Raw genomic sequence first — 143,429 nt, 5'->3', positions numbered from 1 at the left:
CTCTGCCCTGTGTTAGTTTCAGACAGGTTGGAACACAAGTAGAAATGCAGAATCTCTCCCTTCAGAGACAGACAGAGCAGCCACCCAGCAGGACAGACAGGCAAATCTGAATCTGTGGGGTTCATCACAGCCTGATAGATTAGCTAAGGGTGGCAGAGGATATTCCTCACACAGCCTCTGTGAGTCAGTTCTGGAAAGGAATAGCTCCTGATGTCTGGGATTTCCTGGGCAGAGGCTGCAGCCTGCCAGATTTTACCACAGACAGAGTCCAACCTCCAGGAATTGGTTTAAATTCAGCAAACAAGATCTTCAAGTGATCTAAGATCCACTGGGGTGTGGCACTCCAGAGATGATAATGAAATAATTTAGGTCAGAAAAAACCTTTAAGATCATCAAGTCAGGCCATTAACCCAAGATTAAGGCCACCACTAGCCCATGTCCCCAAGTGCCACATCTACATGTTCTTTTAATACCTCTAGGGATGGCAACTCCACCACATCTCTGGAAAGGGACAGGAAAAATGGGAATCTGACAAAAACACCTCCCTGCTACATGAAATGAGTGTCACTGCATGAAATGAGTGTCACTAGCACTAAGGAGGATGGGAGAAATGAAATGAGAACCACCAAAACGTGCAGAACTCTGTGAGGTCTCTGGAATCTCACAACTACTTCAGGCCTGCCCGAGATGCAGAGTACTTGGCAAAGACAAGATCCAGGCAAGCAGGATGTTATTCTGCATTCCTAGCAGAACATTCAGAGGTTTGTATCCTTAGGTTATTGGCATCCTGGGACTGTGGATTATGGAGCTATAAATTACCACCACTAACCGTCACAGACGTGACTGAAGTGGCCAGCTGGAGACAGCACAGCCCAGCCAGCTACTGCAGCACCCAGGACCTGTTCATCCAACATAAAACATCAGCAGCTGGACCCATCTGATCACTTGGATTAATGTAATAATCCTGGAAGGAGAGGTTTTGAAACAAAGACTTCTGGCCTTTCAGCAAAGGGTCCTAGCTGGGGGTTTGGTGATGGCAGGAACTGTGCAAAGGGGCACTGCTCAGGTGCCTGCTGTTGCTTTCTTAGAGATGTGCTGTGAAGTCTATAAGCAAAACAATTCCAGATTTCAGTGCTGGTCCATGGTTATGCTTCAAAGAGCCTGCAGGCCCTCCCCAGAAATCTTCAAATTTTGCTTGTGCTAAGGAGGCAATGAGTGTGATCCATGCTGCAGCCTGGCCCTGCAGAGGGAGTATCCATTGCAGGGACTTTATCAGCTGTGGGGCAGCAGGGGGGGTCAAGGAGGCTGGGCAGGAGGTGAAACTCCTTCATTTAAAAACACCCAAGGAAGGGAGGCTGGCGGAGGTGAAACTCCTTCATTTAAAAACACCCAAGGAAGGGAGACCAGGGCAGCGCCGCTCTGCCTCAGGATTGCTCCAAGGACAGAGCGAGGCAGAGAGGAACAAATCAGCTATGGAAATTACACCCTTGCCTTTCCACTTAGGAGAACATTATCTGGGCACTCTGGTGCAGGTCTGGCTGATATAAATGGGTGCTAATGGCAAGCAGGGAGTAGGTGTGCCAGTCATGGTTCGCGTTCCCCATCCCTTCCCCAGCTGTGCGGGGAACCTTCCTCCTCTTCATCACCTGGGTAAGGAAAATGAGAGGCACACCTGGGCACACAAGGGCCCCTCTCACTGCCAGGGAGCTCCTGGCACCACGGATTTTGCAATCTGTGTTTTGGATGCAGCTCACCTAAGCGCAATTAAACTTTTTAATTAGTAAAGCTCGTAAGCAGCAGTGAAGGAACATGTCGTTGGCATTTGCTCGTGACGTGCTTTGTGTGTCTGTGCTTGGCAGCTCAGCCTCATTGGAGTTTTGGTTCCCTTTCTCTGCATGACTACAGCAGTATCTTTCTGCAAATTAATCTATTTTAATGTCTTTTTTTTTTTTTTCCTGGAGAAATTCTCAGCATCAAAACAAACCTGGTGTGTGGGTAAGGGAGTGATGAGGAGCAAGTTCTCTCAGCTGATCCTCCCCGGGAGCAGAAAATGCCTGAATTTTGGTACGGTTTTTTCTTTGTTTGGTACATTTTGATTCAAATCTGCATCTGATTTTGGATGGGATTAGCCAAACCAATCCCTCCAATCTCCAGGGCAGGTTGTAACTCATTAAAAAAAAAAGAAATGAGCAGTTACTTTTTTCCTTTCTCCTTTACTAAACATGCAAACCCCATCATTTTTACATATTTTTTCTCTTCCCATCCATTATTCCTTTCCTGAGTAATCTCCACCTATTGTACGGTGCTTTTTAGATCAGACATTAATGTACTTCTTAAAAGGTAATCTTTAAATACCCAGGCAGATTTTGTAAAGGCGAAGATGTTGGTCTTTTCTAAATCATTTGTTTTGAGGTAGGAAAGGTTATATGTATTTATTACAAAAATGCAATAACATTTTAATGAGAAAATGCAGCGTTAAATACATTTCACGTGTATTTATTTCTCAGAAAACTCATATTGTTCAGTCTTTGGGTGGAAGCCAAGCACTTGTAACAGTTACCTGGCATGATGTGGCCCCGTGACAGAAAGTCTAATGAAGACTTTCTTGATAGGAATGTAATTGTAAAGAAAAAAAATGATTAAAAAATTGGTTCCAGTGCTCTGTGATCCAAGAGTTCATTTGTTTCCTCATTCATGCACTAAACAAGTCCCTAATTAATCTTGAACCTTGGAGAAAGGAGACTAGATTGGCATCTTCTGAATACGAACGTACTTCTCATTTTGGAAAGTTTGAAGAGGCTCTTAAGCATTCTCTTTTAATGGTATTTTTGCAAGGGTTTAAAGTGGCTTCATTAGCCTGCCAAAGCCACTAATTGCATTACCATATTTTTAAACTTAGGAGATTCCTTTAAAAAAAAAATTAGATTAATTTGCTGGCTGAAAGCGCCTGAAGTGTTCAGTGAGTGTCACGGTCCTCAGCTGGAAGCAGCGTGGCACTGAGCAGTGTGTGCCTGCTGGGGCTGCCCCCGAGCTGCCACCCCTGCTGTCCCTCCTGGGCAATCCAGGCAGCAGGATCTCACCCTGGACACGGCTCTGCCCATGGAAACCTGTCTGAATTCCTGCCAGCCTGGGCACAGGAAATCCTTGTGCAGGGGAATACCTGTGCTGGGTCTGTTTGGGGTACAAATGCACAACCAAGATCTCTCCTACCTCAGCTTTAGATGGGGAATAAAGAGCTGATGGTGCTTTAAGCATCTCTGTTCCATCAATGGGGATTCTCAGCAAAAGCCCCCCCAGCTCTGGGGCTGCTGAGCACTCACCCTTCCACAGCCCTTCCATGTCCAGTGGCCAAAACCCTCCTGTAATCCCTTCTGGAGGAAAAGTGGTGGTGCTGATTAACTCCAGCTCCTCCATTCTCTGTGCTCTGAAGTGTGAAAGGGATCCAGTCAAAGGCTCAGATGGAAAGTGCCAGCCAAGTTCAAAGTGTGGCTGTGCTAGTCCAGCTGTTCTTATTACAGTAAATAGGCACCTGAACTGTAATGAGGTCACTTCCCTGGATCTTGCTTGTGTGCGGCCCCAGGTGGCTTATCTAAGGTAATATGAATAATACGAACAAGATAAGATAAGGCTGTTAGCCCCAAACAATATTATCAGCCTGTGATTTTAGCTGCCTACCTACTCCATCCTGACAGCGAGGGATAAAAGAAAACCTAAAACTGCAGCCTTGGAGACTTACAAAAGCCTTGTTAAAACCCGTACCAGAGCTCTGAAGAAATATTACCCTGTCTGGGGGAAGGGGGTGGAGGAGAATCAAGGGCACCAGGAAGAAAATACAGCTCACGGTTGAGGGAGTTGGGTTTTTTTTCTTCCTTTGCAAATGTGTTCTTGCTCATTTCATTGTGAGCACCACAATATATTATCAGCTTTCACGGAAGTGAAGAGTCTTCGAGGTTTCATTAGTTATGTTTATGCCAATAGAAATAAATCTCTGCAGTCATCAGAACAGGTTTGTTCATACTCCCGGTCCTGACTGGGGAATTTCACTGGCCACATCCCTGTTGTGCTGGTGGAGCAGATATAGTTTGAGATATACTTTGGCCTTATTGATTTGAAGGCTTCTTCATTACTTCTCCAGCACTGCAGATCAATAGCCATGCCTAGAGCAGCATAATAGATTTTTTTAAAAAATCAATTAAACAGAATATTTTTAACAGAGCCTAGTGCAAAATTCTGTTGCATTTTGATATGTGTGTTTTAAGCCTTGCTGCATTCACCTGCAGACCCTGATGCCTTGCTAAGGAATGGAAGTCTTTGTTTCAGCATCTCTGTGCTGTGGTGTTCAGCCTCCAAAGGAGGAGGAATGCTTTAAGATTAGAAACAAGAACCACCCAGCTTTTCTCCTTTGAAACCCATATTCATCACTGCAGCCTCGCCAGAAAGTGAAATAATGTTTGTGGTCTTGGCTCAATCCCCAGTGGACAATAATTCAGTTAAAATATACCAAAATCTGTCATGCTTTTTCCTTGCTCCATGTCTCTGAACACCAGGAGATGAGCTCCTCTTAAATTAGCTTTCATGCTCGAGGGGTTTCCTTGTGCATGCAGAGCCTGATCCTGGCCCCTCTGGGGCTGGTGACAAATTCCCTATTGATTTTTTGGCCCAGGACTGGGGTCAGGCAGCAGCGTGGCCGAGGGCAGCCCTGGGTCTTTGTGCCATCCCAGAGCTGGGAAAAGCAGCTGCTGCTGTCCTGGGCTCCAGGGGGACTGTGGAGGTGGTGCCTGGCCCTGGAACTGGCTGGGAATCTTCTGTGGCAGATTTCTGCAGCAATGCAAGTGCTTAACATGGCATAACAGAGGCAGGTAAATCCTTATGGGAAGGAAAACACTGATATTTCAGAGGCTTTTCCCCAGCAGAAGGATGTAAGGAAGGATTCTGGTGATGTTCTGAATGGTGATGCTCAATAAGGCCTTTTCTCAGCCACAAGTCCCTCACATGGGGACACTTAAGGTCACCCTGCAGGCAGCCAAAATCAAATTTCCCCATCATTATTCCTCCTTCTCCATCCTTCCCACCTTTTCCAGCTCCATACCAGCTGCTCTGGGCTGTCTCAGCCACTGGCCACTCTCCCACCATTTCTCCCTGAGCCCCAACTTGAATTATTTCTTTGAATTATTTGCATGGCAAATGACACAGGTGGCTATTTTCAGAACTTGCCTTGTCACATCGCAGCACAGCAGCTGCAGCCACTTTGGGTTTGTTTGGCTGGGGCCTTTTTCCTTTGCAAAATGCAAATATTTGTGGCCACAACCCCTGATGCACTTGGAGCTGCAAACAGTGAGTGTTTCTCAGCCATCCAAGGCACGTTGAGGACCCCACACAGCAAACCCTTAGGGCAAGGTGCAGATCCCCCTGCCTGAGTCTGTCCCCAAGCCAGGCTGCTCCAGACCCATTCCCAGGGAGATGCTAAACCAGGGGATGATTTGGAGGAGACAGACTACTCTGCATTGCTGTTCTAAGAACAGCTTGTTGGCCAGGCAGGGAGCTGAGAGAGGCTCACTGGATACAGCCAACTCCTCAGATGTCTGCAGCTGGGAGGTCTGGAAGCCTCCTGGTTTTCTTCTTCTTGTCATCCACGCGTGTGGGGGATGTGAGAAGCACTTCCAGGAAGCCATGTCTTCCCTCTCCTCCCCTGGTTTTAAGTTTAAACATCTCATGCAGTCCAATCAGCTTAAAAACATCATTTAAACCTGGGAAGGGGAGTGGAGTGAGGCAGAGCTGGAGCACAGGGGTTGGATCCCGCCCAGTTCATCACAGCCCGGGCAGCTCAAGTTTAAAGGCCAGAGAGGTGTTTGTGTGTGGATTTGAGCTGGGGAAGGGGCAGCAGTGGCAGGATCAGGTCTGCCTGGGGCAGTGGTGGTGGGCTGGGGGCTGTCAGCCAGGGTGGGCTGTGCCAGCGGGGTCTGGGCGGCAGCGCTTGCACACGCTCTCTGTTCATTCATTTTTCATGCCTCATTTTCAGGCCTGCCTGATTTATGAACCTCATTCTTCCTTCCCCTTGGTTTAAATTTATCTTTGGAAAACAAAGCAGGGGTTTAGAGCAGACCTTCCCTTCCCTTGAGATGGAGAAGCCTGAGTTGGTTTAAGGCCACCAGCTTTAACCAGGGCACGAGTGATGTCCTGGGGACCTGGAGCCTCTCGGGTGAGCAGCTGCCCCCAAAAGTGATGATCTCTCTGCTCCAGGTCCTGCCTTCACCCTGAGGCCCATGCAGTCCTTGGCAGGAGCTAAGCCAGCAGAAAGCCACCCTGGGTTTCCCTGGGAAGCACCAGAGCTGGAATTTGGAGTGAGCTGGGGAACCAGGCAAGGAAAGGCAGTGAGACAGGGGAGTGAATGTTGTGGGGATGGGAGGTCTCCTGCCCCGCCTCTGATGCTGCTCCTGCTGTCCCACCAGCCTCTGGCTGACCTCAAAAACCCAGCAGGGATCAGAGGGGCTGCCCCAGCCCTTCCCTCCCACAGCCAGCAGGGCAGCTCCCATCCTCACTGGTGCCTGCAGCTCACTTTGGTATCCTGCACTGGCACAGCTCCTCTGGAATTGCCCCATGGACTGGGAACAGGCACAAATTACCAACCTTCAGCTCTCATGTATTTTAGACAGACACCCAGCGAGCAGAGTGAGGAGATGAAGGGCTCTGGATTAGAGGGAAAACACAGCCCATGGAGCTGGGATGGGACTTGCAGCCTATCTGTAAGGGTGGCATTGCTGGAGCTGAGCTGTCGCCTGGGCAGCCATGCACAAGGCCTTTCCCTGATGGCTCAGGGCCACCTGGGCTTTAATTTTTAACAGAATCACTGGGTTGGAAGAGACCTTAAAGATCATTGAGTCCAACCCAGCCCCAACACCCAGTGCCACATCCAGGCTTTGTTAAACACACCCAGAGATGGGGACTCCACCACCTCCCTGGGCAGCCATTCCAGAGCGTTATCACCCTTTCTGTAAAAAACTTTTTCCTAATATCCAACCTATATTTCCCTTGGTGCAGCTTGAGGCTGTGTCCTCTGGTTCTGTCAGAGCTTCTGTCCTCTGGTTCTGTGTGGTTTTCCACGCTGCAGGGCTGAGCGAACTCTCTGGCCTTTCCAAGGGTCACCATGATCCCACAGCACCCTTCTCTGCCACCAGGTGCAGAGGTGTCACAGCTGGGGACAGCAATTCCCACGGTGGCACTGGCCTGGCACAGGTCCTGGCATGCCCATGCATCTTCTGCCGGGCACCACTGACCTTCCCACGCTTCAGCAGCACCAACACTGTGGGTAATTATTCACAGAGCTAAGAAAAGACCTTGTTATTAGGAAGCTTTTTGCCTCCCCCCCCAGTTATCTTTCAGCTAATTTTTCCCCAGTTCTTAATTTGCGCCTGGCTCCTCCTCGGAGCCGTTTCAGATCTGTCAAGTGCTCTGGGTGAATCGCTTGTTTTTGTTTGACTAACACGTTCTGGGGGAGGGGGCCGGCGCTGCCTTGGAAGAGTCGCTCTGTTTGCTTTGGTGATAGCAGTGATATTTGGGAGAGACAGATGGAAGGCACTTTTTATTTTCTGCAGACACTTTATGATCCAAGCTGCTCATATTGTATAAGAGAGGCCAGATGCCTTGTTAATTCATAGACATGTTTACAGCATGGAGCTTCTAATAGGTGAATATGAATACTAAATAGTGATTAGTGCTTGTCTGACAGACGTCTCCCTCCTGACTGAAATTGGATCTAAGTTTGACCTTTGGTGAGGGAGGAAGGTATTCTGGTACATTACAAGCCTTTTTTTTTAATATAAATATCTTTTCTCTGCATGTAGAAAGACAAATCCGTCACAGACAAATCCTTTTTCTTCCCACGGAAGGATGTATTTGCCCTAAAGACACGCAGGCCTGCCAAGCTGGGCCGTGCCCTCTGTCCCTGTGTCACTGTGGAAATGGAGGGGGAACCTCTGAATGTTAAGAAACTGTTAAGTGGGTGATGCCTTGTGAAGGCTGAGCTAGAGCTGAGGCTGGACAGAGTTAAAGAATAAAGCAGGGATTTCTTAAAAGGATCTGCTCCATGGATCCACCTTGGGCAGCACAAGACCCCAACCAGGGCTGCACCCAAGATGAACCAAAATGGTCCCAAAATGCACAACCGGGCACGGGGTCTCTCACTGTGATCAGTTCTGCTCCATTTGCACCTTGCAGTTCATTGTGCAATTCCAGCTTTAGCCCATCCAGTCCCATCCTTGTTTTACTGTCTCCAGCCCATGGTGTTTGTGCTCTTGGGCTGAGATTTGGATCATTTGTCCTTGGTGCCCAGCTAGAGAAGGAATTGTTTTGTCTCCCTGCTCTGTGCAAGAGCTCACCATCCCCTGATATGAAGCCCAGACCCACACACTAAAGCAGCACAGAATTTGAGAAATAGAAAAGCCAAAACCTGAGGCATCAGGGGGGCATCAGCCCAGTGGTGCTTTCGTGCCCTTGGGTGGCATTTTGGCTTTGTGAGGGGGACTGAGGGGCACCATGGCTTTCCCCCTGCAGCTCCAGGCTTTTCTGGGATGCTCCTGGTTGGACAAAAGCTGCTGCAACCATTGATGTCTGTGCAGCCGTGCAGGAGCAGAGGCTGGAGCAGCAAAGCAAACACACAGGATGGAAGGGCTATAGACTGGAGAAGGGAAGGGCAATGGGAAGAGAGAATAATTAGCCAAGAGACTCATTTTAAGAACAACCCCAGCACTGCTGGTGGAAGGGGCCACCAGCTCTTTCAGAGGATGGACCAGGGTGACAGAACCTTGTTCACCCCATCCCTGGGGCTTTACAGCACCTCCCTGCAGGACCCAGAGCTTCACTTCATGCACATGGAAAACCCTTTGAGGAGCAGTATGCAATGCATGTTAAATTGTCCTTGAAGTGATATCAAAAACAAGAGGGTGGCCAGCACCCAGATGGGAGCACTGGCTGGGTGCTCCAGAGGCAGCAGAGGAGGGGGGTGGTAAGGTGGTTTGTGGAAGAGAAAGCAAGGAAAGAAGAAACAGATCTCAAAAGTAGGCATTACTTTGGTAAACTGCTCTTTAAAGACAAGCAAGCACCAACTTCTCCTCTTTCCTAAGGGAATCTCCCCCATTTGGGAATTGCAGGGTGTCTTTGGGAGGACTGCAAAGCTGAGGGGGAGCTGCAAGGGGTGGCTGGCTGTCAGCAAGGTCCCCACTCAGGGGCTGTGCCACTTCTCCCTGGGGACTGCTTCAGTGGCACCAAACCCAGGGGACCTGGGGTACACAGCCCCGGGAGTGCCCCAGGTGACCTGTCCAGGGCTCCCCAGGAGCATCCCCTTGTCCCCACTGTTATGGGGAGCAGGGGAGCTTTGTGATGCTCAGAAGCCTGGTGGGGCTTTGGGAAGAAGTGAGGGAAAGCTGAGGGTGCAGCTTCCAGGCCTCATGGCTGTGCTAAGCAGCCATGGTGAGGGACACTCCTGTGACACTCCTGTGACACTCCTGTGACACCAGCTGGGCACATCCTGCTGGAGAGATGGTCCAGAGCCAGCAGGAGAGCAGAGGGAGCCTGGAGAGCAGCAGAGTGGGAACTGAGGGAAGAGGGGTCAGGCCCTGTGTCCCCAGCTGGGCTGCCCACCCCCAGCCTGGCTCCCTACACAGGTGCAAGGCAGCAGCCATTTTGAAGTTCCTGCACCACCAGAGCACCCTTTAATTGAGTTCCAAGGCATTTTTAAGGCTACTTTGGGACAGAGGGATAATCCATGTATGGGTTATCACCCAGGAGCCACCCCACCAACCTGAGTGGGGCTGCAGCCAGGATGAGGGAGGCTGAGCTCAGCCCCTCACACCCAGCACCCACAGTGCCCCAGCCCCTCCCAGCACACAGCAGCTCCCAGCTGAGGCTGCTCCTTGTTCCCCATGGTTTCCCAGGCTCTGGTGGTGGCAGGCACGGGCTCCCACCAGCCCCTATGGGGCACAGAAGGGCCTGACTCGTGCCCCAGCCTCACTAGCTCAGAGCACATCAAGGCAGAGCTGCTGCTTCCTCTGGAGCTGCAGCCCCAGCCTGCTGCCTGTGATCACTGCTGGGTGCAGTGCCTCAGCTCCCTTTCATCCCTTTCCTTTTCACTTCACCCTTAAAATTAGATATTAAGTTTATTCCCCAATTAGACCAGGAAAGGATAAAGTGTTTGGTTTGGGGGATTTTTAGTTTTATTTTTTCTTTTAAAGGCTCGCTCTTGCTGTGAATTTATTGGGTATTGCTGACAGCAGAGGAAATCCTGTGGTTTTTGCTTTCCCTGCTTGTTGTTCAGATGTGAAGGTACAGAGGATGCCTCAACCTTTGAGTGAGCTCAGCTCTCACACGAGGCAGAGAGAGCAAAATCAGTCCCTGGCTCCTGTTTCTGATCTCAGCCTCCCCTCTGCTTGGGCTGGGAGCTGAAGCAGGAATGTGGTTTTGGCAAACAACCTTAAAAAGCAAACTGCGTGCTCTGTGGACTGAAAATCACACTTTTTCCTCTAACCAGCTCCTCTCTGCAGGAAAACAAGCTGATAAATGAACAAGGAAAGAGACCTGGCTTCAAGAGCTTAGCAAAGCAAGGAGGTGGTGGGTCATGGAGCCTGTTCCTGCAGGTTGGTGAGGCCAATGCTCCTGCCCTGCTCTCACCCCAGAACCAGCCTCTGTCTCTGGAGGGGAGGAGGAGAGGGATTCACCACATAAAACACCATTAAGGGCTTTGCTTTAGGTACCAGCTGAGTGCACTTTGGTGGCCATAAGCCAAATGATGTGCATCTATTATGTGTGTATGTATGGAACACAGATAAGCTTGTTGCAGGTTCTCTCAAGGCAGGCTCTGCCTCCTCCCAAAGGAGGGAACACACCCAAGCCTTGCACACTGTGCCTTCCCCACAGCTCCCTGGGATGCTGCCTGTGCTGCTGTGGGACTGGTGCTGCCTGCTCCCATCCCAGAGCTGCTTTGGGTCCAGCCCAAATCCCTTCCCAAAATTATGTCTGGTAATTCCAGCACCCTCATGTTCCCTGGGCTGGATGGGACAAAGGGGGCTCTGCCTCCAGGGCAGAGGTGGCAGAGGGGTTGCAGGTCTCCCAGTGATGCCCTGCATATATTTAAAGGCAGAAGAAATATCCTTTCCTTCCCAAAGCTCCTCCACTCTCTGCCTGTGACATTTCCAGGGGGCCCTGGCTGCCACACAGGGCCCTGGCTCTCAGCTCTGCCAGAAAAAATGATGGTGTTTGGAGCTGGGGTTTTGGCTCAGCCCCATCTTGAGCAATATTGTTCCTCTTGTTTTCGAAACCATAATGCACTGCACTTGGTGGTGATGTCAGGTACTTGTGGCTTGTAATTACTGTGTAACCCAGCAGCCTGGAGAGGGATGTCTCAGGAGGGGCAGCCTGAGGGGAAGGAAACTTAGTCCTTTATGAAATGCAGATGTTTTTAAAGGGCTATAATTAACTGGATTGGATGCAGAGTATTGCAAATATAAAAGTTTAACAGGCTTTTGATTTTAAATAGTTGCTGTGTCCTTCCAGGGGTCACTCAGCTCTGTAGTGCAGGATTTTAGTCCTGTCCGTGCTGCCCTCAGAGTCACCCTTGTGCTTCGAGTTCAGACCTTGCTGTGGTGCTTTTTCTTCTCCATCTCCATCACTTTGGCTCTAGAAATTTCAAAAATAGCCCAAACACTCATTGTCACAAAACAAAATCCTCTCAAACTTCTCCATATCCCTAGGATACTTTAACCCTTTAATCCACCACCTAAGCATAACTAACTTCCTCAACGGAGGACAAAATATTTCCTCTCACCTAATTGACCTTTCTTGATACAGAATACTAGGCCCAGAAGGACTAGCCAACCCACAACTAATAGCAACCAAAGCTGCCATTACCCTCCACTCCGGCCTAATAAAAACCTGAGGAGCACCTAAACTCTCTGTGCAGGGCTGTGTCCCTCAGCTCCATCCCTCAGCATGGCTCAGCCTGGAAACTGGAGAGTGAGGCAGGACGGGCAGCATGGAAAAGGAAAACAAAACAAAACCCCCCAGCGCTCGCAGCTGAATAGGAGCGAGCTCTCCAACCCCAAGTTATGAATTTTGTCAATGAAATTAGCCAACAGTGTTTGGGAAAGAATAAAAATAAAGCAGTGAGGGCTCAAAGGAAAAGCAGCCGAGGCCTGGGAGTGAATGGGGGCTTTGTTCGGGCTCTGTCCCTTCAATAGGCAGCCTGAAAGCCGGTGAGTCACGGCAGGGCTGCGGGGCCTCCAGAACGGCCAGGGGGAAAAACCCGCCCTGCTCCCATCCCACAGCTGACCAGCAACAGAGTAAAGTTAATTTACTGTTAAAGTTAATTTGCTGGGTGAGAGAAGGGAAACGAGAAGCATGTTATAATAAACTCGGCAGCAGAGAGGCTGCAGGAAGAGTGTCTGAGTGAGGGCTGTGCCTGGATAACGGGGCCCTTGTGGCTTTGGGTCTCTTCAGGGTGTGAGAGATGCTGCTCACTTCCAAAGTTTAGAAAGGTTTATTAAACCTTATCAAAAATACAACAGAAGACTGGATAGAGAAAATATTACGGCATCGGGAGCAAAGGATTTTTCCCACGATGTGCTCATCCACACAATGGAAGTTTCACCTTTTAACCCTTTTGCCTCTGCCAAAGTTCTGTCCATCTCCTTCTTCACTGTCCAGTGGTGGAGTTTTACTTTTTTACATCTTGATCAGAGGTCAGGTGGTGCCATAGTTACAAGCCAACCCTCCCAAATGTCCCAAACCCAGGCAGTCCCCTGATAACAACACAAGGGGGTAAAACATAACTATAAATCTATAAAACTTCTAACATATACACATGATATTTGCATTTTAATTGTGAGAGTCAACCATGGCATTATTCATCCATCACAAGGGCACAGCCAGGGATCCCAGTAACAACCTCTGCAGGGAGAAACCTCCTTCACTCAGAGGTGGAGCAGCAGAGGAGTGATGCCAGGGAAGGGATGGGCATGAACCTGGCCACATCCATGGCTGCACTGCCTGGGGACAGCCCTGAGCCTGGCACTGGAGACAGCCCCAAACCTGGCACTGGGGACAGCTCCAAACCTGGCACTTGGGGACAGCTCTGAGCCTGGCACTGGGACAGCCCTGAGCCTGGCATGGCGACAGCCCCAAACCTGGCACTGGGGACTACTCCAAACCTGGCACTGGGACAGCCCAAACCTGGCACTGCAGACAGCCCCAAGCCTGCCACCCGAGCCCCAGATCCGTGTCAGCCCCAGCTGGTGTGAACCTGGTGTGTTTTTGCCCCAGATCCATGTCAGCCCCAGCTGGGAGTGAGCCTGGTGTGTGTTTTGGGGGCTGCAGCTCAGGCAGGGGCAGGCAGCACCTCGGCCACAGCAGCTGTGCTTTGCCCAGGGTGTGGGTGGGCTCTGTGGGGCTGCACAAAGGGGCTCATTCCCAGGCTCTGATCTCATCCCCATGCCTGGCCATGCACTCCAGTCTTTAGAGAGCCAGGATATGCTCCCTGCACAGACCTGTGGAGGTGACGATAGCACGGGGAGGGGGGAACAGGGGCCATTTTGTGCCAAACCACTCCTGTGTGTTGTTGTGGTGTGTTGCAATGTCCGGTTTTAAACGTCCGGGGCCCTTCCCATGTGTACCTATCCCTTCTCCTTCCCCCTCAACACCCTTGCTGAGTGTGCCCTGTCAATCAGCTAACATACCAGCAAGCGTGTGTGATTCGTCGATTTCAAAGGATGCTCCTCAAGCCTGGGGGTCATTGGCCTGTTTAAGTGTCATCCTCCTTGAGACCCTGCCCCCTCACCTGGTTGGTAACTCACCTGTCCCCTCCCCTTCCCCTGTCCCCGAGCTTATAAAATGTGAATGAGACCACGCGGCTTTATTCTGTTACCAGCAGTGGCCCAGTGCAGACGTATCTGTACTCATGGAATAAACATCTGGCTACCTTCTAGCAGAATCCGCTCCTTCTTTTCTTCACCTCGCCAGAAGCTTTCTCCTGAGGAGAACGGAGTCCTGTCTTGTGCCCCGCTGCACTTTGCCGCCAGCCAAGGTACCTCTGGGGTTAACACCACAGTGCTGCCTCTGGCCAAGCAGCGAAGGTCAGAACTGGCCTAGGCACCATCTAACTGGTTATATTGGGATACCTATTCCAATAGTGTGTAACACGGGGTTCTGCCCTGTGGTGGTTTGGTGGCAGTAGCTGCTCTTTCCAAACAAAGGGCTCCTTTCTTCCCAGCAAGCAGAGGTAGCTGGTGTGAGCTGAATACAACCTGCTTCCAGCCTTTGTTCCGTGCTACCTCGCCCATCCCAGCACTTGGTGCTCGGCATTTGGGCAAATATACAGCAGGAAAGAGATGGTCCAGCCCCCACAGGGCTCAGAGGAGCTGCCTGGCTTTGTCCCACCACTCCATCCATCCATGGCCTTTCCCAGAGCCAGGGATGTCCCAGCTGAGGGTGGTGGCTCTGTTCCTGCACTGGCTTGGTGTGCCAGCTCCACAAGCACCTGCCCCAAGCTCCTGTCCCCTGCCCCATCCTGGCCCTGGGCACGCTGCCACGCTGCTGTGCTTTCAGACAGGCACAGCTTGTTTTGGGATGCAGCTCTGAGCAGGGGAATTCGGGCATGGCTGGGGCTGGAGGTGGGGCTGCAGCAGGGGGAGCACAGCAGCACTGCTCAGCCCTCAGAGGTGGAAAGCTGGTGTCAAGAGCCAGTGCCATGGGCTGGTGTGGATGTCCAGGCTGTGATCTGGTGCCATGGATGTCCATGCTGTGACACAATGCCATGGATTTCCAGGCTGTGACACAGTGCCATGGATGTCCATGCTGTGTCGTGGTGCCATGGATGTCCAGGCTGTGACACAGTGCCATGGATGTCCCAGCTATGTCCCAGTGCCATGGATTTCCAGGCTGTGACACAGTGCCATGGATGTCCAGGCTGTGTCCCTGTGCCATGGATGTCCAGGCTGTGACCTGGTGCCACAACCCATCCAGCTTTGACAGGGCTCTCCTGTGCTCCAAAGTGCAGCTGTCCATGTCAGCTCCCTCACAGTGCCAGCCAGTATCTAATGAAGCAGAGAGGCACCAAGATCGTTTCTGGCTGACACATCACTTGGGAGGAAATTTTAATGGTTTGTTACAGTGTTTTAAAATCTGGGTTAAGCCCAGAAATGGTTCAGCAGAGGTAAATGTCAAACAGCAACAAAACGGTGCCATCTCTTCTTCCCAGCTGCACAGGGCCACATTGTGACCAATCCTCCTTTCTGCTCACATCACCTTTCTGGATTTATCATTTTAATGTTCTCTGGGCCACCAAGCCCCACAGCTGTAAATTAATTTTTAAAGTAATACAGGTTTTAAAACTTCCATCTGCTTTAATGAGCTTGGGGGAATCCTGTTGTATTAAAAAACATGCATGCAATTATTTTTCCATCTTGGGTTTCACCAGCTCCCAGCACCACTCGGTGATGACATCTTCCTCCCCTCTCCAAAGTGTTTTCCTGTGATAATGTGGCATTGTATCCTGATGGTGTGTGTGTGTTTTGCTGCACGTGGGCAAGGCTAGAGAGGACTTCTCTGAGGACACAGCAGTATCATTAGCAGGTCCCTCGGTGGCTTCCCAGTCACCTTTCCATTAATCCAGTTCTGCATCACAGAATTACACAGCAGCTAATGAACAGCTCCAGCGCCGGGAGCCTGGAGGTACCGCATTAACCGGACGTCTCTTTGAACTCTCTGATTTCTGGTGGGAAAACTTCATGGAAAAACGAGATTGTGTTTGTTTTCACAGCCTTCTGCATCTGTTTTTAAATATTTGCTCACAGTAGTTCTGGGCTTTTTTTCTCTTTTTTTTTTTTATTAGCAATTAGCCTAATAAGGCACCTTTTCATTGCTTTGCATGTAGATTAACCACTTCAGAGAGTACAAAATAAACATTTTGCAATGCATGCGTGTATCTTCTGTAAAAGATGAGCAACTTGCTTCCACTGAGACAAAGTCCTCTTAACATCAGGGTTTTGCTCTAATCATTAGTGCCTGAGATTTTTTTTGTTGTTCGTTCCCCTTTATTTCCTCTTACAGCATTTGTTAACCTGAATTTTAAACACAATTAATTCTTATTTAACCAGTACATTTAAAAAGATATTCTTTATAAGTAACAAATAAATAGCCTGAGATTGTGCAATTTCCTTCTGGTATCTGAACATTTGGAAGATGCATCTCAGTCAGCCTGGCTGGCTCTCAGTTGAACCAGGAGCACAGCCAGGGAGTTGCTGTGCACTTTGTGGAGACCCTCCTTTAGTTCTTCTCCCCCACATTTGTAGGATCTAAACATTGTCCTGGCTTCTCTCTAGGTGTGCCCGCAAGGATGTGTCCCCAAGGATGTGTCCCCAGGATGTACCCCCAGGACCTACTCCCAGAATGTCCCATTGAGGATGTATCCCCAGGATATGCCCCCAAGGATGTCCCCCATGATGTAGCCCGGAGTATATCCTCCAATTTTGTCCCCCTATGATGTTCTCCCAGGATGTTCTCCAGGATGTCCCCCCAGATGTCCCTCCTGATGTCCCCCATTATGTCTCCCCGGATGTCCCCCAGGCTGTCCTCCAGGCTGTCCCCCTGGGATGTCCCCCATGATGTCCCCCAGGATGTGCTCTCATGATGTACTCCAGGATGTCCCCCCATTATGTCCTCCCATGATATCCCCCCAGGATGTGCCCCCATTATGTCCCCCGGGCTGTCCCTCATGATGACTCCCAGGCTGTACCCCCCATGTCCCCCTAAGGATGTCCCCCCCGATATCCCCCGGGCTGTCCCCCAGGCTGTCCCCACGATGTCCCCGGGCTGTCCCCCGGGCTGTGCTGGCTCCCCCGGGCCGGCCGGGCACGCCCCATCTCTAACACGATCAGCGCTGGGCGCGTTCCCCGAGCAGCAGCGGGAACAATGAGCCTCTGTCCCAGCGCCGCCTCAGCGCGAACAAGAACCAGGCCGAAAAACAGAGAGAAAAACAGGAGGAGGGGAGGAGGAAAATCCTCATTTCTGAGCGAAGCTGTGCCCGTGTGCCCCTCCTGCCTGGGCAAACTGAGCCGCTCAGTGCCCAGCCACAGCATCACCTGCCAGCTGTGCCCAGGGACAGTGTGGGGTTTTCCATCAGCCACCCCCTCGGGGACCCTTCGCTCCTCTGTGCCCACACGGCCCCTCTTCAGAGGGGTGACAAATTCCACATCATTGCAAAGGAATTTCCTTTCACTTCCCGAGGTACTGGACCAGGCTGGGTGCAGCAGGGTGGCCCCTTCCCCATTGGCATCTCCCGAGGGGGTTTGCTGTGCTCCTCTTCCTCCTTCTCCTCTTCCTCGTCCTACTCCTCCTCCTGTCATCATCAAATGGGGTCAGTGGTCCAAACAGAGGGGGCTTTCCTGTGCTGCCCCGGGGACAAGGAATGCCTTCTCCTCCTCCTTCTCCTCCTGCCATCACCAAAGGGGTCAGTGCTCCAAACACGAGGATAACCAAGCACTGAAATGGGAGATGAGTACGTGGGCACCACACTGTCCCAAATCATGGAGTCACAGAAAGGTCTGGGTTGGAAGGGACTTTAGAGGTCATCGAGTTCAATCCCTACCATGGGGGGGTGGAAGTGCTTTCGCTGTTGTTCCAGGATTTTGCCTCAATGACAGCTGCAGGTTCTTGGGGAATTTGATCTTCCTGCCACTCTCAGGGCCTGGACAAGCCCAAGGTTTCCTGCTGAGCTGCTGGCCCTGCTCCTCTGAGCACTCCTCACCCTGCAGGAGTGTGGCCCCAGCAGAGCCCAGGGCTGTCAGCAGGACAGCAATGACTTTGGACCAGCCAGGCTGAGCTGGCCCCACAGGATTAACAGAAAATCCACTCTGGATTTTCTTTGGAAAGGTTTTTTTGGAGAGGAGCTCTCAGGAGAAGGTCCTTCCAACGAGGCAGGAATCGTGCTCTTCCCTGCTGCTTTTTTGCCTAAATCTTTCCCATGGGCCAAGCAATTAGTTGGTGTGACTCAGTGGCTTTGATGGAGCACTGCTGATTTACACCAGTTGATGAGCTGCTCTGATTTTCTTATAGAAAATCACAGTTAGGCTGTTACACTTAACCTGTACTAAACTGTGCATGAATGATTTATTGTGAACTTCTCATGCAAATGACATTAATAGACTCTGTCATACATAGGAGAAGATGCTAGAAGATTACTAAAAGCTGCTGCACTTAAAAATGTTTCAGAAGAAAATAATGTCTTATATTGTATTACCTGAGAAATCCATCTGATCTCCCCTTGAAACATGAACATGAGAGAACAGTGTGAAGGTTGTGCTGCTCGTGTGTAGTACCTTGAGGCTGTACCAGAAAAGCTACAAGAAGTATTTTAAAGGAATAGATATTGATACCCAGAGCTGCATTACAAGCAAGGAGAGAGCTGTTTTCCTCACGCACATCCTTCACCCCGCCTCGTGATCCAGGAGTGTTTGATGACTTCAGGATCACACTGCAGAGAAGAAACAAACCAAAAGCAGTCCTGTCTAATTAACTGAACATATTTACATGTGTAAAACTCTCCTGTAGTCCTCGTAATGACTAATGCATAATTATGCACAGACAAATCCCCACAGTAAACACAAATATTTTTGTTTGTGATTATTTATCTCAGGAGAGCTTGGCAATTTGTCAGGGCTTTGCTGAGCTTCTCAGTTGAGCCCAGTGAGGTGTGGGCAGAGAGTGGCTGCTGTGGTCACCTCAGGAGACCTTTCAGCCATGAAGTAATAGAGGAGGGCAGCTTTGGGCTCCCAAAATGCCTCTGCATTGAGAAATGTAGATTTGTGGAATCACAGAACTGTTTAGATTGGAAAGAACCTTTAAGACCAAGTCCAAGCATTAACCCAGCATTGCCAAAACCACCACTAGACCATGTCCCTCGGCACCACAGCTACATATCTTTTAAATACTTCCAGGGATGGTTTGGATTAAAATGAAGTATTTTGCAAGTTTATTCCAATTCCATGGAAATCCTGTGATTTCTCCCAATTTTAGACAACATTCACAACCTTTTCATTTGACAACCTTCTCTCTTTTGTGCTGTCTCCCTCAGGTTGCTGGGATGGAACAGGCTCATGTGTGCTCATCTTGTCTGGATGTTACCAGGTGATGTTTGCCCACAGAGAAAAGCCATGTCCCAGTGGCTCCTTCCTCTGTCCATGTTCAGTTATCTGAGCTGCAGGAGCCAAGCAGGTTTTGTACTTTGTACTTTGACTTCAGCTTTTGTTGTCCTGGCACACTCCAGAGCATTTCTGCAAGGACAGACAAACCTCCCCTACCCAGCCCCTGACCAGGGCCAGTCTGACATCAGCCCTGATGCCCCTGGTTTCAGCAGGGCTTCTGCACCAGAAAATCCATCCTGTTTTGATTCTCCACAGTGCATTGTGGTGCTCTGGAAGGCTGTGGGGAAGGAGGGCATGGGGCACCATGGCCAAGCCAGCACTGCAGCAGGTACAGGCAGGTGTGGTGTGAAAACCCAGGACAGCCCTCTGGCTGTCCAGGATGGGCAGGACCCTGCCAGGGGGCTCAGAAGCCCTGGCACGGAGCCCAAAACACCTGTGGGTTTGATTATGACCCGTGGAGCAAATTACCAACCTTGTATGAAGATCTGCAAGCCACAACAGTTTAGGTAGAATAATGGTGAAGTTATCACAGGGTGGAAAAGATTTAGGGTTTTTGGTATGGGGGTCAGGAGGCAAGATGGAGGGAACTGGGCATGTCCAGCCTTTCTCCTTCTTCTTCTTGGCCTCCATCTTCTGCTGTGATGTTGGCACTTTTGGATTGGTTTAGAGTAGAAGCTCACTGTCTAACATAGGTGATAGGTATTGGGAAGTAATTGTAGACATTGTATATGTAGTTTTTAGTATAAAGACATAACACAGCCCTGGGGGCAGGCAGAGTGCCTGGAATGTCCTGCTGGACAGACCTGGGCAGGGCAGGAGAAAGAATTTTATAGATAAGGAACATTGAGACTGAGAACTGAAGAGCTCTGACTCCTTCTTCAAGCACTGGGCTGGGAAAAGAGACTTTCTAACACATCTTGGGGTCACTCTGACAAGCTAGAGATCCCGACACTGTGGGAGCATCTGCCCAGTGCCCTGAGCCTGTGTGGGAGCTCTGAGCCACCCCACCGGGGTCATGTCTCTCCCCTGAGCTGCCATCACCCTGCCTGGCAGCTGTGTCACATCTCAGCCTGTGTTGCTCCTGCCTGAACCCCCCAGGGCCACCAGGAGCTCTCCGAGCCCTCTGTGCCATGTCATCTTAATCCATGGAGCCAAGCAACCCCCAGTGATAAATTCATCACTTAGTCACTGGCTTTCCTCCTAAAATCCTCTTCAGGGAACAATTCTCCCATGTCTGATGCAGTGACTAATTGATAACTTTCTTTAAGGGGACTGCACAATAACTTTCTTTAAAGCAGTATATTATGATCAGTGGGTTTTCCAAGGAGTGTGCTGCTCTCTTAATTCTCACCTTCATTATTTTAATACCTCTGTAAAATGGATTTCTAATGGATCTATATTGCCATAAAACTTTAGGGATGGTGGGTGGGTGTCAATAAATTCTTTGCAATCTGAGCGGCTCCGCCAGCCGGGTAGGGAGCAGAGTGACAGGCTCTGGGGACAAGCCAGGTCTTGACTCAGGATTGCAGCTTCCAGCAGTGTGACCTTCCCTGATTTGACCCCATCCTGCTGTTTCTGAACACCTTGCAAAACTTCATTAAGCAACATGACTAGTATCTGTCAGAAGCAATTCTTTCTCTCCCACCTCCTCACCCCAGGGATAAGTCATATCAGCTCTGGCAGGAATACAGAAGCTGCCCTAGGTACAATCCAACCCCAAGTGTTGATACCTGGTGAGTCTGTGCAGAGCAGCAGTCATCACATCTCAGTGTTTTCACCCAAAGTTCCCAAGGCAGGTAATAAATGTACATTATATTGGCATCAATCCCCTTCAAAATGTCCTCTGTCACTGACAGAGAAGGAAGGCAGCAGCCAGGGTGCCCAGCTTAATCAAAAAAAGAAAGAAAGCAGTGGATGTTGTGGCCCTCTGAGGATTTTACAGAGGTCAAATTATTCCCATGTGTATTAGCCAGCACATTGGGAAAAACTCTTTACCACTGGGTCCCATAAAAACTGCCCAAAAATCTCATTTTTGTCTCATCCATAGGGGCTATCATAACTCATTTTTACCTTGAAGACTGAAGTTGCTGGCCCAGCAACTGCTCAGGAAGGAGCTGCAGCTGTAAGCATTTGCCACTCTGCCATGCTTTACCCTGAAGAGCTCCAGGATCAGGAGGTGATGGAGGGAGGGTGATGTCCACACTCAGCACATGTGACATAAAGAAATCCTCTGACAGAAATGGTGGGGGCTGAAATCTGTTCTGTTGTTCCACTGCCAGCATGGGATGACTGGATATTACAAAGTCCTGCTGCAAAACCCCACCAAAGGCTGGTTTGCCCTGAGGAAATGGTGTTGGGCTGCCACAGGCACTGCTCAAACCAGTGTGGGAGCAGTGCCTGGCCCGAGGTTTATTTTTTGACTTAAGCATTTGCAAGTTCTTTCACCACTGCTTTAATGTCTGATGGGGTGCTAGGAGGTATTCTCCCTAACCCTGGTTTCTGAAGAGTTTTCATCCCTTAGGTGCTTCTTGGGTGCAGCTGTTTGAGCTGCCAAAAAAGGTCAGACTGGTGTATACAGCAAATTAACCTTTTTTGTGGCCCCAAATCTGCTTATTTTCACTGGAGTGAGAGACTTGCAGACAGGTAGGGAAACTAAAAGCACCTTGACTTTTGAGCACATCATGAAAACAGCTCCAGTCCTTCCCATTCTTGCAGGAGGCTCTGTGTGGGGTGAAGATAAAAATCTACAAGCTGAAGGAGACTTGGAAAAACCTTTTTTGGAAAGGCTTCTTTTCAGCAAAGAAGCACTGGCAGCTTCCTCCAAGTTCATTGAAATGTTGGGTTATCAGGGTTTTTTCCCTTTCTGCTGCAGGATTTTTATTACAAACACTTGGCTTGGTGCCCCTGTCAGTACCAGGGGTGACAATTCCAGTATTTCACTGGGGGTTCACATGCTCAGCAAGGGTTTTCTGTGCAAAACCAGGGATTTCGGTAACATTTGCAGTGCCTGGATGATGAGCACTGCCTGTGCCACTGAAACACACTGTGTCTTCCCTCTGCTTGTTCCAGCCCCCTTGTACCAATAAGTGATGACCTAAAAAACAGAGGAGGAGAGGCTGATTAATGGCAATACTTTTATTCTCAGAAGCACAACGGGGAATTTGCATCTTTGCACATTCCTCCAGCCTATAGACTTATCTCAAGGTGCCACATTCAAAGGTTCCAACCTCTAAATCATTGCTTCCTCCTCCCCAAAATAAGCTATGGGGCAAGCAAATCCTGGGCTCTGAGCCCTCTGTTCAGGGCAGATTATGTATTTATTGTAAAACAGCTATTGATAATAAGCAGAACGTGTTATCACTGCTGTTGTGGCAGGCAGGGTAGGGAGTCATGTGCTTCTTGCTTGCTTTTTGGCCTCAGGACACTTGTGTTCCTGTTTGTACAATAGCTCTGCTTGGAGAGCAAGAATAAAAAATCCCATGTTTTCCCCCCTGCCAGATTGCTGTTTAGCATCGTGCTACATCTGTCTCGTGGGAAATACAGGTTGGAGACTCTCGGGTTGGGGAGGGAATTGAATCCAGATGTTGTGTTTTCTGGGCAAATGTTTCAAGTATTTGGTTGTTACACAAAAATAAAAAGGGGAACCAGCTCATCCAGCGCAGGGTAAAAGGTGAACTGGTGTTTTCTGGGCAAATGTTTCAAGTATTTGGTTGTTACACACAAAAAAAGGGGAAGCATCTCATCCAGTGCAGGGTAAAAGGTGAAGTGTCAGACCCCTGGGATGATGCTCACCACAGTGGGTTTGCTGATGTGAAATGTCTGTGCCAGGCATTAGGAGGAGCATGGGGTACCAGGTTTTCAGGAGCTCTTTCTGCTTGGGGCCAGTGCCATGAGAGGACATTTCATAGCTGATGTGGAGGTGTCACAGCAGGGCATGGTCCCAGCAAGTGGGGAAAGAAATATAAGTTATGAAAGTGAATTTTTCCAATAAAAATTATGTGTAAGTTCAGTACAGTTCATTAATGGTTGAATCAAAGACCTTTGAGGTCTTTTTCAGTTTAACAATTCTGTGATTCTATTTAAGTGTTCACCCTAAAGACACCATTTGTGGTAGGGTGGCCAGGGAGGGATGTGTTTGCATCCTTCAGAGGGACTTTGTACAAATGGTTTGCACATTCATATTTTCATATTTTCCTTGGAAAACTTGGGAAGAGCCTGTGGTGTCCTGGATCCTGGCTTCCCAGAGTGATCCTGCCCTCTGAGCATCACCTCAGACAAGGGAGACCCTTGGAGCTGTAGCTTCACTTTGTGTGGGCTCTGGGAAATCCTGTTCAGCATCAGATACTGGATTCTCCTTATGGAATGGGGCTGTTTGTGTCACTGGAGCACGGCCAGTGGGCTTTGACTTTAATTTTGTGTGTGCTCCTTATTGCTGGGTTATAGCTCCACATTTCTCTTCACAGAGAAAAGCAAGGCACAATTCTTCCCAAGAATATTCTTGTCTCATTTGCTGTGCCTGTGTTTGTGCAAAAGTAGGATGCAATATGGAGATTGTTTCCCCACAGCGATGGTGTTTTGTTTCCTTGGCCTGTCAGGGCCAGGTGTGTTTGTGTGGGGACTGTTGAGTGACAGTCACAAGATTTAGTGCAGTTGTGTGCAGGGTTGAGTGTTTGGCAGGTTCAGTTTTAGATGTATAGAATACTATAGTATAATAAAATAATTAATTAGCCTTCTGATAAGATGGAGTCCTCCTCATCATTCCTCCATTGTTGGGGCCTTCTCAGCACAGCAATACTGGGTAAGAACTGCAAGAAATGCTGGGTGATGATTTTGTGCTCGGTTGGGTGATACAAAACCAAGCAAGGAATATTTTGCCTGGGTGTTGAGCCCCCCCCAACACAGCCCTGAACGTGTGAAGACCTTTGCTTAGTTCAGCTTTGTGACTCTCAGCAGAGAAAAAAGCTGTATCTGTGTGAGTGCCTGGCTCTGTGTGCTCAAAGCCACCCACCCTGGGGACACTGTGGTCACAGCCCTTTCCCTGACACACAGGCAGACGGGGCAAGGAGGTTTGCAAGGCAGCAGAGGAACTCCTGCTCTGTGAGCACTGAGCCCTGGATCATCTGTCCCTTTGCCTCCCTTCACCCCAGCTGACATCTGCTCTTACCCACATGTGACAAAAGCACTGCCTGGGTGCTGGGGAGAAGGAGAGCCTTCAAAGGCAGCAGGGGCTGCCTGGAGTCCCTGATGGTTCCTGTGCTGGAGCAGCTCTGGAAAAACACAGCTCAAGGAGAAGCCTGTGCCCTGCCAGGGTCCTGCAGCTCAGGGCAATTAGGGGACAGATGTGCCATGAGTGGTGACAGCAGCCACCAGCTGCTACAGAGTCCCAGGTGCTGGAGGGACAAACCCACCTGGATCTGTGTGAATCCCCCAGGAGAGTGGGAGGGCAAAACCCCAGTGGGAGACCAAAATAGGGGAGGAAAAAATCAAATTACATTGGCTAAAGCCCTGTATTCAATGGCAAAGACCTCAGGTAAGACAGGAAAAGTTTACTGGAATGTGTTTTTATCCATCAAGGACAGTATTTCAGAACAGGGGTGTCAAACACAACAGGCTCTCTGTGGGGCTGTGGTTATATCATGCTTTTGATGGTAATTTCTCCAGGGCCAAGAAAAGAGATTAGTACACAAATCACTTTCAGTTTTATTCCATTTTGACATTTCAGGGTCTCCAGCAACTTGGCATCACTCTGCGAAGCCAGAAATATTTGTGTGTTAAGAGTGTGTTTTGAATTACAAATATTTCAACATTCACACCACAGAATTTAGGGGACCAGGAACATTCCTGGGCACAATTGCCAAGCAGAGTTTTGGTGCAGGGCAGCCTCCTGTAGGTGCATGTTGTGCCATAAACATGACATCTCTGGAGTGAGAAAGGCAAAGAGAAGAAATCTCCTTTCCAAAAGGAAAGAAATCTCCTTTCCAAAAGGAATCTCCTTTCCAAATCTCCTCGGAAAGCAGCAGTGGTGAGCTGCTGCAGCTCGGGGGTGTTGGGAAGGAGTCTATAGGTGCTGACCTACATTTAAGTGAGGAGAGTGAGGGGGAGCTCAGCTGGCCCTTGGGATGACACAAGGGCATTTTCCCTCCAAGCCAGGTCTGTCACCATCCTGGCGTATGAATTCACTCCCGGTGAAAGGTGCCAGACTGACATTCAAAATAAGAGAGGAGAAAAAAAAAAAAGAGCCTTGTTCTTAATAATTCTTTCTCTTCTTTGTGCTGATGAAGTACAATGGGACATTTAAATCTGATTTTTATAACATTTTGCATTGCTATAGATCACGGTCTGACCTGGAGAAGACACTTTGTTCTGACTACAATGATCTGATATTTCATATTTTAGTTTTTTTTTTTTTTTTTTTTTTTTTTTTTTTTTTTTTGTCTTCCCCGTAGTGTTTCTGTTGCATTCTGGCACAATATGGGCTCCCTCCAGTGGTCAAGGGGCTCCGGGCTCCCGGTGTCGTTTGCCCAGGGGCTGGCACAGGGTGGCATTGGGGCTGGCATCACAAATGCCAACGGGAATCATGCTGGGATTGTGATTCTTTGCCCCCAAATCCCCCCTGCGGATGCCAGGCAGCAGAACCACCCCTGCCCTGTAACCCCTGCTCCATTCACATTTCAGATTTCAGTGGAACAGCCCGAGAAAATAAAGATTGAGGCTCTGGATTTCCTTGCAGTTCCCAAAACGTTCGCTGCAGGAGGGGGAGAGGAAACAGGAGAGGAGAGAGAACCGGAGAAGATCTGCTGGAAGACCCAGACACAACAATTTTTAGCAAAAAAAAAAAAAGACTTTTTTTTTTGGCATTCCACTCTTCCCGTGGTATTTTGAGATCAGACCCTGACTTTCTCCTGACAGAAACAGTTAATGTGGTTATTGTGGGGGACAAGTCAAGCGCTGCCACTCTGAAATGTGACATTTCCATGTGCTCAGCCAGGGTTGCATTTCAAACACGGGGATTATTTTTGGAGTCCCCGTTTAGGACGGGGATCCCCTCGGATGGCCCTGAGCCCAGCAGGGCTGTGCGGGGAGGTGCCCTGGAGGGCAGGGCCGTGTCCCTGGGTACCCCAGAGTGTCCCCAGGTGTGTCCCTGCAGTGTGTGCTCACACCTGCCACAAACAGGGGGGCTCTTGGGGTGCAGCAGGGATGTGTGTGATCCCCCTTTCCACCCCTGGACCGGCCCCACAGAGCCCCAGCCCGCGGGAGGGTGTGAGGAGGGGTGAAGGCACCGACCCCCATTTGCAGGGGGTGGAGGTGAAGCCCCACTGCACCCCTTTACACACCTTTGGGGGTTCAGATCTCCTGCCACCCCCGTTCCCAGGGGTTGGGAGGAAGGGATGAACGCACTTAACCCTGTTTTGCGGTTTGTGGGTGTGAATGCACCGACCTCCATTTGCAGGGGGTGGGGGGAGCCCTCTGCACCCCTTTATACACTTTTGGGGTCTTCAGCTCTCCTGCACCCCCGTTCCCAGGGGTTGTGAGGAAGGAGTGAACACACCCAACGCCGTTTGCCGGTGTGTGTGTGAAGGCACCGACCCCCTTTTGCATGCGGGTGGCGGTGAAGCCCCTCTGTGTCTTTTGGAGGGGGGGCACAGCTCTTCCGCCCCACCACCTCTCTGTGGGGGTGTACGACGGAGGGGTGAATGCTCCGACACCCATATGCAGGGGTGTGTGTGTGTGTGTGCATGTTTTGCACCCCTTTCGCACCCCTTCTGGAGGGACACAACCCCTTTGGGGGGGACACTTTTCTGTCGCCCTCTCTCTCCCCTCACGCACGGGATGGAGGGGGGTGTGCGAGGGAGGGGTGAATTGCCGTTCGCCGCCGTTGTCACGGGGGTGGTGTGTGTGGGTGGGTGTGTGTGTGTGTGTGTGTGAAAGCACCAACACCGACCTGCCGGGGTGGGGGTGACCCCCCTGTACCCCTCAAGGCTGTGAGGGGATGTGGGGGGGGGTGTCACAGCCCTCTCCCCCCTCCCCCCGCGCGCCTCGGCGGGGTGGGGGCGTGGCCCGCGGCGCGCGCGCGCGGCCTCGCCGCCGTTTGGCTGCGGCCGCCGCGCTCATTTGCATACCGGCGGGGGCTCCCCCTCCCCTCTCCGCGTCACGTGGTCGGAGGGGCCGGGTCGGTGGTGGTGGCGGAGAGCGGGGCGGGGGGGGAGGGGGAGCGCGGCACTTCCTGTTGGCGGCCAGCGCGGGAGGGGGCGCGCGCGGAGCCGCCCCGCGGTCTCGCGCTGCCTGGCGGGGCTCTGTCAGTCAGCGACAAAATGGCCGCGGCGGCGGCAGCGGCGGCAGCGGCTCCTCTGCTCCCCAGGGCGGCACCGGCGGCAGCGGCGGCGGCGGCGCGGAGGAGCGGGGGACCGGCCCGGCGGCACTGAGCCCGGCACCGCCTGCCCTGCGAGCGGACGAGGCGAGAGCGAGCGGGAGAGACGGCGAGCGGCGCTGCGTTCCCCCCCCCCTCCCCCTCGGCACCCCGGCGGACCGACCGACCCTGCCCGAGGCGTTGCTGCGGCTCCCCGGGGACACGCCGCCGCCTCGGCTGCCCCGCTCCCCGCCGGTCCCTGCCGGATCCCTGCGGAGCGCACGGAGAGAGCCGCGGGATCGCCCCGCTCCCGCCTGCCCGCGGATCCCGCTGCGAGCCAGGCACACAGACTGTCGGGTTTCCCCGCTCCCTCCTCCCTCCGTGAAAGACTTTGCTGGATCCTCCTCCCCGGATCCCCTCCCCGCGCTCGCTCCTTCCTGCGGGAGCGGCTGCCGGATCCTCCTCCCGCCGCGGATCGCCCGCGGGGTCCCTGCGGAGCCGCGGACCCTCCTCCCCTGGCAGAGCCTCCGCTGGATCCTCCGCCCCCCCGGAGCTCCCGGCGGGATCCTCCTCCTGCCCGCAGCCCCATGTGAGACTCCGCATCCCCCCGTGCCTCCGCCGTGCTCTTTCAGTTGGGTTTTTTTTTTTGTTTTTTTCCACCCCCTCCTCCTTTTATTTTGAAGGGGGGATCCATCTTAAAACTCTTTTTCTGGATCCCGGTTTCTCTCTTTTTGATTTGCACTTTTTGAAAAACCCTCAGATGCTCCTCCATGTGGACTGAGAACCCATCAAGACACACACACGAGAACTCATCCCGATCAACTCCAAATCCTGGCTTTCCGTGGGTTTTGCTGCAACACATGAAAGCAAACTTGTATTTAAGACACACTCGTGCAGAAATTTAGCTGGGGACTTGAACGTGTATTTTGTCTTGGTTTCTTGGTCTTGGTTATTTTTTTGTTGTTTTATTTTTCTTTTTTTTAAATTTTGCTTCACTGGAAATCAAAAGCTTGTTTTGGAATTGGACCTGCTTTTGCTGCACTTCTCTGGGCTGGATAACACTGAAGCTCTTTGCTTTTCTACTTGGATCGTGTTTTCCTGTTGATCTGTTGGGTTTTTTTCATCTCCTGTGTGGCAGACTTTTTTTTTTTTTTTTCCCTGAGGGGGGTAAACAAACGACAAAACAACAAAAAACTTAATTTTTTTGGCCGTGTGAGATTTTTTTCGTATTCATATTCGTGAAATTACGGGTACACTTACAAAAAAATTGAAAAAAATAAAAAAGAAGCATTAAAAATAAGAAAGGAACACGTCAGAGAGACCCCTACACGGTAGACAAAATACTCACTTGTTTCCTTACAGCAAGACTGAATCGAAAGCTGCCAAAGAGCCCCATAAAGAAAAGACTAAAAGGTAAGAAGGGGTAAGAGCCTCTCTTAATCCGGGCACGGTAGAAGTTAGCAGGGGAAGAGACCTGCAAAGCCGGTGCATTGCTCCTTTTTCACAAGTCTAAACTAGATTATTATTATTTTTAAACTGTTTATTAGTCTGCGAAGCAAGAAGCACCCCAAAACGTTTCAAAAATCTCTTTTATTTTTATACGAATTTTAAAAATACGAGCCACCTCCGGATATTTTTTTAATGGTAGAATTAACTGGGTGTTTTTTCTGTGTCCGGAATCGCTGTTTGTCCCCGCACAGCGAGCAGAAAGTGCCATTTGTGAGCGTGTTGTGCCATTCAGACATGACATGAAGGCAGCTCCTGCTGCAAGGCACGGCCGTGTGCTCTTGCTTTAGAACTTACACGTGTGAAAATTATCGCACAGCGCCTTGGAAATGATCCCAGGGCTGGAAAATTGTGGGCATGGCCAGCAGTGCTGCCCTGTGGGCGAGCACATGAGCTCCAGCTTTGTCCTTCGTGGCTGCTTTCTCTTAAAAGTTCAAATATCTAGCTTTGGGTTATTTTTCCTCTTTTTTTTTCCCCCCTCGCGTAATGAGATTGTGAGGATCCGCAGTAATTTTCTCCTGAGTATTCACAGAGAGATCCTCGTCTAAACCTGGAATGTCCAGGGGGAGAGAGAATATTAAACAGAGTTTATTCCTTTAACTGCGACGCAGAAGGGGAGGAAAATGGGGAGGGCTCAGTTGTTAACCTGAGAAATCTTGAAACACTGGAAGTTTATTAATTGTTCGAGGCTTCTTTGTTTGTATCACAAGTTTGTGTCAAAGGTTAATCTTCTTAATATGTAATTAGTTGAAGGTTCAATTATGGGATTTATTGAACTCAATTGGGTTCCCCCCCCCTCTTTTCCCATTAAAAATAATACTGCAGGTCTTTGTGACTAGTTTATTTTCTGCTACAACTCGAGTGTATCTGCGAGATGAGATTTATTCAATTATTCTAACAGCCAGTTTAAATTTAGAAATAATCTTTAGGACGTCATACCCGTGTCTGTTGCATATTTTTCCTTCTCGTTTGCATATGTATGTATCTGGCGAATTATGCTAATTTATGTACAGAAATTTGCTGTGGACATTAGGCCGGTTAAGGTAATTAAAATTCCAATAAATCCCGCTGTTAGTGGTGCAGAGCTTTAAATCAGGTGGGTGTCGGTGGTGCTGTGGACCTGAGGACAATGCCAGAGCGGAGGAGCAGGAGAACATCTGCACTGCTGCTGGGTGCACTGGGAGAGCCAGGCACGGCTTCCAGATCCTGCCCTCCTTCCTTGCGGTGGGTGGGGTTTTTTGGGTCTTTTTTTGGATTCCCCAACAAATTTAAGTGAGAATTTAAATGGAGTTTCCTCTCGGATATTTCATTTTTAAAAAAAAATAATAATTTCGAGAAGGTACACACCGGTTCTCACTGCTTCCCCTGGTGTTTTCCAAGGAAATAGGAGGCGACTTGCAACCTGTGCTTAGCACATCGCAGAGTTTCCTTCCCGCGGTTCCTGGGCTTCAGGAATCCCGGGGATGTCTGGCTGGCTGGTGCTGTGTGTTATTTGTGAGCTCAAAATGGTGTGTGCTGAGCAACAGCCCCCGGATGCGCTGGCGTCCCTGCTGTGGCTTCTGGAATTCTTTCCAGAAGGTGAAGGCAGCAGTGGCAGCCCTGGATACCCCAGTGAGGAAGCGGCTCCAGCCTCTGGAAGCTCGGGCTGCTCTGGGGGGCACTTGGTGTTTTTTGGCTGAGATTCCTCGTGGATAACCTGGCTGCTTCCGAGCCCAGGACTCTATGAGAAAAAAAAAAACAAAAACCTGTAGTAAATCAGATTAATTTCAACTTTTTTAAGGAAAATGAATGCTTAAGGGCAGCAGCAGTAGTGTAATAATGCCTTGTGTGGCTTTGTCCTTATCTTCAAAGGGGAACGGATCATTTCTGAGTGGAAGTGATCTGCCTGGCTTCGTGAGATGAGGAGGGCTCATTGCAATCCAGCCCCCGGAGAACAGGTGCTGCCACGGGGAAAACTGCTGCAGCAAGGACTTGCTCCAGGGCGAGAGGGATGGGCATTAGCAGGGGCTCATTCTAGCCAATATTTTTTATATTTGTCTAACGTTTTTGTTCATAGCAATGAAAGAAACAAGACAAATCTTTTTATTGAGAGCTCCTCTGGATTGCAGCAGGATATATTAATTTTTCTGTTCTATGTGTGGATTCCCATATTGGCAGATTTAAGTCTGGGATCCATCAGCCTAAGAGCTGTTGTGTGTGTGCTGTACATCAGCTTTGCAGCACATGGATTATTTTGGGGCTGTCAGCGGTGCAGGTTGCCAGTCCCAGTGCCTTGTGGGCAGCCTTGGGCTGTGCCATTTCCCCGCTGGCCACAGCACAGTGGAGTTTGCTCTGGGACGCTGCCCTTGGGCTGAAAACCGTGTGGGGACTTGGAGGTTCACCCTCAGCCATGGGACCTTGGCTTCCTCCAAAATCTGGCTCTGATCGCCTGTGAGTGGATGGGTTTGCCCATTGCAAAGCCTGCTGGACTTGATGGGATCAATGAAAACCCCACCTCCGCCTTAATTTCTAGTTTCTTCTCCAGGATCTGTCTTTTCTAATAACATCTCACACTCTGCTTTTAATAAGTTGAGGTCTCTCACTGATATTTGTGGGAAGTGAGGTAATTCTGTACTCTTTTTGCTAGAAAGAGGTTTTTAAGACTTTGAAAATAATGACATGGAATTTCCTTAAAATAAGAAAAACAATTTGGCATAGGACTATTTTAATCTGAAGATTCTTTGTTGAAGTTCTCAAAGCTCTTATGTTCCATACCTTGCCAAGTATGGACTAACAATAAAACAAGATCAAGTGGAAGGTTTTGTCAAGCAGGGGTTTATAATCTCCTTGCGTGTAGTCAAGCAAACTGTTGCTGAGTGGCAGTCTTATAGAGAGCATAGCCTTCAATTAATCTAGAAATAAACCCGCTTATTTTTCAGTTTTTCATTCACTTCATTCAGAAAGGCCAGGAATTTTATTGACAGAGTTACTGCCTGCTGTTCTCTGAAAATGACCGGGACCTCTGCAGCCCCTTCAGATGCTCCGTGCCATGGAGACTCCTTTTCTCTTTCATGTTACATTTATGAAAAGCCCAATGGCAGCGTTTACTTTCAGTTTTAGCTGTGAAGACTTAACCAAGAGCGGGGGATGTGGGAACGGGTAATATGTTAACTTAGCAGCTGGCCTCGCCGAGATAAACATGCGCTTTTCCAAATGCTGTCATCTGGCCCCTTTCCAAAACAAGCTGAAGGAGGAGGTCAGGGGTGGAGCCATCCCCTGCTTCAGTAAAAAGAGGCTTTCATTTGGAAAGAATTGCCAGATCGTATTGACTAAAAGAATTGCAGATTTTAAATAAAATGACCAAGCCTTTCCTGAGTAAATCAAATGGTCTCTCTTGATGGCTTAAATTTAAGTGCCTTGTTACAGTGCTGCTTCTCTTTGAAGGTTCAGCAGCTTCAGTGCAGAGTGTATATTTCTGCTTTAAAAAAAAAAAAAACAGTGTTTTATGTAAGACTTTGAACATGACAACTGATAAAAAATGTATCATCTTTGGTAACAGTAAGAGACCTGCAACACAAAAGTGCTATTGTTTTAATTGTTTAAAATTCAGATTACAAGATAATGGTAATACCATTAGAAGGTTTCCCCTTGGCCTGGAAGCTGCAGGTAGGAGTGTGTCGATCCCTCAGTATTAAAGATGAATGATAAGGAAACCTCTTAAATGCCTGTGACGCTGCAGTCTAGCCAATTTAGGATCAGCTGATGCCTTCTAGTGATAATGGCTTGAGGTTTTCAGCTGTATTATGAAGATATCAGCCAGGGCAAATAGTGTTTAGAAGAGAAGTACACTTTATTGAATGGGGAGATGATCTAGAAGTGACAGTAAATTGCATTACTAAATGATCTATGTGCTCTGTGCCGTCTCTTCACTGGCAAATGCTGTTGGTAAAATGAAAGATGGTTATTCTTAATGTATGAAAGCAGAGGAATCAAAGTATTATTTGATCTCCCTTTAGGAATCTGTGCTAGTTAGGAAAATTGTCAACTGAAAGCATGGCTGAGTTGTACATCTTAAATACCAGAAGGAGATGTACTTGGGCATATTTTATCATTACTTAATCATGGTTAACTTCACTGTGGATTCCCAAATACAGTTACAACTGTGTTTTCTGAAACTTCATTTGTGCTCTTTCCTACCTTGTCACTAATATGTTTTAAAATCTCCCGCCCAAGGTACAAATGTCTGGATTTGATCATAAAGAAACTGGCACCGAGCAGTCCCTGTGCTCTTTGAGGTCGTGTCAAAGATGGTGGAAAATGCAGCACTACTCTAAAACATGCATCTGATTCTTTTGTCTTATTTTTGAAGAGAGTAGCATGTCTGTCTCTTCCTCCCAATAAAAAGGCTTCTGTCACTGAAGGCAGCTGTAAAATCACTCGCTGTTCTTGCATCTCGAGGTTCAGGCTACCAGGCAAATCCGAGTGAGTTTTGGTCTCAGCCCTGGGTGTGAATCAGCGCTGTAATTTTTCAGCACTGAGCTCTCAAACGTAGTTGTAATTCAAGTTCATAAAATATTAGAAGCCCTGGCGGTCCTGAGGTCTGGTTTCTGGAGCTCTTCCCCGTGGGTTTGCAGCCAGGGATGGCTGAGAGGGAGAACAGTTATCTGTGCTGCAGCAGTGATGGTTTATGGCTGGGTGCCCAGATTGTCTGGCTTTGCACACAGCTTTATAGTTTGCCTTTGAGGGCTGTGGAGGAGGTGGAAGTCATTTGTAATAAACAGCTATCTGCAGCCTGCTTTTTCTGGGGTTTGAAATGTACAGCCATTTAAAGAATTGCAAACCAGATGTACATTTACTTAGATTTCAGTCCGGAGCCTCTATGCTTTAGGAACTTGGTTATGAGAAATGATAACAATTACTTAATGCTTTGTATTAAAAATACCTAATATTTATCCCTTGGATGTTTGGGCTGTTTTTTAAGCTCTGCAGTGCTAGACAATAAGATTTTTTCAGGTGGTGATTTTTTTTTTTTTATTTGAGAGAAAAATTGACTTGTCAAATCGGTTGGCATCCTTTGTGGTAATTAAGCCCCAGAGAAAAATATGTTTATATATCTCAAAGTTATCATGCAGCTACCAGCTATAGGCTCATTTAGGAAAAGACGGCAGCCACCCCCCTTCCACAGCAAGGAAAACAACCACCCTGGGCTATGTTTAGTTGCTGCCCATGGGTGTTTTCAGAGGGAGATCCGTTCTTCCCTCTACTTCTCTCCCCCACCTCCTTGTTCTGGGGTCTGTGCATGTTTTCCCATGCTGATTTTCTGTAGGGATGGTGCTGCTGCCTTTGTTACAGTGTTGCCCAAGAGTAGTCTCTTAGAATGGCATTACCTGATTTTTCTTGGTTGTGCTCTTTTCCTTCCTATTCCTTTCTTCCCTTCCTGTGCTCTGTATGCACAAAGTTTAGAGTTTTCTCTCTCATCCTGCATTTCCAAAGCTTCCCCATGGGAAGTGGGAGAGCTGTTTGTTTTGGTGGAGGGATGGGGAGTGCTTGCTGTGGCTTGAACACATTCTGGGTGGTCAGTGTGTCTGTCCACAGATCGATTGTTAGTCCAGGCTGACTTCTGCCAAGTCTATTTTAAGCTCAGCCAGATATCTGTGTTGTGTCAGTTTGATTTCAGTCCTGCTCAAGCCTCCGACTCTCAGGTCTTTGAGTTCTGCAGAATTCCGAAGTGTTTTCATGGCTGATGCTCGCGTCATTCATTGGTGCTGACAATGGAGATCCTTGTTTTTAAACAGTAGCTGGTTACTGGTAAACAAAAGAGCATCAGCCCAGTGCTTTAACACAAACCGTTCTAGAAAAAAGGAGCAGTTCAGGGAGAATGCCAAGGGAAATAAATAAAAATCAGCTGTACAGATGCATAATGTGCTGACTGCCATTTTCCTGTGTTCCTACAAGGTCATTCATAGACCATGGAAGGTGCTTTTGGTGGTGTTTGTGATGTTTCTGCTTGAGCTCAGTGTATGTTCACAGTAGCCTTGAGGATGATCCTCACATGAAATATGGAGCTAAAAACTTCAGTAGCACTGCAGGCATAACCTAATGGGGGTGTTTGTAAATCAAGTAAATCACTCCTTGTGTTACCACTCCGTGTGTTACCAAAGGCAGGAGTAAGATTCCTCATTATCTCTCTGCTAACATCGTTCTGTCCATCTGCAGATCACAACTTTGCTCTTCCCTCAGTGTTTGTAGTTGCACTTACCAAGTGCCCAAACTTAACAGAGGAGAATTGCTCCCAGTGTTTCTATTGTCTGAGTTTTTACCACATCGTCAGCTTTCAAATGGGTGCTACCCTGAAATTCTTTCTCTTACAAAAGATGCTCCATCTCTGCAAATCGAATCAACCTTATCTCCTTCTGGTGGAATGCTGTAAGTGCCCAGTACTCATTCCTGTTTTGTGATGCAGAAGAAATTGCTCTTAGTTAAAAATAACCTGTTGGCATACATGTGCTGTTCACATCTTCCTGCCTCTGAAATTATTTGGTTTCTCTTAGCTGATGTAAACTATAATGAAGTAAATGTTTATCTTGAATGTTTCAAAAATAAATTATAATGGGGAATGCAACATCTTCTGATAAGGAAGGAGGAGAGCCTAGTGGTAGCAAACTAAATGCTATTTAATGTTTTTTAGTATGATCATAATAAAATATGTCTGATCCAGGTGTGGAGCTAAATTCGATGTCTCACAGCAATAGAACTGCTGCTGTTGAGGAGCAGTCTCTGTATAAATAGCTCTGTTTCAGGTGAAAGATTTATTATCTAGGACTTGGTGGAGCTTGGTGAATGTGGTGAATTTTTACTATTTCCATTCTTCTAATCAGTCTCATAGAATCAACTCCTTAACTTGAGAAAAGAATGGTCCAAATAGGTCTCATTACACCAATAGTGCATTAGAGATGTCAGTGTTTATGCTCTGCCACCACATTTACATGTAATAATTGAATAAAGCAGTGGATGGATGTTTACGTAATGATTTGCCTAAAAAAGACCCTTAACTTAACTTTTTTTCCTACATTTGTGAGAATGAAATGTACTTCACAGATCTCTGGGTGAAATACTGCAGTGATGACAAAACTCATTGCTTTTGAAGCCAACAACCCAGACTGATATAATCTTTTTTATCTGGGTGATATTGCAGCACTGATAGTCCACCTGCCCTGAAATTGTGCTTCCATCCTGCCCCATCCCCAGTCCCTCAGTCAGCATCCAGACAAGCAAAAGCTGCTCTTTCTGGGATTCTGGCTGCATCTACTGATCAGATAACATACTTGGAGACATATTGGATATATTTCTGAGAATATTTGCTCCCCTGGGCATTTCATGCACTAAATGAAGGCATAAAATAGTTATTACCAAGATCATAATTGACCATAAATTGATTTCCAAAGTGGTATTTACTGCAACTAGTTTTCCTGTCCTGGAAGATCATTTATGGCTATTTCCTTTGCCCATCTCTCCCCCACCCTGCCTCTCCTCCCCCGTGGAGCTGCTATTCATTTGCTAAGTTGAAAAATGCATGATGGCCCATTCTGATGCTGGGGCCGATATTCTAATTTATGCTTTTAGTATGGAAAGTGAAGAGAGGAGCAGAGAAGTTTATTTCCATTAAGCACAAGTTTTAAGGATTACCCTTGGAGCACTGCAGAGCTAATCTTTTAAACTCTGGTAGGTCTGTGGAAGGAAAGGTGGTTGGATTATGCTGTTTCCTTAATTTTGGATGACAGGATAAATCTTGAACTGAATCCAGTTTCCAGCCTAAAGATAGGTACAGAGGAATTGTTTCTTATCTTACTCAAATTATGCTGCCATCTTAATTTTCAAAACAGTCTTGCAGCTGAAGATGCAGTGGAACAAAAACTTAAAAGCTTCAGAAAGTATTTTCTTTAAGTTAAATGACATGATTATGGTGAACAGTGTGTTTAGATTTTTGCAGTGAAATACAAGGAGTGTATAAAGTGCACAGACCAAGTAGATTTTCTTCATTTGTGTTTAAACTTTCAGAAATTCGCAGTGCACAACTTTTAGTACAGTTTATTAGTCTATAGTGTGTTTTGTCTTCCTTGACTCGGATCAAATTTGGTGTTAACCTCCTGCCGAGAATTCCAGGACCCCTGACATTTTATTGTGACTCTTGATTAGCTCACCAGGGTTCCTGCTAAGAATTCTTCTTTCATTCATTTGATAAATTGAATTCCCTATTCACAGTGCCTTTAAATAGAATGGTATTTGGAAAACTTGAAGACAACAGCTTGAATGTTCAATGAGCTCACTCAGCAAATTTAAAAATGCAGCAGAAGGAAATTATGGGTTTGTGTATTCTGAAATCTTCTAAAAGAATAAACATCTTACAAAATCTTAGATCTCCATCCTCATATTTGCTTTAAGTGTATTTCCCATTTGGTCTCTAAGACGAGGAGGTTTTTTTGACATCTCTTTTCCCTTTTTCATCTCGTTTTGCCTCGTTGTGTCAGCAGCTGTGCATTTAGCTTGCCTTAGTTTACCTGTGCCTGTGGGAGCAGGTGTGGTGAGGTGACACAGCACAGAGGGACTTCAGCTTCCCAAGGTGGTGTGGGGAGAGAGCACCTCATCCTGCCCCCCTGGGCTCTGCAGCATGAGGAGCAGTGTCCTTGTTTTTCTTGGGATTGTAGATTTGGGGACATCCCTTCCCTGTGGGGCTGCTGGCCTGTGATTTTCCCCCCCCAGTGTCCTGCATCTCACCTGGACATCTCAGTGCTGTGGTAACAGAGGCTCACCCCCTCTCTTCCTAGAGATTGGCTTCTACAGCTTCGGCCACTCATCTAGGAAATGATTTTAATGTCACAGGACAGCCCAGGCTGGAGGGGACCTCAGGTCATCTCAGCTGGGCAGATGAGTGTTCAGCTCGGGTGACACGTGTGTGTCAGGTCCCTGCTGCTGTGCTGTTTTATTCCTGGCCATGCCTGGTGCAGTGTCCCTGCCCGTGGCTGCAATGAGGGCAGTGTGTGTGCATTTTCCACTCAGCCTCAGGGGAGGTGTTGCTCACCTTCCTGGGCCTGTGTCATCACACTGAGCCACTCATGAAGGTGGACACCCAATGGAGCTGTGGCTGCTGTAAGCTGGGGGTCTTTTGCTGAAGGTGTTAACACCACCTTATTTCCAGAATAATCACAAGGGCAGCACCACAAACCCTGGCTTCAGGGTAAATTCTCTTTCCTTTTTTTGATGCTGTGAGTTGTGTTGTCCACCCCACCTGTGTGAGAGCACCAACCTGGTCTTCAGCTCTGGCAATAAATAAGTTCACTGTGCTTTCACCTGCTGCTGACCAAGTGATTGGGCTCAGAAATAATTGAGCACTGGCACCTAACTGTGATGGAAGGGGGAAAGGAGGATTAGGTGGAAATCCTTAGAGGTTAAATGGTGCATCATTGTAGTAACACAAACTTGATTTTCATTTTTTTTGTCAATAGAGGAGCATGAAGGCTTAGCTTTGCTTGCTGGAGGGCTCTGAGGGTTCACTGCACAGTGCTCCCAGCTGTGGCCTGTCCCTCCTGACCCCGTTGTCCCTTCAGGATGACAGGTGACTGACTGGCTCCACCAGCCTCCCTCCCTGGGAGTGGCAAAACATCCTGTGGAGCTGCTGCTCCTGTTCCAATTTCCTGGCCTCCTACATTGCAGTCTCTCTGTGCAGCTGCCCAGGGAAGCAGAGCTCCTCTAAATTGTTCTTGGAGTTCAGCTGCATAGAGCCAGCTGCTTGCTTGTGGCTCCTGGGTCAGCTAAAGGGTGACACTTGGTCACTGAGAGGGACTGGCACAGGGCTCTCATCTTCTGAAGTATTTCCAGAAACCAAAATAGCCAGCAGTATCTGGAGAGACAAACATGCTGTGCTCTTGCTGAGCTGCTGGATTCCAAAGCTGTTTTCCTTTGTGCATTATGTCCCAGGAAGATTGGGGACGAGCTGTGGAGCAGATGCCAGATCAACTGCTGGTAACTATCATCAGGCCTGGGAGGGAATGGAAATCTGGTTATCTGCACCCTTCACTGTGTGGAGCTTAATTTTTCCATCACTCTGTTTGCTGGGGGAGGAGTCTTTCAGAGCATGTTTCTTGCTGTTTGTAGCCTGCTTTCAGTGATGAATTTAAGGCAAGCTTTTTTTTTGGATGTGTGGGGCTTTTTTACTTTTGGTTCTTGCATAGCATGAGTGATGCCCATGGGCTGGGGTGTTGTCAGCAGATTGAGGGAGTAAATTCTGGTATGGTTCATGCCTGAAATACACAAATGGCTGAGGTTTGGTGTAGAACTGGGTGCTAGAACTGCCCATGGCCACATTTACCTATAACTCCTTGATCTGCCCCATGTTGGAGCTTGAATGTGCACTAATATCCCAGCAGCACTCCCACAGGAGAGGGGATGGACCTGTGTGCTGGCATCCCTGTGGGATTATCTACATGAATCTCTTCATTTGGATTGCAACTTCATGATTGATCAGGTGATTGTCCCCACTTGCTGTGCTTTGATTGGTGTCATGTGTCTTGGAGTGCAGTTCTCAGATGCCTTTTAAATCAAATGTCACTGGGTGATGAGTTCCAAGGGTGCAGTTAATGCTCTCGTGCTGCATGGGAGCAGGCTGGAGCTGGCTCCACCTGGAACAGGGATGGTGTCAGTAGGAAATCCTCTGCAGTGTCACTTTTGCTCAGTAATGAAGGGTTAACAGCACCTGCAATATTCCTGGTTTTACTCCAATGCTCTCCTCAGCACCCATCCCTCTCAGCTAACACACCAGGAGAAACTGGAGTGTTTAACAAAACCAAAAGGAAGTCTTTAGATGAACAAAAAAAAACAACTCCAAACCCTGCAAACATTTACTGGAACTTGGCAGTGCTCAAATATGGGCTCTTCAAACTTCTGGTTTACCAGTCATAGTTCATCTGCATCTTTAGTTTATAAAACCTTTTCTTCTCTGGAATTTCCCTCCTCTTCCAGTCATTGGTAATAACCAGTAGAAGCTAAAACAAGGCCAGGCTGGTGTGCTTTTGAAAAATATCTTGAATTGAATGATAGTAACTCCCTGTTCTGCTTTATTTTTGTTCTAATCTAATCTGCTTGAGTGGTTATTTACCTTATGTGCACACAAAGGAGGGTCACAGTAAGTTAACACTGGCTGAGCTGGAAGCTTCCAGTGGGAGCCCAGGTCCTGCAGCACACACCAGCTGCAGTTCTTTTTCTCTTCTTGGGGTCCTGCCAGGATTTTATTGCTCTTCAACCAATATTCCAAAGTGACATCTTAGAAACACTGTGTGCTACTGAGACAGAGCATGGAACACAGAAACTCTTTCTGATCCTGGAATTTCTATTTTACACTTTGTAGGAGCAGGATTATTAATTTAATCTCTTGGACAACCTAAAATCTGCCTCTAGTTTCACCAATTTTAATTGAGTGTGTTGCTTTTCACACCGTGTTCTCAGCTAATGCTGTGATGTTCTGGGTTGGTTTTGAATGGCAGCTCCATTCTGCTCCTGCAGAGACTCCAGGCTGGGTGGAATTTCTGAGTGGATGCAGAAATCTGGCTGCTGCCTCTGTTCAGATCAATTTTCTGTTACACATTTCAAGATAAATTCATCAGAAACTGGAGGTATCAAAGTCGCAGCCCACATCTGTTAGCAATGGATGATATCTTGATGTTTCAGAGGAAGCAATTTCCTGTCAAGGCAAATAATCTATTAATGAGGGTTAATTGCAGGACAAGGACATAATTGGACAGTGAGAAACCCCAAAACATGGCATCAAGAAATCATAAATTGAGGTCAAACAAAAATTCTCATTGAACTTCACTTATGACTCCCCACAGGAACAAATTTTGAACCCAGACTTTCAAATTACAGGGTGTAATTTCAATCTGTGTGCTCACAACTGTGAATGTAACTCCTCCATAGATTTATCATTTTGTGCACAGGGTGTGACTGGGGGCTTTCCCCCCACTAATTCCCTGGAAAGGAGATTGTAGGATTTCACTTTGTACATGGGTAGAGGCCTCCAGTTCTCTGGCTAATTATTTTTGTGTTTAGGAGTTGGTGTGGCCTCATATCAATTTTGCTTCATAAAAAAGAAATAATCTCTTCTTTTTATGTTTTTCCTCTTCTCCGAATGTATATTCATAAAGGTTTGATATACATTTTAATGTTGGGAGTTTTTAAAATGCTTCAGTGTGGAGGATTTTTCTTTACCTAATCCAAATCTTCTTTGTTGCAATTTAAATTCAGTGCTACTTACCACAGCTAAAGGAGAAAGATTTTACTCCTTGCTTCTCTACCTGTGTCTTTAGCACCTTTTTGAATAACAGGGTTGCCATCTCGTTAGATAAGTGAAGTTTTTTCCATTTGTGAAGTGCTTTTTTGATTTCTTTGGTGCTGTTTTCTGGGCTCTCTCCAGCTGACCTGTGTCTCTCTTGCTGTAAAAGTCCCAAACTGGACACAGCACATCAGCTAAAGAACTTCTGACCATCTGTGATGTTGCTTTGCCTTTGGAGTGAAATCCACTGCAGCACCTGCTTTTTTGTCTCCACAAAACTGGTGTTCTCCCACTTGTTCCCTATGCTGTATTTATATAGGATTTTTCCTGCCAAACATGGTACCCTGTGCTTTTTCTCACTGATTCTCTGCCTTTTTGAGTTCATCAGGGTGTTCTGAATATTGTCCCTCCTTAATTGTTTTCCAGTCCCATGACTTGATATATTCTAGAAACTAAGTGGACACATTTTCCCAGCAGCCAAGTGGTTCATTAAAATTTTACTGCTGGACATGTGGCACACTGCAACAGAAATTCATCAGGTCCCTGCCTTGGGGGAGGGGTTTTGTGGGTTTTTATTGGTTTCTTTTTATTATTTTACATACCACTAATTTTGGTATGTACCTTAAATTACTAAATAATAGTTCTTAAAGTGATTAAATAATAAAGCAATCATATTCCTACTAAAAAAAATCTCCATGTGGATTGAAAACTAGTTTGGTTGCTTCTCTTTCATCTTTTCCAAAAATACTAGGACTGTGCTGTAGGGAAAAAAAATTAGGCTTTTTTTTTTTCCCTCCACAAATCCTTGTTAGCTCTTGCTGATATTTTTCTCTCTTCCCTGTAAGTTTTGTGCAGTCTTTGCCATCTGCTGCTTTTCCAGAGTGCCATCCATCCACCTGCTCGTGCTTTAGGTACCCTGCAATGACTTAGACATGGTAAAATGTCAGCAGGCCCAGCCAGGGGGGAACATCCCATTTCTCCCAGGAATTTTTAAGCTGTTCTTGCCTTTGCTGGCCTGATTTCCTCTTTGGAGTGGTAGCAAAATGTTTATCTCCATCTCATTTTCTTCCCTGCTATATCATGTAAGTTTTTCTGAGAAGCCAAATCATCTCAAATTTTGGGAAAAGGGACTTTTAAACACATCTTGAGTGTTTTGCCTGTATGGTTGTTTGCTTCTCTTGATGGGGGAAACTTTTTTGTAACAGTTTTGTGTTAGGAAAGAGACCTATGGGACTTTTTTGGTCTTCAGTTTGTTGTTTATTGTTATCTTATGAAAAGTTTTGGTACATTGTCTGTACTAGATTTAGTGTACAGGAAAAGCACTGTAGGAAGACAAAGACAACATTAAAAATATTCCATCTTATTTATGTCTATACTAAAAATCCTAAAATTTCTCACCTGTGGTGGTGTTTACAGGGGTCTGAGGATGAGGGAAGAGATGAGAATGTTGACTCCATGTTTCAGAAGGCTTGGTTTATTATTTTATGATATATATTATATTAAAACTATACTAAAAGAATAGAAGAAAGGATTTCATCAGAAGGCTAGCTAAGAATAGAAAAAAAATTAATAACAAAGGCTTGTGACTGAGACAGTCCAATACAACTGGACTGTGATTGGCCATTAATTACAAACAACAACATGAGACCAATCAGAGGCACCTGTTGCATTCCACAGCAGCAGATAATCATTGTTTACATTTTGTTCCTGAGGCTTCTCAGGAGAAAAAATCCTAAGGAAAAGATTTTTCAGAAAACATCATGGCTACTCTCACCTAATAACAAGCTGCACTATTCTCTATTATCTGTTTTACACTCTAGTAAACTCTAGTCTATCTCAAAGTCTTAGTAGCCCTCTCTGTAAGCAAAAATTGAAACCAGTACTTCAAAATATTCCCTGTACCCCAAGTTCCCACATCCTGGAGCTATATTGATCAACCCTTTGGTGGGAAGGAAGCCAGAATGGACCATTGCAGGGATGGAGGTGGAGTGTGGGTACCCAGAACATCCCTCTGGCTCTTCAGCATGGCCAAGACCCTGCCAGGGGGCTCAGAGACCCTGGCACAGAGCCCAAAATGCCTGTGTGGGTTTGATTATGACCCGTGGAGCAAATTACCAACCTTAAATGAAGATCTGCAAGCCATGACAAATTAAGTAGAATAATAGTGAAGTTATCACAAGGTGAAAAGTAGATTTTGGGTTTTTTGGAATGGGGGTTCAGGGGGGCAAGATGGAGGGAACTGGGCATGTCCAGCCTTTCTCCTTCTTCTTGGCCTCCATCTTCTGCTGTGATGTTGGCACTTTTGGATTGGTTTAGAGTAGAAGCTTACTGTCTAACATAGGTGATAGGTATTCGAAAGTAATTGCAAACATTGTGTATGTAGTTTTTAGTATGAAGACATAACACAGCCCTGGGGGCAGGCAGAGTGCCTGGAACTGTCCTGCTGAAGGACCTCAGCAGGGCAGGAGAAAATTTTTTATAGATAAGAAACAATAAACAACCTTGAGACAGAGAAATGAAGAGCTCTGACTCCTTCCTCAAGCTCCAGGCTGGGAAAAGAGACTTTCTAACAAATCTCGGGGTCACTCTGAGCAGCAAAACATCCTGACAGTGGAGCAGGAGCAGCCTGGCTGTGGGTGCTTTGCTGCCCCTGGCACCAGCTTGGCCAGAGCCCCATGAAATCCCTGGGAGCAGAGAAATCCCTGGGAGCAGAGAAATTGCTGGGAGAGGAGAAATCCCTGGCAGAAATCGGTGTCGTCACCGCGGCTCCGCGGCCGTTGTTGGCCATCTGTTCCCCGCTGACCTCTTTAGGGAGGGCTGAACAGAGAGAAAAGTGCTGTCACTTCAGCCCTCCCAGGGTCATCTGTCACTGCTCCCCCTTCCCCAGCAAGAATCAAAACTAATATTTCCTCTTGCATGTTAATGAAGCACTTTAAGGTTGGTTTGTTGTTGCTTTGTGCTCATATTTTTCTGGTTTTTCTCAGTTTGTCCCTGTGTGTTTGCACTGGGGTTTTTTTTCATATTTCCTTCTTATTTATTTGACCTAGTTTTGCATGCTGCTTTCTTTTTTGAGGTGATTGGAGAGCTTGTAATTAGGGACCAGCTTGACTCTTTTTGATTAATGACTGAGCCTGGATATCAAGGGAACAAAGCTGGCACTTTACCAGTCACACCAGCTCCTTCCCTTCACCCATATTTACTCTGCAAAGGTCACAGAGCTGCACCGTGCAAAGATGAAGCAGGAAACAAAATTAGCAATAGGCAAATACAGATTTTTGGTTTATCTGTTCCAGCACTTGTGAAAACAAGGATTGCAGATGCTCTGGTGACCTCCTGCTTTGTGTAGGATTCCTGCTGTACTTGTGGGTATCTGCATTGTTGTTTAAATTCCTGGTGACTTCCAAGAAACAGCACCTGCCTCTTCATATGGGAATATGGGACATATTTCAGGTGTCCTGAAGGAATCCAAGCCTGCCTTTCCAGAGTTTGATACTCTTATTTTGATGTTAATTTTTAATCCCATTTCATCACCACCCTTCAAGCTCTTTTCTGCCCTAAAGATTTCAGCCACTTCTTTCTTACAATGGGATCTTGAAGAATTTCTTAAGTAGTCATTTTCTTCCTTTCTGTTTAAAACTGTGATACCAAATTTGGAGAATTTGTCTTTGAGAGCTCATGTCTGTGCTGTCCAAACCCTCTTATCACCTGTAACAATACATGGGTCTATGAATTCCTTCCATAAAACCTCCATACCCTGCATTTGGATGATTATTTGCCAGTTCCTTACAATTCTAGTTATAAGATTTTCTTTTATTTTCCATTTTTTTCCCCGTGCCATCATCACTGTTAGTAAAAATACCTGTGCAGGAATGCACAATGACCTCTTGTATGGTGAGGAAAGTCAAAACCAGAGCAGTGCTTGAGCAGCTGTGTGCAAATTATGGATTGGTGTCAGTAAGAGCAACTTCCACCACTGTCAGGGGAGTTTGTTCCAGCATAAAGTAGGATTTAAGGTGCAAGATGTACCTTGGAATTAAAGTGTGGTGGCTAAACCAGACAAAGGCATCTGTAGGCAGGGATTAGGAATGCTGTGCTGAAAAGGCAGTTTTCCTATGTTATTAAATAAACCTTCAGCATCTTGCTTATACAACAAAATTAATGAGGTTGTTGAGGTTAGGAGCAGTGTGACATGGAATGAGAGGAGAGACAGGTCTGTGTTTAGCCCTCAATTACTGCAGGAACTTCTGAACTCTAAAACCCTGTGTGGGCAATAATACAAATAGACTCTACCTGAAGGGTGTTGAAGAACACCGTTCCTAAAAGGAATATTGCAGAATATGCAACATTCATCCAAAATGTCCCCTCAGTGCTGATCCACAATGCCAGCTGTGCCTTAAGCTGTGGAAGCAAGAAAACTCAAGTTCTTATTTAGCTAGATTTGTTAATTTTTTAAAGGGATTAATAAACCTTTCAGCAGCAGGCAGTGTGACAGAGCCACAGTGCTGGAGTTGTTGTGGCCATGACCTGAGCTCCTCTTGCTTTCCTGCTCTCAGGGAGCTCTCAAGCACATCCACTTTAAAGATAACCTTGGCTTAGGCTTGGATTTCATGAGCAATTTGCAATCTGTGAAAACACCACTTCATTCTGTAGTAAAACTCCTTGCTCATAAAAATCCCTCCCCATTCAGATCCATATGTAAGAACAAGGCAAACTCCTACAGGGATATTCTGAGGCACTCCTGCTTTAGAACATGAGCTTTGTATTCAGAAATGTTTTAGCCTGTTTCCTGCAATAAAGATTAAATTGTCGCTCAGGAAGCAAAGCTGCAACATGTGCCTTTGACAACGTAATCAAACTTTATATAGCCATGTTTTTATTGTTTTCCTTTTGTTTTGCTCTTAGATGACTAATTTCTGCCTAAAAGTGACAGCAAGAGTTGCCATCTGAGAGGCCGCTCGGAGCTTTATTTCTATTTTAAGCATATTTAAAGCACATGTATTCACAAGTGTCATTATGTAAATCAGGTTTGAAAATTGAGCTCCATTAAAAATTGCAGTATCATTTTCTGAGCTAATCCAAGGCTATTTTAATCTCACAAATGAAAAAATAACCCCACAACCAAACCTCAGGTTTTTGTGAGGAGCAGCAGTTCTACCTCTGATGTTGTAATTGCTGTGCTAATATTGTCATAAAATACATTGGATTCTTAGTGGAGCAAAATGTTTGCTCTTCTTGGATTTGGAAAATCCACTAGCCTGAAATTTGGAATATTTGGAAATTCCACTACATTGCCTGGAAACAAAAATTGATAGTGGAGTCCAGTGTAAGGAATGATTTTGGCAATGGTGAAAGTGTCCAACCCTTTAAAGGCTTGGCTGGACCAGATAATCTTTAAGATCCCTTTTAACTTGGTATTTTAGGAAAAGAACTTGATATTAAAAAGGAGGCTTTAAAAGGAAGTTGGGTAATAGATAATTTATAGCTTAAAGAAAACTCTGCATGTTAGGCAGAGTGGTGATGGTGGTTTGTTTTTGTGTGTGGTTTTTTGTTTTTGTTTTTAAATACTGCCCTGAGTATTGAAGGGGATTTAAATGTAACTGTGGTGTTCTGGAATGGCTGTAATGGCATGGGGTTTCTTAAATACCAGCAAGAGAAAACCAAAAAGTTTCTCATTTTACATGGACTTGTTTCATTCACCTGCTTTCAAAAACCAGGAAAAGCTGAACTTCCTGTGGCAATAGTGTGAGAGCTTGGGGGAGTTCACTGGAACTGGGCCTTTGTGGAGTCTGCTGTGACTTGGGTAGGGAGCACTGCAAATGAAGGGAGTGGATGTTGTTTCTTTGTAGTTTCTGAGGTCCTGGGGACTTCAGTTCTCCGCTGAGCTGACAGGGATAAAGGCAAATCTGTTACAGTTCCAACTCAGTTTCTTTTGGCAACCAAAGTCATCACTTTTTGCAAAGTCCTAGAAGAAGGCATTTAAAAGTACAGTTTCATGCAACTTTGTCTTAAATGTGATTTAACAATTTTAGATCCCCACCTGCAGTTCCTGAGGGCAGATATTTCCCAAACCTCAGTTTATATTACAGATTTTAAAAGGTGGCCCCTTGAGACTGGCAGAAGCTGAGCAGTTGTGAATTTTTGGCCATGACAGAAGGTGAATCAGTGGTTAAAAACCAGATTCTTAATGCCACGTTCTCCACTGAGCTAACAGGGATAAAGGCAAATCTATTACAGTTCCAACTCAGTTTCTTTTGGCAACCAAAGTCATCACTTTTTGCAAAGTCCTACAAGAAGCCATTTAAAAGTAGTTTCATGCACCTTTGTCTTAAATGTGATTTAACAATTTTAGTGTAATGCACATCCCCACCTGCAATTCCTCAGGGCAGATGTTTCCCAAACCTCAGGGTTTAAAAGGTGACCCTGTGGGACTGGCAGAAGCTGAGCAGGTGGTGAATTTTTGGCCATGACAGAGGGTGAATCAGTATTTTAAAAGCAGATCATTAATGCCATTCCAGCTGCCTGGACCTCCAGTGGTGCACCAAGAGCTTCCAGATGTGCCCAACCTCTGGCTGCTGTTCCAGACCCTGGCTCTTGCCATATCTCTCACTTCTGTAAATAGGCTGAGTGCTGTAAAGTGCCTTAAAAAGGCACCAACACCTAAGTTTAGGGCTGTGAATTGCGTTCTGTAGTGTTTATAGTTTGGGGTGACACAGGGAAAGGGAATCTGCTTTTAATTTAGTCTGGAGCTCCATACAGGATCTGTGTAAGCATTAAAGCATCTGCATGGCCAGGATCAGTATTTACAGGCAAGGGAAAAAGCCAAAATATCAGAAGTTACAATGTTCCCTTTTTTAATAACAAAGGGAAACTATGTAGGAAAATGCAAACTTGTTAAGAGGCAAAATGTTTCATGGGGAATGTTTGAAGACACAATGTGCAAAATCTGAAGAGTGGTTTGTTTTCTCCTTTAGGTAAAGAGCAGTCTGACAGATTGTGACCAAAAATAAAAAGTTTTATAATTAAAAAACTCTTTTTTTAAACAACAACAAAGATCCAAACAAAGAAAAGGGAGGGGGACTGCAGGCTTTGGCAAGTTAGATGTAAAGCGATAGTAAATTAGGCTAAAAGTGATCTTGAGGAGTAATTGGAAGGCTTTGAATCTAATAATAGTGATGGTAATGGCTTCAACCCATCAGAAACAGCATTCTCAGAAGATCTGTGAGGCTGATAAATGATCAGGACCTGAAGAGCTGTCAAGGAAGATAAAGCAGTTAGAGAGAAGTAAATGAATTATTTGCACTGGTATTTATTGGGAAGGATGTTGGGAGGGTCATTGCTATAACCATTTATTTCAGTGATGGACATAGGAAGCAGAGAAAAGGTTTCAGGTGGGTTTTCTTCTTGATTTGGAAGGATTCAGGTTAATTTTTAATCAAGATGATACTGGAACAGTCTTGTTTTGCATTAATGCAAATTCTTCAGCAAGAATTTATAGGATGAGCACAAAATATGATTATTGGAATTCATCTGGGCCCTAGTTTACAACTCTTGAGCAAAACTGATGCGTGTGGAAAATTAATACAGCATGTGTTTGATCAAAAAGAGAAAAATAGTTGCAAAGTAATGAAAATAATGTAGTTGCTCATGATCTTCAAGGTGTATTGTGAATCACAGCTGCTGAAAGCCAGCAGAACTTGCATTCATTACTTGGGTTTGTTCCTTTTTTTTTTCCAGTTTCAAACTTTCTTTCCCCAGGATATGCTAATATTAAACAGTGCTTATGAGTGATTGTGGAAAGAGGTTCCAAATAAAATCTGTCCTTTCTGAATTCTCACTGCCTGCTATTTTATTTGTTGTGAGTTTCAATTTTGGAACAGCTCTTTTTTAGAGCTTTTATTGCAGCATTAGAAGCAGCCTTTTTTAGACATGAGATGTAGAAAGTTAGCAATGCAAATATGGATTATTCACCTTCCTAGAGAAACTTCATCTTACTGAAAAACTCTTCCTAACCTTTGTTCTTATCAGGGAGAAAGAACAAGAAACACAAGAAGAGGAACATTTGATGGAAGAAAAGAAAAAGAAAAAGCAGGAAGAAAAGAAAAAGAAGGAAGGTGCTCAGAAAAAGGTTTGTTCATGTTCCTGTTGTAATTGATGCCTTCACTTTTAAATGTGGTTGTGGTTACTGATGCTGCAGCTCCACTTGTGGGAGTTTTAATTTGAAATAAGACTTGATCGCTGTCTTTTCTTGTATAAAAATCAGGTATCATAAAAAGTTCCAGATAAATTATAAAATAAACAGGTCCTCTGTGCAAGGTGGGGGTGTGGGTGGATCCAAAGGGATGCTGGATAAAGTCACAGAAGTTCATTGTGCTGGGTGCTCCAGGGTCCAGAAGGGCTCTGCCCCCCAGGAGAGGGAAGGCTGGCTGGGTGGAAGGAGCTGCTGCCCTCTCTTGTCATTCTTTACATTTCCTCTTTGGCATCTGCTTCTGGCTTCAGGCAGACATTTCTATCACATGGAGTTAAACTGAAATTCTCTAGTCCTTAAATGAAACAAATGCCAGATTTATGTAAGCAGTTTCTGCAAAAAGTTAAGCCTGCAGCCCTATAATTGGTAGGTATCATTTGCAGTATTGACAAGTGGTTGATTTGTTTTGTTCTTCTCTTCTTTCAGGCTGCTGAACAAAAAACCAAAGGTAAATTCATGTTTATTCTCTGTGAAATGTTTGATATTTTGATAAGCTTGTTTAAAAAATGTGCTTGTACTTTGTATTCATTGTGTCTGTTTAATGAGGGGAGTATATCTTACTAGGATTGTTATATTCCTAAAGTTTTGTTGGGATTCTCAGCATAAGCTGTGGCTTATCTTGCTGGGTGTATTCTATGGCAGCCTTTTGACAAGAATATATGGATTAATTTTCTGTGAACCATAACACAGCATGTGTCATCTCTTTTGTCAAGACAGATGCAGTTTTCCATTTAGTTGTTAGTAGTTATTTATCTGTTTCAAAGACAAGTAATTGCCCCTTTCCCCTTGCACAATTCAACTCAATTTAATGTGTAAACTCAATTCATGGAGCTTAGAAGAAACTATTTCCCCTGCTGCCACCACTGCCTGTTTTTCTTTCTGTGTGGCTTTTCTGCCTGGGAAGTGAGTGGAGCTGCTTTGCAGCAGGGTCAGGAAGCAGCAGAGGTAAGAAATGCCTTTCCCTTTGGGGGCACTGGGCTGCCAGCTTCCCTGGGAGAAAAGTTAATGAAGCTGTGCCTTTCAGAAAGGTGAGGAAGAGAGGCAAGGTAATGTCTTTCTTCTGCATCTGATGGCTTACAGAGCTTTTTGTGTCTCAGTTCTGAGGCAGCTCAAATGCATTGTCATTTCTTGGTGGGTAATTAGGTGACAGCCAGGCAAGTGGAGCTTCCCAGAGTCCCAAAGAATGAGAATTAGGGAAGAGCCAAGCCTGACATAAGGGCTGGACTAAACAACTTATGTTTCTAACACTTATGATTTATTTCTGTTTCAAACACTTATGATTTATACAGCAGAAATGAAATATTACTTTGATGAGATGAATTCAGAAAAATAAAGTAATAACGGCATGATGAAGATACTGTAACAGTAATTTATCAAAACCTTGTCCTTTTCTTTCTGAGTTTTTCTTATGTAGAAAGGGAGAGGTCAGAAAGTTTTAGTTTATATTCTGTAGCATCTGCACTGTGAGATTTCATGTCATTTGTAACACTGGATTTTACTTTCAGGAGAAGGGAGCAGAGGTATGTGGGTCCCACCAAAACTTAGGTACATGAAAAACCTTGGAATTTAGATACATAGGAGCAATTTCTATCTAAATGGAATATTTCTATTTTCACAGCATTGCTTGTTTTGTTCTCTGTATCAGCTCATTTCTGTGTGAAAAGGTTTCACTGTTCTATAATGGATTATAATGACTTTTTAATATCACAATTCAGCCGCAGATGTTTTTGCTGTCAGGGTAACTAAATTCATTTTCACGTGGTAATGCAGTGGCTCTTCATTTCTGTTACGAGTGAGACACAGAGCCTTCTGCTTTCCCTCTGTGGGATGTTACTATTTCTGTCTGTGTTGTGACAGCTTTGCTTTTAATTGCTTGAAACTGCCACGTTTAAGTTTCTAGTTAATAACCTCAGTTTTTCAGGTATGCTTGTGAGTTTGTTTCTTTCAAATTTAGGGACTGCATTTCTCCATCTGTTAGATTTTTTTGTTCATTATCCATGTATTTTAGCATCTTCTATTGCCATAAAATATGGATCAGGGAGAAGACAGCAGTGCATCAGGATAGTTATGTTAGAGATTAAGCAGCTTTGGCATTTATTGTTTCATCTGTGAGAGCAGTGATGCAGCTTTTTGTGGTTCAGCATCACTGGAAGGGGAGACCTGTCCTACAGAGAGCCCAAACCTCCTGTTCATGCTCAGGGCAAGGGCCAGGGGTTATTTACAGTCCTGTGAGTGACCCTTCTTTGAATTTCCTTTGTCTGGCAAATACTCCTTGCTTTTCAGGTTGCTCTGTGGAAATGTTTTATTTCCTCTTTATAGTGCAGTTCCTTGCATTTATCTTTAGGAGGGATGTGCATGAGCTTATAAAAGGTAGCAGGAATTTCTTAAAATAGATAAAATATTAATACAAAATTAATGAGAAGAAAAATCGGACCGAACATTTTTCCTACAATATTCAGAGTTGACTGTAAACTTTATTGCATTGCTGCACCAAGTGCTTTATTCAGATACATTTTTGAGGATAAGTGACACATGCTACTAGAACTAAAAGGCAGCACAGGGATTATCATTGAATTTAGTTAATTTATTTCCTATCTGTGGCAGAGCAATTAAATTAGTTGTGATGACAGCATGGCACAGCAAAACTGAGTGAGTGGACTGCAGCAAGTAATGCATGCCAGTGAGCAGGATGTATTAAATCAGAGATTAAAGCTGGACATTTTGCAAAATGTAGATTTTGGTAGGTGAGATCTTTATAAATATTATTTAATGGAGCTCTTTGTGGTAACTTAAAAAAAATTTGCTTAATTTTATGTGTGTGTCACTGAGTTCTGCCAGTGGGTTGCCATGGCAGTGAGAGGTGCTTGCACTAGTTGGGTCCTAGTGGAGAAAAAGAACTCACACAAGTGTGCAGGTGGGATCTGGCAGGGTTTTTCAGTTTGTTTTTCAGCTGGCTGGGGCAGGGTGTTTGTGAGGAGAAGGCACTTGGCTGAAGTGGGTAGAAAGGGCCAGGTGGTGAGGCTTGAGAGGGAGGGAGGAGTTGGCTTCTTCTGTGCTAGAAACCTGTGACCAAGGTCTAATTGTTTTTAATTAATAGTTAGTTTTTCATGGATTTGTCTGTCTCAGAGGTGTGGAGTTGCTGTGCTGGCCAGTAATGGACTCGTGTGGTTTGTTCATGTAGCTCGGAGCTGGCCTGGGCTGCTGCAGGTTCAGTCTCTGGTGAGGCCTCAGGAAAGAGAAGGGAAGAAGGAGGAAGGAGGTTTCCTGTGGGGGTGTGTTTGTGGTGTGTTGTCAGTTCAGCCTTGCTCTGAGGCCTCAGCCCCAGCTGAATGTTTCCATTTGTGATGTGGAGCCCAAACCCTTCCAAAATAAACACACATTTCCACCCTTAGGGGAAAGGTATGTGCTGCTGCTGGAGCCCAGGCTAGCAGTGCTCCCTCACACAGCTCTTGCATCCACTGAAATAAATTCTTTTCTCTTTTTTAACAATGATCCAACCCTTTAAATCTTCTCTACAGCTCCTTCAGTTTCTATTTTTTTCCCTGCAGCGTTGTTTGCCTGAGTATTTTTGTGAGGCTGGATCTTTTATAAATACCCCGTTGGCAACAATTCTAGGGAATGTGAAAAGAAGAGAGATTGGAGAGCTGATAAAGACCTGAAATGTTTCTCAATTACTTGAAAACAAATGAAAGTAGTCTTCCTGTTCAGCTGGAGAGAAGCATTGCAGAATTAGATGAGGTGGGAAATGAGCAGGTTTTTACTGCAAATTCAAGTTGTTGTTCTTTTATGGTAATTTTTTTTCAGAACAGGACTATTGAGCACAGGCTATTAGTGTTTATTTTACATGTATAAACTCTTGCCAGTTTATGTGCACTTGATCAAGAAACTTTGTGTATAAAGGCTTTTCTAATGAAAACATTCAGCTGTAATTGTGAGCTCTGTTCTGTGTGGTAAAGGGTCACTAGCATAGGAATGGCTGTTATTTAATAACCACAGGGGCTTTCAGGGAGCTGGGCTTGTCATAAATACTGCCAGGGTGGGTTTTGCTGCCTGCTTCTCTTCCAGCCATCCTCCTGCAGGTTTAGTCAGCACAGGTGATCAGTTCCTGGCCTGCTCCACTCCCACCTCAGCTGAATGCATTTGTTTAAAGCTGATACAAAATAGCTTAAGTGGTTTGTTACTCAAACATCCACCCCGGTAATTGAAAGGCAAAATATCCATCCAACCCTCCAGCTTTATATGCAATAAAGGTAAGTGCTAAATCTGCAAACAGAGAAGTAAAAACAGTTAAGACTGTATACTGCAGTTAGTCTAACATAAAAAGTATTTTGGTAAATATTTTTATTAGAATTGTTAGCTGGAAAATATTTTTATCCCTTTACTGTAAAGTACAGCTGGTCAATCTGTGCCTTTGAAAACCTCCATGATCCCTGCAGGTCTGTCTGGCACGTTCATGGCATGAGACCAGGCAGGGAGAGGTGGGCTTTCCAAGGGGAAAATGGGAATTTCAGCTCATGCTGGGGAGTGATGGAGCAGGATTGCAGGAGCTGGAGGGGCTGCAGTGACCCTGGGGCTCAGCACTGGCTCTCCTCTGTCCCAGAGGTGCAGTGGCTCCTGAGCTGAGCATCATCCCCTTCCATCTGTGCTCTGTGAGGAGCTGTCTGGGCTGTGTGCCTTGGGACTCCTCAGAGTGTGATGATTTTAATATGCAGCTTGCAGAGTCAGGGAGCTTGTCTGCAGGCTGGGAGATTGCTCTGCCAACGTTTATGCTTTCATACATTTTATTCTGGGGGACTGAACAGAAATCATGTAACAGTGTGTGGTTGCTGGGTAAACCATTGTGGTGTCACAAATGTTGGCATACTTCCTTCAGGTTATCTGGCAGAGCTGGATATTTTAGCTGGAGGAACATGCTCTGCTCTATTAGAAAAGAGAGTTAAAAGGAAAAAAAAAGAATAAATGAAAATATCTAAGACTCTATCCCCTGCTCTGGCATTTCTGTTGGGATGACAGGAGTTGCAGCATACCTGTTTCCAAAGCTGGGTTATTTTTATTTCCAAATCAGCCATGTAGATTATTGCATATCTGTAAATTGATTCTTTACTTACCCTGCCCAGATGGGCTGTTACAATTTTCTCAGCCTGTGCTCATGTGTGTGTGAATCACCTTCCTGTAACCTCCATTCTGCTCATACAGAAATGAAGTTTGTGTATATTGATAATATGCTCCTTCTGGCTGTGGTAGATGTTACTGATGTTTAGTGGTAGTTCCATAGGAAAAAGGGAAAATGAAACTCTTTTAGAGAATCTCATCAGGATTTTAAGTAGAATTCTGACAGAGTGTAACACAATCAGTCTTTTTTCAAAAGAAAAGTCTTGAGTTTTTCTAGTTCGTGTCATATTATTGTAGGAACCAGCAGAGGCATTTTCCATAAGATTAGAAAATGTGTTCCAGCCTACAAATCAGGTATGATTTACAACAGATTTACAACCTCTGACTCATTTGAGTATTTATAGCTTGTGCTGGAATATCTGCCTCTGTCATCTTGTTAGTTAAGTGCTGTGTTTGTACTGAACTGCTGCACATTGTAGTGACAAAATGTGCCATAAATCATCATTGCAGAAGGAGGGGGAGCCCTGCAATAAGTTCTTCAATTAGATCTTAATATGCAGTCACTTGATAACTTAATGATAACCTGTGGCCATACGTTAAGGCTTTGTAACACAGAAATGTTTTCTTTTTGATAAACGTTATCATGGGGGTGTTCTGCTGCTATAAGTATCTTTAAACAAACATGAATTTGTTCATAAAACCCACTGAGATATCACTTCTCTGATAGAGCAGTAATTACCATTTTACAGCCTGCACAGAATAGAGGATGGAGGTAATTTGTGAGTCCAGCACTGGGTGAAGAGGAGTAGAAAATGCAAAAAGATTGAAGCAGAGAGGAGGAGTAATTGCATAGTCAAGGAGACAAAGCAAGAAGGATGAGCTGGGAATTGGAGTTAAAATACTAAAGAAAAAACTTCACTTTCCTACCTGCTTGTCTTTCAAGTGGAGTGACTGTGAGGTATTTAATAAGCTTTTTGCTCTCACAAGTGCAAGAAATATTATGAGTATCTTCAACATTGCCATTGTGAAGTGAAGGAGAAAAGGTAAACAGTAAATGTATAAATAATCTGTGGTAAACATTATTTGGGTTTGTAGCTCTTTCTGTGTGTGTCTTGCTGGTTTGCAAGTCAAAGGTGCCCAAAGAGAGATTTGCATTGATAATTTTTGCAGGGTTTGTCAGGGCTGGACAGCCTGAGCCCTGCAAGCAAGCACTGACACTTCTGAAGGTTTAAATCTTCTGTAGCTCCTGGGAAGCTAAAGATTCTACAGCAATTAGTACAGGCTTTTGGGAAAACATTTATCTCTTACAGAAAAACAAACAAACACATAACTCTGGGGTTATTTGAAAATAAAAGAAGTAACCATAAAATATATTCCTCCTAATGTACTCCAAGCTTGAGCTGGATGTACAGAACAGCTGCCCCTCAGAGGTGCTTTGATGTCCTTGCCTGGAGTTGCTGCTGCTTTGCTCCACTGAAGCACCTCCAGTCCTGGTGGTGCCTGGAGAGGCTCCTGGATATTTTCTGTAAAATCCTTTCGCCAGGATTTCTTCTCCTAGGAAGCTGAGAAACCTCAGAAAAGAATGAAAACAATAATTATCTGATTGCTTGGGAATGTGGTCTGGAGATTGTTTACCAGCAGGTGCATCTTTGATTGGTTCCATGTGAATTGTTTTTAATTAATGACCAATCACCATCAGCTGTGTGGGATTCTGAGGAGTCAGTCACGAGTTTTTATTATCATTTTTATTTAGCCTTCTGATATCTCCTTTCTCTTTCTTTATTGTAGTTTTAGTATAGTATTTCTTGAAATAGACTATAATATAATAATAAATCAGCATTCTGAGAACATGGAATCAAATTCTCATCTCTCACCTCGTCCTGAGAACCTCACAACACCACATTTATTAAAAGGCCTTCAGAGGATACACCTGGGGCAGTACAAGAGCCCAGTCTGGGCTACACCCAAGATAGACCCTGAGTCACCAGTTTTCACACTTTTATAAGTTTTGGTCCATTTTGGTATTGGGGTTAATTGTCCAATTACAGCTCCAGCTTGTGCAGTCCCATCCTCCCAAACAGTTCTCTTCAATTTATTGTTGTTTACACTTTCTGTCCTGAAACAGCCCAAAAGCTCCAATGGTGTTCTGGGCTGGAAAAGGATTGTTTTGTCTGACTGAACTGTGCAGAGAACCTGCCAACACTTTATATGAAGTTCAGAGTCACACACTAAGGCACTACAGAATCTGAAAAATGTGAAAGGTAAAACTTCAGGCATCACTGGTCAGTGCTTGCCTTGTGAGCTTTGCAGATTCCTCATCTAGGAATGGAAAAGCAGGTAAGGGCTCAAGCAGGTACTCCTAGTGCTCCTCAGGTAGTTTTTATTCTCTTTAGAGATGGTCTGTTGTAGTTTGCTGTTCTGCAGATTTTGGCATGTGCTCATAATATAAATACAGGCAGAATATTGCTTTTTTTGTTTCATCAGTTAGGAATTATATGGGTTTATTGGGTTGAAGATGTCAAGAGCCTGGCCTGTAAATAGTTAATTCTAGAATTAGATAAAAATGAGATTTTTCCAACACTAGACACAGTTGGTTAAAAGCACTTTTCAAATGCTCTAGGTTGTAAGGTTTGATACCCTGTGCATCATCAGATTTCTGTTTACATGATCCATTGTCAGATGCACTTCTAGCCTAGGACATTTTCTCTCCAAGAATACCCTTTGAAGAGAGAGCAAGCACAGACTGGGCAACACAGCTTAGGCTTTTCTAGTCTAGACTAATTGTCAGTGGGAAATGCTCTCAGGTAAATCCCAGTTTGCTTTCCCAGCAGCAAAACTGCCAATGCAGTTGTGGACAACTGGGTATTTAATGGATAAATTTTAACCCAGCTGCACAGTGCTCATGGTGTTGGTTATGCTCAAACTGCACACTGGGTTATGGGCATTTATCTGCCCACAGTGGGTGCTTTGCTCCCTGCTGCTGTTCCCCAGTGCAGTGTGTGGAGGCTGTGGGCTGTGAAATAGCCAAACTGCTGCTCTTTTGGCATTGCAGCAGCTCAGGCATTGGCAAATGCTTTATTCTTCTGTCAGTCTGCTTGTAAAATAACTGTTTTCCAATTATAAATAGAATGTTGTCTGATATTTGCCCTCCATCAGAGCATGTATGCCCCAGTATTTCCTTTGTAGATGCCACTTTTGTATCTACTGATAGCAACAAACACCCATCCCACATCTCCCCACCCTGCAGAGATTTGTTTCCTTGGAAGTGATTTTGTTGCAAAAATATAAGCACACTGTTAATCAATGTGTTTCTTTCTCCCTTTACTCTCTGAACTAAAGTCTGCTGTTCGCTTTTATTATTCTTTTAGAGAAACATGTCCATGAAGGGAGTTCCTTTTCTGTCTTGAGGCCTGGCTCACACAGGTTTTCATGGAGAAGGCAGCTAACAGTTTCCCATGAAAAAATGACCTATCAGCTTTGATTTATCTGCAGCATGCTGACCACTTTCCATTATTAGATTATCATCTTGCTACCTGGAGGAGGCTTGTAAGGCATATAAATATAATGTTGATAAGATCTGCAGACTGTGAGCTGGAGGAGAGGTTCATCAGGAAATGCATTAGCTCTCTTTGGTAATGATGGTTTTGAGATACATGCTGGGTTTCTGAGCAAAGGGAAGGATGAAACCCACTTTGAACTGTAACACTAGTAGGTGCTCCTGGAATAGTCACTGTACAAATGCTGCAGAGGGTTATCTTGGGAAAAGGAAGGGAATGAAAACGTGTTTTTGATTCTTTTACACTGTGTGTGAAGTGTTTGGCCTGAGGGACCTTTGTGTTTTCTTGTTGACTGTCTGGTGTTGACATTCCTCTACTCTGAGAGCCCTTGGCTTCCCTGTGTTTTGCTAGATTATTTTAATGTTTTTCCTGAGTTGTTAAAGGTGGTAGCCCATACTTTACAAATCCTACAGGACTATTTAAAATATCTCTTCAACCAGCTCACACTCTGGTAAATGCTCCAAAGCTTCTGCTCAGGTGTGCGTGGTGCAGCTGATCCTTCAGGTTATTCCTGAACTGGTTCAGGCAGTGCAGAGTGCATCAGCATCCAGGGATGAGGTGATTTTCCCTGCAGGCATCCTGCCCCTGTGGGGTGCCAGCAGTGGCTCATGCTCAGCTTCTTGTGGGCCCTGTGTTTAACAGCAGCGCTGGATCCTGCCCTGGGCGTGGCAGCCACTGTTATTGTCACCTGCCCCATGGGAACAGCTGAACTTGCTGTGACTCAGGCTCCTGGTGACCTTGCCATGTTAACAGAAGTTATTCTGTGTTTTAGCATAGTCTCCTAAAGACCTGTCCTGTTACCACGATGCTCCTAAAATTTCAGGCAGAATTTCTGATTTGGCTGCTGTTGCTATCTTTTTTTTCATAAACCAGATTTTTTTTCACCTTTAGGAGGCCAGACAGCTCTCATGGACTTCTGTTTTGAAGCACATCAGTTACTAATTGTGAGAATTGATGATTCTTCAACTCTGTTAAAAATTGAAATGCCACCTTGAGGTCTTATTATCACAGCACTAGATATATCCCTTTAGATGAGCAAAAAGGGATGGTCTTAACCTTCTCCCCTCTCTCAGACAGGCCCAACAGATGTTCTTGAAAGATGCTGATTATTGTTGGAAAGGGATCTTCATATTCAGTCTGTCTTTGCTATAACTTAAGCCCCTTCTTTGTTAGAACCCCTTCTCCTGAGCTGCTTGGCCCAGGAGAGCTGATCTTCCCCTCCACTGCAGAGGCCTTTTTGTGTCTCCTGTTTTTTACTGAACAGCCCATCCAGTTTTCCCTGGTGCTACCATTTTCAGGCTATAATAATTTATGTTTTTCTTCTTCTGAAATCCTTCCAGTTAGTGGAGAATTATTTTTTTGAAATGCAGTATCTGTATATTGTGGTTTAACCCCAGGCAGGAGCTGGGGCTCGCTCCCCCCAGCAGGATGTGGAGAGAATTGGAGGAGTAAAAGTGAGAAAACTTGTGGGTTGAGATGAAAACAGTTTATTAAGTAGAGCAAAAGTCACACACACAAGCAAAGCAAAGCAGGGAGTTGATTCCCACTGTCATGGCAAGCAGGTGCTCAGCCATCCCTGAGGGAAGACAAACACCACCACCCCAAACATCCTCATCTTCCTCCTCCTCCCCCAGCTCTGTGTGGTCACCATGGCACCATCTGCTGTGGAGTATTCCCTTGGCTCAGCTGGGGTCAGCTGTCCTGCCTGTGTCCCCTCCCAGCTCCTGGGGTCCTGGCAGGGGTGAGGAGCAGAGCAGACCTTGGCTCTCTGTGAGCACCAAGTAACAGAAACACCCCGGGTTATCAGCACACATCCAAACCACAGCCCCACAGCAGCTCCTGTAAGGAAATGAACTCTGTCCCAGCCAAAACCAGCACAATGTCATTAAAGAGTTATTAAGATGCCCCTGAGTTGATCTGTGGACAGTAACCTGCTGCTGTTCACAAGTAAAACCTAAGGCTGATTTATTTTCTGTGCCTTTCATGCTCACCCCATTGCACAGCTCTGTAATCCAGGCTGTTCAGGGCAGTGCTAATCCTTCTTTTTCACTTTTCTGTCCTTAAACTCATGAAAAACTCCCAAATTTCAGATACCTTATCCCATAAAGACCTCAATTTGATAATGTGCAGTTTCTTTTTCACTCGCCATTTCTCCTGTTTAATCACTACCCATTTCCCCCCTGCAGTATACATTTAAATCTATTCCTTGCCATAATTTCCCACTGGGTTGTTTAGGCTTGATTGACAAACCATGAGCACCCTTTCTGCAGGTGCTGGGGGTGTCAGGCTGTCCTGTCCTGCACTGGCATTCTGTCCTGCTGTGTGAACACCTAGAATTTCCTTTCAAAACAGGAGAAAGGCTTCAGAGTGGACCAGGATGAAAATGTGTTCAGTGCCACCTTTCTGACACAGGCTCCATCATAATTCATGTCTTGCTACAGCTTCTGTATCTTCCTGCCAGTTTCCAAGAGCAATAATTTAATTTTTTTTCCTTTGTTGTATAGTTATCTCCAATCTTGTCCACTGATCACTCTGGGAAATCAGGTGAAAGGTTGTCTTCAGCCTCCTCAGTTGTTCAGCTATTCCTTCCCAGAAAAGATCTGTAAAAGACTTTGTGATTTGCTGCCTTATTATAGCTACTAAGACTTTAAAAAATATATATAATTCTAACTTTAAATCTATGGATAATAACTTAGATCCATAGTAACACTGAACACTTAAATCCATAATCTCATTTTACTGATACCTGCAATGGAGGTGGGATGTTGAAGCTCATCCTGCTCCACCCCACGGGGTTGTCACAGCCTTAACTCCCATTTGCTGGAGATTCAGGGAATGTTTTAATCCTTATTTACCATTTTTATTCTTTTAGTGGCAGTGCTGCCTTTCCTCTGGGTGTTGGGCTGACGTCATTGTCACCCTGTGGCCAGTGGCAGATGTGACAGCTCCGTGTGCTCCCTCTGCTGTCACCAGCTGCATTCTCAGCACAGGCACAGCTTCTTCCTGCAACCCCAATAATGGATAAAACTGAATCACACAGTTCATAATTCTGAGTGATTATTGTTAAATACCCACTGGTTTTGCCCGAAGTATCTTGGTGTGTCCTGAGTTCAAGTCAGGGTGGTGGGACAGCACAAACACCATCAGCTGCAATTTTCACTTTTTATTTACATGAGAAATTGGAAGCATTATAGATTTGCCTCCCAGCTGTCTGTCCTCCAAAGTGCAAGAATCTACTTTAAAAAACAAACTTAACAATGCATTGTGGGATAGATCTGCAAAGCCAATAAAGGGCTGGTTTTTTGTACCCTGCCTAGGCAGACATGGTGTTTTCCTCTTTGTTTGCAATTGGCTTTACTGCAAGACATTTTCATATTTTTCTGCAAAAGGCAGAAATGAAACCCTTTGGAAACTGGACACACTGACTCATTGAAAGTGTGCAGTTTACCCAAAGTGTGAGTGGGGAGGAAGAATCTTAGGATGCCACTCATTAAACCAAGCTGTATTTCTTCTTAAAGTGCTGGTGTTACTTCTTTTAGCTAAGTCTAAGCCCATTTCTATGAAGTAACTGTGTGTAATGCATGTGGAGTAATTAGCTATTCCTTCCTAGTGAGGGCAAGACATGTGTCTAAAATAAACTGAGCAGAATTTCTGAATTAAAATTAAGTAATAATATTAAGTTATTATTAGTAATCTTTATTAAAACATCTTTAATTTCTTTTAACATTCATGTAATAGAATCTGATTTACTGGGAGTGGCATTTAATTAATTTAATTCAATTTAGAGAGTTAACTCTATTACATATTAGTACAGAAAATTACCTCTGAACAGTCATTTCTCACTGGTGACATGCAATAAGTTAATTTAGCTCAGAGTTGGTTTGGGTGCATTGTGAGTTCTTGGTGAAAGTTGCTATGGTGACACAGGGCTGTCACTGGGACAACAACCCTGCTGGAAACATGGGGTGGATCCTGTGGCCTTGTTCTTTTGCTCCATGTGGTGCTGGGATCTCAGAAGCTTCCCTGGGCTCTGCTCCCTGAGGGACTGGGCTGTCCTGTTACAAGGGTTGCAGGTGAAGAGAGGAGATGAGAATGTTGACTTTATGTTCAGAAGGCTTGATTTATTATTTTATTATATATATTACATTATAACTATACTCAAAAAAAAATAGAGAGAAAGTTCTCAGAAGCTAGCTAAGCTAAGAATGAAAAAGAATGAATAACAAAGATCTGTGTCCAGGCAGAAAGCAAGAACAGCTCTGCCGTGAGTGGTCAGTAAATCCAAACATTTACCTGAGACCAATCACAGATTCACCTGTTGCATTCCACAGCAGCAGATAACCATTGTTTGCATTTTGTTGCTGAGGCCACAGCTTCTCAGAAAGGGGAAAAATCCTAAAGAAAGGATTATTTTTCACAAAAGATGTCTGTGACACTTTCCTGCAGGGTGTGCTTAGCAAATGAACTCACTTGGAATTTCCTTTGGTTCCACCTTACCTGCAGGGAAATGATTGCTGAGTCCCCATCAGCTTTTAGTCTGCTTTTCTTCAGGAAATTTTCCTGAGGAACCTGAGTAGGAGAAGGTGTGTAAACTTCTGGAAGTGCTTTCTTCACATTTGTGAATAATTGAAATTCTGTTTTTCCTATGTAGCAATAATGCACAATGGTACTGGAAACATAAAAAAATCTGTTCAGCTTAAGGGAATTAATGAAGAGTTTGCTTCAGATTTGGTGTTGAATCAGAAATGAAGAGTTTGTTTCTGACTCTCCAGGTTTGACTGTCAGGTAGATGAGCTCAGAGTTCCAAACAAAAACCTTCCAGCATTGAGAAGCTCATTCAGAAAAACACTATTGCATATGAAATGTCATGTTTAGGTTTAAAAGGAAGTATTGAAAAACCTGAAATATGATTTTTAAGTTCAGTGTATTTTCTTCCTCCCCCCACTGCAACTCTGTATGCAGACTTAAACACTCATTTGTTTGTTCTATCTCTAGAGCATGACTTTAATTTCATTTGGTTCAGCTGAATAAGGGATCACTCTTCATTTTGGGCTTCAAGTTCTTCTCAGCTGCTCTTTTCTGAAGGCAAGAATGACATTTTCATGTCTTTCAAATGCTAGGAACTGCATCCTAAGAAGGATGTAGAGCCCCAAACAGGTTTTTATATTAGACAGTCTGTGAAATTTTATTATTAGACTCCCCTAAAGTGATAATGATATCCCTATGGGTTCTGTATGTCAAAGACCTACTTGCTCAAAGCAACGATTTTCAAAATAATTTTATGAAATATAAATGAACACATCTTCAGTTATCCTAATAAGGACACAAGATTTTAACAGGTAAGGCCAAAATATTTTAGGTTTACCTTTCACTGACTTGGCTCCATGCACAGTTTCTCAGGGTGATGCTACCTGAAACTTGGAATAAATCCACACTGCCCAGGAGAGGGGGAAGCTGCTCCCTGCTGGACACTCTCTTGGCTCTGCTTCAGTTTTTCCTGCTGACTGATTTAAAATGATAGCTCAGATAACTCTACACTATCTTTAGAGCTGTAGTATAAACATATTAAGTCTTTTTTTGAGATAGAAGATGAACTGGAAGGGTTATGCCAAAATTACAGGAGCCCGTTACTGGTTGCTCACAGAATTGTTGCTATTTTAGTGTCACACATAAAATACTCATTTGGTACCATACATGCCCATGACAGGAGGGCTGAGGCTTGGTGTTTGCACAGCCTTTAGTCAGTGTGACACGTGTGCCCAGTGCCATGGTTGCAGCAGCACAGGCAGTGTCAGGCAACATTACACATCCCATGTGAGCAGCAGCCCTGTCATCTGCAGGCAGTCCCAGCCTGCTGCCATGGGCATGGCTGAGAGGAATTAAATATCCCCCAAAACAGAAATGAAATACCTGGAGGAGCTGTATTTGTGGTTTCCAGGAGAGAGATGTTCCTGTGTGTAGTGATGGGATGTGTCTGGGCTGTTGGGTGTGTCCAAGCTCTCCAGGCCTGGACACTGAATTTTGGGTACTCAAAATCACACAGGCACACCTGGCAGCCCAGAGGTGTCCTGCACTCACTGATCTCTCTATCCACATTAGGATATTGATCCAGAAACACACACTGGTGATTCCAGGCATTCCAGAAAACACCCAGAGAGTCCTTACCTTCTTTCCAGCTCCAGTGTCCAAGTGGAAATAAAGGTGTTGTACCTGCTGTAGCATGAGTGTTTGGTATTCCCAGTTGTCCTGGGTGGGATGGCTGTGCCCTGGGACACCCTGAAACTCCAGGAGCACCCACCCAGCATGGACAGGCCATGGTACAGCACACATTCCAAGTGGGAATCTGGATCTGGGACTCTGCACTGTGTGCCAGTGCTGAGTGATCTCTGTAGAGCAAGCCCAGCAGAAATGATGGGGTATCTTTACAATACCCAACCACATCTGTATGAAACTGCAAGCACTTTCACTCAGATTCACTCTTCAAGCCCCAGCTGAAGAGTGAGCTGCATGTGTAGATCCATCACTGTTCAAGGTGAAGGAAATTTCAGGCTCTTGTATCCAGTAAATCAGTGGATACTGAGGAAATCCTCATTTTCAATTTCTTAGGAATGTATTATTTACTGGGAATTTGCATATTGAGCTGTTTGTGTGCATAGTTTAACAATTTGATTTCTGCTGTAAAGAATATTTACTCCTCAGTCTGTGCCTGGAAGTGCTCTGTGGAAAGGAGGAAGAACACGTCAGGTGTGATGGCTGTGCCATTTGTAAATTTGTTTTTAAAAATTCTTTTGCATATGAAAACTGTAAAACATTGTCTAATGAGATTAAATGCACACAGTCAGTTTAAAATTGAAGGATTCACTTCCTGGGTCTGCCCAGACTTCTTATGTGACTCTGTATGAAGTTATTTAATCTGTTATTATATGCTTGAATTTTCCCACTGGCACTTGCAGTGATGATGGTGTTGGTTTTGTGTCATTTAACTTTAAGCTGTTTCCTGTCTTCTCTGACTCTTTTATTGTGTGGTTCCTGCTGGGGGTACCTTGCCTGGAGCAACACTGAGGAGGGTTTGGAGTAAAGGGGGAGAACATGCTCATGGTTGGCTCCTGACATCCTTTGCTGTGTTCCTGAATTATTGGGATTGTGTTTGGGATGCTCTCATGTCCTGTTGGTGGGATAGGACTTATATTTTTCCCTAATGGGTCTTTATGCAATTAGTTGGTCGAGTTCAGATGCTCCTAAATACTCTGAGAAGGAATACAAGATGTGAATTCTCTGTGAAGAGCTCTGAACAGTCTACAGGAAAGTGTTCTAAAACCTGAAAATATTCTGCCAGCATTTCTTACCACTTGCTGAGAATCCTTCACTTAATTCTGAGCTGCCCTCTCACTTAAATTTTACAGTAGTAATTTCCTGCACCAGTTAATTCATCTCAGCAATGACTCTTATCTCCCTCCTGTCCTTTTCAGACAGTTGTTAATGCAGTTGTTTCTTGATGTTATTAATATGGGTGATTAAAAACTTCTAATAGCTCCATTATTTTCCTTTAGAATAGCCAAGTTCTCTGGAGGTGGGAGTTGGGTTTGCAGGAGTCTGAATTCCAAGTGTGATGATGTGTTAAAGGAAATACTCCTGTGCTGAGGTGTCAGAGGCTTCAGGACAGAGAGCAGCTTTTAGTTAGGTGAATTCATTTATTTATTTATTTATCTGTTGCTTTTCAGGGGTAGCATTTGGGCAGGTCTGTGTGCAGAGATGTCCATGATTAATGCTGCTACTGGAGAACTCTCGCTTGAAAGGAAACAGATGAATTGTTAATTCTTGAAAGTTACCATCTGTTCTCAGTTCACGTTCTGCAGGAATGCTGCTCTGTGAATTTAACTGTTTAACCACAGTCCTGGTTCCTTGCTTGGGCTGCTGAGTTTGAGCCTGGTGTGTGCAGTCCAATTTGTGCTCATCAATTAGCTGATGGCAAACCCCATGTGTGTGCACTCAGAGCTTTCAATAAACATGAGAGAGTTTGGCTTGCACTGGGAGAGCATCATATTTACTTTGGATTATCAATCTATTGTTGATGACAACCTATCAACCTAATTAGCTGTACCATTTTTAATGGCACAGCTAATTAATTGTGAATTTAAAATTAAAATTATAATCAGTGTTAACGTGGAGGAAAGCAGTGAAGCAAATATTAAAACTGTTAAAAGTATAAGTATTCTTCACAAGATTGCTGCATGTGACACCAACCTGAATAATGTAGAATAGGATTGAAAAAAACCTTAAAAATACATGTTGAGTCACCCAAAACAGGTTTTGTATCTTTCTGTCAAAAGATGTATTTGTCACCATCTCTGCTGACAGATCTGAAAGAAAAAAAATGTAGATGCTGTTCCAGAAAGGGAAACAAAATCCTGTGTCTGAGCTCTGAAGTACTCAAGAATCTGTGTTTTTGTTAGGAAATTGTCCAGCTCTTAAGAAAAAAGTTCAATTTGTGAATAGAGTTGGGCTCTGACCCTGTGCTGCACAGAAGTTCTGCCTCAGGGTGGGCTGTGCTGGGCTTACACAGAGGATTCACTGTGGTGGTGGATGGATAAAATGTCACTCAGAACTGATATAATTTCAAATTTACATTAATCAAGAACAAAATGGAGAGGATCTGCAAGCAGGGCTAGTGAAGAAAGGCCACATCTGAAACTTATTTAAAAACCAGCAGAAGCTGGGGAGAGTGCTGTGGAATATCAACCTGAGGGAAAAAGGATTTCTTTGTCATGGCTGAGGGAAGTGGGAGAACTGAGTAAGATGGATTTGGAGCTCTGTTTTACATGCAGAGTGGTAGAAAATGTGCTCTAAAGGTTCTTGAGAGGTCATTTATTCCATCCTCTTGCCCTGAGACAAGATCACCGAACCTGTATCATGTCTGCAGATAATCCTTAATCATCCTTATTGTTGGAAATGTAAATCCAAATCTCCCTGACTGCCATTTAAACCCAGCAAGTCTTGTTTTATTCACTGTGGGATGGAGCAAATTATTTCCTCTTCTTTGTATTTTTTAAAATTTGTGTACCCAGTGTCTTGTACACTGACTACTCCCTTACCTCTGCCTGCTGTGGTAATTCCTTTTCCAGATTCCCATTTTCTTTATGCCCTTTTCAGGTGGTCCAGCTCCATCTGGAAGAGCTGTGGGTACAGCCAGGGAAGGCTTTGTGATGCCAGGCTCCAGTTGATGGGTTACTGGTTGTTTATCCCATTCCACCAATTGGAATCTTTACAATCCAATTGGAAAATTCCAAAATGGAATTTTTACAGTTTTTTTTATTATCTTTTCCTCCTCTTTGTTTTATGATCTGCTAAAACATTGCTTCTTTTTTTGCAGAAGTGCTGTGGGGTGAGTTGTTTGCTGTTCTGCATTAATTCCCCTTGCTCATGACGTGATTCTCCTTATTGAATTGTAGGAGTTTTGTCACATCTCTTCTCCACTTCCTCACTGCTGAGCTCTGATCCTGTCACACAGTGATCTGACCACCCCCATCTTCCTTCTCCCATCTTGGTGTCATTTGCAGATTTAATAAGGATATTCTCTAGTCCATCATCCAGCTGTTAAGGAAATATTGAACAGCGTAGGCTCGGATCAAGTCCCTGTGGAATCTCTTCTGAAACATTTTCTGTTTTGACAGCAAGCCATTGATTCTCCCAGAGAACATTTCAACCAATTTCACATTTTGCTCACATTTCCCCACTTTGCTTATGACAATATCAAGTAAGAATGTCATTTCAGCAGCCATTACATAGTTAGGATATATAGAGTGAGCTTTGGCTGGTGGGACATGGGTGGGAAATGTGAGCAAACAGACAGAACTTGTTTGAACTGAGGTGAATGGCAGGGTCTGAGGGGTGGGAGGAACAAAGGAGTGTCTGGGGTCAGCTGGATTTGTGGATACATTGCTTTAGAGTCAAAGTGGAGGTGGGGAATGGAGTCCTCAATGCTTCTCTATTTCATACCTTTGCATAAAGCCAGCTGTTGAGAACATAAGATCTTCTATTGCTGAGAAATTCCAATAACTCATTTAGAAGTTTTCCATGAACTCGGGAGTCTGTCAGGAGAAGTGGATTTTAGATGAGATTTTTGCACTGGGGTGGTGAAAGACTAAGGAAGGAAGGAAATGTTGTAAAGGACAAGAGAAGAAAGTGGGGAGGAAACCTCTGGAAGAGGAAGCAGAAGAAGCTGCACCATGGTCAGCTGTGGGGGGAAATGAATTAATCCAGGAAAAGACTTCATTTGTTCTGGGTATTAGATAAATGATATCATCAGGAATTGGCCCAAGGTCAAGGCATTTCTTTAAATAAATGGTGACAAAGTTCTAAAGCCACAATAACTCATGTATTTTTACTTTTATCACTCAGTGTGGGCTTTGATGTCTAACAGCAACTTCTGGTTACATTATTAAAGCTATTATAAGTTTGGGGATTATCTTGCCATTAGACTGCAGTTTTTTTCTCCCCAGAAGTTCATGATTTTGGGGGAGGGGATGATGCAGGGAGAAAATTTGGCATTTTATGTGTAAAAGCATTAGAAATGGGTTTTATGCAATAGTTGTGAGCGCCTTTGCTGTTGCCAGCAGATGTCACTGTGGATAGCAAATCCCAGCACTTAGGAGACAAAGGAGGTAATTTGCTAAATGAAAATTCAGCCTTTGAAAGTAGATTGGAGAGGGGGGGGGGAAGGCAAGAATATTTTTCCAGCAACAGACTTCTGTGAGCAAATAAAAATGGGTTTCTCACTAATGAGGACTTGTGGTTTTGCCCACTCTAATGCTGTGTTTGGTGGCTGCCTTCACCAGACTTGGGTAAGTTCCTGGTGCTCTGTGTGACCTCGAAGGGGGTGTCTGTGGGTTTGTGCTCCTGCTCAGCTTTATTTGGAAAGCCTTTAGTGTTTGGAGAGAGGTGAAAGCAGCAGTGATGCTGCAGTGTGTGTGTGAGTGCAGGGAACTGGCCGTGGAGGAAGTGGCTTCATTAAGGTTGATTTGGAGGGGGGAGCAAGATGAGGAAAAAAAATTGCCCAAATGATTGGCTGGGAGAATAGCTCTGAATTATGGGATCCATCTGTTTCCTGTAATGAATTCATAAACCCATCAAACAATGACCTGAACGAATTGCTGAAGGAAAAAAATAATACACTGGCATGATATGTTTAACGCAGTGAGGCATTGGCATTGTATAATCAAAAATTCTCCTCACATCCAGCACTTTGTAATGGAGCTGCTGTGTTTAATAGAAGCTGTAAATAAATCCTGTCACAGTAGCAGCCAAGAATGCATTTCTGGGTTTAACTGTTTCTCTTCTGGAATGTCTGGTCCTGGAAGGCTTTAGAAATGCAAGTTTTATAGAGCTGGAGTGGGGGATTCTGAAATACAGAGAAATGTTAATGAGGTGAATGAAAGGAAAAAGCTGCCATAAATCAGTATTATGTGGCTTAACCAGTTTCTTTCATTTATGCATGTTCTTTCCTTATGTCATAGAAATGTACTTAAAAGCTATTGTTGTAATTGAAATCTGTTGGACTGATCCTATTCATTATATTAATAAAATCCACCTACAATTGCTCGTAACACTTTTTTATGCAGTTGGGATTCCCGAGATTGTAATCATCAAAAAGCATATGGAGTAATTATTGGATTTGTTTGGGTAAAATTGGATTAAGAAGTTTAGATACCATTAAGTAGTGATAATTATTACAAGCAAGCTCATTGTTTAGTGTGTGTACAGCTTGGAATGGAGAGTAAGCAGATACCCATCACAAACATCTTAAGAGCAAGCAATCTCAAGGCTTTCATTTTATGCCTTTAATTGTATTTTTGCAAGAGCCTTTCCACTTAAATGTTTTTGCTTTAGCTCTTTAATCACGTGCTGGTTATGAAAATCACTGCCTGTTAAATCCTTTCCCCCACACGATTTAAACAACATTTTTTGCATTCAGCTATAAAATGGCTAAAATCTGTGTTTTAATTCCTGCCTTTCCAGCAGCTGCCCACATGCCATTAGCAGTGACAGTGGATTCCTTGCAGGTGGGAGGGTGGGCAGGCTGCTCCTGGGGCTGCCAGGGCTCTCTGGGGGTTGGCAGCTCTGCCCTTGTGCCCACAATGGGTGCTGCAAGGGGCACCCACCATCTCAGGGTGTGGGATGGCTCAGGGCTTCATAAAGATGCGGTTATTGCCAATATCGCACAGCAAAATTCAGAATTAGGACAGCCAGGGCAGAGACTTGGAACATTTGGTATTTCTCACAGTGCATATCAAGTGAAAATTGCTGGTTAAACATTGCTGAGGATGGCTTTTAGAACACAGAGTCATATTGTCTTTGTAATATATATTCTCTAAGTATTGTTGCTGTGTTTGAAGTCTCAATTCCAGTCTGGTATGAAGCTGGAATTTAGGGCTCAAGCCCATTTGTGTGATGTTGTGCACTGTTCTTGCTTTATTCCCTGTCATTTTGTAATCAAGCAGTTCTTTTCCAGCTACCATGATTTGTAGACATAGTATTCTTGCAAGAGCTTCCATTTAAGCACTCTCTTTAAAGAGATTTTGATGTACAAAATAAAAATCACTTTGCTGTGTTGATTAGAGAAAAAAAACCAGGAGCATGAATATGCAGAAATATTTTAATTCTAAAATACTGTGATAATTTGATTTTCTTTGTTCTTTTCTCTCATCTGTAATTCAGATATGTAGAGGGGACATTGTCTCTAACACTGGGAAAATGGGTTTCTCTGGCCTCACCTTTGTGATGAAACACTTTTGTTTACATTAAAGTGAAAAGTGTTGTCTATTCTATGACAGTGATAGAATAGTGATTAGTGATTTCTAAAAAATAAATATATCTATATGCACACCTCTGTGGAAGTATCAGATGTGATTTATATATACAACATTGAGAATATAATGCTTTTTAAAAAGCTGCCTGTCTTGTTCTCTAAAATACGTTTCCAGTTAATTAATATTCCTCATGAAAATCGTGGGGCCAGACAAATCCCAGCTCTGCTGGCATGGTGCCAGTGAGTGGTTTCCATTCTCTTGTCCTTTTCCTCCCGTTCCCTGGCATTCCCTGTCAGCTGCTGGCACCAGGGGGTGTGTGCTGGAGCAGCTCCCTGGCTGCCATGCTGGGTTATTTTTGGTTGATCAGCCTGTGTCTGCAGTGCTCTGGGTGAACCTTGTGGTAAATGACTTTGCAGAAATCCTGAGTCCTTCAGATCTCACTGGTTGTAAATGTTTGCATCTCTGTGATGGTGGTGGTAGTAGAGGTAAATGCTTACATTGCAGTACCAGTAGTAGCAGAAGCAATAGGAGCTAAAATAAACCCATTGCAATGAAGTCAGACTTATTTTCTTTCACGTGAATGATCTGTTTGTATTGTGGAAATAGAACAGTTTTCACATGCATGTTGCATATGCAGATTTGGTATTTGAAAATAATTACTCTGCATCCCACAGTACTTTCTATCTACTTTTTAAATGCCAAAGTAAGGATAAACTGTTTGTTTAGGTGACAAAGCTAAGGAAGGTTTGTTCACTGCTCTTCAGGTATTAGTAGTACTTCAAATCTTTTAATATACTTAAGAGTTCCTTTTTTGTTCAGACAGAACCACAGGTGAAAGTATTTAGGCTTCCAAAACAAATAGCTTGGAGAAGTGAGGTGCTGATGGCTCTGTCAGACTTCTTGGCATATTTGACTTGGTCAAGTCCCTGCTTGTTTCGAAGCCACCCTGGGCATTCCCTTGGTGCTGATCACTGCTGCAGCTGTAGACGTTGTTCTGTTTTCTCGGTGTGTCAGAGCCTGGAGAGAGGCTGACTGTGGGTTTGTAGTGCCTGTGACAGAGTTCAAGCTACATTTGAATACTGTCCTTGGGCACTCCTGGGGAGGGTGCTGTGCAGAGCCAGCATTTGGGGGATGTTCCATGTGTGTCCCTTCCCACTCAGCATATTCTGTGACTGAATGAGCTGCAGTTTTGCACTTGTTGGATGTAAGTTGTGATGAAGAGAGTTTCTCTGGGTGACCAAAGAGCTGCTGCCAGGTGAGCTTTGCCAGGGCTGCCATCCCCCAGCACCATGCCCACTCCCTCCTGCCCCAGAGGGACCTGGCACTGCTGGTCACTGGTGCCAGGGGTGCAGGCACATTCCAGGGTGGCCTGGCTGGCTCACTGCAGGCTGGGTTAGTGTGGGAGGCATCACAGGAATGCCCGGAGTGCAGATGTTGGTGGCTGGGATGTCCTAAGTGTTTGATGCTAAGGTTTGGATAAAGACCACAAGAAACCCAAAGTTTGTGTGAGTGCTGAATAAGCTGGTGGATCAGATCTTTTAGCTTGTTTGTTTGGGAGCTTATTAGAAGCTTGAAAATGTTTTCATGGATGTAGGCTCTGGCATTTGATGTTAATATTGGCAAGGTCACCCCCGGACTGAAAAAGGCAGTGGGGGCTCAAGGTGGGTGCAGCAGAAATGAGTGTTCTGTTCAATACTGACTTGTCAAAGCTTTCTTTTCTCCTCCCTCCTGTTTTAAACCATACAGATGATTTGTTTCAGTAGGGCATAAAAGCTTCAAGTACTGTCACAAGAGTATGCCAACTCCTAATGGCAGCAAACATCAGTTTACCTGTTAGTTAAAAACCAACCTGATAGCTTTTCGGATCCTAAATCAATGATGACTCTTTTCTTTTGCCCTAGTGCCAGAACCTATTAAGACCAGTTTAATCCATCCCCAACCTGTTGTACCGTACCAGTACTACCAACACAGCAATGGCAAGCGTGTGTCTGCCAATGGCAGCACTGTATTTTAAACATACAGATGATTTATTTCAGTAGGCATAAAGCTTCAAGTACCATCACAGAGAGCAAACCTACATAAAGAGTAACACACTGCCAACTTCACAACGGCTGCAAAATATCCATTTACTTGTTATGGTTAAAAACCAACCTGAGAGCATTTTAGATCCTAAACCAATGATGATTCTTTTTTTTCCCCCCTAGTGCCAGAACCTATTAAGACCAGTTTTACCTGTTACAGTTAAAAACCAACCTGATAGCTTTTCAGATCCTAAACCAATGATGATTCTTTCCCCCCGCCCCTAGTGCCAGAACCTATTAAGACCAGTTAAGACAGCCCCAACCTGTTGGTACCGGTACCAGTACTTCCAGCAGCAGCAATGGCAAGCGTGTGTCTGCCAACAGGTGGATGGTGAATTTCAAAATTCAGGCAGCAGTCTGCTGTTTTAAACCATACAGATGATTTATTTCAGTAGGGCATAAAAGCTTCAAGTACCATCACAGAGAGCAAACCTACACAAAAAGTAACACACTGCCAACTTCTCAATGGCAGTAAACCATCAGTTTACCTGTTAGTTAAAAACCAACCTGATAGCTTTTCAGATCCTAAACCAATGATGATTCTTTTTTTTTCCCCCCTAGTGCCAGAACCTATTAAGACCAGTTTAATCCAGCCCCAACCTGCCGGTATCGGTACCAGTACTACCACCAGCAGCAATGGCAAGCGTGTGTCTGCCAATGGGCAGCAGCCTGGTATTTTAAACCATACAGATGATTTATTTCAGTAGGGCATAAAGGCTTCAAGTACCATCACAGAGAGAAAACCTACACAAAAAGTAACACACTGCCAACTTCACAACGGCTGCAAAATATCCATTTACCTGTTATGGTTAAAAACCAACCTGAGAGCTTTTCAGATCCTAAACCAATGATGATTCTTTTTTTTCCCCCCTAGTGCCAGAACCTATTAAGACCAGTTTAAGCCAGCTCCAACCTGCCAATACCGGTACCAGTACTTCCACCAGCAGCAATGGCAAGCGTGTGTCTGCCAATGGGCAGCAGCCTGGTATTTTAAACCATACAGATGATTTATTTCAGTAGGGCATAAAAGCTTCAAGTACCATCACAGAGAGCAAACCTACACAAAAAGTAACACACAGCCAACTCCTCAAGGCAGCAAACCATCAGTTTACCTGCTAGTTAAAAACCAACCTGATGGCTTTTCAGATCCTAAACCAGTGATGTTTCTTTTTTTTCCCCCCTAGTGCCAGAACCTATTAAGACCAGTTTAAGCCAGCCCCAACCTGCCGGTACCGGTACCAGTACTTCCACCAGCACTCTCACCAACAGCAGCAATGGCAAGCGCGCGTCTGCCAACGGGCAGCAGCCTGCGGCGTCCCGCTACCTGCCCCGAGAGGTGCCTCCCCGCTTCCGCCAGCAGGAACAGAAGCAGCTCCTAAAGCGGGGGCAGCCACTGCCCACCGGGGCTCTCGGTGCCCCCGGCCCGGCGCCGGGCACGGCAGCAGCAGCGGGAGCCAGCCCTCCTCCTCCTCCTCCTCCTCCTCCTCCTCCTCCTCAGCAGGGAGCAGCGGCACAGCAGCAGCAGCATCCCGGCAAGGCGCAGCCAGGTAAGGGTGGGACCGGGGGAGCGGCTGCTGCAGCAGGGAGCTGCTCCCTCCACTGCTGAGATTGGTTTAAATGCCATTGGAAAATTTTGTTTTAAAATTCCATTTTCAAATTTCGTCTTAAAATGCCTTTTGAAAATTTTGTTTTAAATGCCATTTTCAAATTTCGTCTTAAAATGCCATTTGAATATTTTCTGTTAAAGTGACATTTGAAAATTTTGTTTAAAATGCCATTTGAAAATTCCCGTGTTGAAATGCCATTTGAAAATTCTCGTTTTAAAATGCCGTTTTCAAATTCTGATTTGAAATGCCAATCGAAAAATCTTAAGTTTAAAATTCCATTTGAAAATTTCATTTTATAACGCCATTTTGAAATTCCGGTTTTAAAATGCCATTGAAAAATTTTGTTTTAAAATGCCATTGGAAAATTTTGTTTAAAATGCCATTTGAAAATTCCCGTGTTGAAATGCCATTTGAAGATTCCCGTTTTAAAATGCCGTTTTCAAATTCTGATTTGAAATGCCAATTGAAAAATCTTAAGTTTAAAATTCCATTTGAAAATTTCATTTTATAACGCCATTTTGAAATTCTGATTTTAAAATGCCATTTTGAAATTCTGGTTTTAAAATGCCATTGAAAAATTTTGCTTTCAAATGCCATTTGAAATTTTTGCTTTAAAAATCCATTTGAAAATTTCCTTTTAAAATGCCATTTTAAAATTTTGCTTTAGAAATCCATGTGGAAATTTCCTTTTAAAATGCCATTTTAAAATTCTGGTTTTAAGTGCCATTTTGAAATTTCGTTTTAAATTGTCATCGGAAAATTCTGGTCTTTAAATGCCATTGTAAAATTCTGGTCTTGAAATGCCATTTGAAAATTCCCTTTTTAAATGCCATTTGAAAATTCCAATTTTAAAATTCTGTTTTAGAATGGCATTTTTAAATTCCAGCTTGTATTCTTTCTCGTAACATCATCTTATTTGAGGATTACTTGTAATTCTTGGCCATATACTCATATTCTGACACAATTTCTGGCATCCACTTATAAAATATTTTTTTGTTTGTTCATGTGCTCAAAGCTGTGGGGTCTTCCTCCAGTTTGGTTTTTTCCCCCCTCGTGTTTCTTTGGTAGCTGTAATGGATCTTCAGGAAGTGTAAATATTTAGTGGTGATTCTTACAGAAGCATTGGTAATTTGGGTGTTTACAGGTTCTATCTATCATTCTGATAATTTTAATGTTTCTTGAACAGTGTTTTGCAAGTTTGTAAATAAGGAGTAGTAACTTCACTTATGTTCTGTTGTGACATTTTTATACCTTTGTTTGGTTATGCTCTCAATTATTATTTTCACCTTAGGAAAAGAATAGTTTGGGAAAAGTAGTTGAGTGTCTTAGGCCTTTTTACCACTTCATTCTGTCCTTTGCAGGTCACAGAATGGTTTGAGTTGGAAGGGACTTTAGGGAACAGCTATTTCCAGCCCCCTGCCATGGGCAGGACACCTTCCATTGTCCCAGGTTGCACCAAACCCTGTCCAGCCTGGCCTTGGACACTTCCAGGGATCCAAGGGCTTCTTTGGGCACCCCCTGTGTCAGGGCTTTCCCACCCTCACAGTGAAGAATTTAATCCCAATATCCCATTTAATGCTGCCCTGTGCTAGTGAGAAGCCATTCCCTTTGTCCTGTTCCTCCATCCTTTGTCCCCAGTCCCTCTCCAGCTCTCCTGGAGCCCCTTTAGGCATTCCCTGGAGATCTCCCTGGAGCCTTCTCCTCTCCAGGTGAGCACCCCCAGCTCTCCCAGCCTGGCCAGAGCAGAGGGGCTGCAGCCCTTGGAGCATCTCCATGGCCTCCTCTGGATTCTCTCCTGCTCTCCATCCTCCTGATGCTGGGAGCCCAGAGCTGGACGCAGCACTGGAGGTGGTGGGCAGCCACAGGGTAACCACAGCTGCTCTGGGCACCTCTGCCAGGGCTTTCCCACCTCACAAGGAAGAATTTAATCCCAATATCCCATTTAATGCTGCCCTGTGCTAGTGAGAAGCCATTCCCTTTGTCCTGTCCTCCATCCTTCGTCCCAGTCCCTCTCCAGCTCTCCTGGAGCCCCTTTAGGCATTCCCTGGAGATCTCCCTGGATGCTCCTCTCCAGGTGAGCATCCCCAGCTCTCCCAGCCTGGCCAGAGCAGAGGGGCTGCAGCCCTTGGAGCATCTCCAGGGTCTCCTCTGGACTCTCTCCTGCTCTCCATCCTCCTGATGCTGGGAGCCCCAGAACTGGACGCAGCACTGGAGGTGGTGGGCAGCCACAGGGTAACCACAGCTGCTCTGGGCACCCCCTGTGTCAGGGCTTTCCCACCCTCACAGTGAAGAATTTAATCCCAATATCCCATTTAATGCTGCCCTGTGCTAGTGAGAAGCCATTCTCTTTGTCCTGTCCCTCCATCCTTTGTCCCCAGTCCCTCTCCAGCTCTCCTGGGCCCCTTTAGGCATTCCCTGGAGATCTCCCTGGAGCCTTCTCCTCTCCAGTGAGCACCCCCAGCTCTCCCAGCCTGGCCAGAGCAGAGGGGCTGCAGCCCTTGGAGCATCTCCATGGCCTCCTCTGGATTCTCTCCTGCTCTCCATCCTCCTGATGCTGGGAGCCCCAGAGCTGGACACAGCACTGGAGGTGGCTGTCAGACAGACAGGCCTTTCTTTGGCTGTTGGAAATTGGATGCTGAGGAATAAATCTCTTCATTTTCCTGAAGCTGCTGATGGGAAATAAGAGCTCTCTTCAGTGGTGGGAGCTTTGCAGTGAGGATGGGCTCAGTGCTGCACATCCCCTTTTCCATCTCTGCTTTGTGTGGATGTCAGGCAAAGCAGGGATTGTTCAGACATACAGTTATCCATGGCTTAACAAAGTGATCTGGACTAAATCATAAAGGAGGGGTTTGATATCTTGAATATTAGTCATGTCTGTGTGATCTCAAGTGTTGCTCATTATCACTCATTAGCACTGTCAAACATCACAAAATCTGGATCTGAACTGTCTGCAGTTTTTCCCTTTGGGCATTAGTGAATCTTTCGCTGTTTTTGCTGCTGAGCAGAACTACAACAGAGAAAATTCTTTGGTGTTGTCCTTAGAAGTTTTAGTTAGATAAGAGAATAATCTCTCTCTGAAATTACAGCTTCTATGGTTATTGAAATACATTTGAAAATATCACTCAGCTACTCCCCAGAAACCTAAAACTGAACAGACAAAATGAAACAATTTATTATTTATTAAAGTGGTTCTTTTTTAGGAAGGGTAGAGATTCTGCTTCTGTATTCTCAAGTATTTGGCTTTAGTGAGATGGAAAGTAATCATTTCCCAGCAGTTCTCTAACTTTTCTGACAGCAATCTTCCCTGCAAATCCCAATTCATCAGGGATGGTTCTGACATTCTTGGCTTCTTCTGGATTGGGAAATGTTTGTTAACTGTCAGACTAATGTTCTGTGGCAGAGATATGTTTATTATTTTATTATCAGAGCTCTGGAACCATAGAAATCATAACATATTCTGAGCTGGAAGGAGCCCTCAAGGATCACCCAGTGCAGCCCCTGCCCTGCCCAGACCCCCCAACAACCCCACCCTGGGCATCCCTGGCAGCCTTGGGGCTGTGCCCATTCCTGGGGAGCCTGGGCAGTGCCCAGCACTCTCTGGGGGGGAAAAACCTTTCCCTAAAATCCATCCCAACCTCCCCTGGCACAGCTCCAGCCATTCCCTCAGCTCCTGGGGAGCTGAGATTGGAGCTGCCCCTCTCATCTTTATTTATGTGGCACACTCAGAGCAGCCAACTGCAGTGGCTCAGGCTGCCTGAGGGTCAGGAGGTTTCTTCCAGGCATCCTTGTAGATGGATCTGAAGCATCTGTGTTTGAGTTTAATGAAACAAAGGCCACTGTAAATCATAACATAACTCATAAAAGAACTTTCCTTGTAAGAGTGTAGTACGAGCTGTCTGACTTTGATCTTGCCAGATGCATTTCTACCTTGAGGCTTTTTTTTTCCCAATTCCTATTTTAACTTGCTGTATGTGTAGTATTGGCAACCCTCAGCAGATGTTTTACACTGTTGAATTCGTTCAGGGGGTTTTATTTTTTTGCTTCTTTTATGTTACCATTGGAAAAATTCAGAGGACAGTCAAGGTTAGTAGAAATGAGAGGAAAAGAAACAGTGCAGCTGCTTTTCAGCTTCATTTTATATGATTGCCCCAAACAAGTTAGCCAAGATCAAACTCTTTGTAAAAGTGTTACTTGGCATCATAATCATGGAATGGTTTGGGCTGAAGGAACCTCAAAGCTCATCTCAAAAACTGGGACACCTCCCACCAGACCAGCTTGCTCCAAGCCCTGTCCAACCTGGCACCAGTGTCCCACCACCTTTAGAGTGAAGAATTTCTTCCTAATATTTCACCTAAACCTACCCTTCTTCAGCTTACAGCCATTCTCTGTGTCCTGTCCCTCCACCCCTTGTCCCAGGTCCCTCTCCAGCTCTCCTGGAGCCCTTCAGGCTCTGGAAGGGGCTCTGAGCTCTCCCTGGAGTCCTCTCCAGGTGAACATTCACAGCTCTCCCAGCCTGGCTCCAGAGCAGAGGCATTTCCATGGCCTCCTCTGACCTTACTACTCTCTGAGTAAATCATTTCTCCCTCACTTCAAATCTAAAGCTGCAGTTTTAATTGCTCAGTAGCAGTTTGTCCATAGAGTCACAATTGTCCTGTTGCTCTTTACTCTGCAAAGTCCAAACAAAAATTTCAGAGGCACCACAAGATCTGCAGCCTTTGGAACAAGATCTTAAACAAGCTAAATCTTGGCTACCTTTTGTCTGCTGACACAAGGTGGAGATTTCTTTTGGAGAATGAAATGTTTGGAGATTTCAGTGCTGCCCTTTTGCACTCAGAAAGAACTTGCTGAATTCTGGAGCTCACGTTGTTCTTTCCAGCAGGTGGAGCATCAGCTCATTTACTGACTGAAGGCACAGGAGGAAAAAAGAAATGTCCAGCTCAGCTTATAATGACAACAGCTCTGTGCCTGGCTGCCCTGGGAGGCCAAGGGAGGAGTATCTCTCTCCTGAGAGACCTTTGTAGCCATGAATTGCACATATCCACAGTCTTACCCTCATACAGGCTTCTGTTTTCATCTTGTCAAGCATAAAGAGGAAAGAAGTAGGAAAAGTATCCAGGGAAGGCCAAAGCCTTTTTATCACAGCTGTTGGGGTTTGAGTGACTGTTAGATTTAGAAAAAAATAGGGAATTCTGTATCCTATAAACATGAAGATTTTCCCAGAAATCTTCAATTGATGTGTTTTTGTGAATATGAAAATGAAGAATTTTAAACAGGAGAATTCTCACCAAGAAATACTTAATCAAAAGTAAGTTTTTTACCATCCTCCTCTTAGCATCAGTAAGAACTGTTTTCTTTAAATGTCTGTTTCTTGCTGCCTGGATATTTAATTTGCTGAAGAGTCTGCAGGTAAAAGTTCTCTGGGGAAATGATGGGAAGAAAAAAAAAAAAATCAACCTGTCCAGAAGAGTCAGTGTAGGTACCTGAGCCATGTGTGAAGAGGAATTTTGTCTGTCTGAACAGCATCTGAAGTGTGGGAGAGGGATCCCTGCAGGGGCATGATTGGGACATGCCCAGGGTGTAAAGGCAGAGATGGAGCAGTGCTCAGGGCATTATTGGACATACTCAGGGTGTAAAGGCAGAGGTGGAGCAGTGCTCAGGGCATTATTGGGCATCTCCAGGGGTAAAGGCAGAGATGGAGCAGTGCTCAGGGCATTATTGGCCATACCCAGGGGTAAAGAAGCAGTGCTCAGAGCTCCCTCCCTGTCCTGCCCAGAGCCCCTCAGACCTGGGCTGGCTTCTTTAGGCTCATCACAAACCACAGCAGCCCCTTTTATTGATGATCTGGTGTAATCAAAGTGTCAGGATTGTCCTACATGAGCATCTTGTACCCAGAAGATTTTTGATGTAAGTTCATGTCTGTAGCTTTTCTTCTTACAGCTTCATATCCCTTCAGAGTTAATTTGTAATTATGCCTCCATGCTCCTTTCAGGCCTTATTTATAACTACCCAGGTACAAGGAATACTGTTAGAGAGTCACTGCCAGTCTCTCCATTCTAACAATCACACTATTTTATCTCTTTATTCTCTTATCAGCAGCCCCTGTTATCTACTGCCTCCGCCTATCCAAAACACTTATCAGAATTTAACTGCAATGTCATGAATTAAAAAGGATGTTCTGCCAATGTTAGGCAAGTGGGAATTAATGGCCACTAATATATTCTTTGTCAGGTTTATCACCTGGAAGTATCAGTGAAGTGGAAGAGAGTAGGGATTTTTTGTTTCTCTGTTAAGGTAATCTCTAAAACATTAACCAGACAAACTGTTATGAAATGAAAACGTTTCAAATTGCATAGAATATTTTAGAAATCTTACCCCTTGAAAAACAGTCTTTTATTCATTGTTAACAATTATGGGACTGTTTTCTGAAGTACTTTGGAGTAGAATAGTTATTTGTCTGGAATGTCTGTGTTGAGCCACAGAGCTTGTTCTTGACCTGCCCCCTCTGTAATCCTTTCAGGATTACACTGAAAGAAAGCTGTATCTCTAATTTATGAGCAGTGTTCTATTATCTAGTCCTTGTTGTTATTTTTAAAGTTGTGACTCTCTATCTCTTCCCACTTTGTCATCTAACTCCACCAAACAGGTGAGTAAATAACTTCCCTCATTAAGGTGTGAGGCATTTTCCTATTCATTGAATTATTGGAATGATCCTTCGCCACGTGATCTAAAAGAATTAGGATCATTTCTGGAAGCTACCATGGGAGATTAAAAATAACAAGTGATAGAGATTTCTTAGTTTCTTTACAAATGATGAATTTTATATGGGAGTTTCCAGGCAACCAGTGTGTTTGATGATTATTAGAGCAGAGATCAAAAGAAGTAATCAGTTCTCCAAGACATCTTTGACTTTCCTGAAATTCAGCAATGTGAAATCACCATCTGTCAACTCAAAAGCAACCTGCAGGAGTCAGGGTGGAACTTGTGCCCATCTTTTTATTGGCAAGTAGATTATTTTGCAGTGCAGATCCACATTATCTGTTTCCAAAGTCCAGAAAGAAATAAGAGCAAATAACTGCTGCAGTAAATCAGAATGAGTAAACACACCAGTGTTGTGGGAACTCGAGTTACACTCTTAATTTCTTCTATCTGTTGTTTGTTGTGAAGTGAGAATTTGACAGCAGTTAGAAACAGAGATATATTTTCCATGTGTGGGCTGATGCCAGATTTTGTGCTGAACTTTGTTCTTCTTTTCTCTGGAGCTGGAAGGTTTATTTTGTGTTTGAAGGTTTCTTTAGCTGCAGTTGAGAGATTCATGCTGATGGCATGGTGTGGTGTGCACCTTGAAGTGGGCAGCTGGAAATTGCTGAGTGCTCTTCTGTGAGGTGAACTCTTCTTGTATTAACTTTCATTTTAATAGTTTTTTTGGAAGCAAGATTAAAACATGCCGCTTACTGTTAAAGTCATGTCTGACAATACTCATTCCAAACTCCAATCCTTTAACTGCAGTTACTTCAGAATTCCCTCAGAATTTTATTTGGTTGTAAAATCAAATTTGGAGAGAAGTTTTTGAGAAAGATTATCATGCCTTCAGTCAATATGGTTGGAAAACACTGATAAGCTTTGACATACAATTGTTTCATCAGATCCAGCAAAGTGATGAGACCTTTCTGCTAAAGTCATGCTTGAAGAATTCAGCTTGAGCACTTCAGCTCATTGTGATTTGTGAGGGCTGTAGGTAAGGCTTGCACATGCCAAAGCAGTTCTGAAATATATTAATAAATTTAATTTCAAAAGTCTGAAATAAGATTTTACTTGATCTCCTGGAGGCATTGCAAACAGGCTGAGCCTTGACAAACAAAGCACATGTGAAAAGTGCTTTTATGGAAATGATTTGCTGAACTTCACCTCTTTGGGCTCATATTCTGCAATTCCATTAGCAGTATATCTTTGCTGGCAAAACATTACCGTGTTTTTTGCTTTTACTCGGAAAGTTACACAATTAAAACCAGAGACTTTTAAAATGGATTTATTCTGGATTTCCCAGAGCAGAGTTTTTAATCTGTAATAGTTAAAACACTAAAAGCTTTAAAGTAGAAATTAGGTAATATTAATTCATTGTGTTTGCACACTTCCTATGTATATAATTTCACACTTTATATAGAAAATACAATAGAGCTGCAATCCTTACTCTCCTCTGTTTGCCATGATTTGCAGAGCAGTCCCCTGTACATGACTGTCCACACATTTCTGTAATGTGGCTGTGGAAAAGTTTTCCTATACTGGGATCAAAACATGGGAAAAATCACCAGAATTTGGCAAATTCTGGTTATTTAAAAATTTTAAAAATTACCAGAAATTTGAAAAATTACCAGAATCAAGAATTTGGCTTGATTGCATTTTTTTGCCACTAGTGCCAGGTGTAGGTTCAGACAAAAGGAAGTTAAAACACCACACAAGGCCATAAATGTAGCAGATAACACTGATAAGGGATCTAACCCATGGCTCTGTCTCCTAGGTGAGGAACATTTTCTAAACTTTTCAGACATTTTCAAACTTTTCAAACATTTTTAAACTTTTCAAACTTTTCAAACATTTTCAATGGATGCCCTATATAAGTATCACTTATCAGTGAGAGGAAAGTTGTGGGAAGTGAGTCTCAGCTACTTAAGAGTTTTGTCTCCATTAAAATTTTCAAAAACTCCTTTTAATGCTTGGAATACAAGAAAATGGCAATCTCCTAGCCCAAATATGGGCATTAGGAATGAAAAATGGTAAAAACTCATCAGTAAACTAATCTTTGGAACAAATTTTTCTGCATTGTGGATGTTATCTGACATCAGGCAGCAGAGCATGAAAAATAAATCTGCTGCTTCAAATCTCTTTGACAGCGATTAGAATTTTGCACAGGGAGAAAGAAAAATAGAAATCTGTGGAAGGATAAATAACTGAGGTGCTTTTGTAGTTTTGCTGTCCTCACTTTCAAAGAGTGGGGCTGTACAAAAACCTGGCTTTTGCTTCAGGAGCTGCAGCTCCTCTCCAGCTTCGCTGTGGATGGCTGTGCTGCAGGGCCAGCCAGGGACAGAATTGCCCTGCTGAGGTGCCTGTGAGGGAAAAAAAGGTCAGAAAAAGCCTGGCAAGGTGGTCAAATGTGCAGGTGGCAGCTTCTGATAAAGTATGTGAAGAGACCAAGTAGCAGGAGCTGTCCTGATGGTGGAGAAGTAAAAGGTACAACACAACTCAAGTCACAGTGATCAGGGATAGGAAGGAGTTTAGTCCTTGGGAAGAGGAGAAAGTCCCAGGTGCACACTCAGGTCATGTGAAAATTACAGGAAACCTGAATTTTTACAGCTCAGGAATTATATATAATTATACTAGGAAGAAATAAAGACATTTGTAGCAGTTTGGAGGGGAAAAAGCCCCAAAGAACAAAAAGCAAAATCTTTCATGAGTGAGTCAGTAGTAAGAGCAAGGGCAGTGGGACAGAGGGAACCACTGATGGGTGGCATCAGGAATACTTTAAATACCTTTCTCCTTCACCTGTAAACTTAGAACTAAAGCTGGAGTGAGTTAGAGACTTCAGGAAATAAGAGTTTCCAGTTGTCTGGAAATAATGACATGTCATCTTGTGCATCATTCATCATGGACAGACTGAGCAGAGGAGGGATTGGAGCAGTGTGGTCACTTTAAGAGTGTGAAAACTACAAAAGAGAAAAAAGCCAACCCATGTAAAGAGGTGAGAAGATAGAACTTGAGGAAGTGTAAATCAGCCAGAGTAACTGTTAGAATGATCCTAGGGGGGAAAAAACCCCAAAGCAGCCATTTCTGTGCATGTTGAACTTTTCAGGAGAGAAATGCAGTCACTGGGGATTGTGGAGAGCAGGTTATACCAAAGAGGATGGTTAAACAATGAGACCAACTGGAGAAGAGTGCTAGGTAACAGAAAGGCAAAATTACAGTATGGAATACTGGTGATACAACTGGATAATTGGGTAAGAAATAAAGAAATATAAAATTTCTCTATTTTGGCCAGAGCAGCTGTGTACCCAAATACAGATGTGTGGGTCTCACAGTGCAAAAACAGGTCTGGTCACAGGGTAAGCTTGATTAATGTGTTAAAAAGAGAACAGAGCCTGAGGGATAGAGGCAGCACTGTTCCTGAGGGACATGTGGGTAAGGCCTCTGAACTTTCCAGCTGGAGGTAGAAAGAACCACTTGGAAGAAGCAGAGGAATGCAACAGGAATGGGTAGAAATCCTGGAGAAAAGCCTTGCAAAGAAGGAAGGAATCAGAGCCCCTCATTGAAACGAAGATTGGAATTATAAATGCTGAGATACTTAAATGGCTGCTGCAGGGAAGGAAATTATACTTTCTGTGTGCCTGTGAGGGATCAGATAAAAAATTATGGGCTAAACTTTCAACAAGGAAGATTGAGGGGGGACATTAGGAAAATCCTGCTGTTATGAAAGCAATCTTGAGAAGTGAGATAGAGCACTTGGGAATGTGCAGGCTCCATTTCTGGAGGCTTCCTTGCTGTGTTGGGATGATGTCACCTTGTGTGTATCAGGAATAGTTCCTCTGACCAGGTGAGCAGGCTGCATCACCTCTCAAATCCCCATTTTTAGTCTTCAGGTATTAATAATTATGAATTTTAAATTTATGAGACACATTCCCATCAAAGTTTGGCCCAAGATAGGAAGGGAACGGATGAGCTCTGCCAGCACAGTTAGTTGGAAGCTGCACTTCTTTTTGCTCCCAAGCTTTTTATTGGACTGTGACTCATTTCTTGGGGTTCTTCTTTGCCTGTGTGCCCTGACTGGCAAAAACAGTGCCCTTCAATAGATGCCCTATATAAGTACTTATCTTCATAAATTGGAGTTGATTATAGGAAGTTTATGTTATTTATAGGAAAAATACAAGGAACTCAGTTTTGACGAATCATTTTAACTAATGGAAATTTCCATCATGTATAGTTAGTTTTAAAGGAATGTAATAATACCACAACAATAGTTCCACTTAAAACTGTTCTTGCAAAATTGATTCTCAAGCCTAGTTCCTGGGTGCATTTGAAATAATTTTCTGACTAGAAACAAAACCAAACAGATTTGATTTCTGTTTATCTGTTGTTTCTGAGATGAGGTTGAACCCGACCAGTATTGCAGAGAAACAGAGAATAAATGTCTTCAGGAGGAAACCAACTATTTTCAGGAGTCCTTCAGTGGAGCAGTTCTTGAGCCAGGAATAGCAGCAGTGATTGTGCCTTGGTGGAGTGGCAGAGACCCTGAGAGCGTGGCCAAAGCTTTAAAGAGCCATGGTGAGATCCAGGACAGAGGGGCAACACTGCTCTGATGAGAACTGAAACAGCACAGCTGAAACGTGCCCCATTTACCACATCATTAATATGTATTTGGGGCAGGTAGGAGGGGAAATCATCGTAAAGGAGCATGTTGGGCATGCTGGAAGCTTGTGTGAATTAGCCATTGAGATTTGCGCTGATAAAAGCCCTCTGTGTGCAATTATGCATTTATGATGATCTTTAGGCCCTAAAAATGTAAAGCTGACCCCATTGTGAGTGTTCCTGTGCCTTGGAGGGAGCCGAGGCTGCCAGCCCAGGGTGTTCCAAGATGGTCGGTCCTGCTGTGCAGGCAGCGCCCGCTCCTCTCTCCTCTCTCTGCATTGTTCGGGCAGCTCTTCCCTGCCTCTATAAACAACCGTGCCGCTGATTAATGCGCTCGCATTTGCCACTTAGAGCTGGTTTAGATAGAGGCAGGGAAGTCATTAAGGGCTTGGCAGCAGTCCAGGGTACATCTGGGACTTGGGAGCTGCCGCTGGGGCAGGGAGGAGGGCGGCGGGCGGGAGCTGGGGCAGGGGAGAGGACGCTTGGCACAGGAAGGAGCCGGGGCAGGGAGGAGAGCGATGAGGCTGGAGCTGGTACTGGAGCAGGGAGGAGGGTGATGGGCAGGAGATGGGGCTGGGAGAGGAAGGAGGACACTGGGCAGGAGGCATAAATGGGGCTGGGAAAAGGGAGGGGGAACACCAGGCAGGAGATGGGGCTGGGAGAGGGAGGAAGGCACTGGGCAAGAGGCAGGAGGAAGGAGGAGGATGTCGGGCAGGAGGAAAGAAGAGGGCACTGGGCAGGAGCTGGGGCAGGAGGAAGGAGGAGGACTCCAGGCAGGGGCAGGAGGAAGGAGGAGGACTCCAAGCAGGGGCAGGAGGAAGGAGGAGGACTCCAAGCAGGGGCAGGCGTTCGGCAGCGCCCGCGTCTTGTCTTGGCTGACTTTCAAAAGCGACAGAAAAGCAGCTACGGGCGCTAATTGTAGCCGGGTCCCAAAGTGAAAATGTTTTGTGACAGTTGAAAGAATTTAAAGAGGAAGGAAGATCGGTTTAGTGTCAGCTGCAATTAGATAATCAAAGCTTAAAAATCCTGCTCTGTTGATACCTTCACCTAGAGCCGGGGAGCGGAGCTGGGAAGGGGGAGGAGGGCTGTGCTGGAAAGGGCATTTCCATAGCCAGTGCAGCCGAGGCCCGGCCGAGCTCGCAGGTTGTCTGGGCGCGCGCTCGCACAGAGAGATTTTCTTGGCAGCTCTACAGGATGAGGCTTACACTGTACACAGCCGACATATTGAAGCCGGGAGCCCTGGAGAACGTAGAGGCAGGAGCAGAAACAGCTCTGCACACAATGTAGCGTCTCCTAGGATGGTTGGGCGGCTCCTTTCTTCAGGTATTTTATTACCCATCAGCCCTTTTTAGAGCCAAAAAAAGAGAGAAAGTAACCCTGACCCTGAGAAAATAGCATCTGCTTCTGTTAAATCAATTTATTACATAACATTTCAGCGAGAGAGCAGCAGCACAGCGTCCTGAGCTTTTGGCTGCGTTTCAGGTTTGATAAAATGGCGTCTTCGCAGCGAGCTGCTTGTAAAGATATGTTGCACTGAGCAGAAAAATGCAATGATTTGGTGTTTTCTACTGCTGCTTTTGTGTCAGAGGGGTAGCATTTAGTGGAATCTCTAGTAATAATGAAAAATCTTGTTTATTTTTTTGCTTGTTTTCTTAATGCATTTGAAAGCTTTCAGCATCAGAGGGAAGGAACTACGTTTGAATGTCGTAGTGCAGAAAATGAAAAGGGGATAACAGGCTTTCCCCCGTGTGGGCTTAGCTATGGTTTAGTTTTAAAATAAATAAAGCTGCTTTATTCAATGCTTCCATCTCTTTTCTGCCTTTCCACATTGTGTGTGTGCTGTGCAAGATTTCAGCTTCCTCAATCCATGAGACTTGTGAGTGAGCTTTTTAGGGGCTTCAGATAGATGCCAGTTTTCAAATCTGTCTCTGTGCTTAGAGCTGGATGCAGCAGGTAACCTGAAATGTTAGCACTACAATGCCCAAATTTTCTGCTTTTTTATATTTTGTGCTTCAGAACAGATGCTTATGTCATGTTTTCTTTATGAAATTAGGCTACATTTGATTTAGCACTTAAAATGTTCCTGGCGATTCCTATTTGATTCAGATTTAGAAAAACTCATTTGTCGTATTTTAAAGATCTGCTCCCCTTGAATTGAAAACTATATTTTGAGGAGGGGAGAGAAAATAATTTGCCCTTTTTTTCCTCCTGTTCTGACTCAGGATCACTAACCTTTATGTGCCAAGGAAAATCCCCAGTGGGACTGTGAGTGGCCCTTGGGATTTTTCTGTGTTCTCCATGTCAGAGCAGGGAGCACCGTCTGTCATCTGTCCTTTGGGCAGCACAGGGCGAGCCAGGGGGTCTGGTTGTTGTTACGTGACAGACGTGGGCTGAAAAACAAAACAAGTCATAAGAGAGGAGTCACTGTTAGATCTGATTTAAAATGGGCTGAGCACAGTTTATTAATAATGTTCCATTAAAAGTTCATCGCAGGCTTTGCCATTTCGTACCCTGTCCGTGCTTTGGTTCCAAAGTCAGCTGAATGCTGTGTTATAGCTGAGGAGACAGGGTTTAATTGCACAGCATTTGAACTAATTACTGCAGTGGAAGCTATGAAGGTACAGTTAGTTTTAAGTCACCTGAATTTTAAAAAATTAAATATGATGGTAAATGAGATTTTCAGAAGAGGAGGGAAGTTGAGGTCAGTTGCTTGTGCAGGCAGAGTATTTTCTTTTTTGAGAAATGCATGCAACAGCTTCTCCCATTTCACTCTACTCATATTTTGCACTTGTAATCTATGTAAACATTAAACTGATTTTGTAACTAATTATTCATTACTCAACACAGCCAAAAATGTTTTCTGTTTTTAATAAGTACTGAATTGAAGCTGGTCAAGTATGTTGGCTACAGTGCATAATAACACCAGCAATCTCCTCCCACCCCATTAAGGATATTATTTAAAAAAACAGCAATCCAAAACAAAACAACTCCCTCATGCTATTATTTATACTGCTCTGAGCTGTGCATTTTCCAGGTCATGTGTATGGTTGCTGTTGGACAGAAGTTCTGTGCTTGTTAAAAACAAATTTAAGCCATTATCCTCAAATTAATATTTCCTTCCTGATGGCTGAAGAAATGTTGTTGATCAGTGCAACGATATTTTATAAAAGATGCATAATTAAGATATTGAAACACAAAGTATTAATTTAAAAATAGTTCTCACTTTGTGGTGTCCCAGCACTAGGATTTGCTAACATGGAATACCTGTGGTTCCTGTTCCTTGTGCCTTGTTTACAGTCTTTGCTCAGCTCACAGAGGAGGGATAGAAATGCTTCTGGTGGACTCAGTGCTTTTATTTCACATCTTTGCATAAATAAAGAGGAACCCATTCTTAAGAATTTTGAAAATGAGTTTCCCATTTCAATCTTAACAGCTTTGAAAAGAAAACAAAATATTGTGAATTTCTGTGAACAGTTAGTTTCCTAGAAAGTTGGAGTAAATATGCTTTTTCAAAAAACAAACAAACAGAAAAGTTCTCTTGATTTAATCGTATAAAATATTTCACATTCATTATTTTTCCTAAATGTTTAAGGTTGTTACAGATTAGGTAAGGCTGTGCTACTCATTATTTATTTCATAGCAGCAAGCCCCTTTTAGTTAAAATGGAAAAAAGCCTTTTTGTTATTTGCTTCTAGAGACAAGAATATCAAACTTACATTACTTTATTCAAGATCTGTATTCAAACTCTTGGTTTGTCTGACAGCTAAGCCCAATTTCTGCAGGTGTCTGTTCATGCTGTGAATTCTTTTTTCCATTTTCTTCATATGTCTTTTTCTTGCGAGCTTTATGACAGCAGCCTTGGTGTTACAACCGATTGCTCCAGTGTGTGTTGGACACTCTGAGGTTATTGCAAAGTTTTTTCTGTGATTTTTGAGCTGTGATTTGTGGGAGGTGCCAGCAGGACCCCACTGCTGCTCCGCAGTGGATCCCTGATTTCACACCCCATTCACAGAATTGCTGTCATCCCTACCACAGCCACCACTGCCAGATTAGCCCGTGGGTGTTGTTGGGGGAATCATCTGAACCTCAGGGAGAGTGGGACAGGACAGGGAGCACCTGGGTTTGCAAAGCCTTGGGAAGCCCCGGGGTTGGAGCTGCACATTCCTGGTGGGATCTTGCCAAGCTGTGCTTGGCCAACCAAGCCCAGGCACTTGGCCATTTTCTACTCTTAACGTGGACATCTCTTTGGTTTTAATAGTTCTTCTCCATCATAATTTTATTTTCTTCTTGGTTTCTCTTACTGCTCCTGAAGATCTGGTCTTGTGTTTAACAAATTATTTTGCTCCCTACTCTCAGCAATCATTCTAAGCTATTTTTTAATCTTCAATCCCTCTCCTTTCCTTTATTTTGTCTCCTAAGTCTTCTCAAATTTGAGCACTGCTTTAACCAGTGTCTTTGGGGAGAGGAGAAAGAAACTGCTTAAACAAGCAGCTGCCTTTCATCTCATCAGCCATGGTGCTGTGAGCATGGAGACGTCCTGGGTGCTCTCCTGATCCTCCTTCCCCAGCCTGCCCTGCAGGGCTCTGCTGGGGCAGCACCTGCACACAGAGCTGAGCTTTCAGCTTTGAGGAGACCTTTCATTGGAACAATGGATTTCCAGGCACTTTCAAATCCTTCTGTCAGCCTCAAACGCAGCCCTGAGTCGCACCACCCACAGGGTTGAATAAAATCTCCTGTAACTCCTCTTATCTGATTCCTTGGTTGCCTCAACTTCTTATCTTCTGGCCTGGCCTGCTGCTGCTTTTTTCCCTTTGTTCATTCCTGCTCTGCTAAGAATGTTCCTCGGCTCATTTCTCTGACCCTGCTGACCCTTTTTAAGTCCTTGCACAGCCTGCCTTCCCCTTCCATGTCTTATCTGGGATTCAGGGCTCGGTTTAACACCTGTGTAGCAAATCTTAGATCATCAGGTAAATGTTCAACGTGCTGTAGCAGTGGCTGTATCCATCCAGGAATAACTGGATGCTTTCTTCCTTTCCACCATTGCATGTAGAGGAAGGAATCCAGGTAAATCCAAGTGGTTCTGTTCACATTCTTTCAGGTTTTTCATGTGCTTGTCAATTATTATGGAAGAAATTCTTCCCTGTGAGGATGGTAAGGCACAGGGTGCCCAGAGCAGCTGTGGCTGCCCCTGGGTCCCTGGAAGTGTCCAAGGCCGGGTTGGACAGGGTTGGAGCACCCTGGGACAGTGGGAGGTGTCCCTGCCCATGGCAGGGGGTGGAATGAGAAGATTTTTAAGGTCCCTTACAACAATTCTATTTTCTGTGATTATTTAGGTCTTTTCCTGGTATGATGAGAAGATAGATAATGAACTAAGACTGTTTTTCCTTTCCTTTCTCTAAAATGCTTTCTTCTGCTTCAATCAATTAATTTTTTTTTTTTTAAAGCAATCTGGGTTGGTTTAGCATGTTAGTTCTTCATCTTGCAAAGTCTTCATAAGGCAGCCAAGCAACCACCTTAAAAAGCTACAGGTAAAATGTGTGAACAAGACTTTGTCAGAGAGAGAGAGAGAGAGCTTTTTCTCATCTCTGGAGTAAATTTTGCAGTATCAGAACACCTCTAATTAGAGGAGCTAATCACACCAACATATTTGTGATTTAAATTAATTCATATTAGGCATTCGTTGTTAACAACTTGTTTGGGAGATTTGTTGCATCCATCTTCCCCACAAAAATATTCATTTTATTCACAAAAAGAGTACAAGCCATGTTGCAGCAGATTCAAAGCAAGTTAAAATAATTGACATCCAAAATTTGGTACTTTGATATGTGCAAGCAGTTAAGAGCAGCTCTTCTGCAGATTGGATCAGACTGAAATACTTGTTACCAAATTCCTGTCAGAAGAATCTGAGAGAAATAATCTTGCACAGAGCAATTGGGATGGAAAGGAAATGCAAAGCCTTGACCAAAGCTTGAGTTCTTAACATGAGGCGTGTTGTGCCTTCCAGTTCATCGTCATACTCAAGCTGCTCAAGAGCTTTTGGTTAATTTTTGGGTTAGTGTCTGTGTTTGGGGCTGTGACAGTGCTGAAAAGGCACAGCATCACTTTTCATTGGCTTGGGGACACAGGGGATTGTGTGTACAAATCCCAAATGATGTATAAACCACGAGTAAAGCCTGTGAGAGGTAAGTTTCCTGACAAAGCTGTCAGTTATTTAGAGATGCCCAAGTTCTCTGCTAAAATATACATTGGTGTTTATAACTGGCACCTAACAGAAAAGGTTGCTTTCTGGATTTGTTTCTTTGTTTCCAAGAAGGGTTGCAAACCTAAATACTGTATGAGTTTTCTGTGTTGTGATGCGGGTGTGTATGTGATATCTCAGGGCAGGATGACATTTTACATTTTTTTATTGAATGCACTTTCACTGTGTTTCTCTGAAGAATGAGAATTGAGTCAAAATAAATGGTAAGAGTCTGCTAGGTACTCTTCTGGTTTTTTTCCAAATTTGCTTTTTAGACTTTACACATAAATTACTATATTTGCTCTTCTTATTTATTGCCTGCTTTTTATTTTTACTGGTACACTGGGGGCTACAAAACACTTCTCTGTTCTAAAATGAAATTGTTCAGTAATTTTAATTGAGAATTTTTTCAGATTAAAAAAACCCAAACAAGTTAATAGGAGCATCATAGTGAGGAAAATTGCAGCATTGTAGTGAGGAAAATTGCTGTATTATGTTAGAGAATGTACTCTAAATTTTAGCAGAATGTAATGTTGTAACTAGTGATGTAAAACAGCGCTTTTAATAGAAGGCTTTTGCAGTGCTTGAACAGTGGACTCATTTTTAACCTTGGATCCTTTCAGATCTCAGCCACAGTGGATTGGGAGACCATTATGAGAATTCCCACTGGGGACAGCAGCCCGCTTTCAGGAGTGAAGGCAACTGCAGCTGGGATAAAGTGATAATAGACAGGACTGACAAGGAAGCGTGGCCTTCCATTACCGGAGCTGAGACTGAGTCTGCCTCAGAATGTACTACAGACACTGACTCTGCCTCCAACTGTGGCTCAGAGAACAGTAGCATGGCTACAGGGAGTGCCCAAGGCAACTTCACTGGACATACAAAGAAAACTAATGGCAATAATGGCGCCAACGGAGCACTCGTCCAAAGCACTTCTAACCAGAGTGCCCTTGGAGCTGGTGGAGCCAACGGCAACGGCAGCTCGGCCAGGGTGTGGGGGGTGGCTGCGGGCTCCAGCTCTGGCCTAGCTCACTGCTCTGCCAGTGGTGGGGATGGAAAGATGGACAACATGATGGGAGACGGTAGAAGTCAGAACTGCTGGGGTGCTTCCAACTCGAATGCTGGCATTAATCTTAACCTTAACCCTAATGCCAATCCAGCTGCCTGGCCTGTACTTGGACATGAAGGAACTGTGGGAGCAGGCAACCCTTCCAGTATTTGCAGTCCAGTCAGTGCCATAGGTCAGAACATGGGCAACCAGAATGGGAACCCAACAGGCACCTTAGGTGCTTGGGGAAACTTGCTGCCGCAAGAGAGCACAGAACCACAAACGTCCACTTCTCAGAATGTGTCTTTCAGCGTACAACCTCAGAACCTTAACACTGATGGACCAAATAACACTAACCCCATGAACTCTTCACCAAACCCTATCAATGCAATGCAGACAAACGGACTGCCGAACTGGGGGATGGCCGTGGGCATGGGGGCCATCATCCCGCCCCACCTGCAAGGCCTTCCTGGTGCTAACGGGACAGCGGTTTCTCAAGTCAGCGGGGGCAGTGGTGAAGGAATGGGCAGTTCAGTATGGGGGATGTCCCCAGGTAATCCTGCCGCAGGAAACAGCAATTCTGGGTTCAGTCAGGGGAATGGAGACACTGTGAACTCAGCATTAAGTGCTAAACAAAACGGATCCAGCAGCGCTGTGCAGAAGGAAGGAAACGGAGCGAACGCGTGGGACTCGGGGCCTCCCTCCGGCCCCGGGGTCCTGGCGTGGGGCAGGGGCGGTGGTGGGGTTGGCAGTGTGCATTCTGGAGCCTGGGGCCACCCCAACCGCAGCGCCAGCAACGGCGTCAACGGCGAGTGGGGCAAGCCCCCAAACCAGCATTCCAATAGCGACATCAATGGGAAAGGATCAACAGGGTGGGATAGCTCGAGTGTTACCAGTCCCAATCCTGCCATGCAGCAGGGCAATGAACAAATGAACTCTTGGGCCAAAGCTGCGGCATCTGGCACCACGGCTAGTGAAGGAAGCAACGACAGCGGTGGGAGTCAAAATGAAGGCAGTACTGGGAGGGAGGGGGCTGGAGAGGGCAGGAGGAGAGACAAAGGGATGATAGACCAAGGGCAAGTTCAGTTGCCAAGAAATGACCTTGACCCCAGGGTCCTGTCCAATACGGGGTGGGGACAGACCCCTGTGAAGCAAAACACTGCCTGGGAATTTGAAGAGTCCCCAAGGTCTGAACGGAAGAATGACAATGGAACTGAGGCCTGGGGTTGTGCAGCTACTCAATCTTCAAACTCAGGGGGGAAGAACGATGGGTCCATCATGAACAGTACAAATACCTCTTCAGTATCTGGGTGGGTCAACTCTCCACCGGCAGCTGTTCCAACAAATACAGGTTGGGGAGACAATAACAACAAAGCACCAAATGGCCCAGGGGGGTGGGGAGAGTCAGCAAGCTCTACTACTGTTAATAATGCTGCTGCTGCCAAAAGCGGCCACACTTGGAGTGGGACCGCAAATCAGGAGGACAAATCACCTACCTGGGGTGAACCTCAGAAACCCAAATCTCAAAACTGGGGAGATGGACAGAAATCAAATCCAAGCTGGACTTCAGGAGGTGGAGACTGGACAGATTCATCATCTGTTCCTGGACACTTGGGTGATGGGAAGAAGAATGGATCTGGATGGGATTCTGACAATAGATCGGGGTCTGGCTGGAATGATTCCACAAAGTCTGGGACCAGTGGGTGGGGGAATGGCACAAACAGCAAGGCTAATACAGGTACAAGTTGGGGGGAATCTTTAAAGCCAGGCCCCCAACAAAATTGGGCTAATAAACCCCAGGACAACAATGTGAGTAACTGGGGAGGAGCTGCTTCTGTAAAACAGACGGGGTCAGGGTGGGTTGGTGGGCCAGTGCCAGCCAAACAAAAAGAGAACTGTGAGGCAACTGGCTGGGAAGAGCCATCTCCACCGTCCATTCGCCGCAAGATGGAAATCGATGATGGTACCTCAGCTTGGGGCGACCCAAATTACAACAACAACAAGACTGTAAACATGTGGGATAGAAATAATCCTATAATTCAGAGCAGTACCACAACCAACACCACCACCACTAGCACCATTATCAACACCAACATGGTTGAACCTCAGCCATCGCACCAGTCAAGTGCCCAGCCGAACCGGTCCCCGCTGCTTGGCCCAGGTATGGCAACAGTTTTGTGAAATATTTCATAAAATAGGTGAAGAAATGCTTTATACCAGTACCAATTGCTGGATGCTGTCTGTCCTGTTGGTGTGTTGGGTAGAAATCCTGTGTTTATGTCCAGAATATGTTTGTTCCTTTTCTCTGAAGCTCTTGTCTTGAGGACAGAACCCATGGAACCTGACACAAATTTCCATAATCTAAATGAATGTAAGAAAGGCTTGAAGCAATATTTAGTCATTAGCATGGTTTTAGATTGTGGATCCATGGTCATTTTAACATCTTTTCCACAGTTATTTAACACCTTTTAATTCAGCCATTTGAGAGGCTGGGGGATTTTGGCAAACCTTTCTTCTGTTATTTTCTGCTGTCCCCACTGCGCAGGCTCAGTGTGTTTAGACAGTCTGCATCTGTTTCTTTTCTGCAAAACATCTCTTGGCAACAGATGTTTGTTAACAATTGCATGAATTTAGGCTGCTGCTGTTTCTCTGTCCAGCTTGTTGTCTTTTATGAAGAAATGGTTCTCTTCTCAGGGGTCAGGCACAGGCAGCGTCCTGGATTTTGTGTGGTTCTCAAAAAGCAGGACTGATTCAAGGTGTTATTTAGGGTTGCTGAAGTTAGGTTATCCTAACTTCAGCTGTGTTTCAAAGACAAGGTTTTAGACATTTAGGATTTTTTCTAATCAAAGGCAAGGTGCTGTTGCAGACAAGCAGCAAGGAATAAAAATGGGTAAAATGCTTAAAAGAGAGGTATTTAAATTAAAGTTACTCTAGCAGCCCATATCTATATCATGACCACAGACCTCTCCAAAATAAATCTAATCATGCAGTACTCTTTTAAATTCTCCATCTGAGGTTTGTTTCCAGGTTTTTGTTTCATCATGGTCATGGCTAAGAACTGACTTTTTAGCCACATTTTTCTCCAAGTGGGATTTATTCTCTCATTCCCATCCTTTTTCTCTTTGATGTTTTGGAATGTTTCAAATTTGCTTTAATGTCTGTATAAAAATAGTCTTAGGTTCCCCACTCTGGTCAAATATGTTAACAGTAGAGGGTACCTATTTAATGAAATAATGTGCTCCAGAAGGAGAAATCTTTAAATGGCTTTGTACTTGGTTAGCCCAACATATGTGACTGCCTCATGTAATCCATATCTAAAACTTTATCCATGAAACAACAATTTAGATTCCTGAATTGTAATGGAAGTATCATGAAAGTGGATTTTTGTTTGGGTTGAGGTGAGGTTTTGTTTTTCATTAAGGTGATTTTTGGAGGATTGCTTTGGTGCTTGTGAAACTGTTCATACACAGCACTGCATTGTTAATGTTATTCAAATAATTAACACCTTTTAGAGGAAAACTTAACAGTCCTGAGCCCTTCAGATTTTGCAAATGGAATTTAAAAGCTGGTGTTAATCTGCAGGGATTCCTTTGGAGCATGGACAGCAGCAGAGGAAGGGTTTCTTTGAAGCAATTTGTTTACATATTCAGGAAGCTGCCTATGAGCACATAACCAACCTGCTCAAGTTGCCCCCAACCAGGTTCAAGTGAGTGTTGGACTTCTTGAAAAATGTGAGCTAGAAAGATTCTAAGATCTTTTAAGATAAGCAGATCTTTGATCTTCTCCTTTTTTTTTGATTTTCCAAGATAAGCAAAGCCAGCTTTAGAATATATTTAAGTCAGCATGCAGGAAAAGTACAAAATGAGTAATAGTGAAGACAATTAAAAATATGGTTCTGACATGAAAATTTCGATCAAGTTGTAGCAGGCATAAATTAAACTTTATACTTGGTATAGTACAGCAATTCTGGATATAGTGTATATAAGGTATATAAATGTGTATTAGCAACTCGTGGTATAGTACAAGTATAAAGGTCAAACATGGAAATATTTGGAAGTTGTCACAGTCACACGTCCTGCAGGCAAAAAAGTGGATTTTAATTCTGCTGCACAGCCCTAGTTAGGAGTTCACAAAGGATTAACAGTTCCTTTTGGGATTGGAGTGTATGCTTTATTAGTTTGGAAATAGAGGCCAAGTTACAGTCTTGTTATTCAAGTTGTCACCCATCCCCAGAAGTTCTCCAGATCCTTTGAAGGCAGAACTTAAAAGCCATTGATGGGAAGCAGATGTTGGTAAACACTTGGTGAAAATAAGGAATGCTCTAAGGAGTCTCATTTTCCATTGGAAAAGAAGAGGGAAAAAAGAGGGGGAAAGAAATAGATAATGTGATAGATACAGTCTTTAGTGGTTATAGGAGCTTATTTTGAAAGTACTAGTGAATTACTTAAAAAGAGGGGCAGAAAGCTGGTGGGTTTGGCTTAGATTGGGGTTTAATCAAAATTGCTTGTGCATAATTCTTCCTAACATTTCTAACTCATGCGGCTTTGATACGAGGGGAATAAGAAATGAGAAATGGTTTTGCAAACAGAAATGATTTAAAGAGATTTTTGGATCACAAACAGCATCAGAACCTCCCTCCAAGTGCTGAGGAGTGGGCTTGATGCTTTCCTGCTCATTACATCAGGAGAGCCTGGCAGGGTTCCAGCATCCTCCAGCTGAGGAAAGAAACAACAGAAGATAGCACAGCCTTTCCTGTGGGGATTGTAGGTCACAAATTAAGGTCTCTGTGGTTACTAGAAAGTGAGGAGCTTAAGTTTTAAAAACCTGAATTGGGTCTAAGTTCTGAAAGCTCCAAACATCTCTGGTCCTTTTGTAATCCTGTGCTGCTGAGTGGCAGCTCACATGGCAGTGTTTTTCTTGCTTTGAACTTCGATCAGAATGGATTTGAAAGCAGCTCAGCTTTGGGCTCCTTTAGGGTGCTCGTGTGAAAGCCTAAAGCCCTCTGGTGGGTGCTCAGCCCATGAATAGCCAGGTTTTGGGGGGCAGCCAAGTGATGCTGAGAGAGCTGCCCTTGATTTTCACACAAGGGTGATGTCACTGCTGAAACCCAAATTAGAGCTTTCTGAATGCTCAGTGATGAACTGCAATCCCTTTCAGAAAATGAGAATCTCAAAGATTAAAGCTTGTAGATGGCTCTTAAATGTATATACATAAAACCCAGAATAATTAGTGTGTAATTAGTAAACAACATCTTTTCTGCCTAGTATCTTCTTTTTTATCTATATAAGGTTCTAATATTTTGGTTTCCCTGTATTGTGCTCATGTGCTTTGGTATTTATCACGGACCAACAACTTGAAAGAAAACAATTTCTGCCATCCAAATAGCTATAGGGTTATTTTGAGGGAAAACAACTGCATCCTGCCACAGCTTAGTTAACATTTCACTTTCCCTTGAGGATTTCCTGTTGGCTGTGGCCCAGTGTTAATTATGTTTTTATTTCTATAAAACAAAGCTCTGCCAATGTGTCCATGTTTATTACTTACTGGGATCTTTTCATTTCTTGCAATTCTAACAATGTTTAAAAACTTCAGTACTAAAACCTCACTTTCTTGCCAAAGAAGCCTTTAAATGAAGCATGTTCTGTTGTGAAACAACATTTGTGCAGATCTGGGTGGGTTTTGAGGAGCTTTTTACCAGAAGAGCTTAAATCTGTATTATTTTCATGATACAGAAAATAGGAAGTTTTCTCCAAGCAGAACTTTTGAAAATGTTTGTCAGGTTCAGGTTTTGAGAGTGCTCAAAGGTCTTGGTTTGCCTTCCCAACAGCCATGGGGAGTTTTTCATCATTCATTCAAAAATGTAACTTCATTCACCTTTTAACTTTCTAAAACAGAATCATTTGGAGTCATAGGAAGATAGCACAGAGACAGCAGCATTGGGACAGCAGTATTTACACAGAGGGGGAACAGGTTTGCAATTGAGAAATGCTGCAGAATTTACAGACAGGGTAGTTCTTGCAGTGCACAGGTTATTTTTTCCAGCAGCCTTCAGGTTTTATTTACTAATTTCCTGCACTTAATTTTATCTGTTAAGATTGTTTGGAAAACTTTTTGTAGATTTATTTTGTTTGCTTTTATGTACTTGTACTATTTTCTGTTAGTAAAGGCCGGCTCTCCCATTATTTGTAATCCCATATTATTTCCTGCTCAGTGCATTTAAAAGCACTTAAAATAATTTGGACATGACACATCTGTGGCCTTTAGTTGAAGTTGTTGAATTTCTAAGGGCAACAGAGGAACCAGGTTTTTTGAGGTTTTTATAGCATAGCACACTTTGGCTTTTTAATGTATAAATTGTGTTTTCAGGATGATTTCCTAAATTAAATTAGGTAAAGTTTCTAGTAGAGGTTGCATGAAGCCAGGGGGATGTTAATACTCTGCACTGTCCCTGTTTGCAGTCTGGGTGGTGTTGTGGAGATGTTTTGTTTTGTGTTTCATTTGCCTGCAGTTAATCTTTTGCAGCTGCCAATATGATTTAATACTCACAGTTGTCTGCCAGTTGCCTCCTGAGTAGTGAGGCAGAAACTCAAACAAAGCCTCCCTTAAATAAAGTTAGCTAGAAAATACAAGCAGGAACCTTGAAATAGGCATTTCAGGTGCAACACCAAGGAAGCTGTCATGTTAAGTACAGGTTCATTTAGGTACATCTGTGGATCTGCCAGTTTATCTTCTTTGCACACCTTAAAATAACCAGAAATGTAAGGTACATTGCTGGAGCCTAAACCATGGCATTTTTGTTTCAAATGGAAATAGCTTGAATGAAACAGTGATATTTTGAGTTAATTCAGGAGCTCTCTTTAAATTCAGTGCCTCTTGCTGGTAGAGAAGGAGTTTTCTGAAGCTGCAACACACCAGTGGAGAGTTTGGCACCCACTGTGCCATCTGCACTGGCATCAGTGTCTGAGAGAGCTGCTGGAAGGAATAGAGCCTAAGATAAATATATAATGCAGAAACACGGTATCAATGCACAGCTCTGGGCCCATCTATTTGATTGTTTTCTCTACCAGGCAGTGTTTGAGTTGTGTTTGGCAGTGGATGCTTCTGCAGCTTCTGGTAAGGGGAATTCTGTGGAATTCAGTGAGTTCTGCAAGGACTTGTTGCTCAGTGAACCATTATGTTTGGTTATTCCAGTGTATTTCAGGGTGCTGTTAGACACTCTCTTGCCATTGCCTACCTGTTCTGGGTGTCAATTTGTTAGAAAAAATGTTGCTCCTGCTTTTTGAAACCTTTCCAGAGTATTTTTACAGATGCCATTGTGGAGCAAAAAAAAGGAAATAATGCTGTGGCAAAGCAGCATCTGGTCATTCACTTAGAAAATACTCATCTTAATAACATTCATCTCCAGTGAAAAAGGAACAAGTTCCTAATTTAGCAGCCTAATTACCAGTGGATTTTTTAAGCAGACTGAATTCTACAATATTTGTGAAGATTTTTTTACAATTGTAGAAAAATAGGTTACTGTCAGGTATCTGTAAGAATTTTGTTTTCTTGCTTGTTGTGCCTCTCTTTGTGCTGGTTTACAAAGTACCTTGAACTCCACCTGTGATCCAAGTCCTCTCTCCAGCAAATCTCTGGTAACAATGGCTGTAAATTCAGTTTACCCCTTTGCTGTGTTGGTCAGGTTGCTCTGCAGGCTCAGGAGCCCTGTGGCTGTTGCTGCCACGTTCAGCTGCAGGGCTGAAATCCTGTCAGATGGATTTAAGAGCATTACATTCAAGGCCAGCCAGACTAAAGCTGTTTCTTTGGAGTAGCTTACGTCTTCAGTGAGTTCATGTAATGCTCTGTAGGAAAACAATGGCTTCTACCTGCCATTCCCTGTGCTTTGATTATGGATTCTCATTGCAGTCTTGATTAATTCCCCTTAAAATAATATGGATTATAATGTAGAGGGTCAGTGATGAGGGATAGGTAGGTAACCATGGGCTGTAATCATAGCTTTAAGGAATACATTCAGCACAGATAATCTTCACTCAGATTAGGTACAATCAAACAGCATCTTACTGCCAGGGCATGAGAAAAGAAATTTTATAGTTTTTAAACAGTGAAAAGGAAATCAAATAGGTTAAGATCTTTCAAGGAAGCGAGGCCCAAGTCAGACTGGGGTCTTGGTCTCTGGAATTCTGGCCCTGGGCAGGTGGGAGCAGCTGCTCCTTGGGAGCAGTGTGGTGCTCACTTGGCAGCCTGGTTGCTCCTGGCTCTGGAGAAAAACCCTCTTTCTGTTGTGTTAACAACTTGGCATTAGTATTGAATGAAGAAAAAACTCCTAAAACCAAATTTAAGGGATTTTTTTAAACACACTTAACTACAATCACTGTATGTACTTACTGGTTCATGCTCTTTCCAGAGAAAGTCATGAGCAAAATTTAAACTTTTTTTGTATTATTTGATGAAGAAACCTTACCTCTCATCACTGTTCTCCTTGCCTTGCTCCAGCAGGCTGGGGAGAGATGCCTGCTGTCCACACCAAGAGTGAAGCTTCCTGGGGAGAGCCTTCCTCCCCTTCTGCTGCAGTCGATAATGGCACTTCAGCCTGGGGGAAGCCCCCCAGCAGTGGGACCGGGTGGGGAGAGAATCCTGCCGAGCCTGCAGGGACCTATGGAAGATCAAATGCTCCAGCTGCTGCCCCAGCACTGTGCAAACCAGGTACACACAGGGCTGCCACTGTCCTGCCAGGGGAGGGGGTTTGCTTTGCCACTTCTGCTTTTCTCTGCATCTCAGTCACAGGGTGCCCTTCATTATTTCATTCTCAAAACTGTGTTAGCTGTCACAAGGCCACACTAATCCAAATACCCAGTTAATTCAAAAATATGAATATGGTGCATCCATCTGGAAATTTAAAGGAGAGTAGTTTTGTGTGTTTGAAAAGCAGCATGGCAGAGGTGCAGGAAACTGTGAAACTGCAGAAGAACGTGACAAGGACTTAAACCCTTGGTGTCTAAAAGAAACCTGTATTGGGATGAGAAGCAGTGGAGAACAGTCAAGATAGAATTGATTCTGGTAGGAAAAGCAACACCTGAGACCCACTAATGATAACAACCTCATGTTGGGTTAAACTGAGTGAGTGGGTGTTTTCTTCAGCCATTAAAACTGTTTCCAGGTTCAGGAACATCCTGAACTGCTTCGTGATTCCTAACTCGTGGTATTTAGTAAATCTCCTCCATCTCTGAATGTCCTGAGGGCCACTGTGATTGCTTTAGAATCTCCTCTTGGCTGTGCAGGTTGCCTAGAGATTCTCTCCTGCATAGTGAGACGTAGTTAGAATTCCCAGAAAACATAAAAGGGGGAGTGAGAACTCTTAAGATGAGTAATCCCAACTGTAAACAGAAAAAAACAGACTGAGGTGACACAACCTCGTCACTGAATGTGAAGTGTTCCTGCAGCCCACAAGCTCCTTTCAGATTCTCCATTCTTCAAGATGGGAATGAGTGTCTGAGCATTAATGACTTGGAAATCTGGTTTGTTCATGGAAGAATGTGGTAGGTAAAATGGTGAGATTTATTGAAAGCAAAATAGCACTTAACAAATGTGTGCTCATACTTTGCTTCCTTGTTCCTGGGAGAGTGGAGTGGCCATGACCACAGATCTTACTGGTTCTGGGAAAAGCAGGACTTGAAAGTTGCTGGATGTTTTCTTCTCTTAGAGAACTTCCTTTTTTTTGCTAGCTTCAAAGAAGACATTCTAAGCTACGTGATGAACCTCTTTGTCTCTTGAAAATGCTCACATTAGTACACTGGATATGGCACAAAAGACTATTTCTGTGAAATTTGCAGGAAACTGAATAATATTTTTCTTCTCCCACTTTCCCTCCAGCTTCAAAATCTATGCAAGAAGGCTGGGGCAGTGGTGGGGATGATGTGAATCTCAGTACTAGTCAGTGGGAAGATGAAGAAGGAGATATGTGGAATAATACTGCTTCACAAGAGAGCAGCTCCTCCTGTAATTCCTGGGGGAATGCCCCGAAGAAAGGACTTCAAAAGGTAAGACAAAAATAAAGACACTCTCTTGCAAGAGTGGAATTAGTGTAACGTTTGTAGAATAAGTTGTCACAAATTTGCTGGTGCATTACACCTGAAATTAAAGCTCTGACACCTGAACACAAGCACAGCTTGCCACTACAGTGGTTCAAGTACAGCCTACCTTGTTACCAGGGGAAAATGGGAGATCTTTGAATTTAGGCGTGTCAAATGCTTTGGGAGTTTTGTTGTTGTTGCCTTTGTTTTCTCTAAGTTTTATAAACTTCCATGTATTCTAAAGAAATGATAATGTATTAACAGAAAGAGAAGAAGGTGTTAAGGGGGCTTTCAGACACTTCCCATGGTGGTGGAAAAGCAAACATTGTGATGGAGCTGTTTAACACAAAATGCTGTTTTCTATTTGTGAGGACAGTGTGTGTGTGTGTGAGAACAAAGTGAACTTGTGTTAATGCTGCACTCAACCGAGAACGTAGACAATTGTGTGAGGAAATTTTCCATTGCACAGCCTTTATTTCAGGACAAGGCCAGGCTGTAACTTAAAGGAATTGGGAATGCATTTAGCCACTTTGTTTGTTAATCCATTAGCCAACAGTTAGGCCGGTGATTTGATCAAGTATGGTTGTTTCTTGTACTGTCCACAGCCCAAAACAAATCCGCGCTTGTCCCTTGGTACTTTCTGGAGAACTGAAAAGAAGAGACTTCTTAAGGATATTGTGATAGAAAAGCTGCACAAAGATCTTTTAAAGGTGTTTATCTAGACGCTCTTGTTTGTTTTTAAGAAAATACACTGAGTAACATTCTTAACTTCAAGGTTGCAAACTTGTTTTTGGGAATGTTTTTCAGGAAGTGTTGTACTATTTCAGCTTTATTTCGTTATATTTTTCTGCCAAGGATTAAAATGAAATACTTAAATTCAAAGGTGGCTTTAATTCAGTGGCCAGCAAATCAAATACTAAATAGTACACTGAACACCTATTCAGCTGAGATAAATTTTTACACTTTTGGGGGAAGAGAATCTTAGTCGCGTTGCTCGGAGGGTTCTTCAATACTTTCTGAATTAATGTACTAATACATCTTTCAGTAGCATGTGCTATTAATAAAAACCACTTACCATTTCTTTTATGTACATCTCACTACAATGAACGTGGCAAGCAGCCCATTAATGGAATCTCCCATTTATTTACTAAGGGCATGAAGACATCTAGCAAGCAGGATGAGGCCTGGATCATGAACCGTCTGATAAAACAGCTCACAGACATGGGCTTCCCTGTGAGTAGTGCTCAGGCAGCACACTGTGCCTTAGCTTTTAGCTTGTACTTCTGACTGTGGCTGTTTCAGACTGTAGCTACACCAAGATCTTCAGTCTCCAGGCCAGGAAGTAGCTCTGACCTGCATTGAAACACACACTGTGATTTCAGAAATCTGCTCTAAACCTATTCAAAGCTCTGAGATGAACTGGGATAAGATTTTGAAGTTCATAGTTTTATAACAACAGGTATTACTTTGAAAAGCAGTAATAATCCCCTCCCATTCCTCTTTTTACATTAAACAGGTGAAATGAGAGTAAAGGTGGGTTGTTTCTTAGAGAAAGTCATATCATTGTGATATTTGAGCTGTTCATGGAAAACAGGAAGATGTTTAAACAGAACAATGTGTTTCACCTTGTAGAGCCAGTACTTCCTTGACAAACTGAAATACCTGAATTGTGAGAATTGCTGAAAGCAGGAAAAAACCACACACAGACATTATTTAGGCTGCTGAGTAAACATTAAGCCCAGTATTTAAGAGTTGTGTCTGTTTTCTCAGGTTACTTTGAAATCACATGGACATGATTGCTTTTCCTCTTAACATAATTCCTGTTTTTAACAGAGAGAGCCAGCGGAAGAGGCCTTGAAGAGCAACAGTATGAATCTTGATCAGGCCATGAGTAAGTATCTGTGTAAGTAACTTTTTTGTCTTTAAAGCAACACAGGAACCCTGCATGATTATAAGCATTTAATTATACTCAGATTAATTGGAAAATATTTATTCACTTGCCTTGCTTTCGTAAGCAAGATGAATTTCTCTGAACTGCTATTTGCAGCTTTACTCCCTCTGCCTCACCTTTTCCAATATATTTCCCTTTTCTGTGCAGGTGCTCTGCTGGAAAAGAAGGTGGAAATGGACAAGCGTGGAATGGGAGTGACCGACTACAATGGAATGGTCACCAAACCCCTTGGCTGCCGCCCACCACCAATCTCCAAAGAGTCTTCCATGGACCGCCCCACCTTCCTTGACAAGGTGAGCTCAGCACAGGAAAGTGGTGCACAAGTCACAGTGTAAAAATGCTGATGATTTCCACTGTCTGCTTGGAAAGCGTAGAAAGAAATGTGATGGATGTGGTTTTGTTCCTTTTCTTGTGTTTTTTTCAGTCTTGTGGGGAATTGAGTCCTTGTGGAAAGGAGCAGTGATTTGATTTTTACATAGAAATAAAGAATGATCATCCCCAGTTTTACACTTGAAAACTTGCTAAGGAATCAGGAACACAGTAGAACTAGAAATGGAAAAAAAAGAGCAAAAAAATTAACCACAGCAATCTATGAGAGTGCAGTCAGTGAACCTTGCCCAAATTCACAATCAGGCAGGACCAAGGCCAAAACCTTAAAGAATTAGGCTCTTAATTTCTCTTCTTTTAGTTTTGAGCTTCTTCGAAATGTCAGTGGAAGTTCAGCACCTAAATATGAAGGAGGAGTTCAAAATCTTCCAAGAATTAGGCTCTTAATTTCACTTATTTTAGTTTTGAGCTTCTTAGAAATTTCAGTGAAAATTTCAGTACTTAAATACAAAGGAAGAGTTCCGGTATTTTTGTTAAGTCTCAGAGCAGACATGCACAGTCTGCATAAAAAGCTTCTCCAATGAGCTTCCCTTTCTCTGATCACATATGACAAAATTTCCAGCACTATTTAATAACTGAGGAAAAGGCTCCAGAAGTGTGTGATGTCCAAGATTCAAAGTTACTTAAGAAAAGAATATTTGGAAAAGTGCAGCCAAATCTTCAGCAGGGAATGAGATTTACAGCCTTGACAGAAAATCCTGGAGGAACTTTCCAAATCACTTAAGAATCCCCCTGAAAATTATTGATAAGTAAAGAAGAATCTCAGATGTCATTCTGTGTTTCACAGGTTATTTAAAGGTTCATACAGATGAGTGGTGGAGGATTCTGACCACAGAAATCAGTGCTTTTGACAAACTGTGCTGAAACCAATTCATTTCACATGAGCTGTGCACAGGGTGTGAGGCAGTAATGAAATCCACTCCTATAAAGCTCATTCTTTGCCATGGCAGACTTTAATGAATGTGTTAATTGAAGGCCACAAAAGATGCATGCATGCCAGTTAGCCTTTCCTTTTCTTGGATAACAATACCTTCAGCAGTGAAATCCTTGCCAGAGAGAGAGGTGCATTATGTGCAGCATGATGCATAATTCTGGAAACATATGTTAAACACAACTATTGAGAAGGGAGTACTAAAATCATTAATATTCATACAGTAAGTAAAATCTATCAGTCTAGGCATAATCTGTCACAGTGACTTGGCTCTAACAAAGGAAATAATCCCACACTGTATTTGTTAGCTATCACAGTGTTGAGCAACTTGCTAAGTGAATTAAATAAATATAGTTTCTACTCTAAGAACAGAGAGTTTTTATTCTTCCAAAGAAATTCTTTCCAGATTTACAGCTCATGCTGGTTAAGCAATTTCTCCAAAACCTTTTTGCCCTTTGAGGTACTGTTTCAGGGCATGAGTCTGGAGCTGTCTTGTTTCTGTTTAGGTCATCCTTGGTGAGGAACAAGCTCTCCACACAGCTGGACAGAGCACTCCAGCCAGCATTCCTTGTTTTACTTACAGCTTTATCAGCTCATCATCCTTTTGTTTAGTCCTCAATAAGTTCTGCAAGGTTCCTCTCCATTTGTATTTTGAGGTGAATTTGTATTTTGAGGTGGTGTAATTTGGCTCATTGTAACCACTCTCAGCTCACCTGCATTGAAACACCATCATTTTTCTCTAAACAGCTAAAGCCAGCACTTAATATTTTTTTAACTTTATACATTTGAGGAGGGCAAATTTCCAACCCTGACATTTGCCTGTGGACCCAGTGAACTCCCTGTTCTCTCTGCATCAGGAGTGATCTGTGCAATTCAACATCACCTTTGAGTGTTTGCTTTCTCTGCTTGCTGCAGGTGCTCTTTATTCCATGTCACACTGAGTCAATCTTCAGCACTCATTGCTTTGTTAATTTATTATTCCTCAGGATGTTATCTTGACCTGTAGCACCATAAAAGGACAGGGGAGAATATCCAGTGGCCTTGAGGGAATAAAGATGCAGGCCTGATACGTGATCTCAAGCGCATTATGTCACACTTGGTGGCAGGCATGCTGTGCTTAGGTGTCAGGTTTGCCTGGAGATGTTACCTGGTGTCCTCTGGAGCCATCAGATTTGTAAGAAAAACATGTCAGATTTTCCTGGAAGCATCCTTAAAATACCTGGAATAAGCCTAGAGAAGGGATCTTTTTTTTCAAGTATAGAGTTTGGTTTGTGACTCTGAAATTCTCGCCTTGCAGATGAAGTGTCCTTTCCCCCTACCCTCACAGTCAGTGATCAGCTCCTCTGCTCTACTACTGCAAAATTCAGGTCTACAAGCTTTGATGCCTCTCAGCATCCAAAAAATCTTCCAAAAATCTTCTGACTAAGCCTATTCCTTGTTTCTGATTTGAACATGGTGTTTTGTTGGGATTTTTCAGCCTCATCCTTCACATTCTGAGCCCAGTAATCTCTGGGGACTGTGATTGGTTTTCATCTTTGGGACAATAAGGAGAATATTGTGTTAATATGGAGAAACTTTTTTAGATGTCACAATTAGATAATGATCACTAGGATTTTGAAGTTTCCTTTTAAATTCTTCTTTGCTTCATCTCTGCCACCTGTGATCCAATGACTGAAACCATTTTCATCACCCCTTGTATGATGAGCACTTCTTTGACTATTGCATTTCCTCCAAGTTTCTTTTGCCTAATTCCTGTTTGATTGGAAGATAACTTTATTTTAGATGAGATTTTATTACTTTAACTTCCTCTTTTAGGAAAGGATTTTTTTATTTCAATCTTTTTTTAAGAAGTCTGTGTATTTTCTGCCAGCTACTTCTGTAAGTGACTTTATACAAAGAGCTCTGGCAGATTCATCAGCCTCTCATCTGCCTGTTGAGACATTTTGATTCATGAAGTGGCAGTTGTTGGCAGGTGACTGCCAAAGTGTCCAGGCATCCTCTGCTAAATTGTCCATATCTCATAGGATTAAAAACCTTTGAGTAATTCCACTTGCATTCTGTCACATTGTTATGTGGGACTATTGTGAGAGACTTCCTAAAATCCTAAAAAACTCCAGTGTGGTGCTTTGTGTTAGATAACTGTAGTAGGAAACACTCCTACCAGTAGGATTTTGTGGGTGTGCCAAATCCCTTAAAATAAAGTTAAAAGCAGTGCTGGATTGAGCATTAATGTGATGACTCAATTTTTAATTGAGTAGCCTGAGGAAGAAGTGTAACATAAATTTGTAAGAAAATCACTGAAGAGGAAAGGCTAGGTGGAAAAGATTGTCCTTCAGGAAACAATTATTACATAAAGGATCCTGAGAAATAATGGGTCAGAAACCACTGTGAGCAGTAAAATTGTCCTCTAGTCTGGCTTGAAAATGCTAAAAGGTGCCTTAATTTGACCAACTAAAATACTTCTTGTTAAATAAATTGATTTTAGTTCAGTTGTAGAGCACAGATTTGTGCAGCACAGTGCAACAAGTTCAAATTAAATAAAACAGAACCAGGTGAATATGAATAAAATGTTATAAACTCACACAAAGCTGTTTGCTGCAATTCAGCCAAGGAACACACTTGTGAAGGAGTCTGGAAATGAAATGCCTGAGTCTCCAGTGTGTCCTTCACCATCCTTGGCACTGCCTATATCCAAATTGAGAAAAAATAATGTCAGCAAGGCAAGACTTGAATAAATTTGGGGGGCAGGGAGGGTTTTTCATGGCCAGTAGGTCTGTTCACATAGGGAACAATGGCATCTGAAGGGGAGAGCGAGCACCAAGCTTGAAATTATTTTCACTTTGAAGGGGGAAGGGTAGAATTGTAAACATGTGTCTGTGATCTAAAGAGAAATCCTTGAACCTGTTACTGTCATGCAAGCTGCAGTTGTTTGTGGAGTGTGACTGATGTCCAGTAGAATGTAAAATATCTCAAGCTGAAAGGCCTTGGGGATATCATTAGAAAATGTCAGTGTCCCCCTCAGGATAGTCAGATAGGATGTCAAGTGTCACTTTGCCTGATAGTAAAGAAACTTTTCCTTTGCATCAAAGGAGAGCTGTAGAAAATGCATTTTTCAGGATTAACTTAAAACATATAATTCACTGAGCATGCTTGCTGCATGAGGTCATCTGTTTGGGTATGTGGGAAGCAGACTGGGCTTCTTTTTCAACAAAGGAGCTTCACCAGTATCTCACAGTCTTCTGGGGCATTGAATATTGGTTGAAATAAAGCTCCTCACCTCTTTAAAAAGCCTTTCCTTACAATGATCATACTGCCTGAAAAGCACCAACCCAGCACATTGCAAATCAAAGCTTTTTCTCTCTGCCTGTTTTTTTGGAGCCCTACTTTGTACACAGTGTTATTTGATCATGCTTACCCCAGGCTTCCCAGACATCAAAGCACAGTTTGAGATAGAACTCAGTGCCCCACTGAAACACGAGCAGAGAGATCTACCTGTTTGATTGGGGGTGCTCTAATTTATTTTATTTTCTGCCTTGCTGTTTGCCCCCTCCTGTGCATCAGATCCACGCTCAGCTGTGCTTCCTCACAGCCCAGTTAGCAGAGAGGGCTCCTCCTGCCTTGCTAAAATCTGCCTCCTCCTGGGGATGTTCAGGAAGGCTGCCCAGCTGATATTGTCATTACTGGGGTTGCTGGTTTGTGTTCACTGGCTGCCTTGCAGTGTCATGTTTCAGAGTGGGGTATTAATAACTCAGCGCTGTGTGAATATTAAAAGAGGCTCGTGTGTCTCAGTTAGGAAAGGGGATTAATGCTAAAATGCTTTTTTATGAGCAGAGCTATGATGTGGAACCTAATCCAGACTGGTGTCAAATAAGCTGATTTGGCCTTTCCCAAGTCTTGGGTTTGTTAAAGTGTTGGGTTATGTCTGGAGTTTTCCAGACAGACAGAGGGGCTTCCCTGAAATATGCTGGGCCTCTCCTCTTCCACCTCTCAGTCTGGTGGAGAAGAAAGGAGAAAACCTATGTGGGGAGGAGGCAATGGCCACATGATAGCTCTGCCATCAGCTGCTAAAATCCTCCCTTTCCTCTGGAAAGGTGGGTGAGGGTGATTGTGCATTTGGGGGATGAAGTACAACAAAGTTACCAAAAACAGTACCTTAATCCTGTTTCTCTCTTTCTTCTCCCTTCACTCCATACTTTCCATTCCCTGTCATTCATCCCTTTTTTTATACATCTCTTTTTACTCGTCCTCACCCTCCTGTGTCTCCATGGGACTGGTTTGTGCTGTGGGCTCGTGGCATGCACACAGCTCACCCTTTCTTTCTCCAATCAGGATGGCGGCCTAGTGGAAGAGCCCACTACTTCACCATTTTTGCCTTCACCAAGCCTGAAGCTCCCCCTTTCAAACAGTGCACTCCCTAATCAGACCCTGGGCGGGATTGCCTCAGGGCTGGGCATGCAAAACTTGAATTCTTCTAGACAGGTAAGGCTGTTGGGGGAGATGCCCAGGGGAATTTGGCTCTCTTGGAGTAGCTGCTAGTGCCTGTCAGCCTCTTCCCCAGGAAAAACGGGTTTAAACTGGAGGTGCAACAGCTTTGTCCATGTGCAATATCAGAGAGGGGCTGCTTGCTGTGTAATGTTTCACCTTACAGGACATAAAAAGCAGTGTAATTGTAATCTGATGACACATATCCACCCAGAAGAGACTGCAGTGTTGTGGATTTATACCCCTGAACCCTGGTGTGGCTCTGCCTTCAATGATGAGAAATCTCTTTTTTTGAGGCATTGCTAATTGTCCCAGACTGTAAGGCAGTGAGATTGCTCTAATTCATCTTTCCTGGCTGGTATAAATATTCTGTGATATCATGGGGGCTTTTTTATTCCTGTTCCTCCAAGTGTCAGGGCATCTCATGGTTTTAGCAGGTGATAAGAAAGAAACTGGGCTTCCAGCACCTGGGTCAGGTAGGGCAATGAGTTAAGGGGGTGTTGTGGCCCCTGTGTAGAACAGGTGAGAGGGAAAGAAAAGGAGAGGAGATGAAGGGGATGATAACTGATAACATGAGAGTGAGAAGCCATTAAGTACTGTTGATTATGATAAGGTTATTTTTGCCATCAAACTGAAGTCCCAGCAAAAATATGAAATAACAACACAGAAAATCTTCATCATTCTGTTGTGGCTCTTTATTATGTATATTCTTTTAAAGTCAGTTTTCTTAAGGCAATACTTGTCCAGCACTTACAGCCCATTAAGCACAGCTTTCCAAAGCAGTCTCCACTAATAGCATGTCCATTATCAGTAGCTTTGTAAAATGACTAAGTAAAAAAACTGCTTAGCCAGCTGGACATGGGGTTACTGTGAGTTTAATGCCTTCGTTCTCCTGTCCCTTGCTATACAAATACAAACACTTTTGGCAAGTACTTTTGATTGTTCATCTTGTGACCCTCTAGGGTCCTGAATCCTTAAAAAAGCCATCTTCAACTTCAGCTGCCTTTTGTACAAATTTTTGGGGGTTTGGGATGTTGGGTACACGGCAGTCTTTGCCTTGCCTAATTCTAAATTTTGTATGTGCTGGTCTCTTGATTCCTGCCTGTCATAATCACTAAGAATAAAGCCTGCACAGACAAGTAGCAGCCAGGCTGTGTCACTGAGTGCCTGTGTCACTGTTGTCCTGCTGCAGATACCGAGTGGCAATCTGGGTATGTTTGGCAATAGCGGAGCAGCACAAGCCAGGACCATGCAACAGCCGCAGCAACCGCCAGTGCAACCTCTTAATTCATCCCAGCCTAGTCTTCGTGCTCAAGTGCCTCAGTTTCTATCCCCTCAGGTCAGACAACACCTCACTCATGTTTTCCCTTTCCCTGGAACTCTTCCCATGTGCTCTGTCATGCTGCTGCCTGGCTGTGTCTGTGTTAGTTGTTTGTTTCCTAGGCAGGGAGATGTGGCATGGCTGAGGTGTTCTCACTTGCATGTCGTATAATTACCTCTGAGAGCACACTCTTATCCTCTTTTTTGCACAATGGTGTTTCTGAGGCATTTATTCTCATCTCTTTTTTTATAAATGAACACTTGACTACGACTATTATGATTGTATTAGAGTATCTTCTAATTTTTTTGATAGTTCATGGTGATAATAACATTTTCCAGCTGATGTGACTCTTATTAATGGCTCACACAGTTACCACTGTTAGAATTAAATGTACAATGTTTAACACTCTTCTCTCCTTTAGGTTCAAGCACAGCTTTTGCAGTTTGCAGCAAAAAACATTGGTCTCAGCCCTGCACAGTTAACCTCGCCAATTAATAATCCTCAGCATATGACGATGTTGAACCAGCTCTATCAGCTGCAGCTGGTAAGTTAAAAGACATGGCAGATAAGCTCTAAATCAGAATTGAAGGCATGAAGATAAAATAGGAGAATGACTAAATTTTTAAATGACATGACAGATCTTGAAAACAATCAGCTGCTGATTTCTTTGCTAAAGTTTCTTTTTAAAGAAGCACAGTAATTTTTTTTTTTTTTGCCTCAGGCTTTATAAATAGTCATTTGTGGAATAATTATCCTTTACAGCTGATCAGTGGAACTAAAAATCAGCTGTCTTCCTACTGGTGTGAATAACACAGTGTGTTCTCAAACAGCACTGGCCTGTGTGTTACATGGCAGTGGAAAGATTAAACTGGGCACATGTGTCACAGCAGAACAAGAGAAATCTTGGCAGTGCTGGTCACCTGAGCTACCTACAGAACTTCTTCACTTGCCTCACTGAAAAATGAAGCTTAGGGTGAATTTTCTTTAGTTAATGGAGTGTATATTAAACATGTCCTGTGATAAGAACTGCTTACTTCTGTGTACTTTAGCTGTGTTTGCAAATTTTACATCTGTATTTTTAATGCGTATGAAAATAGTTAATTGGATTTTAAGAATATTTTAAAAAGAGATATTGTGAACTCAGTATTGGCCAGGGTTAAAAATAAAATTACAGATGGCAAATTAGTTCAGTTGCTGATCTCAGTGTGCTAGTCAAACTCTTTGTGTTTGATACTATTACTAATTTCTGATTATTTTCTCTAGTTTTGAGGAGCACAGCATTATTCTCATAATAATTGAACAGTACCCAGCTACATGAAAATACCTGTACAGAATTCCTTTGCTTGAATTTATCAAAATGTTGATGAATTCATCAAGATGTTTCAGAGGAACTTACCTTGCAAAAGAATTTGCCTTGCAAAAGTAGCTGCCAAGCCAGCTACGTGAAAATTGTGGATTTTTTTCAGGAATAAAGCAGCACAAGTGATTTAACTAGAAACTGTTGGCAGAACTTGAAATGGCCAAATCAAAAACAACCATCAGTATTTGTACGATTTGTATAATATCATAAACTTTTATTTTAATTTTTGCTTTGTGTTACAGTTATTTCAGAAAAAAAAAATAGGGTCCTTTCTTTAATGACCACTTTTTGCCACGTGGATTTATTGGTTGTTTTTGTTTTAAAAATAACACGAGACTTCAATAAATGCACTCCAAAATGCAGGATTATTACTGTTTCTTGGTGGAGTGTTTTCAGAGCACTGCAGAGTTGGCCTTTTCTGAGCTGTGGTGCAGCAGAGCAGCTGGAGGGAGCTTGCTGAGGGTGCTGTGTCTGACTGTCCCTGTCCCCACAGGCGTACCAACGTTTACAAATCCAGCAGCAGATGTTACAGGCTCAGCGTAACGTTTCCGGACCCATGAGACAACAGGAGCAGCAAGTAGGTGTCCCTGCCAGCTCAGTCTGTGCTTCAGGGGTTGGTTTCAGTAGCTTGGAGAGGCTCAGTGACATTACAGCAAAGCAGCTAAAGCATCCTTAAATCAGGGATGCAGTGCGTGCCTTGAGTGCTGGGCAAGGAGGGTGCTGAGTAAAAATAAAAAAAAATAAAGCTGTTCCACAGCCTTGCTGGAGGAAAGCTCTCCAGCCCTTTGCACAGGCAGTTTGTATTTGTAAGGAGGTGCAGTGTGTTGTTTCACTGTAGATAAAGGCAGAGTGTTTGTTGTTACAGCAAAACAGCTCAATCAAGCATCCTTCAATCTGGGATGCAGTGCAAGGCTTGAGTGCTGGGCAGGGAAGGTGCTGAGTACAAATAAAATCAAAAATAAAGCTTATAAATAATAAAAAAACAATTCCACAGCTTTGCTGGAGGAAAGCTCTTCAGCCTCTTGCACAGGCAGTTTGTATTTGTAAGGAAATGCAGTGTGTTGTTTCACTGTAGATAAAGGCAGAGTGTTTGTTGTTACAGCAAAGCAGCTAAAGCATCTTTAAATCTGGGATGCAGTGCAAGGCTTAAGTGCTGAGCAGGGAAGGTGCTGAGTAAAAATAAAATCAAAAATGAAGCTGATCCAAAGCCATGCTGGAGGAAAGCTCTCCAGCCCTTTGCACAGGCAGTTTGTATTGGTGAGGAGATGCAGTGTGTTGTTTCACTGTAGGGAAAGGCAGAGAGGTGCAGTGTGTTTGTGTGGATTGCCCACTGACAGGTGGTGTTGGCTCTCTCCCTGCAGGTTGCACGTACAATCAATAACATGCAGCAGCAGATCCAGCAGCACCAGCGCCAGCTGGCCCAGGCCCTGCTTATGAAGCAGCAGCCTCCCCCTCCACATCTATCTTTGCACCCCTCTGCAGGCAAATCAGCCATGGATAGCTTTTCACCCCATCCCCAGGCTCCCGGCCTTCCTGACCTGCAGACCAAAGAGCAACAGTCTTCACCGAACACCTTTGCTCCTTACCCTCTTGGTGAGTTCCTCCTGCAGCAGCTCCTCACAGGGAGCCCAGCTCCTCCAGTCACACCTCAGGATTTTGCTCCAAACTGTGACAAATACATATCTCTATATCTATATGTTTATCTCTCTCTCTCTCTCTCTCTCTCTCTATATATATATATATATATAGATAGATATAGACATAGATATTTAGATAGATATATAGATGTGTAGATGTATAGCCATCTCCTCCAGTCACACCTCAATATTTTGCTCCAAACTGTGACAAATACATATCTCTATATCTATATGTTTATATGTCTCTCTCTCTATAGATAGATAGATATAGATATAGATATATAGATATGTAGATGTATAGGCATCTCCTCAATTTACACCTCAATATTTTGCTCCACACTGTAACAAATACATATATCTATATCTATATCTATATATTTATATATCACTATATATATATATAGATAGACAGATAGATAGATATAGATACAGATATTTAGATAGGTATATAGATGTATAGGCATCTCCTCAATTTACACCTCAATATTTTGCTCCACACTGTAACAAAGACATATATCTATATATATTTATATATCTCTCTCTATATATATCTGTATATATATGTACAGATATGTGTGTGTATATATATATATGTATATGTATATATATATAAATAGATATAGATATTTAGATAGATATATAGATGTATAGGTATAGAACAGATATATATATACATACATAAAATATATAGATAGAGATAGATATAGATATATGGAGAGAGAGAAATATATATGTAATTATAATTTTTAAATATACATATGTGCGTTTGTTTTAATTTAAATTAAATAGCACTGAAATCACAGAACAAAATCATGCCTTTATGGTAGCTGTACCTGCTCACCTGTGCTCTGCCTACAAATATCAGAATATTTGCCTAATTAACTACTTATATATCACAGAATAATGAGGTTGGAAGAGACCTCTAAGATCACAGAGTCCAACCCATGCCCTATGTTGCTATTTATGAACTGAATATAAACAGCATCATGCTGTAAAATATACAAATGTCATATTGATAAACAGGAATATCATCTAGGAAAATGTTGTGCAAAGTCATCTTTCTGCTGTTGTCAGCACTGGTGAGGGATCAGTTTTGGTCAGTGTATTTCAAGAAATACATGGAGCAGTTTGAAGGAACACAGAAAGATTGTAGTGGAGGTGATGAAGCATTTCAAAAACACAACTGGTAAGGAAAAAATAAAATCCTCTGCTCAGAAGTCTAAAGAGAAGATTTAAGAATCTTCAAAAATGTAAAGGAAGACTTTTTTTGCATTTCCTAATGCAAGAGGTAATAAACTTAAGTTTATTAAAAGATCTAGACATTAAGGATCACTTGGCTTAAGCAGAGTAGAGTACTGGAATAAATTATCTAGGAAGTTCCTGAAATCTTCACCAGCATTTTGTGGTAGGTTAGACATAGATCTGTCAAATATGATTGAAGTCAAAATAATTGATTGGGCGTGGTACAGAGGGAGGAGAGCAACCTTTCAGACCTGTTTGCTGTGTTATTGTTTGATGTATGCTACAGACTTCCTTTCTGACATAAAGGAATTAATTTAATCTCTTTGTGACTCTCTTTATGCTGAATACAATAGCATTGCCAAGCTTTATCTGCCATGCAGCAGTTAAGAAGGTAATTCTGACTGCTGTGGTGAGCTGTTGTGCCTGGCAGCATCAGAATGCAAAAAAAAATTTGTGAATTAAAGGCCTAAGTCTGAGAGGTTCTTATGATATCTCAGCTTTCTGTGATCTGCTAACATTAGGGATTATATATCAAGAAAGACCCAGATTCATGTCACAGAAGCATTTCAAAATTATTCCCTTAATAACAGTCTGAGTGATTCTCTTCTGTGTATACAAAATAGAAACCAGTTAGTGCAGAACCTGCTATGAAAAACAGCAGCTGTTTTTCTGACCTTTAATTAGTTCCTTTTTTGGGGGATTTTTAGCAAAATGAAGTGGCAGACATTGTGGGGGATGCTGGGGAGACATTAGGAATATTTTGGCTTAGCCATGGAATGGTGCAGACTGGTTTAAACTCAACATTCCAGTACATTCTTCTAAGGCAAGTGAAGAGACTGCAAGTAGAAACACTGATAGCTTTAAAATACTATCCCTATATTTTGTTTTCCCCCCTCTTTTTAGCAAGGTTTTAACTTTTTTCTGAATTCATGGGAGTTCAATTGGTGTTCCGTAAAAGCAAAAATTCTTGAAAATGTGCATTGAAAATGCCCCATATGCATACAGATACCTGAAAATCAATGTTGTGGCTGGATTTCAAACCCAGCTTTTCAATCCCTCAGTGTCTGATGGATTTCTAAGGATCTCTTTCCCTTCCCAGCTGGACTGAACCCGAACATGAATGTAAATAACATGGACATTACTGGTGGTTTGTCAGTGAAGGACACTTCTCAGTCCCAGTCTCGCCTTCCTCAGTGGACACACCCCAACTCAATGGATAATCTGTCTAGTGCTGCTTCTTCTCTTGACCAGAACTCCAGCAAGCACGGTAATGTCCCCTGCCATTGTCCCCCCCATGTCCCCCTGCCTGCCTGGCTTTTGGTGATTCCAGCCACAGTGCAATTGCAATTATTTCTCTCGTGTTCTTTTTTTGTGTAAGTGCTCACAAAAGGTTGGTAGCCTCTGAGCCTGTGAGATTTTATAGATGATTTCTGCAGTGAAAGGCTTGCAGCTGTCACTCCCTGCATGCAGTGTAGGAATGTATTTTTCATGTGTTGAATTTTGTTGCTGAGAACATGGAGTTCAAGTAAAACAAGCCTTTAGTGTTGGCAAAACAAGTCCCACAATCTTCCCCTTATTCCAGACCAGCATACCTTTAATCCAAAAAAACTTTACATTGGCTTTCTCCCACAATTTTTCCAGTATCATCAACCTTTCCTTGTGCAAAGTATGATGGATTACATAGTGCTCACCCTAGAATTAGGGGTAAAAACTTCTTACTTTTCCAGAAGTGATTGCTAATCTATTTGAATACCTCTATCCTTAACACCTCCAGTATCCTGAGCCAGTTATTCCTTTATTTCCTGTATCAAATTTATTCTGTTAGAACATGGGGCTCTGTTAGCTTTATTATATCCTGGATTTTATTCTGAGCAGCATGAATTACTTCTTTTACAGCAGTTTTTTATTCTGCAAGTAGCTGCACTGCTGATGCCAAATTGTTGTTTGATAGTTTGTAGGAACATGAGAACAGCCATTTCGAATCATCCATCCTGTCAGCACTGAATGCTTGGGGAAGGATGAAATGAGGGATATTCCTTGGTGTGCTGCCTCAGCAAGTTCCTATTTACCAACAGAGTGATGATTTGAATTACTTAGTCTCTTTTTGGCAGGAATTTAATGCAGAATTCTTTAACTTGAGTATCTAGATTGTACCACCAATGTGTCTCTCAACTGTAATTCCTGCTAAGGCTTCAGATGCCATTAAGCTTGGCTTACTGCGTTTGCATTTTAGTTTTCTTTTTATCTTTGTTATACAAAAAAAAGGCAAATAATAACAAAATATATCCTGCTGAAATTCCATCCTACAACCTCTGTTTGACATCTTGCAGGTGCTATCCCTGGAGGTTTGAGCATTGGTCCTCCGGGCAAGTCCTCCCTCGATGACTCCTACGGCCGCTATGATCTGATGCAGAACAGTGAGTCTCCTGCCAGCCCACCTGTAGCTGTTCCTCACAGCTGGTCACGTGCCAAATCCGATAGTGATAAGATTTCCAATGGCTCCAGCATAAACTGGCCACCAGGTAACTCAATCCAAAGCCTTGCTGTTGGGCTGCTGTCCCTCAAACGTGTTGTTGAGTCCCCCTGATGCACAGGAGTATGGCGTTCACATTCTCTGAAAAATCCCTTTGCCCAGGATTTGTCTCCTGGGAAGCTGAGAAGCCTCAGAGAAAAGGAAAACAATTCTTATCTCATTTGCTTCTGTGTGTTTTCCTTGTCTGGAATGTGTTTGGAGATTGTTTACCCACAGGTGATTGTTTCATTAGTTTCTGCTGTGAGTTGTTTTCACTCTTTGGCCAATCAGGGCCAAGCTGTGTCAGGACTCTGGAGAGAGTCAGGAGTTTTCATTATTATCCTTTTAGTGTATCTTATACTAAAAATATATGCTAAATCTTTATACTTATAAAAGTATCTTTTCTGTATTCTTCAGTATAGTATATAGTGTTTACTTGGAGTGTGTTTGGAGATTGTTTACTCACAGGTGATTGTTTCATTGGACTCCAGTGTGAGTTGTTTTGACTCATTGGCCAATCAGTTCCAAGCTCTGTCAGGACTCTGGAAAGAGTCACCAGTTTTCATTATTATCTTTTTAGCATTCAGTAAGCATCCTTTCTGTATTCTTTAGTATAGTATTCTTTAATATAATATAGTATTGTAAAATAATTAATTAGCCTTCTGAGTACATGGAGTCAAATTCATCATTCCTCCCTTCATCGGGACACCTTGTAAATACAACACAGGAGCTTTGTAGAATTGCAACCTGACACATTTCCCTTTTTATTGTGTTGGAAACAGAGTTTCACCCAGGAGTGCCATGGAAAGGACTGCAGAATATTGATCCTGAAAATGACCCTGATGTTACTCCTGGCAGTGTTCCAACTGGGCCTACCATAAACACCACGATCCAGGATGTGAATCGCTATCTGCTCAAGAGTGGAGGTAAACAACAAACTGCTTCCACATCTCTGCATCATTTCTTTCCCCTTCCAAAAAAGGGTTGGCCTCATTTGTTACAGATGAACATATTTTTTGCATGTGCTCCTAATCTAATAATGCTTCTGCTCAGAACTGTCACTGAATATCCAGAAATGATTGTTTTAAAAGAAAGGATTTAGAAGTTTCTTGTTTTCCATGGGAATGTAAATACTTTTATATTGGAAAAGGCTGTGAGATGTAATTTAAACTTCTGTGGTCACTGGAAGTTTTTCTGACCTGTATCACAAGGTTCTGAACAATATTTTGCTCTCCAAAATGCCCACCCTCCTCCATACTTAGTGAAATTCTCAGAAGACTCAATACAAAGTTCCACAGTTGTTGCAGAGACAGCAGGCTTCTGGTACATTAATTCATTGTAGATTTGTTAGAAGATCAATAAGTAAAATAAATTAGAACTGGTTTATCTCCAAAACCATAAAAGAAAAACTTGGGAATTGACTAGTAAACTAGTATTTCCCAGTACTGTTTCCATTCCTTTTGTCTTAGCAGTGCTTGCTTCAGAATAAAAAGGCAATTCTATAAAACAAGAAAGCATTGTGAATGTGCTACTTGTTAGCCACATGTGCTGGAAGTTGATCAAGGGAAAGGTGGCTTGGTTAATTGTGATCTGAGTGCCAGAATAGCCAAGTTATCTGCACTCTGTCAGAGCACTGCAGCTGGCACAGGAATAGCATAACCAGGCTGTCCAGAAGGACCTGTCAGGAGTGAAAATGTGAGGTTTGTTTTAACAGTTATTACATCTGTGATACCAGCCCAGATTGTAAATCTGTGACCCCCTTGAAGTGGGGGTCCAGTTCTGAGCTTGTTACCTCAGGTAAGGGCTGTGAAACATGAGGGAAAGGAATGCAAAGTGTTGATTTTGGTTGTCTCTTAGCAAGAAGCAGCGTTTCTTTCAGCTGAAACATGAAGTATTTGGGTAATGAGTAAGGTTAAATTAACTTAAATGACTCCAAAGTGCTTCCAAGGGGACAGGCAGGTTTGAAGTTATAAAAAGAAAAGCTGTAAAATGTTTAATTCAGTGACACTTCAAATAGAGTTCACCCAAGAAATACTCCTCAGGCCAGAAACCTAAACCTACAGAGCTCTCCCTGTAAAATCAGCTGATATCCACTACAGATCTTGCTGCTTTAGAGGAGGAACATGAGCTCTGTGGGTGCATAATCTGCCTGTGGATTGAAGAAATAGCTCCTCTCATTAGACAGAGTCAACAAAGATGGTCTTAGCAGAAGTAAACTGGCCCTCAAGAGGTCAGACCTTAAAACCAGTGCCTCTGGGGGGTCAGTGTGTGTGCTTCTTTTCCTCATTAGCTTTTTAGCTTGGTAATAATAGAATTTTAGTAAGAACTATAGTTGCAGAGTCTGTTTCTTTATGCTTGTATAACTGCAGCCTGAAGCACAGAGCTTGTGTTGACAGAGCTGCTACTCAGGTAGAGGGTCAGGCTCTGGGGTGGGCTGTCCTTGCCCTGTGCACTTAAAAACAGGTAAAACTTCAGCTTCTGGGTTGATTTTTGCTTTGCCCTGTTTGCTAGTAAAACTTTGGAAGGTCAGCTTCTATGAGCTGAGAGTTGTAGCCACAAGGAATCAGGACCATTTTCAGCTCTGTGAGCCTTTGAATCTGCTATAATTCCATACTTCCTGCCTGGGAATAGATTATTTCCAGACAGGGTTTGATACAGAGTTCTGTTGCCTTAAACTGATGTCTGCATCAGTGTCCCTTGGAGCACAGCAAGTCTGGTTAAGGTGAAGTTTGATTGCTTGCTGTTCCAACTACAAACAAAGCTGTTTTTTATTGAGCTGTGAGGGATGAGATTGTCCTTTTACTTCTTCCCTTCTACCTCAACACAGTGCTCTTTGCTACAGAGCTCAGCTATTTGTATTAGTCAGTTAAAGATGTTTCAGTATCACAGCCCATCTCTGGGTGTCAGGAATGATAACTCACCCAGGATACACACTTGATTTTGTTGGTGGCTAGAGAGAATATTTCCAGCTCTCCTGATCTTTGCAATGAAGATTTTTGATTTTATGTTCAGTTTCTTTCATTTGCTGCCAGTAAGGAAATTGTGCATCTGCTTAGATAGCTGCTCAGATTATCAATGATTTACTGAGGTGGTTTTGGGCTATTTCATTTATGTTATCAGTTTGAGAAGAGATTGCTGAAATATATCTTTGCTTTTACTGAAAGTCTGCAAAAATTTAAAGATACTTGGAGGCATTAGGATGTAGGGGAAGTGTTTACCTTGAGTAATTTAGGACAGATCACCCATGGTAAGAGGTTAATTTATCATACACATCTCTGCTCATCTACACTTCCCATTGCCTAAGTCAGCTGGCAGAGGACATTTATAATTGAAGCCTTTTCCTCTGAGACTAAACACTTTAACACTGACTTTTTGAGTCATGTATCTTAAAGGAAATGCAGAATTTACCTTCTGCACTAGAATTGTTCCTGTGCCAGCTTGCTTCTCTTTCCTTCTACTTTATCACGCTTCCAGCAACATTTCATTCCTAGACTTCAGAGACCAGGCTAATTCAGGAGAATTCCTTGCATGGTTTGTATTTGCACATAACAAATTTGCTTATGTCACACCAAACATCATTATGCCCATCTTTCTTAGTTGCTTCTCTGCTGGTTCTGCAGGGTCATCCCCAACATCATCTCAGAATGCCACGCTGCCTTCATCGAGTGCCTGGCCGCTTAGTGCCTCCGGCTACAGTAGCTCTTTCAGCAGCATTGCATCTGCACCTAGCATTGCAGGTACGGCCTTTCTGCTTCCACAGCTTCTGCATTCCCAGGAAAAGTCCCTAGGGAGTGCTTTTCCAGTGCTGACAGAAGGGCTGCCCCAGGCAGAAGTGAGTTTGGAGCCCTGTGCTGGGTGGCAGCTCTGCGGTGGGGAGTGGTGGATGGTGAGCCTGGGATTGTGCTGAGGAAAAAGGGATTTATTCCCACTTGGTGTCACTCTGGCATCAAGATCTTTGGGGGAGGAACACTGCTCAGCAGGAACAGACCCTTCCTGGAAGAGCTGATGTGAAATTTGTGTAAAAAACTCACTGTTAAAAGTGAAACACCTCAGTTTCAGTAGTACCTCCAAGGGGTACTTTTGTCATGGCTCTGGGGGTTGGGTTTGGGGCTCTGCAATGTCTTCTAATAGTCAGGCCAAAGCCTGATGCTCCCCTATATGGGTGAGCTAAATGATTTCCTTTTCTTCAGTGCCTTTTAGTAATCAGGCCAAAGCCTGATGCTCCCCTATAGGCATGAGCTAAATAATTACCCCATTTTCTTTGCTGAGCTCTAAATTCTGGAGCTCCTTTTTGCAAAACATGGAAACTTTGCTTGCAAACTGGCTGCCCAAATATGCATTTTGTCCCATTGTAAAGTTGTGTTGGGCTGTATAGATGGATTAGATAAGAAAATGCTGATCCACTGAAACCCCTCCACTTCTCTGAAGGTGCAGCCTCTGGTTCAGGCTGCAGAATGCAAAACAAAAAGAACTTGTTTGGGATGTTTTCCTCCAGTGAAAGGAAAAGAAAGGAGTGGCTTGCTTTTCTTTATCTGCCATGCATTTCTGCTTTATTTGCTGCCTTTTTTTTTGTTGTTGTTTTTGCAGTGTCATCTAATGTTTGTGTTACCCCCATGAGAAGTAATGACATAGCAACACCTGGCCTGTGGTGCTGTGCCAGTCTTGGGGGCTGCTCTGAGCTCTCAAACTCAGACTTCCTCCTCCCCTCTCACCATTTTACACTCATTGATGTCCTCATTGTCATTGTCAAATTATTTCTGTTGCTACAATTTGCCAGAAGATGGGAGTGTGGTTGCCCTTTCACTTAAATTGTTATGATTCAATATGAAATAATTGAGTTAAACGATTGAGATAAATGGAGGCAATTTGGGGAATGTGTGTGTGTAACTGAGCCTGGGATTTTGCAACTGGTAAATTTGGCTTTGGGACTCATAAAATTACTCAGTGCCTGCTTGATGTCTTAAGCACTGAAAATTAAAACTGCCAGTTCTAGTTTTATAAAAATTCACAAGATATTTGCATCTTGGACTTTATCAGACCAAATATTTCCTTATTCTGTGCAATCAGCATGAAAACATTGGGGCAGCACAGTCACAGCATCATTTGCTGGGGCAGAAGATGCAGGATTTGTGTCCTTTTCAGTCCATTCCAGCCCTCCATGTGCTGCCAGTGCTGGTAACAGCAGGACTGGGCTGTGATAGGGAAATGGGGCTCTGATTGCACAGCACATGTTGGTATCAGGAGAAAAGGCTAAAGGTGAATAAAGATTGGTTTTCTTATCCATTATTTAAATCAATCCAGTCTGCCCCTCTGAATGCTGTAATGTGTCTGCTGTTCTTGGGTTTGTTTTATTTTATAAAACTTTGAATTGGCAGTTACAGCAGTAAGAGTTTGAAAACTGATCAGGGAAAGAACAAGCAACAGCAGTAAGTTATAAAGACTGAAGGGTTGTGGTGTGGTCTGATCTTCTGAAGACTTAGTTTTTCTCAAAAATACTTGGAAAATAATATAGGTTACTTCAGATATTCAGAAATAAAGTTTTTGTTGGTCTTTGATCTTTAGAATTTTAATAATACATCAGCAGAACATATGGATATGCTGAATTCTTTATATTAGGTAAAATGAGTTGTGCAAGAAAAAGTGTTTAAGTCCTGTTAAACCTTTGAGAGAGACAATCTTGAAGTGTTTCATTATAATTTTGGTGAAATCAGGTTTCAAATACCTACATTCATTTTCTGGACTTGTTTCTTTTCTTTTACAAGAAAACAAAACAATAGATTTTCAAAAGGGATCTTGTATGTAGCAGGTAGTGTGAGGCTCAGTAAACACAAAAGTACTGCAAATTGTGAACAGTGGTGTAAGTAGGTTCAAATATAGGATTATTCAAATATATTTAATACAGGATTTATAGCACTGGATGGTACAGAAAGTTGATATTTTCCTCCTGAGAAGCTGGGAGGATGTAGCCCAGGATGCCCATTGGTGAAGAACACCCCAATGTACACCAAAACGTTTTTCTGTTGCAGGTAAACTGTCAGACATCAAGTCCACGTGGTCCTCTGGCCCAATCTCTCACACCCAAGCCTCTCTGTCCCACGAACTCTGGAAGGTACCCAGAAACACTACAGCTCCAACCAGACCTCCTCCAGGCCTCACCAACACCAAGCCATCCTCCACGTGGGGTGCCAGTCCCCTGGGCTGGACCAGCTCTTCTTACTCCTCTGGTACTCACAGCTCCTTTTGCTGCTTTCTTTTCAGCATTGTTTGCTTCTGCTCTGCCTGTGAGGCTCCAGAAAGCAGAGCTTAAACACAGCTGGAGTGTTCTGTGCTGGGGATGCATCTCTTGTCTCTTTATTTCACTTTGAATGAGTTGTAAATGAAGCATCTTTCAGCTGGTCATGGTGGTGATGTTACATAGGAATTGCCCGATTTCTTGAACTCTCAACTAGGATTTTTTTTCCCCCCAGTTCCTTAATTTTTAAAAATGTCTTTCAAACATGTGTCCTGTTCTGTGGTGTGATCTAAGACTCCAAGTGGAGCCTGTGGAATTTAATATGGAACACATGGATGGGAAGCATTTAGGACCTGATGGCATTGCAGGGCCCTCAGGGAATGCCTGAATTTTTTCATGCTGGCCCCTTTTTTTATATACCTTTGTTTGCTTTAATATTAATTTGAGAAGCCATGGATCTGGCTAAATATGTATATCTGTATTTAGATATCTCTGTTGATATAAATATAGATATATATGCAGGTATTACTTCTATTTTATAAAGCTCTTTTAACAATCTGCTTACACTTAGGTGAGAATTAAATGTTCTTCCCTCTTCCTGCCATTTATTTTGAATATTTCTTCACCAAACCCCCACCTGGAAGGTCAGATAAAGCTCCAGGATTCTCTCTGGAGCACCCCCAGGATGCACTGTGACTCTCAAATGCCACTCATAAATATCAAGCTTGTACAGCTTCTTGCTGTAAAGCACCAGGCTGAGGTTGTTAGGGCAGGTTTTTTTGGTTATGGTCTTGTATCTCCAATCAGGACATTGTCAGTGCAGAAATACCTGCTTTGAATAAGTCATACACATTAATCTGTCATTGACAAGAGAGCATAGTGCTGCAGTGCTATAAAAATCTTTATTAGCAGGCAGCAATCTGAGCCTGGACATCAGAACTGCTTTTAAAATGTGTCTTCCAGAATTGCAATGCATCCTGAGGATCCAGCTTGTTGCAGTGCCATACCTGCATCTGTTAGTTCCCTAATATTTACTGTGGGAGTATGAAAAATGCCACAGATCTTTGAAAAGTAACAAGAGCAGCTTTTCTTTCATTCAGCAGCCTTTCCTTCCAAGGGAGGCAGTAAATCAAGATGTTAGGAAACTGCTGTAGGATTTGTTTTCAGCAGCACTGAGGCTTGTTAGTGTGTTGTGATTCCAGCTAAATTTGCCTGTAAGGTGCTCTCCAGAGACCTCGATCAAATGTTGTGTTGTGGAATTTGTGTTGCAGGTTCTGCATGGAGTACTGACAGCTCAGGGAGAACAAGCAGCTGGCTGGTTCTGCGGAACCTCACCCCCCAGGTAACTGCAACTCTGCAAAACTGGCCAGGAAAAAACACTGCAATATAAGAGATTATGAGAATAATATCTAGCAGCCTTGGCAATTTGATTCATTTGAAAGAAGAATAATTATTCTGCATTTATCACCTGTCTTCTACAGGGAATTTGTTAAGTTTTCAAAGTGCTGTCAAATCAAGTGTGAATTTTCAAGCCTGTAATTAGTCATTCAGTGGGCACCGTTTCTCTGTGTGTAACTTTGGAGGTGAATGATGTTGTAAAGCACAGACAGAGATGTAAAATCTGATTTTCCTATGGGTTTTTTTGGGTTCTTCTCATGTGTCTGTCACATCCTCTACTTGCCCTTCATGGTGTCATTCCAGAGGGAGAACATAAGCCACAAAGCCTTGGATGCAGACATCCAAATTAACCTTGGGAAAAATTTAATTACATTTATGAAGTGTGTTTTCCCTTTGACTTATTTCGGGATTTCTACAGATGTCTAATGATAAATATAATTTGTGTAACCTAAATTGAGAGAATTTGTGCTCTGGACTGTAGGGAATTCTTTAAAAATCAGAATGTCCCCCTCAATGAAGAGAGCAATAAGTGTGCAATTAAGTACTTTACTTTCACTTGTACTCTCTCTTTAGCTTTTAAATACTTGTTAATTAAGCATATAAGGTAAAATGACAATACCACAGATAACCTGTTGGAACTCAGGATGCTAAGAATTTTAAACTTTCTGTACTAAAAGGCACAAACCCACTAGAAAATACTACATTTAACCTGAAGCCATAAAAAAAGCTTCAAAAATTAATTAATAGCACTGGGATTATGGGTGTGTAGTTTAATTAGAAGTGTGAAATATCACCAGTTCGGGAGAAAATACTTCTTTGGAGAAAAGTGGAAAAACTTGTTTATTAAACAATAAAACTTAAACAACATTAAACAATAAAATCTAAAGTTAAAAACTTAAAGTTAAAAACTTGAAGTTAAAAACTTGAAGTTTAAAAACTTAAAGTTTTGAAATAGCAATATATATATAACAAAATAGAAGTTTTAGGATAGTAACTAATGCTTCTTCTTCACCTTCTTCTCCATAGTTTTGGGTAATATAAAATAGAAGCTTTAGCATAGTAACTAATCCTTCTTCTTCACCACCTTCTTCATAGTTTTGGGTAATATAAAGCAAAATAGAAGTTTTAGGATAGTAACTAATCCTTCTTCTTCTCCATAGTTTTGGGTAATATTTTGTAATTAGATAGAAAAGTCCACATTGTGGACTTGAAAGGATTAGTTATTGAGTTAAGTATAATTTCTTAATTAGATAATTTAGCCTTAAAAAACCTTATCTAGAAAAATAGTTAACCATTTTTAACTTATTAGTAAAATACTAGAACTCACAAATTATAATATGGGAAAAAATAATAATATGGATGATAATAATAAATAAATCAAGGTGGAAAAATAATAATAATAAATATGGATAAAAATACACATACAAGTCTAAACACAAAAGACCATCTGAGACCCTTCAATCCCCCCTTAAGAGGAGCAGGAGGGAAGGCAGGAGCAGCTGTAACCTTTGTGCCCTGTCCCTGCAGATCGATGGCTCCACGCTGCGCACGCTGTGTCTGCAGCACGGCCCCCTCATCACATTCCACTTGAACCTGACCCAAGGCAATGCTGTGGTCCGATACAGTTCCAAGGAGGAAGCAGCCAAGGCCCAGAAGTCTCTGCACATGTAAGTTCCTGCTCCATCTTTCTTTGATTACAAAGCCAGAAAAGATTTTCTTAGGCGTAACCGATCACTAGTTAATTCAGTTGTGGTTTTCAAGATTACCTAATGAGAGAGGAAGAAGTGAACTGGGGGTGGATACTGAATGAGAGGGTGTTAGGAAATTTTATTCAGCGTAAATAATTGTCTTGCTGCACCCTAAGTCCCAGCTAGGTGATATCAGGGGTGTCACAGATCCCCTTTTTGAGCTCTGTAGAATCAAAAATGCAGCAGAACTTTGATAACTTCATTCGATGGCAAAACTCCCCAAATCCAGGGTCACAGGACCAAACTGAGGGCAAACAGCAGCTTATAAACAGGGGAGGTCTCAGGGGAGGATACAATCTTTAACCAATCTTGAGAACTGGGGTGGAACACAAGGCAGGGAATACCATGTGGAGGATTTCAAGGGAGGAGAGCAGCTTAAGTGAACTAATGGGGTTTCAAAGGATACAAAACTGACAGGGAAGTTTCTATAGGGAAGGGCAGGCTCTGGGAGGGATTGACATTTAATGGAAGGAGGAGTAAGGAAGGTTCGGGGGACACCCCTTATAGCAATCCCCACCATCACAACCAGCCCTATCCCAAAGCCATAACCACATAACCCTATCCCAACCACAACCAGCCCTATCCCAAGGCCATAACCAACAAGACCCCAGTTAGCCCAGGCTTCTGGGTAAGGATCCACCACCAACAACGCTGAATAAACAAACACTACCAACCCCCCCCTAAATAAACAATAACAAGCACCAATCCCAGTTCCCTCTGCCATTCCTGACAGAAAGCACCCTTTAACCTGTCTTGGTTTGGAAAGACAGGAGCCTGCTAAGGAAGGCAGGAGCTTCCCCTGAAATGCAAAATGTAAACCCTCTCCCCACCCCTCTGAATTGCTATAAATTTTAAATTAAGGGGCTCTCAGGCAAAAAATATGGGAGCAGGAAATAACAGTTCTTTAATAAGGAAAGGAAAAAAAAAGGATAAAATAAACAATGCAGTACACTGGAACAACACTGACAGAGTCAGACCCCAACCTGACACCCTGTGGGTCAGGGTGTTGGCAGCAGTCCCATTGGAATTGTGGCTCAGCCCTCCTGCAGTGTCAGGGCTGGTTCTGCTGGAGCAGGGATCCTGTAGAGAAGGATGTATTCTTCCTCTGAAGATCCAGGGGAAGAGGCAGCTGCTGTTCCTCTGGGGAATCCAGTGGAGAAGCTGTGCTGGTGTTCCAGAATCTCCAGATTATGTCCGGGTAGGAATGCTTGGCTCCTCCCTCTGGGCTCCCATCTCCCAATGGGATGCTGTAGTTCTTATCAGCCATGCAGGGACATTCAATAGCCAGTTATCAATAGAAGGAGATGTGATTGTGGTCACTCAAAGAGAGAGATAAGGCAAACTGCCCACTTGACAAAGCTAATCTGCCATACAGCTGGTAATAGAAAACATCTTGCATTGCAATTTGGAACAACACTCCCACCTTGCTGTCCCTCAGGTGTGTCCTGGGCAACACCACCATCCTGGCGGAGTTTGCAGGTGAGGAGGAGGTGAACCGGTTCCTGGCGCAGGGGCAGGCGCTGCCGCCCACCTCCAGCTGGCAGTCCAACACTGGATCCACGCCCGGCCGCCTGGGCTCCTCGGGCAGCTCGCACGGGCTGGTGCGCCCCGACGCCGGCCACTGGAACCCCCCGTGCCTGGGGGGCAAGGGCAGCAGCGACCTGCTCTGGGGGGGGGTGCCCCAGTACTCCAGCAGCCTTTGGGGACCCCCCAGCGCCGACGATGGAAGGGTCATCGGGAGCCCCACGCCCCTCAACACCCTCCTGCCGGGGGATCTGCTCAGCGGCGAGTCCATCTAGGAGACACGGTGGAAGTAACAATCATCAGCACTAAAGGAGAACAGAGAATTTAAAATTTAAAAAAAAAAAAAAATTCAAAAAAAAAAATTCAAAAATGGTAACCCTTTCCAGTCCCGGGCTTGATGAAGAATCCAGCTTTAACCCATGAGACTGGCAGCCCTCCTTAGTACCTCTGTCCAATATTGAATCTGAAACTGCAGAAGTCCTTGTGAACTGTTCCTGAAACAGTATGGGCTCCTTTGGTCAGTGTCACATGCTAATGACAGGTTTTACTTTTTTCATGGCTTTTTTTTTTTTGTTTTGTTTTATGTCGTCTTTTTATGTTTGTATGGTGATTTTTCAAAACCAAGTATAAAAGCTGCTTAGAATAGGTCTATCATGAAGGGCACTTTTCAGAATTTGGGCTGGAAAGGGTTATTTTATCAACTTGGGGGGGGTGGGAAGGGGAAATGAAAGCCTATTTAAATGAGCCTGTGACTATTATGCACATTACAGAGGCGGACCCAATAATCAGAAAGGGTGAAGTGTGATATTTTACCATTGGTACAGAAAAGTGACGATTCCCAGTGGCAACTCTGGACTGTACAGGTTGAGAGGGGGGGAGGGAGGGCAGGGTTGGGGTATCTCTGTGTCCACTGCTCCCATGGATCTGCCTATGCACATTACCCTTGTTTCATTACTTTTTCATGTCATTTTTTTAATCCCAAAAAATATAAAAAGTAAAAAAAAAAAGAATAAAAAAAATCAACAAAGAAAGAAAAAAAATACTTAAAAAAAAAAGCAACAAACCATATCAACATGCAAATACTTGAATCCAGCAGGCCAATAACAAAATGTGAACACTTTCTGAGTTGAATTATTACACTTCCAGGTCAGCATCAGTACACAAAAAACAGGCTCTAAGAATTTTGTTTTTTAAAAGTTCAGACTCTATGTTTTTGTTGGGACAGATGTGAGTGAGTGTGTGTGTGTGTGTGTGTGTGTGCGTGTGCCCACGTGTGGTTTAACTCAACGTGTGAAGTTTTTTCCTTTGGTTCAGTATATGCTTTTTATTTGCTCATTGGTCAAATGTTTAATTGTTATTAGCTTCTAACTTTGCACTGAGTGTCCGCAGCCCTTCTTGTAGCTAATCCTGTAATGGTAAAAACACACAAAAAACAAAAAAAGAAAAAAAAAAAAGGAAATATAAAAAAAAAAAGGAAAGAAACTGATAGAAGGGGCCGGCGACAATTCACGTGTAAATGTTTACTCAAGGACTCTTATTGCATTTTAAAATTACAGTGTGTATCTCTGGAGAATAATATGTATATCTACCTTTAGCGGCTTTTTATTGTGGACTAATGCAAGAAAATTATTACCGGAGTATTGCACCATTTTTCCATTCGGAATATAAAGTTTAAAAAAAAAATACTCTTGTTGAACTGTGGCCATAGATAATTGTAAAGAGTTGATAGTTCCCTTGCAAGCAGGAACAGAAACAAGCACTTGGACATAAGTTTTGACTGCTTTTGGAGGAGCCAGGAGTTTTGGCTCCCACCTGTTTACAGACCTTTTTTTCTCCTTCAAACTTTAAAATAAAAAAAGGAATTAAAAAAATAAAAAAAAAAAAAAGAGAAAAAACAAAACAAAAAAAAAAAAGACTTCCATCGTAAAGAAAACTATTTTCAGAATGAAGATATGCTACTTCAGAGCTCTGGGATTGAACAGTGTTGTTGTATTATCCTTTTCTTTGGCCATTGCTGTGTACTATTTTTGTTGTTGTTTTCCTCCTCTTCGTCAAAGTGGCGAAAACTTTGTGATCACTATCTTGCACATGGTGGAAGATGTCTCAGGAAAGCCGGGTTTCCCGAGGAGCAACTCCACACCATTTCATGTATTTTTAAAACCCAACTCCTAGCACTGAAGATATTATTAAAAAACAAAATAAAATAAAAAAAAAAAGACAGTAAGAAAGAAGAAAAATACCTAATCTAATGTGTAGCAGTTACATATTTACCAAATAATGGACTCAAAAGAAATAGATGTTTGAAGAGTGCTTTATATATTAAAAAATCGCTTTATGTTTAAAAAAAGATCAATGTTTTTGATTGTTTTGAAAGGAAGAAAGACAATGGAATAACATACACTTCAAGTATGTTTTAAAAATTATATGAACATTGTGCTCCCTGCCTGCTTGGATCAGGAAACTTGTGCATTACATTTTTTTGTTTTTTTGGAAGATTAGCTTTTTAATGGTTTTATCAGATTTAAAGGGTCCTGCAAGATTGCAAATTAACAAAAGCTGGTTTTATAGAGGATCATGAACTATGCACAAACTGGGTTCAAGACTTGTTTTTTTTTTGTTTTTCCTCAAGTTTTAGTAGTGTATTTAGCTGAATAACCTTTCCTCAGAGTAATTGCATCTCATTGCCATTACACGCCTCCTACATATATATTTTATATATACATATATATACACACACACACTTATATAAAATATGTATGTGTGTATGTGCGTGTTTACATACAATTTTCCATGCTGAAGTTTAGCATTGAGTTGTAGAAAAACTCCTGATATTTTCAAATTGGGAATGAAAATTTCTGTTGGAGGGGTTAGGGTGGGGGGAACGGGTGGGTTTTGTTTTTAGGGGCTATTTTTTTTTTTTTTGCCTTTCCTTTTGAATTAAAGATGTCTGTAACTCTGAGATTAAAAAGAAAACCAACAATTGTGGCTTTTAATGTTTATTCTCCTCATAGAATGTGATTGTTAAAAGAACATGCACCGAAAGTTGCTTTCAAGAGTACGAAGATTCTTTGAAACTTAATAAATTGCAGTTTTTTCTTGGCTGTTGAAATAATGTGTACTTTTCTTTTATGCAGGGGATACTAAATATATATATATATATTGTTAAATCTGTGAAGGTATTTCATGGAAGGAGTTTAATTTTGAATGAGAATGCTGTGTACAGACAGGCAAACCCCTCCTGTTGTGGTCACCCCTCTGCTCTCTGCTGGTGACACTCATGAGCTTTTCCATCAACACTTTGCACATCTCATCCAGGAGCAGCAGATCCCATTTTTGCCTTCAGATTCTGTTTTTTTCTCATTTATCCATGTCTCCAGTCACACAGTAGGTTGTTTGTTACCCCCTCCAGCCAGGCTGGGGCTCCCCCAGCTCCTCCCCAGTTTCTGGCCCTGGGCGTCTCTAAATGCCATTTTACAGATCTGATCTTTTTGAGGTGAGCAATAGCCCTTAAAAAGGAGAGAAACAGCAAAATATTTTCATTACAGCTCTAATGAAAACATGTTCTTCATGTTTAGCCTTGCAGGGTTTGAATTTAGGAAGATGTTCACCACTTGAATGTTCTTTTACCCCCAAGATGTCAGTGCAGGGCTGGGGGTTCATGGAGAGATCCCAGCCTTGCTCCATTCCCTGGGGTTTCTGCCTCTCCCAGAGCAGTCCCTGAGCCCCCACAGGTGCTGGGGGTGATGCTCAGCAGGGTCCCAGGGTGAGAGTTTGTCCAGAGGAGCTCATTCCCCACCTCCATTTGGGAAGGAGAACCTGGCATGAGCAGTTGGGTCCTTGAGGGTGAGGCACCACTCACATTTACTGGGATTGTCCATGAGCCAGAATTCCCAGGAAAAACCCAGTGGGCAGTGGGGTCTGAGTTGTGTTGGCAGGTGTGATATAGTTAAAATACTCAAATTCAGCTTTGGGATAACTTCTGATATGGAAACAGCAAAAATTCCCAGACTGGAGCCTGTTCTGCCAATGTGATTGATCTGGCCCCAAAATCACACCGCTGTTTTTCACTGGAAGCTGCTTCCATTCCCACCTCCATTTTTTTTTCTCTTCCAGGTGTTTATAATGAAACATAAAAGAGATTGCCTTTTCTTTTCCTTCTCTGAATCTTTCTTGGGTTTGTGTTTTGTTGGGCATTTTGTCCTTGGTAAGGAGGGTTTTCAGTTTTGGTGTCTCTGGGCTTTGTTGCCAAGGCATTGAGGTCCCTTAGAGTCAGATGTTTTATTCTTCCATGAGGTTGGCAGCAACAACTTTTTGTAAACCAGATGCACTCTTAAAATTCAGAACCCCGCCCGATACATTAAAGGAAATTTCAGCTTCAGGCCAAAATCTATCTTTCAGTGTTTGCATAGCTCTTTAATTTTTTCAGTGTCATTCTTCTGCTTCAATCCTATCCATTATTTCTTAAATTGTAAAGAAAGCTCCTGATGATCAGGATTCACCCTCTGGCTGCAGAATCTTTACAAGAAAACATTTTAAACAGTTTGTGTTTTTCTGTATATTGCATTTGTTGTATCCTCCATGGCACCTTCACTGCATGGCTCCCTGTCTTTAGGCCAAGAGAATTTCTCTTTCCTAAGTGGTCTGAAACTGTCAGATTTCTTAGTTCTTTGTCTAGTTTGTGGGTGGCACTGGCAGAGCAGATGTTTTGCTATTCTCCCAGAAATATATTATTGTTCTTGCTAATTCAATATATGATTGTGTATGTGAAGGAGCTTTTTAATTAAAAACAACAAAAAAATGTATATGGCTATCTGTATATGTTAAGAATTACTGCAGTTGGAAGAGTCTGGAAATGAAATTAGAAAACATTTTAGGATTTGGGTTGTGGGCAGCCACAGCGTGGAGGACCCGAGGTGAGCTGAGCATCCCCCGATGTCGCACAATGTCACAGAAATCTTCATGAAAAATCCTTTCCTTGGGATTTTTTCTCCTGAGAAGCTGAGAGGCCTCAAGAACAAAATGCAAACAATGGTTATCTGCTGCTGTGGAATGCAGCAGGTGCATCTGTGATTGGTCTCATGTGGTTGTTTCTAATTAATGGCCAATCACAATCAGCTGGCTCAGACTCTGTCCGAGCCACAAACCTGTGTTATTAATTTCTTTCTCTATTCTTAGCTAGCCTTCTGATGAAATCCTTTCTTTTATTCTTTTAGTATAGTATAGTTTTAATATAATATATATCATAATATAATAAATCAAGCCTTCTGAAACATGGAGTCAGATCCTCATCTCTTCCCTCATCCTCGGAGCCCTTTGCACACGGTCACAGCCCCGGACCCGTCTGTGCTGCTCTGGGTGTCCAGCCCTGGGTGTCCTGCGGGGCCGGGCAGCGCTGCAGAACGGGCTCCGGGAGCTCCGGGTGTCCCCGCACGGTGCCACCGAGCCCGGGGCCAGCGCGGCGCCAGCAGCTGCTGCGGGAGCCGGGACTGTCACCCCGTGTCCCTGTGTCACCTCCGTGAGAGTCACTCACTGCGGGAGCTGCGCTGTGCCCTCAGCCCCCCTGCCCTCCGTGCCCTGTGACTCGGGAGAGAGCCCGGCACGCCCAGCTCCTGTGCCCATTCCTGTGCCAGCTCCTATTCCAATTCCTGTGCCCCCTCCTGTGCCAGCTCCTGTGCCCTCTCCTGTTCTCTCTCCTGTGCCATCTGTCCTCCTGTGCCCATCCTGTGCCAGCTCCTGTTCCATCTCTGTTCCATTCCTGTTCCCTCCTGTGCCCATTACTGTCCAGCTCCTGTGCCTTCCTGTTCCAGCTCCTGTGCCCATTCTGTTCCAGTCCTGTCCCTTCCTGTTCCCTCCTGTGCCCATTCCTGTGCCAGTTCCTGTGCCCTCTCCTGTGCCCTCTCCTGTGCCTTCCCCTGTTCCAGCTCCTGTGCCCACAGCACAGACAGTGCCCACTCTGCTCCCACTCTCCCAGGAGGATGTTCCACCAAGAGGAGATGATTTTTGGATGATTTCTGGATGATTTTTGTCCTGTGTGCCCTCCCCATGTTCGTTTTTTACCGTCCCATGTGTTGGAAATGAGTCACTTGTGAATGAAATTGTGCTCACGGTGCAGTCCTGGTTGCAGGGTTATTAAAATGGTGTCAAACACAATGAGCTGCTTTTCTGTCAATAAATGTGATTTGCCTTGACCCACCTGTGGGGCTGCTCACTCCTCAGACAGGTGTGTGTGTCCCATCTGTCTGTCCTGAGTTAATACTTCATGATTTTAAATGTTCATTTTGTTCAAGGCATGGTCTTGACAATATTCACGACTGTGGCAAATTCCTCTGTAATTTTTCTGTTGTTCCACCTCCTGGATCCTTTGCTCACTTCTTAATTTATCTGAATTCATTCTTCTTTTATACTGAGAACATATTCAGGCAGGCTGCAGACTTATGTGATTTGTGGTGTTGGAAAAGAGCAGATCCTCTTTCCATTCCACAGTAGGCCTCCTTGTTTTGGTTACAATATTCAGGCTTTACAATTATGTTTTACTCACAGGAATACCCCACAGGAGCAGAAAAACCTCACATTTTTTCATTATTTTATCCCATTTCCATCAAGACCCACTTTTCCTGCCTCTTCCTGTCACTTGTCTCTGTCCCTCCCATCTCTTCCCTACCTACAGATGCCAGGGAACTTCTGATAAAGGCAGAGGAGGTGATTATTCCCCAGGTAAAGAATGGCAGCTTCTGCCTGTGTGAAGTCTGGGAGTTGCCTAATTAGAGCTGTAATCCCAGCGGGAGATTGAGCAGAGGCACAAAATACCTGAAAGCCAGAGGAGGGGACAGACATCAGCCCCCACAGCTCAGCAGCCCTCGGCTCTTTGCTGGGAAAATCACAAATCCTGAAGGAAAAGATTGCAAATGGCTCTGATCACCCTGTGATGCCTTTATTGATGAGGATTTTCCAAAAAACCTGCCAGGGTTGTGTTTGCCAGCACAATTCCCCTGCTGCCTGAGCCTGCAGCATCCAAGGGAGGATGGAGCTGGAGAGCACAGGGACAGGGAATTGCACAGGGATTGCCTGGTTTATAGGGGAGACTCATTGCTGAAAGGACTAAAAATTACATTAAAAAGGAGGAAAAAAAACAAAGAAAAGAAAAAAAGAATGAAAAAAAGAAAGGGGAAAGGAAAGGGGAAAGGGAAGGGGAAAGGGAAAGGAAAGGGGAAAGGGAAGGGGAAAGGGAAGGGGAAAGGGAAGGGGAAAGGAAAGGGGAAAGGAAAGGGGAAAGGAAAGGGGAAAGGAAAGGGGAAAGGAAAGGGGAAAGGAAAGGGGAAAGGAAAGGGGAAAGGAAAGGGGAAAGGAAAGGGGAAAGGAAAGGGGAAAGGAAAGGGGAAAGGAAAGGGGAAAGGAAAGGGAAAGGAAAGGGGAAAGGAAAGGGGAAAGGAAAGGGGAAAGGAAAGGGGAAAGGAAAGGGGAAAGGAAAGGGGAAGGAAAGGGAAAGAAGGGAAAGGAAAGGGGAAAGGAAAGGGGAAAGGAAAGGGGAAAGGAAAGGGGAAAGGAAAGGGGAAAGGAAAGGGGAAAGGAAAGGGGAAAGGAAAGGAAAGGAAAGGAAAGGAAAGGAAAGGAAAGGAAAGGAAAGGAAAGGAAAGGAAAGGAAAGGAAAGGAAAGGAAAGGAAAGGAAAGGAAAGGAAAGGAAAGGAAAGGAAAGGAAAGGAAAGGAAAGGAAAGGAAAGGAAAGGGAAAACCCACAACAAAACAAAATGTTGTTTTCCCTGTTAGCTCAGTGATGCATTTCTCTACAGCAGCACTGTGTAAACACAAGCACTGAGCTGGTTCTGGAGCTGTGTCCAGGTCACTGTTTTGGACTCACATCCTTTATTTCTTGCTCCTGAGCTTTCTGTGCCTCTTGGGTTGTGAATTTTGGGTTCCACAGTCCCCTGGCTGGGAGCACAGCTGGGAGTAGTTTCAAAATCATTTCCCCAAGCTGCTTCAGCACCTTTCTTGGAATAATCCCTTTTCTGGGGGCTCTTCTGAAGCACAAAACACAAAGTTGGGCACTTGGGACCAGCAGTGACTGCAGCCTAGGACAAGTCCTTGGTGCTGCTTTTGGGCACAGCCATTCAGGGACTCAAACTGGGTTTCATGGAGAATAAAGCTTCAAAACTCTGTCTGCAGCACAAAAGTATTTTTTGTTATTTAGTGTGAGCCAAGCACAAAATACAAAACCCTCATAATGCGAAATTTAAGACACAGTGTTGGTAATTTTTGCTTCTGTCCTTAAATGGAGGGGGGGGGGGCAGAAGGAAAAGCAAAGTAATAATAAATAACAGGACCCAGTAAAAAAAGGGAGGTTGTGTCACCTAGTACAGACATCTCACAGCAGAGATGGTGATCCTTATGCCCTTGCAGCTCAAACACTGATTTTTGATCTGTTTTAGAGAATTCAGGTGTTCTGGGACATGGGAACCCCCTGTGGGCACCATCTTTAGATGAGAGGAAAACTTTCTGGAGTGAGTCTAAAGGGAATTGGTTGAAGTCTCCTTTTCTACCTGGACCTTCAACTAAGATAAGAGGCCAAAAATCACATTTTTCAAAAGGGGTTATTCCTAGAGTTCTTGTCAATAGGAGACATCTAAAGTGCAGCATTCCCCTGGCACAGCAAGGGTTGATGCATTCTTAAAAGTGCTCTGCTGGTTTCATTGTCACCACAGAGGGGTCAGCTGTGTGCCCAGCTGCTGTCCTGTGTGGGAAATAACAGAAATAACAAATCAGAGCACTTATCAAGTATTTCGCTTTTACTCTTTTTTTTTTTTCACTTTTTCTTTTACATATTTATCACGGAAATCTCTGAAAGTCCATGGTCTGCAAAACAAGAAATGGTTGCCAGCACCTTGGCATGTCCCCATGGGTTCCAAGGCTGCAGCAAGAGGGACATCAGGGTTTCTGGAGCACGGACAAGGCTGGATTCTGCTGCCCTGGGATTAAGGACAGGGCCAGGATGGGGATGACCAGCCCTGCAGTGAAATCTGGGCAGGCCCTGCTTGGAGTGGACATTCCTGTGGTTTTGGTGGTGTTGCCCAGCCCGGGAGCCCTGCGAGGCTCAGGGGTCCCTGCCCTTGCAGGGCACAGCTTTGTGCCAGGGGAACAAACCCCACTTTTCCTCTTTTTGTGCAGCATCCCTGTTCTGTGAAGGCACAACCATGAGCCTGCAGGGTCAGAGCTGTCCTGAGGGCTGCCTGGGTACTCTGAAGGATGCAGCCATGGACACAGGTGTTTGCAGAGCAGCTCCTCATGGAGCCCCTTGATTCTGAAAAGCCTTTGTGTCAAGCAAAGCACAGCACGCTGAGCTTTGAGCTGCCAATTAAAAGGCAGAGGACTGTAAATCCTCTTTGCAAACACTTGGAGCCCTGCAGTGGGGGGCTCCCTGAGCTCCTGCAATCTGTTCTGTCCCGGGGAAGAAATGTGCAGTGGCTCCATGCCTGAGCTGGTGGTCACAGGGGACACAGGGGTCAGTGTTCAGAGGGACTGGTGGTCAGAAGGGGTCACAGGGGTCAGTCAGAGGAGCTGGTGTTTGCAGGGGTCGGTGGTCACAGGGGTCAGGGGTCACAGGGATTGATGATGAGGAGGGGGGGGTTGGCGGTACCAGGGATTGGTGGTCACAGGGGTCGGGGGTCACAGGATCTCATTTTCACAGGGGTCAGTGGTCACTTGTCACAGGATCCTCCATCACAAGGGGTCAGGGTCACAGGATCTCATTTTCACAGGGGTCAGTGGTCAGGGGTCACATGTTCCCATTGTCACAAGGGTCACTGGTCACAGGATCCCATTGTCACAAGGGTCAGGGGTCACAGGGCCCTATTGTCACAGCGGTCAGTGGTCACTGGTCACAGGATCCATTGTCACAAGGGTCGGTGGTCACAGGATCCCGTTGTCGCAGGGGTCAGAGGTCACAGGTTCCCGTTGTCGCGGGTGTCACCAAGTCCCCCGCCTGTCCCTGCTGCAATTCCTGATGTCCCCACAGGGTGGCGCCAGGGAGCCGCTCCGAGCCCCGACCCGGTTTTGTCGGTTGTTTTGTTTTGGGGTTTGTTTGGGGGGTTTTTTTCCCCCTTTTTTTTGTTTGTTTCTTTATAAAATTCTGTTCTAGGACACAATTCCAGGTGGGTTTTGTGTCCCGGGAGCAGGGGGCGCTGGGGTCGCACCGCACCGGGCCGGTTCCACAGGCAGAGGGTGAATCCAGGACCATGAGCTGTGCTTGGATCCAGCCATGGCATCACCAGGGCTGGAAAAATCCTCCAAGGCCAAGAAATCCAATGGCAACCCAGCCCTGCCAAGCCCACCTCTAACCCATGTCCCCAAGTGCCACATCCACGTGTCCTTTAAATCCCCCCAGCCACGGTGACTCCACCTGTGCCAGTGAAATAAACAGGGCAGGAGATTTCTCTCCTTTTAATGCCTTTATTAAAAATCAGCTTGGGTGGGAAGAATGGATGGATCACACATATGTCACCACTGCTCCCAGGAGTGGCACAGAGAAGGAGGAAAATGCAGCTTTGTCTGCGGGTCTGTGGGCAGAGATGGGGGCTCCATCCTCATGAGAGCATCAGGAGATCCCCAGTTTTTGGTTTGATATTCGGGTTCCTCTGTCCAGACAACATCTTTCGAGGTTAGGGTGAGGGGTGAAAGGGTCTTAGCAGACACTGGATTCTGTTCCTCACGTCTAGACATCACTTCGATCACTCAATTCCGTGTTGGCTCGTTGTTTTTAGGGGTTTTTGCTAGGTTTGCTGAGGGGCTTCTTCCTTTGCATGCCAACTTTGTTGTCTCCTCCTCTTCACCATCCAGGTGCCATCCTCCAGGAAGCAAAGGTGCCACTCGACAAAAGGAAAATTCCCAACCATCAACAACAGGTAGTTAACGAAAAAACTATTTACAACAGGTGATTACAACAACAAACAGTTTCAACTCCACCCTGGCAGCAACTGGCCCAACCTGAGAACTCTGCAACCTTTTTTAAATAAATGGGCAACTTTTCTACTCATAACACCAGGGCTGGACAAACCTTTTGGAGAAGAAATTTCCCCCAGTATCCCATCTAAACCTCTCCTGGAGAAACCTGAGGCTGTTCGCTCTCATCCTCCTGGCAGAAGGGAGCGATGTTTTGGTCCCCAGGCTGTTTTGGGGCGTTTCCCAGGCGGGAGCTGCGTGTCGGGGATGCAGCCCCGAGGATGCTCCCGCTGCTCCCTCCAGCGCCGGGAACTCGGCGACCTTCCAGGCCTTTTGCAGCCTCAACAACGCCACAATTCCCCGAATGGCAGCCCGGCGGGAGAGCCCTAATGGGGCTCATGTGATGAGGTTTGTTCTCCGCAGAGCACTCAGCGGTTCAAGGCAAACACCCTTAATTACCGCTCAACGAGTAAGAGCCGCTCTGGGGTTTAAAATGTTTTGCTCCTCTGTCGGGTGTCCTCGGCGTGGGCGTTCGTGCCTGTGAAAAATGCGTATTTTATGATTGGCTTTTCGCAAATATTGAAATGGATGTTGTATGTGTTATGTTAGAAAGTGATGCTGTGTGGAAAAACGCCAATCGCTTGTTTTTAAAATTTTTAAAAGTTTAATAGTAATAAAATGGTTAAAAAGAATAGTAACACAATTAGAGTAATAACAATTTGGACAAATCGAATTAGGACAATATGAGACAATAAAAAGCAAAGAGTTACGGACGTCCGGGTGCCTTTTTTTGGGCATCACGAGCCCGAAAAAGGACCCACGTTAACAAAGGATTAACCCTTGAGAACAACATCCATTGCATATTCATACACCTCATACATGATGCATAAATTCCATTCAAACACAGGATTCTGTCTGGGCAGTGTCAGCTTCTTCCTTCTAACCCTAACAGCGCCTTTGAGGCAGGAAGAAGTTCGTTTCTTCTGATAATGGGGCAATAAATTCTTTTTCTCTGAAAGATTCAGGGGTCCTGTGGCTGCTATCTCGCTGCAAGCCCTTTCTGTTAAACAAAGCATCTTACATAGCATAGTTTCTATTTTAACAATTTTTTATAACCTAAAACTATATTTAACACAGTACTTAAGAAAATTAATACAGCATTGCTTTCTAACACAACACATATAATATTCATTTTAATATTTGCGAAAAGCCAATCATAAAATACATGCATTTTTCACATGCTGTATTAATTTTCTTAAGTAGTGTGTTAAATGTAGTTTTGGGTTATAACAAAATGTTAAAATAGAAACTATGCTGTGCAAGATACTTTTCTTAAAGAAAGGATTCGATAGCAGACACAGGACGCCTAAATCTTTCAGAGAAAGAGAATTTATTGCTCTTTTATCGACTTCTTCCTGCCTCACTCAGCTATGAAGATGCTGTTAGGATTCAGAGGAAGAAGTTGACATTGACCAGACAGAATCCTGTGTTTGAATAAAATTTATGCATCATGTATGAGGTGTATGAATATGCAACAGGCTGTTGTTTTAAGGGTAATCCTCTGTTAATGTGGGGCCTTTTCTGGGCTTATTTTGCCCAGAAAGATGTACCCAGACTGTCTGTAACCCTTTGTTTCTATTGTCTCATATTGTACTAATCCTAATCGTCCAAATTATTATTACTCTAACTATATTACTCTTTTTATAACCATCTTATTTATTGAACTATTTATCTATTTAACTTTTAAAATTTTAAAAACAAGTGATTGGCGGTTTTCACCGCACTGAGGCCGCCCATCAGTCAGGGCCTGAGCCCAGAGCAGCAGCCAGAGCCAATTAATCAGAGCCAATTAATTAATCAGAGCCAATTAATCAGAGCTGCTCCCTGCCCTCGGCTCCCAGCCCAGCCCCTTCCCCGGGTTGTTTGTGCTCCCAAATGAAGCTCGAGCATCTCTCAGCTGTTGGGGTTGTGCCACATGATGCTGAGAGGAATGAGGGGTTTGTCCTCACAAACAAACTGTGGGGCTGCTGGTAGATAAAAGCATAAAAGAAACGATGGGAAGGATCGTGCTGATTGATGGATGGAAAAAAAGAGATTTGCCTTTAAACAGTTTGTTTGTAGGTTGGCTGATAAATGGAATTGGATATTGAAAAATGAAAGAAATAATGGGGAAAAAACATAAATTCTATAAGAATTAAAAATTAGGGTTGTACATTAGAGGGAAATCTCTGGTATCAGGAATTTCAGGAGGTCTGTGCCTCTCAAGTACCTCAGAAAT

General features: G+C 43.8%; 1 protein-coding gene across 10 annotated transcripts; it reads left to right on the top strand.

Moving 5' to 3' along the window:
- The first annotated feature begins 27,995 nt into the window (after positions 1-27,995).
- On the top strand, positions 27,996-130,923 carry TNRC6C (trinucleotide repeat containing adaptor 6C). Of its 10 annotated transcripts, none has more exons than XM_064728799.1 (25): positions 27,996-28,120; positions 28,894-28,944; positions 49,364-49,463; positions 50,010-50,031; positions 74,324-74,686; positions 93,002-95,587; positions 101,923-102,129; positions 103,297-103,463; positions 104,102-104,206; positions 104,649-104,729; positions 105,330-105,387; positions 105,595-105,740; positions 111,071-111,244; positions 112,440-112,586; positions 112,990-113,112; positions 114,422-114,505; positions 115,290-115,521; positions 117,907-118,074; positions 119,138-119,329; positions 120,102-120,245; positions 122,940-123,056; positions 125,346-125,543; positions 126,823-126,893; positions 128,477-128,616; positions 130,136-130,923. In XM_064728799.1, the coding sequence occupies exons 3-25, from the start codon at positions 49,401-49,403 to the stop codon at positions 130,494-130,496; spliced, it is 5,949 nt and encodes a 1,982-aa protein (XP_064584869.1). In that variant the 5' UTR covers positions 27,996-28,120; positions 28,894-28,944; positions 49,364-49,400; the 3' UTR covers positions 130,497-130,923. The 10 variants fall into 10 exon arrangements, with proteins under 10 accessions (XP_064584869.1, XP_064584870.1, XP_064584868.1 ...); XM_064728800.1 differs by having other exon boundaries at positions 101,920-102,129; positions 111,095-111,244; XM_064728798.1 differs by having other exon boundaries at positions 101,920-102,129.
- The last annotated feature ends 12,506 nt before the right edge of the window (positions 130,924-143,429 follow it).

Source organism: Zonotrichia leucophrys, chromosome 18 (assembly GCF_028769735.1).
Source record: "Zonotrichia leucophrys gambelii isolate GWCS_2022_RI chromosome 18, RI_Zleu_2.0, whole genome shotgun sequence".
Classification (NCBI taxonomy): Eukaryota; Metazoa; Chordata; class Aves; order Passeriformes; family Passerellidae; genus Zonotrichia; species Zonotrichia leucophrys.
The sequence above is the reverse complement of the archived record's forward strand: the minus strand, read 5'-3'. Positions and strand labels throughout refer to the sequence as shown.

Bases quoted from the DNA above. Each gene is read 5' to 3' on its own strand.
- TNRC6C (XM_064728798.1), top strand. From the start codon at position 49,401: ATGGAAGAAAAGAAAAAGAAAAAGCAGGAAGAAAAGAAAAAGAAGGAA. The intron at 50,032-74,323 runs GTAAATTCATGT...TTTCCCCCCTAG, and splicing joins TGCTGAACAAAAAACCAAAG to TGCCAGAACCTATTAAGACC. The intron at 113,113-114,421 runs GTAAGTTAAAAG...CTGTCCCCACAG, and splicing joins AGCTCTATCAGCTGCAGCTG to GCGTACCAACGTTTACAAAT.